Source organism: Cetorhinus maximus, chromosome 5 (assembly GCF_964194155.1).
Source record: "Cetorhinus maximus chromosome 5, sCetMax3.hap1.1, whole genome shotgun sequence".
In the NCBI taxonomy this organism is placed as follows: Eukaryota; Metazoa; Chordata; class Chondrichthyes; order Lamniformes; family Cetorhinidae; genus Cetorhinus; species Cetorhinus maximus.
Window position 1 is genome coordinate 33478207 of NC_135883.1, and position 144179 is coordinate 33622385.

The following is a 144179-nucleotide window of genomic DNA, read 5'->3' on the forward strand; positions in this document are numbered from 1 at the left end:
TCTGGCTTCCAGTTACACCCCCATTAAGGCAACAGTAAAAACAAATAAATTTAAATAGACCCAGGAAAGTCAACACAATACCCTGGACAGTAGAATTCAAAGTGGCTTTTCCCAGTTTTGGTTTCTGTAGACAGCAGGCTTGATGCACAAATACTGGAGGCTTCTCACATTCTGGTAGATCTTACAATGCCTCCTCTAGCACCTAGCCTCATCCTCCTTTACACATGTTTCTCCCTTTTAATGTAAATCCAATTGTTCCCATATGTCTTTGGAACTTTACCTTTCTCATAATATAAATCATTTCATGGTGCTAATATTATCAGTAACCTTTGGGAAAAATAAACACACTGCTTGGCCTAGCTTCTCTGGCTAGGTGTAAACATCCTACCATCTCATTGAAATTTAAACTGCCCTGATTTATCTAAAAATGTAAATTCTTCTCACCTCACATTCTAAAACTTCAGCCATGTTTACGTATTTAGCATTTCAAACCTAGCTTCTTTTGATCAGTCAAAGCCTCCAGACCATCTGTCTCCAATTCAGTTAAATCACACACACACACACACACACAAAAACACATGAGAAACTATTCAAAGCCCCACTATTAACCTACTTTTACAATAAATTACAATAATATTATGAGAATTATTATACTTTCGTGACACACTTAAGAGGTAATTGTTTAACATACTACTCAGCTGGGAAATGTTCCACCAGTACCCCTGTAAGTACACAGAGGGAATCATCACTACCCTATGATGTATTTTTCAGGTGGCTATACTGACAAGAGTGACCAAAATTTATGGCTATCTGTTAAGGTGAAATCCTCCAAATGTTATTTTCTGAAAATAAGGTTTAACATTAAATAGGGCCCATAGTTTTATAATTAAGTTAGTATTGGGGCCACATTAAGGTTACCACTACTGTAATCTGAAGAGTTTTACCATCTCAGACATGAGTTCCAGTGACGGATCTGGTTAACTTCCTCAAACTCATTAGTTGAAATGGTATTTTTTTGTGAACTCTCACTGATAACTTTATTCTACGTATAAATGCAAATCTTTTGTTTTCATTTTCTTTAAAGTTAATGTTTCACATTCAGACATATCCGATTATAGTACCTATTTGTAGAAAGATGAATGCTAGATTTAAACTAAAGATGAAATTGCCCAGTGTGCTCAGGATAAATGAGTCCCATCTCCACCATTTTGATTTCCCTTGGCTATTTAATATGAATAACAGATCGAATCAAATGGTGAACATCAAAGATTTTACGATTTGAAAGGTGATTCATCTTCGATCAAAATAATGTGTGATTGGATTTGCCTCCCAGGATTTCCCTCTTGTGAAATATTGCGGGCCAAATCCCCTCCTTACTGTTTCGTGACCGTTATCAGGAGTAGTGTAGTATGGGAGGTCGCCCATAATACTGGGAAGTTGGGGGCCAACACTCCTGACTTCAGTTGACTTATACGGAGCACATTTCATAAGACAAGCCACTGATGTGGAGCCTTGGCCACTAGCAGCGCCTGGTGAAATTTCGAACAGCAAGAACTCAAAGAGCTGCTCCCCATAAAGCCAAATGAGGGAGAAATTACTCCCTCTTTTAGGGCAGGAAATCAACACATTAGCTGGCGGTGTGCCTGGGGCACACGTCCATAGATGTTGGCCAAGGACCACTTCAAATTGTGCCTCGGGCTGCATCCGCATAAAACCCGTGGACCCCAATCAAGTGTCACCGATGCAGCTCCCTGGTCAGGGCTTTGGATAGTTTGGCCACCTGTGGTACAAAATATGCCAATAAGTGCTGCTGGTTAGGCTGATGTTGAACTGGGCAGCTGGACAGAGCATGTTTTACACGGAATCTGGTAATGGGGTTCCAAAACAGGCGTTAGGCCCCCGATTAGCATGTTTAATGGACGTAACGCCTATCTTGGAGGATGGGGGGGGAGGGGTGGGGCACCTTAGACACTTGGAAGTTGCTGACCAGCCCAGAAGCTTGTCCTGCAAACTCTAAAATGCTTAGCACATTGTAGATTATTCCGGATTATTGCACAGAAGGAGCTGATTTAGGCTGGGATTTTCCGCTCCTTCCCGCGGCGGGCATCATGGCGGGCGGGAACGAAAAGTATCGCCAGAAGCCAGAAATTCAGTTTTACATCGTCTTAAAACCAGTTTGCGATTGTGTGCTGCAGCCTTCAACAAAGGGCTGCGTTTCCTGCCGAGGCACATTGGGAAGGTCACTTCAATACATTTGCATCTCACTATAAGGACTGCTCGCTGGAACCATCCCCTAACGCTGGATCATCAGCTGTGCAATTAGAACGACATGTTTCACAATAAGCGACGGGCACCCTGATGACCTGCATTTCACTCATGACTTGGAGGTTTATTCGCCTACCTGGCATCGCGCAGCACTCATAGTAATCAGCACCAGGCTTCGCAGGCAGCACCGCATTGCTATCGAGGGGTGGTCACGGGTAAGTCTCTACCTACCAGACTAGCGGTAAGGCAAGGGTGACTTTTTATAAGCTGCAGGGTTAGGGCTGCACTGGCAAAGGGGGGAACTGGCCTGAGGCAAGGCATGGAGCTGCAGGGCAAGGGTTCCACTGGGGAGGGCGGGGTAAGAGTGGGAAAGGTTCCACTCACCAACATGACTGGGGGGATGGGGTGTAGGGAGTTAGCGTCCTCAGTGCCAGGATGGGGAGACAGTGTGTTACAGAGTGACAGTAGCCACGTGGAGCCAGAATGGGAGGAGCGCTGAGTGAAGAAGCGCTTCAATGTTGAGCTTGCAAAGACTGTCCTTGTCCTTGTCCCAGTCCAGGGATGGGGAGGGCATGTCAGTCTAGTCTCAGTCGTGCCCAGCATGTTGTGTGCAGGGCATTGTGGTAACATCATGCGCTTCAGTCCATGGGGTTTCTGGGATCATACAGGGCCGCAGATGGCACACTCAATCAGGGAAGGCATCTGCAGCCTACAGATGGGAAAAGGGTACTGTGGCAGCAGAAAGTGTTGGGGGGAGGGAGGTATATGTTTAACTGAGCAAGTGGCCTCAAGATGGGGAGGATGAGGCCCAGACAGGGCATAGGCACGTCCACCTCAAAATGTTCAGGGGCTAATAAACAGATATCCACCACAATCACAATGGGATCAAGGAATAAAGGGGAGGATTAAGGGGTCTTTGAGAGGGAAACCTTAACAGTAAGCTCCTGCAGGATAATGGGGGGGATTTTCACACTCACACAGGAGAGTCCAAGTTGGTCTGGCAGTGGGAGCTCAGCACCACTATCTTCCAACCTGCAGCGATGGCGCAGTACAAAATTAAAATGAGGAGAAACTCTGCTGGTGAGGGCTCTACGGGCAGATTGGAGGGCAGGTGCATGCACTGAGGGGGGCAATTAAAGGGGCACACAACTGAACTGTGCATTCCCAACTGCATGGGGAGGCAGTGACATAGTGGTATAGTCACTGACTAGTATGCCAGAGACCCAGGGTAATGCTCTGATGACACGGGTTCAAATCCCACCATGGCAGATCTGGAATTAAAAGCCTGATGACGACCATGAGGTGATGGTTGTAAAAACCCATCTGGTTCACTAATATCCCTTTAGGGAAGGAAGTCTGCTGTCCTTGCCTGGTGACACAGCAATGTAACTCTTTTAGAGTCCGACACAGCAATGTAGTTAGCTCTTAAATGCTGGCCTAGCCAATGAAAATAAAAAGAAAATGAGCGGAGACATGTTAGGAGCCTTTCAATGACAATGCAGGGAATCAGGAGAATGAAGCAATGATGTGGATTCATGTGAGACTAATCCCAAAAAATGGCACTAATTGATCCCATCACAGCATGGAAATTCCCCAGAGCAATAATGAACTCCAGAGCAATTGGGTGACTGGACAAGCTTCAGATGTGTGGTAGAATTGTGGCACTGACAGGTTCACAGAAAGAAAGCCTCAGGTGCCCACTCAAATAATGTTATTTCCTGATTAAACATTATTGTAATATTAGAGTGCAGTGAATGAGGATCCCAATGCCTGGGATGAAAGCAGCACATCCTGGTACCTGGTACCTGGCCATAGCAATCTCATAGCAGTCAGTGATGTAAATGGGGTGGGAGGTGGAAGGAGTGCCTTGAGAAACACCCTGTGCTGGTCATGATTTCAGGAGCAAATAGTTTCCAACACTAGAACAAAGCCCTTGAACCCACATTCACTGATGAGTCATTGACAGAAAGCGGACCTTTGGAGGCTAATGCTGACTCAATGTCTGTATCTCATTGATACTGCAGAGAGGAGACCATCAAGAAGATGGAGCGTTTGCTGCCTTCATAATCGCATACAGGCAGGAGAGAAGGAGAAGATTGCGACGGAGGTGCCTGGCTTGCCAAAGGGAGGAGCAAAAGATTCAAGACCAAAGGGCAGCAGGGTCCTCTCTGGATGCGGAGGATGAGGCTCACAGAAAAGTCATGTGTAGGCAGCTTGCAAGATCGAAGGTGTACAGAACTCGCATGTCGTATCTGCAGGTGAGCAAGAGATAGTGTTGCCGACACCTCCGCATTCTCCAGGAATTAGTGCCACGGGGACTGAGATGACCTCCATTGCCAGTGGCTCTGAAGGTAACGACCGCTCTGAACTTCTACACCAGTGGCTCCTTCCAGGGCTCCATTGGACACCTCTGTGGGATCTCTCAAGCGCCCACACCTGAATGCATTCATGGGGTAACAGACACCCTTTTTGCCAAGGCCCACAGTTATGCCAATATTGATAGAGATTCAGCAAGCCAGGAAGCCAGAGCACTGGGCTTTGCTGAGATTTCTGAATTCACATAGGCACAGGGTGCCATCGACTGCACTCATGTGGCTATAAAAGCTCCCTGGAAAACCAGCACTCCAATACATAAACAGGAAAGGCTACCATTCACTCAATGTACAATTGGTCTCTGACCATAAGAAACTTATGATGCAAGCTTGTGCCAGACACCCAGGAATCATGCACTACTCATACATCTTGAGTAGATCGCAGACCCTGGACACCTTCAAGGGATCACACTGGATCTAGGGCTGGCTTCTCAGTGACAAAGAGCACCCACAAAGAATATGGCTGATGACGTCCATGCAATGGCCACAGAATCCTGCAGAGGGAAGGTGCAATGATGCTCATGCCACTGCCTGAACATCGGCGGAGCAGACCATAGGCATCTTAAAGAAGCGATTCCGATGCCTGGACAGATCTGGCGAAGCACTCCAGTACACTCCCCAAAGGGTCTCATGGATCATTGTGGTCTGCTGCATGCTGCACAACCTGGCACTGCAAAGGGGGGAGGACTTGCCCGATGCCAACATGGAAGAGCTGCACATCTTTTCCGATGAGGAGGACATCGAAGGGGATGATGGCGTTGAGTTGGAGGAAGCCAAGGCCGCAAGGGAAGAGGCCATAGCAAGGGCCAGATGTGGCAGGCATGCACATGAGGCCCTCATAGCTATCACATACCATGAGGAGGATGGTGACTTACAGTGAGTAACCTCTTGGACAGAAGCCTTGTATCATGGGCCAACATGAACACCAGTGTTGCAATTCCTCTCATTTTACCCATGCACTTCAATATGAGGGTAAATAGTTACACATCAGGCTCACATTGTCCTGATCCTCTGAACGATGATGAAGCTGAGGGAGCAAGTGTCCTTACTGAGATGAGATGCTAACTGAAGGAGGGAGTCTTGGCATCAGACGTCTGAAGGTGCTGCCTCTTCAAGCATCTCTCCAGCGCCCCAGTTGCAATGGCAGCCGAACAAGAGCCAAGAGCTGTTCCACTCTCCTCAGTGGGCTCATAGCAGTGTGCCTTCAATGTGACAAAGCGCCTCAAGGAGATCCACGTCCAGCAACGGGATAGCACATTCTGTATATTCTTTGGGCAGTTAGGCCAGAATTTTACTTCCCATGGGTGGGTACGCGCCCAACCCGAATGGGCGTAAAGTCACACGAGATGACATTGGGCAAGTGTCCCAACGTCATTGTGCAGTTGTGCGATATTTCGCTCAGCGGGTGTGTGCAGAAGTCGGAAGAGTGCCCGCCGACATTTAAACGGGCAATTAAACTAATAAATGGCCCAATTGTAAGTGATTTCTCGTGGCTCGTCCAGCTTTACAGTTGGTGGACAGGCCGATCGACCAGGCGGGCTTTACATTTTTGATGAAGCCTCCTCCAAGGACAGGATGAAATCTGATAGGATTTAAAAATAAAAAGAAATAACTGGGGACTTTTTTTTATGAGGTATGCTTTCAGGTGCTTGAATGCACTGCATAGACATTTTTTGCAGCACTGTTGTGCTTTCTTTTATTATTTGAAGGTCTGCAGCTCCCCAAGGCATCTATCTGCCTTCAGGGAACTCAGTGAAAGCACTTACCAGGACCCAAGGTGAGGTCGGCATTAGCCCTCTTCTCGCCCCATCGGCAGTGCTGAGTCTTTCTCAGGGCGCATTTCGCGCTGCCTGGCCATTAATTGGCGAGCCAGTGTGGAATCATGGTATGGAGGCCGATTGCAGTCGGGGGACGGTTTCCCATCCACTCCCCTGCCCGCCGATCGCACGTACCCAATGAGTGCAAAATTCAGGCCTTAGAAAATATCAACAGAATTAGACAAAGCAACATGGAGTTACAAAAGGGAAACCTCATGTTTGACAAACCTACCGCAGGTTTTTGAGGACGCAATTAGCAGAGTAGATAAGGGAGAACAAGTCGAGGCGGTGTATTTGGATTTTCAGAAAGCTTTTGATAAAGTCCCACATAGGAGGTTAGTGTGCAAAGTTAAAGCACATGGGATTGGGGTAATATATTTGCATGGATTGAAAATTTGTTATCAGACAGGAAACAGGAGAGTAGGAATAAATGGGTCTTTTTCTGAATGGCAGGGGGTGACTAGTGGGGTACCGCAGAGATCAGTGCTTGGGTCCCAGCTATTCACAATATATATCAACGATTTGGATAAGGGAACCAAATGTAATATTTCCAAGTTTTTTGACGACACAAAACTAGATGGAAATGTGAATGGTGAGAATTTTAAGAGGCTTCAAGGCAATTTAGACAAGTTGAGTGAGTGGGCAAGTACATGGCAGATGCAATATAACGTGAATAAATGTGAAGTTATCCACTTTGGTAGGAAAAATAGAATGGCCGAGTATTTTTAAATTGTGATAGATTGGGAAATGTTGATGTACAAAGGGACGTGGATGTCCCTGCCACCAATTACTGAAAACAAGCATGCAGATGCAGCAAGCAGTTAAGAAGGCAAATGGTATATTGGCCTTCATTGCGAGAGGACTTGAGCACAGGAGCAAGGATGTCTTACTGCAGCTGTACAGGGCCTTGGTGAGACCACGTCTGGGGTATTGTGTGCAGTTTTGGTTCCCTTACCTAAGAAAGGATATACTTGCCATAGAGAAAGTGCAGCAAAGGTTCACCAGACTGATACCTGGGATGGCAGGATTGTCGTATGAGGAGAGATTGGGCCGACTAGGCCTGTATTCACAGGAATTTAGAAGAATGAGAGAGGGTCTCATTGAAATGTATAAAGTTCTGATAGGGCTGGATGGACTGGATGCAGGGATAATGTTTTCTCTGGCTGGGGGGTGTCTAGAACAAGGGGTCACAATCTCAGGAGCAGGGCAGGCTAATTAGGACTGAGATGAGGAGAAACTTCTTCACTCAGAGGGTAGTGAACCTGTGGAATTCGCTGTGGAGGCCAAGTCACTGAATATACATAAGAAGGAAATCAATAGGTTTCTGAACTCTAAAGGCATCAAGGGATATGGGGAGAGAACGGGAGTATGGCGTTGAGATAGAGGATCAGCCATGATCATACTGAATGGCAGAGCAGGCCCGAAGGGCCGAATGCCCTACTCCTGCTTCTATTTTTCTATGTTTCTATGTATAGCATTGATGATGAAACTGATAGTTGACACTTGGGCCAAGCCGAGGACATTCTGTAGGTGTGTATCTAATCAGTGATGACTAATCCTCTGTGCCACCTTCTTCCCTATCACATTAACATCCAGCACTCGCAGCTAGGGATGCCAGCCTGCTTTTATCCTCACCTTGCTATGCATGTGGACCACCTGAAGATGACTTGCATGCCAGATACTAAAATGTTTCTCTTTAAGCCACACATTGTGCCCTCATGGCCAGCCCCAGCCCTTGCAAACTCTAAAATTCTCAGACATCATGAAGCCTTCAAGGTCACGAGTCCTTGTTAATAAAGAGCAGCCTTCAGCTTCAGTACTTCCTCGTTCATATTCCACTGCTCCCCTCAACATTGTCTAAGGATACAGTGTGCACTTCCAAAGCATGCTCAGAGGCTCTATCGGCCACCGAAAATCAACATTTGCAATTAGCATCACTGACCTCAGCGTGTATTTAGGTGATGGGACGCACAGCGCTGCATCCCGACATTGGGGCTGCAATACTGGCAACTATAGGATGAGAAACGATCAAGGTTGTAGGTTCGAGCACCAGGGAATAATGTGGCTGAGAGCGGCAGAGCTTCGGCACCTTGAAGCGGCAAGGTGCTCCCACTTATCCAGGAGCTTAGCAGATGTACACTCGGATAGTCAGAAATGCGGTTGGCAGACAGGAGTGGACACGAGCTCTGAGTATGAGCTAATAGCATGAAACCCTGCCAGATGACAGAGAGCACATGGAGTTGCACGATATATGACTCCTCTGCATGCGTAAACACATCTCTCTTTGTACACTACGCTTCACCTTTCAAGGATGCAGACTAGAGACGAGAACACCTCAACCTCAATCCTACGCAGCCTAGAATAAATATGACATGACTTTGCAAAGCATGTGAATGAGGTTCCTTCCATGAGCACACTTAACATTAAGGTCAAGGCATCATTGGTGTCAACAATGGTCTGAAAAGGACCACATGCTGTGGTGATATGGAATCACACTACATAGATGAGAGGCCCATGATAACAACATGTGTGATAAGTGGGGGGAAGGATCATGATATCACACCTGATTCACAGCAACACAGCTCATCATAAAAAGGAGGCATACACAAGATAAGATGTGAAAAGGGTGCGATTCTATTTATATCTTTGAACATTATATACATGTTGTGAACACCTGTGCCGCCATTGTGCTCCTAAATGTTTTTAACTTTCCTAACCCTGCCACTACATCTGGGTGCATCCCCGACATCCACAGCGGAGATGGAGGCAGCCTGCTGACTGCTGCACCCTGTTGTCTGTGATGACTTTTGTGGGGGCCCTCTGGAGGGCCAAGATGTGGAGGGCCTCGGCCTGCTTTAGGTGTCCTGCTGTGGGGCAGGTGCACCCTCTTCGGCCTGTGGAGCTGGACGTGATGGGGTCACAGGAAGGGGGGGGTTGGCTTCAGCTGGAAAATCCCAGAGTCACCTGGGTGGATGACCCCAGAGCGTCCAGCTGCTGGTCCTCCTCCCTACGGTTGCCCAGCGGCCTCCTTGAGGAGAAGGGCAGCTGGAGTGAGATTTGGTGCTCTGTCCCTACCCCCTGCTTGGCCACTGATGGATGCCACCTATGGCTCCTGCGATGGAGTGTTGCTGCTGCAGCAGTGCAGGACTGATATCCTGGACCAAGGTTTCCATGGCAGCCACCATCCAACGTCGGTGCGTTGGCATGCCGGCGCTATTACCTCAGACTGAAGGCGGACGGAATGCTCCAGCATCCCTTGCAATCTGAGGAGTGCAGCTGACATCCCTCCCTGATGTTCCCGTGATTGTCGCTGCAGCTCCAGTAACTGATTTAGGACCAAGTCTGGAGACTCGTCATCTGACTTGGACTCCTCAGATTCCTGGCCTCCAACGGTCCTCCCACTGCTGGCGAACTCGGATGTCCCTGCCTCCGCCTTCTGTGGGCCAGATTGTGTGCTGTGCTCACCAGATTGTGACCACAAGGCTGCTCTAGAACGAGGTCCCACCGAGGTATGTGCCTCTGCACTGCTGGAGGATGTGGGTGAGTGCTGTGACATGTCCTCTATGGTGCACTCCTCTGGTTCCTCATCCGTAAAGTTGTCAGGGCTGGAGATGTGGATGCCTGGTTTGTGGATGCCATCGGGCGCTTTCCAGAGGTGTGTATGAAAGAAAGGAGAAATAATTAGTGCATGGCAAACAACTACAAAACAGGACAATGCACTCACAGTATGGTTGTCTGAGGTATGAGCTGGTGCAGGATCCTCACTTGGGTGTGCACTGCCCACCTCACCATCACTGCAGGCACAGTCCTCGTCCTCTCCGGCCAGCTCAATGGCTCAATTCTTGTAGGGAGTGAGGATCTTGATTTTGGCTACAACACCCCCAGTCTGCAACCTCTCCCTTCAATTGTGTGCGAGTTTGTCCTGCATAAAGACAGATGGAGAGAGTCTGAGCAGGATGCATGCCAGAGTGGATGATAAGGATGACTGCCATGTGTGACTGCAGCCATGCATGGGATGAGGACACCAGTTGCAGAGGATATGAGGCCAGATGAATATATGAAGGTGTTTGTGAGAGAGTGAGTGGTGAATTGGCAGCGTGTGAGATGCCAGTGAACGTCTGATGGGCTGGTGAGTGTATGAGTTCAGAGTGATGAGCTTGTTGATTTATTCTGGTGGCACGGATGAGATCATTCATCCTCTTTCTGCACTGGGTAGCTGCGCCGGCACTGACCACTGCTGCCACCGCCTCCCAAGCGGAGTGGTGAGGTTGGTGGACCTACTCCAGGCATTACGGGCATAGAGAACATCACGGCGGACCTCAACTGCATCCGGCAAGTGTTCTAGGGAGGAATCACTGAATTTGGGTGCTACTGTCTTCCCTTTTGGGGCCATCCCTCTCATCTGTAGCAGTCCTGGGCTGCAGACATTGAAAAAGCTCTGCCCGGGTGCTGTTTAAATATGGTGCCCAGGGTGAGGGAGTGGTGAGCTCATGGCAGGGCAGGTGACTCAGAGGCTGCCTGCCCGCGATCCAGCGTGTTTCCCGTGCGTGCATGATTAATGAGCCGAGAAGCAGATGATATGGTGCCAAACGCCGCCATTGCGGCCAGTGGCTAAGATGCTGTTTTCATGCTCGCTGCCACACTTAGTGCACGGAGGGGAAAATCTTGCCCCTAATCATTTATACTGTGCTGATAGTAGGTCTTCAACTGGACCAATCTACTCTAACCTTTCGCCACATCCTTCATTTTATTGTTTTCCATATAATTATACAATTCACTTTCATAATGACATTTCTGCCTGAGCAGCCAATTTCATGAATTTCATGTTCTAAGAATGCTGCCTGAAGAATAACCTTCTAATTTTCCTCCTTACTGATCCAATAGTCCCTGTTATGCCAGCCACTTGAACAATCCTTCACCACTACCTTCTTGAAACCTTTTGTAAGTTTGAAATCATGTATTAGAGTCCTCATCTGCTGTTCTGTTCCTTATCTGTTCCAATGAAAAAAAACCTTTACCTCATCTTTTGTATCATTTTAATGAATCTCTGCTGTAATTGTTCCATTATGCTAGAATATCTTCCTATAATGGAGTGCCCGGGATTGTAAGCATACTGCAACGGTGCCTTAATCAATGGCCCAGGTCTCCAGTCAGTGGCGATAGGTGGGAGGGAGTGGTTTAAATAATTTTTTAGGCCTTCCTGGTATAGATCTTGCTGTGAATCACTGCTGTTAATCACTGTCAGTCCAGCTGCCATTAACAGCGAGAGTATCCCAGGGTAAATTTCTGGGTAAGTTCTAGGTATCAAGCCCAAGTCTCCAACATGAAGGTCAGCGTTAGAGACATGCTCGGAGGGGCCCAGACAACGGAATTCTGTCTATTGGACCTCTACCTCTCCCCTCCTGAACACCTCACCTTCCCGATCACCTTCCCCTTCCCATTACCTCCCCTTTCCATCACCATCCTTTCCTGATCACTTCCCTTTCCGATCACCTCCCTTTACCAGTCACCTCCCTTTCCTGATCACCTCCCTTCCTGATCACCTCCCTTTCCGATCACCAATGCTTTCCTATCACCCCTCTTCCCGATCACCTCCCCTTCCCGATCACCTCCCCTTCCCAATCACCTCCCTTTCCTGATCACCTCCCTTCCCAATCACCAATCCCTCCCGATCACCTCCCTTCCTGAGCTCCAATGCTTCCCGATCACCCCTCTTCCCGATCACTTCCCTTTTCCAATCACCTCCCTTCCTGATCACCTCCCTTTCCCAATCACCTCCTCTGCCCAAACACCTCCCTTTACCAATCACCTCCCTTCCCGATTACTTCCCTTCCTGATCGCCCCTCTTCCCGATAAATTCCCTTTCCCAATCACCCCTCCTTCCTGATCACCCCAGCCTTCCCGATCACCTCCTCACTCCTGGACCCTTCACCTTCCAGACCTTCTCCCCTTCCCAACCACCTCCCCTTCTCCAATTCACCAATCCTCCCCGATCATCTTCACCCTCCCAATCACTTCCCTTCTCGATCACATCCCCATCTGAAAACATCCCCTTCCTGATCACCTGCCCTTCCCGATCACCTCCCCTTCCCAATCACCTCTGGTGAGGGACTGCAATGTCCATCACCAAGAGTGGCTCAGTAGCACCACTATTGATTGAGCTGGCCAAGACCTGAAGGATACATCTGCCAGACTGAGCCCACTGAGGTTGATTAGGAAACAAACAAGAGGGAAAAAGCTTCTAGACATTGTCCTCAACAATCTACCTATCACAGGTGCATCTGTCCATGACAGTATATGTAGGAGTCACCACTGCACAGTCGTTGTGAAGAAATAAGTCCCGTCTTCACATTGAGCATACTGTCCATTGTGTTGTGTGGCAGTACCACCATGTAAAATGGGTTAGGTTCAGGACAGATCTAGCAGCTCAAAACTGGGCATCCATGAGGCAGAATTCAATACAACCACAATCTGTAACCTCATGGCCTGGCATCTTCCCCCACTCTACCATTACCACCAAACCAGGGGACCAACCCTGGTTCAATGAAGAGTGCAGGAGGGCATGTCAGGAGCAGCACCAGGCATACCTAAATGTGAGGAGCCAATCTGACGAAGCTACAAGACAGGGCTACTTGCGTGCCAAACACTGGAAGCAGCATGCAATGAACAGAGCTAAGTGACTCACAACCAATGGAACAGATCTAAATTCTGCAGTCCTTTACATGGAGTCGTGAATGGTGGTGGACAATTGAACAACTAACAAGAGGAGAAGGCTCCAGAAATATCCCCATCCTCAGTGATGGGGGAGCCCAGCACAAAAGGCAATGTCAAAGCATTTGAAACCATCTTCAGCCAGAAGTACCAAGTGGATGATCCATCTCGGCCTATTCCTGACTTTCCCACCATCACAGATGCCAATCTTCAGCCAATTCAATTCACTCCATGTGTTATCAAGAAACAACTGATGGCATTGGAAACTGCAAAGGCCATGGGCCCTGACAACATTCCAGTATAGTACTGAAGACTTGTGCTCCAGAACTAGCCCTGCCCCTAGCCAAGCTGTTTCAGTACAGCTACAACACTGGTATCTGCTCAACATTGTGGAAAATCCCCCAGATGTGTTACATCCACAAAAGGCAGGTGTCATGAAAAGCCAATTACAGCCACAAATTACTTACAGGCATATTGAACTACTTAAGGAAGACTTGTGTGTTTTTAAAGAAATACTTGCAAGGACAAGTTGATTGGTTGAAAAGATGGTTGATAATATAAAGTGGCCACTTTCTGGAAAATTCCTATGTGGATTATACTGGCCTGTCCTGAGAGAACATGGAATGTCACATCTGAAAAGGTATCATGGCCTTCTTCAAGCAGAGACGCTTGAAAGGGAGATAGGAAAGATGCAAAAGACTGAACTTTAACCTCCTGTGGTTGCGGACACAAAAGACTGATTATCACATCTCAGCAGTCACCCAAAAATCCATCTCCTATTGATTTATATCTCAGAATGTCTAAATAGTTCTGATATGAATGCAAGGTGATTATTTCCTCTCCTGGAATACATGGGGAAAAAAATAGGTTAAAAAGCTAGTGCAGAGCAGCGCAGTGTGTGACAGCACAGGAAGACCAACTGGTCAACCCTGCAGTTGCAGGCAAAGTCTCTCTCTCTCTCTCTCTCTCTCTTGCAGTGGGAGGGGGAAGGATCCAGTTGTTGTTGTCCATATAGGTACCAATGACATATGTAGAACTAGGAAAGAGGTTCTGCAAAGTCAGTATGAGGAGCTGGGTACCAAATTAAGAAGCAGAACCTCAAAGGTAACAATCTCTGTATTATTACCTGAGCCACGTGCAAATTGGCATAGGGCAAATAAGATTAGAGAGACAAACGCGTGGCTCAAAGACTGGTGTCGGTGAAGTGGGTTACAGTTTGTGGGGCACTAGCATCAGTACTGGGGAAAGTGATGGCTGTACCGTTGGGATGGTTTACACCTGAACCGTGCTGGGATGAGTGTCCACGCAAATCGCATAACTAGGGAAGAAGAGAGGGCTTTAAACTAAACAAGAGGGGTGAGGGGTCAAGCTTGGGTAGAGGCAATTCAAGGAGTTGAGTCAAGACAGGAGAGCAAAATAGTAATATGAGCAATGAGGGTCAGAGAATGGCTGGAAGGGACAGAGAGAAAAAGCCTAAGAATACATCAACAGTCAAGACCAGATGTTACAAAGGTAACAAAAAGAAAAAACTGGAGGCTTTCTATCTGAATGCACGTAGCATTCATAACAAAGTAAGTGAATTGATGGCCCACATTGAAGTAAATAAATATGATCTGATAGCAATTACGGAGAATTGGCTGCAGGACGACAAAGATTGGGTCCTTAATATTGAAGGGTACATGACATTCAGGAAGAATAAGAAACTAGGTAAAGGTGGAGGGGTAGCACTGTTAATCAAAGAGGGCATTGGTGCAATAGTTAGAGATGACCTTGGTTCAGGAGATCAGGATGTAGAATCGGTTTGGGCAGAGATGAGGAATAGTAGGGGCAAAAAGCCATTAGTAGGAGTGGTCTACAGGCCCCCTAAGAGTAGCATCAGTGTAGGACAAAGTATTCAAGAGAAAATATTGTGTGCTTGTGATAAAGGGACGGCAATAATCATAGGTGATTTTAATATACGCATAAACTGGGAAAACCAGATTGGCAGCCTGGATGAGGAGTTCTTAGAATACTTTTGAGGTAATTTCTTAAAGCAGCATGTTCTGGAACCAACCGAAGAGCAGGTGAGATTAGATTTGGTATTGTGTAACATGACAGGATTAATTAATGACCTCAGAATAAACGTGCCCCTAGGTAGCAGCAATATGATTGAATTTTACATCCAGTTTAAAAGGGAGAAGAGTGGGTCTAAGGCTAGTATCTTAAACTTAAATTAGGGCAATTATGTGGGGATGAAAGGTGAGCTAGCTGAAGTGAACTGGGAAACTAGGCTAGAGGATAGATCGATAGAGAAGCAATGGCAGATATTTAAGGGGGTATTTCAGAACATTTGGAATAAGTACATTCCTACTATAAATAATTCTAAGTGGTGGACCTGCCATCTGTGGTTAACTAGAGATGTTAAGGAAAGCATCAAACTTAAAGAAAAGCATACAACTCCACAAAGATGAGTGGCAGGACAGATGATTGGACAGAATATAAAGAACAGCAGAGAATGACTAAAAGGTTAACCATGAGAAAGAAATTAGAGTATGAGAGGAAGCTAGCTAGAAATGTAAAAACAGATAGCAAGAGTTTCTACAGGTACTTAAAAAGGAAAAGAGTAAGTAAAGTGAATGTTGGTCCTCTAGAGAGTGACGGTGGGGAGTTAACAGTAGATAATAAGGAAATGGCGGAAGAAGTGAACAAATATTTTGCTTCTGTGTTCACTATACAGGATACAAAAAACATCCCAGTAATAGCTGCAAATCAGGAGGTGAACGGGAGAAAGGAACTTGGTGAAATTGAAATCACTAGGGAAACAGTACTGAGCAAATTGATGGAGCTGCGGGCTGGCAAGTCTCCGGGTCCCGATGGATTACATCCTAGGGCCTTAAAAGAGTTGGCTAATAAGGTAGAGATGCGCTGTTGTTAATTTTCCAAAATTTGCTAGATTCTGGAAAGGTTCCATCAGATTGGAAAGTAACAAGTATAACCCATTTATTCAAGAAGGGAGGGAGGCAGAAAACAGGAAACTATAGGCCAGTTATTTTGATGTTTGTCGTGGGGAAATTATTAGAATCGATCATTAAGGAGGTTATTGCTGGGCACTTAGAAGAGTTCAAGGCAATTGGGAAGAGTCAGCACAGTTTTGCAAAAGGAAAATCATGTTTAATCAATTTATTGGAGTTTTTTGAAGGAGTAACATGCGCAATGAATAAAGGGGAGCCTGTAGATATACTGTACTTGGATTTCCAGAAGGCATTTGATAAGGTGCCACATCAAAGATTATTACGGAAAATAAAAGTGCATGGTGTAGTGGAGATTAGCGTGGAAAGAAGATTGGCTGGCTAGCAGAAAGCAGAGAGTATGCATAAATGGGTCTTTTTTTGGATTGGCAGGATGTAACGAGTGGCGTCCCACAGGGGTCTGTAGTGGGGCCTCAAGTTTTTATGATTTACATCAATGATTTAGATAAGGGGAGTGAAGACAAGGGAGCTAAATTTACAGATGACACAAAGATAAGTAGGAAAGTATGTTGTGAAGAGGACATGAGGAGGTTGCAGATGGATTATAGATAGGTTGAGTGAGTGGGCAAAGACCTAGTAAATGGAGTTTAATGCGGGAAAATGTGAAGTTATTCCCTTTAGCAGGAAGAACAAAAAAACAGACTATTATTAAATAGAGAACGGCTGCATAATTCTGAGGTGCAGATGGGTCTAGGTATTCTTGTACATGAGTCACAAAAAGTTAATATGCAGATACAGCAAGTAATTAAGAAGGCTAATGGAACACTATCCTTTATTACGAGAGGGATTGAACATAAAAGTAAGGATGTTATGCTTCAGTTATACAGGGCATTGGTGAGACTGCAGCTCGAATACTGTGTGCAGTTTTGTTCTCCTTATTTAAAGAAGGATGTAAATGCATTGGAGGCAGTTCAAAGGAGGTTTACTAGATTGATACCTGGAATGAGTGGGCTATTTTATGAGGAAGGGTTGGACAGATGGGGCTTGTTTCTACTGGAGTTCAGAAAAGTGAGGGGTGATTTGATTGAAGTATACAAGATCTTGAATGGCCTTGACAAGGTGGATGTCGAAAGGTTGCTTCCTCTTGTGGGTGAGTCTAGGACTAGGGGGCACTGTTTTAAAATTAGGGGTCACCCTTTTAGGACAGAGATGAGGAGAAATTTTTCTCTCAGAGAGTTGTGCGACTTTGGAATTCTCTGCCTCAGAAGGTGGTGGAGGCAGGGTCACTGAATATTTTTAAGGCAGAGGTAGATAGATTCTTATTAGGGAAGAGAATCAAAGGTTATCGGGGTTAGGTGGGAATGTGGAAATTGAAACACAAGCGGATCAGCCATGATCTTATTGAATGGCGGAGCAGGCTCGAGTGGCCAAATGGCCTACTTCTGTTACTATTTCTTATGTTCTTGTGTTCTCTCTCTCTCTCTCTGTTGGCAAGGCTCAGCAGAAGCCACAGTCAAAAAGCAAAAACAACTATCTCCAAACCAACTGCGAAACTGCCAAAGTCAGCTCTACCAGAATCACCCAACTTAATGGCCACAATGTACCGCTATCTACACCACATGGACAAGCCAAAGACTTATTCGTAAATCTTTTTTTAACTTTTATTTGGACTCTTAACTTCTAATTTCTACTCTGTGTGTATGTGTGTTACATTTTGATTATTTTTTTCTCAGGTTTTAGTAACCAATAAACTTACTCTTTCTTTGGCTCAAGAAAGCCTAGTTAAATTGGCTCCTCCTAAAAGTAAAAGCATTAGGATTGGGAGAAGGTATCCACAGGTGGTGGCGGGGGGAAGGGATCCCTCTTAAATTAACCTTGTTGCGACCCATCGAGGGAGTTGAATAAAGAAGGGGAGCCAGCTCATTCCTCCTCACCCAGGAGCATAACAAAATTGGGGTCCCATTTGGGAAGTTGACAAATTGGGGGACCTCACCTGGGGACTGGTCGGAACAAATTGGGGGCTCAGTGCTGGGATAGTTCCCACACACAAAATGAAAAAATTAGAGTAGGGAAAGTAAATTGTTCCTTTGAAACCAATTTCATGAAAGCGCAAATCATTTTTCTTGAGTCTGCCTTACTAAAGTCTACAAATGTACACATTTGATGCCAGTGTTTTTAAAGACGGAAGGGATGTTACTTATGAAAATTTAATAGTTCTGTCTCTTGAAAAGTTAAAAGAGCTAGCAAGGCACTTAGGATTAGAATTTTGCCTGAAAGCCAGAAAACCTGAAATTTTAAAAGGGGTCGCCAATGGCCTACAGGTAGAAATTGAGGACGGTGAAACAGATAGAGTAGCAGTAGTGAGATTAAAATTGAAGCAGCATAAAATAGAATTTCAGGAACGAGGAAAGGAAAAGGAAACGGAAAGAGAAAGAGGAAAGACAGGAAAGGGCATGAAGGGAAGTGAGAGAATTTCAGGACAGAGGGAAAGGGAGTTTAAACTAACACAGCTGGAGCTGAGGGGCAGGAATCCTGCTGTATCCTTAAAGACACCACTAGCTAAGGGCTGAGGCAATCCAGTTTCCTCATTTAATCCGTAAATTTGATGAAGCAGAAGTGGAAGCCTTCTTTATCTCTTTTGAACAGTTAGCACAGCAGTTAAAGTGGCCAATCCAACATTGGTCCTTATTACTGCTGAATAAACTTTCATGGAAAGCTCATGTGGTTTACTCCCTCTTGCCTGAGGAAAGTGCCACTGACTACGAGGCAGCATAAAGGGCTATTTTGAGTGCGCACCAGTTAGTGTCGGAGGCTTAACGTCAGAAATTCCGTACCCCCAGGAAACGGCCTGACCAGACATACCGGGAATTTGAAAGGCTTAAGCAACTTGACTTTGACCAGTGCGGCGCTTAAAACAGAAGCTTTTTACAAAAACCTCCATGAAATAATTCTCCTTGAGACGTTTAATAATTCCATACTGTCATCATTAAGATCACACCGAGAGGAAAAGAGATTAACAGGGGCCGGGCAGGCAGTCACACTGGCTGATCATTATGAGCTGATCCATAAACCCTTGTTCCAGAAGAGACCCTCCCCTAGTCACCCCAAACCAACTGGAAAGGATAGAGATGGAGAGAGTGATAGGAAGCTGAGCACCCATGGGAGAGAGGGAAATGCTGGCGGCCCTCCTCAGGACAGTAAGGGTGGTGCTGAGGTGAAAATTGAGACCAAGAAGCCTGTGTGTTTTAACTGCCGAAAGGTAAGGCATGTCCAGGCCAGCTGCTGGAAATTATGGGAAAATTTATCAGGATGTGTAACCACTGTGCAGAGAATGGGAGTCAGTCAGAAAGCATGGCAGACCAGGCTATGGCTCTGACTACGGCTGTATATCCCTGTAGGGGCACTCCTGAGAGGGCAGGTGAGGTTAAACAAATCCCTGAGAATTACAAGGATTATGTATCCAAAGGAAGGGTGGCCACCTTTCTCCAGGATGTGGCGAGTAAGCATACAGTGATAGTGAGGGATACAGGGGCCAACCAAACTCTACCGCTGGGAAAAGGCATGGCCTTTCCACCAGAGAGTGCAGTAAGTGCCAAAGTGTTGGTTCAGGGGATTGAAGGAGGGTAAATGCCCATCCCCTCATACCGGGTGCATCTGGAGTACCACCTTGTGTCAGGACTAGTGACTTTGGGACTCGCCCCCAGTTTGCCTGTGGACGGGGGTTGACCTGCTCCTCAGCAATGACCTGGTGGGATTAAAGGTAATAACATCCTCATTGGTCTCAAAGAAGCCCACTGAGGTCAGGGAGACAGAGCAGCTGCAGGAGAAAGTGCCTGACATTTTCCCTGACTGTGTGGTAATGTAGTCTATGGCCAGACAAGCTCCGTCAGTGTAGGCTGAAGTGGCACTGCAGACAGAAGACCCTATGGTCTGGTTATCTTTTCACGTGTCTAGAAGATCCCAAGGAGGTAATAAATCTTCCTTGGTAGCGGCCCAGCAAGCTGACCCACTGTTGAAAACATTAGCTCAGGCTGCACACACTGAAGCTGAGGCAGAAGCAATCCCTGAATGCTACTACATTAAAAATGAGGTGCTAATGAAGAAATGGAGACCTCCTCACAGATCTGCAAATGAGGAGTGAACAGTGATCCAACAGGTAGTGGTGCTGCTGAGGTACCGTAGGGAAATATTACAGCTAGTTCACGAAATTCCAATGGCTGAGCATGTCGGTATACAAAAAACCCAAGCCCAAATCAGCCAGCATTTTTACTGGCCACACCTCCACAGGGATGTAGTAAGGTTTGGCAGAACCTGCCACACCTGCCAGGTTGTGGGAAAACCCCAACCTGCAATAAGACCTGCACCGGCTTTTGGGGAACCATTCAGGAAGATGTTAGTGGACTGCGTGGGGCCCCTGCCCAAAACAAAAGGGGGCTACCAGTATACCCTTACCATCATGAGTACGGCTACCCACTTCCCAGGAGCTGTTCCCCTGACAACAATATCTGCCAAAACAGTGGTGAGGGAATTAATCCAATTCTTTACCAGGTATTGAATTCCAGTCAGATCAGGGCTCAAATTTCATGTCCATAATATTCCAAGAAGTCATGGGTAGCCTGGACGTGGCTGAACTGAAGTCTTCAGTGTCTCACCTGCAGTCGCAGGGGCCGCTAGAATGATAACACTAGACCCTAAAAACCATGATCAGGGCATACTGTCACGAGTACCCCCATGACTAGGTTAGAGGACTAGGTTTTCTTCTGTTCGCTGTCAGGGGCTCACCCAATGAGTCCACCGATTTTACTCTGGTTGAATTAGTTTACAGGCACCAAATGCAAGGGCCTCTGAAGCTAATCAAGGAGAGGTTTTTGGAACAGAAGGAGGAAGTCTCCATGTTAGACTACGTAGCAGTGTTCTGGGAGCGACTCATGGGAGCCTGTGATGTGGCCCATGAAAATCTCCCAGGCAGCTGTGAAGAAACATGGCAGGGCCTGAACCTTTCAGCCAGGAGACTATGTGTTAGTGCTCCTACCAATACCAGGTGAACCCTTAAAAATCCAGTTCAGTGGTCTGTACAGAGTAGCAAAGAAGCTCAGGAAGTAAACTATCTAATTGAGACCCCAGACCAGTGGAAAAAACAGTGGCTCTGTCATTTCAACATGATAAAGCAACATCACAGCTGAGAAGAGACAAGCAGGTAATGGACCGTCCCATTGCCACTGACCTAGAGGGTGAGGGTAGAGGTGGGGATGAATTGGAGGGAGACATGTGTGAGGCCCACGTTGAATCCCCTACTACCCGACTAACCAACACAGAGATACTAGCGAACTTAGGCTCCTTATTCACTCACCTAAGTGCAGAACAGCAAACAGACTTGACAAGGCTGCTCACTGCATTTAAAGGCTGATGTAGAGACAAGACAGGCTGCACCACAGTAGCTGGAGCTCCTCAGTTGTGCTCGTGCCCAAGCCAGATGGCTCTACAAGGTTCTGCATTGACTACGAAAGAGTTAATGCAGTGACCAGAGCCAACTCCTACCCGAAAGCCCGCCTGGGAGACAGGGTAGGTAAAGCAGCCTGCATTACAAAGATAGATTTACTCAAAGGATACTGGCAGGTTCCCTTGACTGCCTACACAAAGGAAATCTCCGCCTGATGAACCAGGTAGTGGCAGACTATTGCGTAGTGTTTCTAGGCGACCTCCTAGTGTACAGCGACACCTGGGAAACTCACTTAGAGCAACTGGAAACCCTCTTTTAGAAAGTATAGTCAGCTGGCCTAGTGTTAAATCTGGTAAAGAGCAAATTCGCTAAGGCTCAAGTGACCCATATAGGGCACATGGTGGGTTAAGGACAAGTACCCCAGGGCTGCAAAAGTACAAGCAGTAGCACAGTTCGCCATTCCCACAACAAAATGTGAAACCATGTGGTTCTTGGGGATGTGTGGGTACTACCACAAGGTCATCCCAAACTTTAACACAGTAGCTGCCCCGGAGACAGGCCTACTACAGATAAAAGCAAAGGTAGTATGGGCTGAGAAATGCCAGACAGCTTTCGAAAAGCTGAAAGCCATGTGAATTGGTGAGCCTGTGCTTGCAGCTCCGAACTTTAACCAAACATTTAAAGTAGCCATTGATGCGAGTGACATCAGAGTAGGGGCTGTCCTTCTCCAGGAAGACGAAGCAGGGACAGAGATACCAATTGGGTACTTCTCCAAAAAACTAAACAAGCATCTGAAATGGTACTCCACAGTGGAGAAGGAAACAGTTGGTTTATTATTGGCTCTCAAATGCTTTGAGATATATTTCTGAAATGGATAAAGAGAGACTGTGGTCGGAGACTGATCACAGCCCTTTAACCTTTGTGGAAAAGTTTAAGACACAGAATGCCAGGTTATTTTGTTGGAGTTTGTTTCTCCAACTGTACCACCTAAAAATCACCCACATTGCCAGGAAATCAAATGTGATTGCAGATGCCCTGTCCACGACTTCGAGAAAGAGAGAGAGAGTGTGTGCGTGTGTGTGTGTGTGGTTTTGTTTTTTTTTCCCCCTTGCAATGAAATGAGAAAGAATCTCATTTCATTCGTGGTGCGAATGAAACCCTCTTTTAGAGAGTATAGTCCGCTGTATTAATGTAAAGCCAATTATAGTCACAAATTACTTACGGGCATACTGAACTTTTAAGGAAGACTTGTGTGTTTTTAAAAAAATACAAGCAAGGACACTGAGCAAAAGATGGCTGATAATGTAAAGTGACCACTTTCTGGAAAATTCCTATGTGGATTATACTGACAGACCTGCCCTGAGAGAACATGGAATGTTGCACCTGAAAAGGTGTCATGGCCTTCTTTGCGCAGAGATACTTAAAAGAGAGATAGAAAAGATGCAAAAGATTGAACTTTAATCTCCTGTGGTTGCAGAGACAAAAGACTGATTACCACATCGCAGTCATCACTGAAAAATCCATCTCCTGTTGACTTATAGCTCAGAATGTGTCAATAGTTCTAATATGAATGCAAGACAACTATTTTCTCTCCTGGAATACACAGAAAAAAAATGGGTTAAAAAGCTAGTTGCAGAACAGTGTAGTGTGTGACAGCACAAGAAAACCAACTAGTCACCCCTGCAGTTACAGGTGAAATCTCTCTCTCTCTCTTTCTCTTTGTTGCTGGAGGCAAAACTCAGCAGAAGCCACAATCGAAAAGGACAAAAGCATTGAATTCTAGAGGTGAAGTGGGTGTGACTTCCCTTGACATCAAGGCAGCATCAAAGAGCCTGGCAAAATAGAGGTCAAAGGGAATCAGGGAAAGAACTCTCCATGGATTGGAGTCATACTGAGCACAAAGGAAGATAGTTGTGGTTGTTGAAAGACAACTATCCAGTCCCAGGAGATCTCTGCTGGAGTTCCTCAGCGTAGTGTCCTAGACCCAATCATCTTCAGCTGCTTCATTAATGAGCTTCCCTATATCATAATGTCAGAAGTGGGGATGCTCACTGATGATTGCACAGTTTTCAGTACCATTTGCAACTCCTCAGATACTGAAGCAATCTGTGTTCATAAGCAGCAAAACCTGGACAACACTCAGGCTTGGGCTGATAAGTGGCAATAACATTCACGCCAAAGAAGTGGCAGGCAATGCCCATCTCCAACAAAAGGGAATCTAGCCATCTACCCTTGACACTCAATGGCATTGCCTACACTGGATCCCCCGCTTTCAACATCCTGGGGGTTGCCATTGACCAAAAATTTAAACTGGACTAGCCATATAAATACTGTGGCTACAAGAACAGGTCAAAGACTGGGAATTCTGCAGTGAGTAACTCATCTCCTGACTCCCCAAAGTCTATCTAACATCTACAAGTCACAAGCCAGGAGTGTGATGGAATACTCTCCACTTGCTCCAATAGCATTCAAGAAGCTTGACGCCATCCAGGACAAAGCAACCCACTTGCTTTGCCCATCCACCAACTTAAACATTCACTTCTTCCACCAATGATGCACAGTAGCAGCTGTGTGTACCATCTACAAAATGCACTGTAGCAAATAACTAAGACTCCTTTGACAGCACCTTCCAAACCCACGATCCCTACCACCTAAAAGGACAAAGGCAGCAGGTGCATGGGAACACCATCACCTGTGAGTTCCCCTCCAAGCTACACACCATCCTGATTTGGAACTTTATTGCCATCCCTTCACTGTTGTTTGATCAAACAGTAATGTGTGAGTACCCGCACAAGATGGGCTGCAGAAGGATGCTCGCCACCACCTCCTCAAAGGCAATTAGAGATGGGCAATAAATGCTGATCTTGCTAGCGATGCCCACATCCAATGAAAGAATTTTAAAAAGCAGCTGGTACTCCCTGGTCTGCTATTGGGAGGCTGCCTCTCGGCAGCTGCCGTACTCCTGCACCATGGAATTTTCCAGTTGACCCCTTTTCTGTGGCCTTAACTGGCTTGCTTGTGGAGAATTGAAAATTGCATTGTGCATTTTGTCCACTTGAGGCTACCATATAGACATGCACCAGTGGAGGGAGTGAAAAGAAAATAAAAAGGATTCATGTTTTAACAGCACATGCAGATGTTCTGCTTCTTACTGAACATCTACCGTTTCTACCTAAAACCTTCATAGGGAGGAAACCATTCCACCACTGAGCCAGCCTTCAGGAAAATGGCTTGGGGGCAGGATGCTGCTGGCAAACTGGCACATCGGCCAGTGGGCAAAATGACACCCCTGCCCACCTCAGTTCCTATCACCATATCAGGGCCAAAATTTTTCCAAGGGTTCCAAACTTTCTCAGCCCTGCACCACTGGAACAAGTGAAGTGGAGCAGATGCTGCTGGCCTTGCCAGACTATCTAGGGTTAGGGCAAGGTCAATTGCTCTGCTTATACTCAGCTGGTTCCTGGCCCAGTTTGGTGCATTTTGGCATCTTGGGTGCCTGCCGTGGGGTCAGGGGTAAGGGCAAGGCCTGGAAACATGGAAATGTTTGGTAACTTGAAAGGGTTTCTGACAGGCAGGCTCTCCAGATGGGAATTCAGAGAAGGGCCAGTCTAGGCAGGTACCTAAAATATTTCTGTGATAAAAACAGAAAATACTGAAAATACTCAATAGGTCTGGCAGCGTCTCTGGGGAGAGAAAAACAGTGTTCGTGGGCAGGCTTTAATCGGGCCGACAGGGGTCTCACCCACAGGTCAGAGAACTGGCAGGGGACTCCCAGCAGTTCATTGGGGGAGGCTTGGCAGTGTTTTACCATCATTGGACCTTCCCTAGAATTCAGTACCTTAGTGGCAAAAGTCCCAGCTGCTGAGAGCTGCCGATGAATCAGAGGCCAGCAGCTCCTCATTGCCATGAGCGTCATCAGCAGCAAGTGGCAGCTGCCACCATTGCAGCCACCAGAGGCCCAGGATCACCACAGGGCCCCCAAGCCAAAGGTGAGTGAGGATGGGATGAAGATGAGGTCACGGCAGAGGTCAGAGGCAAGGGCAGGGGGTTGGCTTTCAGAGTCCTCCCCTTTCCTGGTGCTGGGTCTCTTGATAAGGCACAAGGATGCCTGATAATGAGGAAACCCCCTGCCACCTCCCCTGGGAGGCTGCTGCCGCAAACCTGACAGGGTCTGCTGGCCAGATTGCAGTAGTAGTCTTGGGAAAGCCATGCGGCTCCCGTTTAACCGCTGAGCCATTACTGGATTGCGGTGGGATCAGGGATAATGGATGTCAATTGGCTCATTTCTGAGAATGATTGACATCCCACCACCAGTGGTCGGGATTCCCGAGTCAGCCTCTTCCACTCTCTGACTTAATCAGAGGAAGCTTGGCCACCATGATCCCCATCTTGACCGGCTGGATTAAATTCCACCTAATGTTTCAGGTCAATGGTCTTTCATCAAAAATGTCCATGAGTTCCTTTGAAAGATCACAAAAGGCTAGTATGCAGGTACAGCAAGTAATTAGGAAAGCTAATAGAATGTTATCATTTATTGCGAGGGGAACTGAATACAAACATAGGTACAAGTTGTACAGGACGCTAGTGAGACCAGATTTGGAGTACTGTGTACAGTACTGGTCACCTTATTTAAAGGAAGGATGTAAATATGTTGGAAGCAGTTCAGAGAAGGTTTACCAGACTAATACCTCGAATGGGTGGGTTGTTTTATGAGGAAAGGTTGGACAAGCTAGGCTTGTATCCACTGGAGTTTAGGAGAGTAAGGGGCGACTTGATTGAAACATATAAGGTCCTGAGGAGTCCTCACAGGATGGATATGGAGAGGATGTTTCCTCTTGTGGGACAATCTAGGCCTAGGAGTCTCTGTTTAAAAATAAGGGGCTGCCCATTTAAAACAGAGATGAGGCAAATTTCTTTTCACCCAGAGGGTCAAGAGTCTTTGGAACTATCTTCCTGAAAAGGTGGTGGAAGCAGAGTCTTTGAATATTTTTAAGACAGAGGTGGATAGATTCTTGGTAAGCAAGGGGGTGATAGGTTAACGGGGGTAGGGGGATGCAGATCTGAGGTTACTATCAGATCAGCCAAGACCTTACTAAATGGCGGAGCAGGCTTGAGGGGCTGAATGGCCTACTCCTGTTCCATGTTTGTATACTCGCATGTTTGTTTCTCTCTCCACAGATGCTGCCTGACCTGCTGAGTGATTCCAGCACTTTGTGTTTTTTATTTCAGATTTCCAGCACCGTCAGTATTTTGTTAAAGTACATTTAGGGTCTCCCAGGCCTGCGATCCACTGGACCCCACTTGTATCACTTGAGTAACCTGTGTCCTGGGTTGATCTTGTTTTTAGGATCTGCTCTATTCTCCTCAGGTAAAACTGCACCTCTGGCCTCTTGTCCTGGGATATTTTGATGCAAACTATTTAACTTTTGTAAACTGTTTCAAAATACATTTATTTTCAGAATTTTGAACAGGATCACCTCACCATAGTGATTTACCTGCAAGTTTAAATTCTTAAATATGGCTCCTGCACCTTTCCAAACTAAAAGCAGCTATGCCATCATACTACCAGCAACTTCACCTGATCTTGCACCTTTTACGTCAATCTCCACATCACTAAATTACTTAACCCAATTGTTACATGCAAATGTATCAACTCAGACCTTGGAGGTATCAAGATTGGAGAAGAGATTCCAGGCATTGATTCTTGGTATCCTGCTTGTAGATTAACAAACTGCCTAATTATTGTTTAACGTTTCTAATGTATGCAGATAATACTGTCCATAATTAGATGCAGCTAGTCTTCTGCTTAATGAAATACCTAATATTACCAGCAGGCTGTTTTAAAAATGATTAAATCATCAAATGTTGTCTGTATCAAACAACTACTACTACTACCAGGCAGCTAAGAAGCACAATGTATTGGCGCTCCAACAGACATTGCCACAGACTGAGATGATGTAGCATTGCTATGGCAATTCCACAAACTGTATCCTCAGGGAATGGGTGAGGCTCAACATCTCACAGGAAGAGAAATAATTGTCATGCTCCTCTCCCAGGCTGCACTCACATGCTACCTAGTGGCCAGCTGAAGAGTTGCATGAAAATGTCTTATTGAAGAAAAGGCACATGGGCCTAAATTTTGCGCTGGGAGCGGATGCGAAATGGCCCCTTGACCGCGATCAGCCCCAGACCGCGATTTCACGCTGGCTGGCCAATTAACGGCCAGCCAGCATGAAACACGCCCTGAGAAAGGCTCAGCACTGCTGGAGGGGGCAGGCGCCGATGTCATCGCGGGTGCTGGTGAGCGCTTCCACTGAACTCCCTGAAAGCAAACAGATACCTCGGGGAGTGGCAGACCTCCAAATAATAAAAGAAAGCACGAAAATGCTGCAAAAATTGTCCATGCAGCTCCATCGAGTACCTGAAAGCGTACCTCTTAAAAATGCTGTCCCCAGGCATTTTTTATTTAATATCCTAACAGAAATTTCATCCTGCCCATGGGTGAGGTTTCATCAAAAATGTAAAGGCCGCCTGGCCAATTGGCCCGTTCGTCGACCAGAAATTGTGATTTTCACCCATGCTGGGGAGTTGGTGGAGGCCACAGAACCAGGTAGGTTTGTGCCAGGTATGGGGAGCTAAGGTGTAACAGGGTGATGTGGGGGGAGAGAGGGGGTGGTGCGATCTCGAAGGCAGGGCAGGGTATTGGATCAAAGTCAGGAAAAAAGTGACGGTCTGCTGGTGAGGAGTGGTTGAAGGTTTTGTAATGTGGGGGGAGGGGGCTGGGTGCAGTGATGGGCAAAACACAGGCCTCGTAGTGATGAGGATCGAGGGCCTGGTGGTACTGAGCAAAGTGGGGGAGGTTTGGGGGCCTCAGGGGTGGGAAGGTCACGGGACAGGTCCAGTCACGGAGCAGGTTCTTCAGGCGAAGAAGTTTTTCTCCTACCTGGATCCAGGAGATAGGTGTAAAGCAACTCACCTCCTAAATCCACCACGTCCTCACCTCAAAGAAGCTGCCAGGTTTCCTGATGCTTGAGGTAACCAGCCGACAGCAGTTAAAGTTGGAAAGTACAATGACAATGAGGCTTACGGCTTCATTATTGCATTTCATTGTTGGACACAGTAACGTAGTGGCTATGTTCCTGGACTAATAATCCAGAGGCTTGGATTAATGCACCAGAGACGTGAATTTGATTCCCACCACAGCAGCTGGGAGATTTAGATTCAATTAATTTGATTAATCCAGAATAAAAAAAGCTAGTATCAATACTGGTGATCAAGAACCTACCAAGTTCACTAATATCCTTTGGGAACTAAATCTGCTGTCCTTACCTGGCCCTGGCCTATATGCAACTCCAGAACCACAACAGTATGGTCGACTCTTAACAGCCCTCTGGCCTAGGAAGTCACTCCTTTGTACCAAACCGCTAGCCCCCTATATAACAGCACTGTGGGTGTACCTAAATCACTCGGGACTGCAGCGGTTCAAGAAGGCTGCTCACCACCACCTTCTCAAGAGAAATTAGTGATGGTTAATAAAAGCAAGCTGGCTTTGCCAGCGCTCACATTCCATGAATGAATAAAAAACAAGCAAACTTTCCAACTCCTACCCTTAGACGGGGTTGGTCACGTGCCAACCTTCCGGTCTCGGTTAAAGTCAGAAATGCGTGGGTTTGAGTCAGGAAAATAAATCTTTCAGATTTTAGTCTCAAACCCAACCTTTTTTTAAGCTAAAATTCACCTGAAATGCCTAAAGCGAGATCAATAATGGTGGGACAGGAAAAATAGGATCTGTTTAGACTACTGTTGCTTTGGCTCCTAACATCGATAGAATGATAATAAGCAAATTGATAAAATAAGCTTAAGTCTTTATTCTTTTACATTACGACTTGTGTTTTTGACATATTTGCAGCTTTTATAATACACTTTCCTCAGCTGCTATTCCTTCTTTTCCGGCTACTATTATTGTATTTGGAATTCTCAGAATCATACAGAATTATAGAATTGTTACAGCACAGAAGGAGGCCATTCAGCCCGTCATATTTGCGCCGGCTCTCCGAATGATCATTTCACCTAGTGCCATTCACCTGGCTCTCCCCATAACCTGACATGTTCTTCCTTTTCAGATAACAGTCTAATTCCCTTTTGAATGCCCTCCACCGCCCTTAGTGCAAATGTTGGAAAATTCCACCCTTTATCCTTGACCTCTCTAGTATATGCTCTCTCTCCAGCATTGCAATGGTCTCCATAATCAGTACCGCCACTCCTCCCCCTTTCCTATCTTTCCTGAACACCTTGTATCCAGGAATATTTAACACCCAGTCCTGCCCTTCTTTGAGCCAGGTTTCTGTTATAGTCACAACATCATATTTCTGCCTGTCAATCTGTGCCTGTAACTCATCAATCTTATTAAACATATTCCGTGTATTCGTCTACATGCACACAAACCCTGATTTAGACTTTATTACTTTCTCCCTTACTCTGACCCCACCTAATAACTTATTATTCCCTAATCGAGTGCTATCTATCTCTCCCAGAATTCTGTGCAACTTGGCATTCCTCTCTCATAATTCCTCCCGGTTCCCACACCCCTGACAGCTTAGTTTAAACCGCCAAACCCCTACCCGCCCGCAGACGACTTCCCCAATTTCCACCAATTGCATCAGCAAATCACCCTGCAAGGATGTAAATTCTTCAAAACAGAGCATCAAAAAGCATCTTTCTCAGTGTATTTACAGCATACTATGGGGGTGAAATTCAACTTCAGCAGGTGTACAAAATGGGTTGTAGGGGATTGGTTGCCTGTTATACATCCAGCTTGATTTTCCTTTTCGAAGTCAGCGGAACAGAACATTGCATTGCTGTAAAGCAGATGGTAAATCCATTATTGTCCATTTTATGCCCCCGCCAAAGTTGAATTTCATCCTACCTCCCCGTGCACTTGCAGATAGGAAAGACTTTCACATCAATATCCAGATTTTCAATAATTGAGCCTCACTGCCCTTACAAAGAAATGCTGTGGGTTTTCCTTTTCAAATAGTTGGAGTTAAACATGTAAGTGAACCAACTATGAGTTCTTCACAATCGGCACTTTTTTTTTTCCAAGATGTATTAAACTGTGAACCAAATCTCTTTTGGGGAGCGCACATATAAATTATTTTATTTTTATTTTGCTTAAGCCCACATTTGTTTGCGGCTCATTCACATATCATCCTTGGTAGTAAATATAAGTAAAAGGAATCAGCTTTCAAAACCTTTTATAACTAGTTGTGTGTGCATTCAGTCTTTGTTGCACTCAGCCAGATTGTGGATTATTGTAACAATTTGATATTGGTTTATTTATTAATAGGCCAAGTACCTAATAGCCATTAGAGTGTACATTTCTCAGTTTTATGTTTATTTTGATTGGATATAGAGGCTTCATATGTTCATCTGGCTGAACTACGATGAGTTGTACTAGAAGAATCCTAAATGGCAGAAAGTAAAAAGAAAAGAATCTTGCTTTTTCACAATCTAAGAGTGTCCCAAAGTATTTCACAACTGATGAAGCACTTTGGAAGTGCAGTGACTGTTATAATGAGGTCACAAAAATAATATTGAGATAAATGACAAAAGGAATCTTTTTTCTAGTGATGAGGGTTGAGGAATACGTGTTGAACAGGACACTGAGACCCTGCTCTTCTTCAAATAACACCATGGGATCTTATACATTTTTTCAAAGGTACAATTTGTCAAAAAATGGCACATTCAATAGTTTGCATCATGTTTTTCCTTGAACATTTTTCTTCTTTATAAAATCCATGCTCACCATGATAAAATTGCCATGTCAAAAAATTTAGACCCAATTGTCTGAAGGCACTGCAATAGCTTATGCTTGGGAAGATATGCTGCAATGGTGAACAGGAATAGTCATAGAGAGGAGGGAAAAGGAGCAGAGATCTGTGACGCTGAGTCTCCATCCTGGTTAGATTGCCCAGAGATTTCTAAAGTTCCATGAAAAGGATCTTCTGGGATCCATGGATGGCTTTGCCTGGAATAAGGATGAAGCAACCATGTAACTGGTCCACCTTATATTGAAGGAGCTGAGACAGTCAACTAGCAAGGCTGGGATGGGGTAAGTGGCATCTTTTCTTTTTTAGCATGCCCCCATTGGGTCTCGATGGCTGGCGGCATTCTGACTGCTGTTTTGGAAAAGGCGCAGGTCTGCACATGAGGAAGGTCGGATCATTGCTAACGTCCTGAACTCAGAAATCCGACGAGTTCAGGTCATGTCAGGTACAATACCCTTCAGGTCTGACTGGAGTCCAGTTGGGAGAATGGAACATCAGCACCATATATATATATTTGTTGTTCATGTATGTGTCCTCCTTGCATTTCATTTCATTAAGTGGACACATGTGCCTGGCTGTGACCCCTGTGGGCTCCCTATACTGTTAAGAGCATTGAAGAAAAGAGTCATATTTCTAATATGTTTAAGTGGTAACGTATCGTTAAGGTTGCAGACATTATGGAGGGATCAGCGCAGTGCCTTCAATGGCTGGAAGTGACTTGAACTTTTCAGTAGAGGTCTCAATGTTTTCAATAGATATTTCAAGAGGCTGTCTTTATCATCCATAGAAACATCATTTACTTGACAGCCAATTTCAAACTTTGGGGGTGTTTTGTTTGGCAGGTGTTAAATGCTTTTATTTGTTCTCTGAGACTACATTGAATGACGTTCCTCACCTCTGCCAAATTGTTCCTCAGCAATGACCACAATGATTTTAATGGAAAAGAAAATCCAGCAGTTTTTATAAAGGGTGACGGGGGTGGGGGGTGGGTGGGGGAGGTTTTGCTCTGCCATGTAATTTTAAAGGCCGAGTGACCAGTTGAAAATTTATCCCATGGTATCCTCTATGCTATGTAATACCAGTTGGTCTGTATTTACTCATGGAAAGGAGAGGTACATTGGGAATGTAAGATAAAATACCCAGAATCACACAATGACTTTCGAGAACTAATGTACTATATTTCTTCCACATTAGTAGGATTAAATATCTATATTATTATTATTTGCCATTTCCCACCACTTGCATATGTGTAGACACAAAATATATTAGGGATGAACTTACCAAATGCCATGATGGTACCTCCTCCATTAAACTCCACACCGCCTCTAGGTTTTCTGTTCTGGGGAGTTATATGACTGGATTTTCGAGGAATCGGGGAGATGCTGCGGAACTTTAAAAATGGTGGACGAACCCGAATCCCGAGGTCCCGTCCCCACTTCTGATAGATCCCATTTTCACGGGCAGGGAAAAGGGGATGGGGCTTAATTCACCCACGTGGGAAACCCAAACACAGCGGGGTCATTTAAACTTAGTGCTGAGTTCAAACCATTTTCGCTATAGCAAGGGCCTTAACCCATGGCATGAGATTCACAAATTTATGGAGGAGAGGTAAATGCTCATGAAGGGTGGATAAGGTATGTAGAACTGTCAACTGTAAACTGTCAAGTTATTTAAATCCCCAACCTATTAAAGTGTTTTTAAAAAGCCTGCCTGTGTCAGTGAGAGTTGAAAAAACCCAAGTTATGAAGTTCTTTAAATCACCAGCCCTTTAAAAGTTTGAAAAGCAAACAGCCTACCTATGGTACTGATAGTTGAAAAAATCTGCTCTAGCAGATACCATAACTGTTTGTTGACATTACCCCTAGGGTTATTATTATATCATTGTTAATGGTTGGCTGCTTCCCCCAACCTACAGTTATCCCAGCAGGGGCAAGGGGGTTGCAAATTCACAGTTTGATTGACAGCTTAATGAAGATATTAAAGCCTTAGTTGTCTTTGATGTGGAGTTATGAATATAAGTCTGTTTGATTTGACAAGAGATCAAGGGCTGAATTTTATATGCTTCCAGCGGGTATTTCCCATGGTGGTGGCGTGGGGGGGGCGGGGGGTGGGGGGGGGGGGGGTGGGGGGTGGCATGTAAAGTAGGGGGGGACACATAAAATGGGGCGGGCACCAATCTCACCATCTTTGCGCCCACCCCGAGCTCACCCCAATAATACGGAGGTGCAGGTGGGTGCCAAGATCAGCTGCCTGCCCGCCATATTTAAATGAACAAATAAGGGTCAATTAGGCTTGTTATCAAGCCAATTGATCCAAATAATATGCTGCCATGCCATAAAACATTTGGCGTGGGAAGCAGGGTGGGAGCAGAAAGTCCAATTTTTTACCTCAAGTGGTTAAATGGCGGGAAGGAAGGAGGGGGTCACTCTTCGGTGGCTGCCCTTTGCCAATTGTGGGGTGGCTCCCCCTTAGGTTGAACCCAATTCCTTGATACCCATGCTCTCCCTTAAACCCACTCCCTCCCCTCTCCCTAACCTTCTCAAACCCTCCCAGCCCAAGACTCCAGACTTACCTGCCCCAGGGATCTATCTTCTTCTTCTGCAGTCCCAGCATGGCCACTGATGCCTTCCTGGCGCTGCCAGGACTGATGGAGCTGCTGGCCAATTGGATTGGCCTGCAGCTCTAGAGAGCCAGTCTTCCATCCCAATAAAGGGCGTAAGTCCCACTCAGCCATTATTAGTCTACCCTGCGCTGCTTTATGGCTGCGGGTGTGATCGGCATGGAGCATGTCAGCTCTATGCCAACATAGTTTTTGGGAGGGGATCATGCTATCTGCCCCTTCCCCACGCCCCCCCACCCCGTATTACTCAGACCGAAGTACTTGAGGGGCTTACAGTGAAAGCTATAATAGATAATTAGATCTTAATTTTATTTTATCTCAATATGGCTCCTGAGGTCTGCCCATGGTGGATACTGGGTGAGTTGGCATGGAGGGTGTAAGGGCAAAGGGTAATTGTTGGAGGCATGGATTGGCATTTAGTTGGTATGGTGGCCATAAGGGGCCATATGGGTGTGGGGGAAAGGCATGAACTGGCATGGAAGATATGAGGGGCAATGGGGGTGGTTGGGAATGCATGAGTTGGCATGAATGGGGCATGGGGATTGGGACAGGAGTGTAATGGAATGTGAGGGGGAAAGGGCTAGAGAGCCTAACATTTAACAAAACCACTGGGACAAAGTCCCAAGGCGGGCATTTTAAACAGCCCACCCCAGCAGTTGGCAGTTCCTATGGCCTCCCCCGATCTGCATCTGGGACAGCAGGCCCAACTCCATCCTGCACCTGCCCCCACCCCAGTATGAAAATCATGCCATTCAGGGCACTTTTTCCTGAGGTGGGTGTACCAAGCTGGGAAATTTCCTGATTTGAGCTACCTGCCTTGGGAGTGAAAACCCAGCCAATGATACTCAACTCTGTCAGTTTCAATATGAAGATAAAAGCAAAATACTGCAGATGCTGGGAATCTGAAATAAAAACATAAAATGTTGGTAAGGCTCAGCAGGTCCAGCAGCATCTGTGGAGAGAGAAACAGAGAGAACGTTTTATGCATGACTCTTCTTCAGCGCTCTGAAGGAGAGTCACATGGACTCGAAATGTTAACTCTGTTTCTCTCTCCACAGATGTTGTTAGACCTGCTGAGTTTTACCAACATTTTCTGTTTTTATTCTACCAGTTTCAAGTTGTTCACTGATGTAGATCCAGCTCCAGTCGCTCCTTTGGCTTAGCACTTTGAGCAACCTTTTTCCATGCTTGATCTTCCAATTCGTTAAAATCTTCTGCCACATCCAGATATTTATTGGTACAGCTGTAGCCCAGGCCTCCGTCCCAAGTCTTTGGGATTGGTTTCAGTGCCATATAAAGTGGCATCATTCACCATTCCCTCCTCCAATGAAGTATTTACCTCTTTATAACAACTTACATATCTCTCGCACCTTTAGGTAGTTAAAACCGCCTAAATAGCATCAGAGGAGCATTCAGACAAAAATTGATACCGAGCCTCATTAGACACTAGGACATGTGATCAAAAGCATTGTCAAATAGGTAGGTTTTAAAGAGCATCTTAAAGGGGCAGAGTAAGATGGAGAGGCAGAGAGTTTTAGGGATTAAAATTCAGAGTTTAGGCCCAAGGCTTGCTTATTACTTATTACTTGGAAGTTGCAAGCTTAGGTGAGGTATTATTGTTATATTATTAAAGTAAATCTTCGACCCAAGAACATACTTTAATGGGCACTTCATTAGCCTTAGACAACTCAATGTTCAAATGCTCCAAATCCTGGAACACAACACTGGCAGCAGATGCACGACAGCAGCTGACCAAGGTTCTGTTGACAGCACCTTCCAAACTCACGACCTCTACCACTGGATCAAAATCCGGGAACTCCCTTCCTAACAACACTGTGGGTGCACCTACACCACATGGACTGCAGTGGTTCAAGAAGGCAGCTCACCACCACCTTCCCAAGGGCAATAGGGGTGGTCAATAAATGCTGGCCTTTCCAGCAACAATCAGATCCTATGAAAGGAAACAAAGGATTATTGAAAGTATTATGCATTATCCAGGGCCTGAACTTTCCCGTGGACAGGCGCGTGATGTTCTTGGATGCACACCCGCCATTAATTAATCATGTAGTTAAGGCCCTTGAGGCAGCAATTGTCCACAGTTTTTTTGGGCCTGTGCAATCTTCAGGACATCGCATGGGCGCAAAGGGCAGGCGGGTAGGAGACATTTGTATAAACCTCATCCACAGGTGGGGTAAGAGGGGTGAGTGGGGTCACAAATCTGATCTTTCAGGTATTTAAGTGTGAAAGTTGCTGATTCTTGCCTGTGTGAGCAGGAATACTTCAAAACTCATACCAGCTGCTTGGACAAGAATAAAAGCCTTCAGGTCAGGACTCTACAGTAAAGATCATTTTTGGGGCCTGCAGCTTTCAGGAAGCCTTTCCTTAGCCTGGGAATGGGGATTGTGCTCTCCACTGGAGGCACCTCCTCTGAGGAGGAAGGGAGGGCTAAAAGGGTGAGGAGGCCAGGAGTCCATATTCAGCCTCCAGGGGAGCCACCTTTGGGAGGTGAGGCGCAGGCACGGGGGGCACAGGGCCAAGAGGAAGTCCAAGGTGGAAGGGGCCGCAGAAGATACCACTATCCTGCTGCCAGTGTATACAGGCGGCAAAGCAGCTACCTCAATATGCCTGAGGTGCAGTTTCGAAGCAGGCTCCATTTCTCAAGGGAGACAGTCACCTCCATCTGTTAGATGATTGTCCTGAGATCTGTGCCAACTGTGTGGGTGGGCACCCCATGCCAGTGGCACTAAAGGTCACAGCTGCCCTCAGCTTCTATGCCTCTGGCTCTTTCCAGGGATCGGTGGGTGATCTTTGCGGAGTTTCCCAGTCAGCTGTCCACACTTGTGTCAAGCAGGTCACAGACACTCTGTTCAGGTGTGCATTGACTTTCATTCACTACTGCTGGGATAAGGCCAGCCAGAGAGAGCGAGCCAGAGGCTTTGCAATGATTACTGGCTTCCCCCACGTCCAGGGTACAATAGACTGCACACATGTGGCCATCAAGGCACCAGCGGGTGAGCCCGGTGCCTTTGTAAACAGGAAGGGCTTCCACTCCATGAACGTGCAGATAGTGTGTGATCACAGGATGCTGATTCTACAAGTCTGTGCAAGGTACCCAGGCAGCTCCCATGACGTTTACATCCTGAGACACTCCCAGGTGCTGAGGCTCTTCAGTGCTCCAGCCCGGTTGGATGGATGGCTGCTGGGTGATAAGGGCTATCCCCTCAGAAGGTGGCTCATGACGCCTCTCCGCCATCCAAGAACAGAGGCTGAGCAGCGGGTACAATAGGAGCCACGCCTCCACAAGGGCTGTGGTGGAGAGAACTTCTCAAGATGCGCTTCCGATGCCTGGGCCGTTTTAGGGGGTGCACTCCAATATCCCCCAGATAGTGTGTTGCTGATACTGGTTTCATGCTGCACTCTCCACAATCTGGCGCTGGAAAGGGGCGACACAGTGGACGAGGAAGACATAGACGCAGTTGTTCCAGATGCAACAATGAGTCCAGCAGTGAGTCCAAGGTTGAGCATGCACAGGAGAATGCTGAGTGGGTAGACACTGACCCGGGCATACTCCAGGGAGGCAGGGACATCTGGGAGGCTTTAATCCAAAGAACGTTCAGCACCACAGATGGAACTTCAGCACACGCCAGGGCTGCAGGCTCCATACTCGATACCTGAGTGCTAAATCTGCCTGTATAGTAACATTAACTAAGGCCCTTGTTAATAAAGCTCAATGTCAAACAATTCACTCATAACATCATGGGTTCCCATTCACATGCAGAAGTAAGGAATCACCCTGAGGCATGGCAACATGTCAAAATTTATTGAGAGAACAAATGTAACTTCATAAACCAAAAATAAAGGTGTTGGACATCACACCAAGTCTTCAATAAACTACCGTGGGCCAACATAAAAGCACCAGTGAGAAACCCGTGGTGTGCCTAAGGTACCTTAAATTTACGCTTATGGGTGCTACGTCTAGGTGCTCCCCCTCACCGGCACTGGAATCTGAGACAGCCTGCTCACTGCGCTGTCCTGTTGGCCTCGATGACCTTGGTGGACGTCCTCTGGCCCGTGGAGCCTGTGCTGGCCCCGCCTGGGAGGGAGCGGCCAGTTCCACAGCTGGCATCTTCCGGTTGCCGCAGCCTCATCGGATGCAACGGTCACTGGCAGAGGGGCAGAGGAGATGCTACCCTCATCCGGAGCACCCTGAGATGAGCCCGCAGAGACAACAGGCAGCTGCTGCACCGACGTAAAGTTGCTTCGGACCTCCCTGCTCACCGTAGATGGATGGGCACCAAGCTGGGAAACTTGGTGCCCAAACCATCTCCCACATGGGCAATGACCAGCTGAGGTCAATGCCGCTGTGAGGGCTTGCAGGTCCAAGCGCCTCCCCAGGAAGCCCTGGAGGAGCCTCTCCATGAGAGTTGCCACTCTGTCCATGGAGGAAGCATAGCACTCAGCCATGAGGCTCATTGCATCAGTGATGTTCTGCGTGGACTCCTCCAGCATGGGCACCATGCCACGCATAGCCTCATGTATCTCTGCCAGATCCTCCCGCACACCCTGCTGCACTTCCAGCATCTGCTGCCTCAGGGACGACTCCAGAGGCCCATCATCAGCCACCGACTGAGCATGTTCCTGGTCCCCTGCAGTCCTCTGACTGCCGGCGCCCTGGGCACTCTCTGTCTCTGCCCACACCTCAGGCGAGTGTGAAGTGCCCTCACAGCCGTGCCCCGGGACACTAGCCGAATATCTAATTCCCACTGAGGTGCTAGTGTCTGCGCTGGTGCCTGCCTGGCAGAGATGGTGTGACGCTGGTGTGTGGATTTCCTCTGGGCCCTCAGGGGTGAGAGGTGGGCCCTCTGCCTCCTCCTCCCGGCCTTGCTCCAGTGATGCTGAAAGGAAGAACAAGGACATTTGATTAGTTACAGTGCAGACAATGTCAACTTGCATACCTGTCCCCCGGATCATCCTCCCATAATCAATGGTCAACCCATGTTGCTAACTTCAATCACTGAGCATTCAGCAATGCCATGGCTGCTGGGACACACATGGTGACCTCAGTGCTCGGCAAACATACCTCCCCGTGGCACCCCAGCCTCACCCCCATCGCTGGACCTAGTTGCATGGCACCTCTCCAGATCCATGGCCTGCTGCTCAAAAGGAGTCAAGATGGCCAACTGGGCCTTGCCTCTGCCAGTCCGCATTCGCTTTGTGGAATTGTGCGCAGTCTTCTCCTGAAAAGGAGAGAAGAGCATTGGTTAGTCCAGTCTGTACCTGGATTCCCATCTCATCCCTGCCAACCCAGCCAGAGTGGGACATTGCAGGGCTCCAGTTCTTCATCACCCTGCAGCTGCCACAAACTCACCCAAAGAAGCCAGGGCTGACCCCCTCCTTGCCCAAATGCTGCCTCCTTCACATGTGGCACCACAAGGTGTTACTTTGCTAAGGAAGGAGGCACAAGCACGTGGAACGCAAAGACCAGCAGATGGATTGGTGCCTCGCCAACTGGAAGCTCCCCTCCCAGCATGTTAGCACCCTGACTTTGACATGCTTCCCAGTTCCAGCACTCTGCCTGGGTGCAGATCCTAAAGTTTCACCCCCATTTTACACTCTGGGTGTCAGTGTCACACATGCTGCGGATGCAGAACCCATCCTAGCTCAACCCTCTCAGGGTGAACTAGGCATGGGCATTATCTGCTGGCACGCCCAGCGAGGGATATATGCCATGAAGGATTCACTGCCGTAACTGCACTCAGAGTTGGGGGTGGGATGGGGGGTGGGGTATGGTGGGGAAGGGTGACAGGTGCATTAAATGACCTCAGCCAACATGGTACTCACCCTTCCTGAGCACAGGAGGTCGTTGAATCTTTTGCGACACTGGACCATGTGCACTGCACCACATCCTGGGAGCTCACACTCTCGGCCACCTCATCCTACGTACGTTTGGTAAGGTGGGGAGGCCTCTGCCTCCCGTCCCTCGGAATCAGGACCTCCCACCGCGCTGCCACCTCCTCCAGGAGGGCAACTAGGCACTCGTCAGAGAAACAAGAGGCTCACTGATGCGCTGCTCTACCTTCCGGCCTGGCCTGCCCCCCTGGCCTACCCTCCGGCCTGGCCTGCCCCACTGCCCTACCCTCCGGCCTGGCCTGCCCCACTGCCCTACCCTCCGGCCTGGCCTGTCCCACTGCCCTACCCTCCAGCCTGGCCTGCCCCCTTGGCCTACCCTCCGGACTTGTGTGCTGAGCAGTAACCCTCTGCTGAGCTCTTCTCCTGGCCATTGTGAGCAGCCTTGCAAAGGCTGCCAGGCCTTCATTTAAACAGGCTGCCTGGTCGCCAGTGGACCCGGTGGTCTGTGCACACCCGCCCACTCCCGCTATCCTCGGGAGTCGAGAAATACGCTGAGCCAGCCTTAATTGGCCCGCCCGCATAAAATGGCGGCACAGACCCGTTCGCCGCCCGCTCCCGCTCGGCCCACCCGACTTGGGGAAAATTCTCCCCCAGAAGTAATTCACACCATAGTTAGTTTAGGGCACAGCTGCAGTGGCAAACTAAGTTATGTGAATAATTAAATGTGCTTTTGTCAAAGTTTAAATAATTATTCAGGTTCTTGCCTCTTTTCTTGCTATGGTAAATGTGGAATCTTTATTTTCCCACCATCCCCTTCACATCATCAAGACAGCCTGTTAGCTCCATCTGTAGTATTTTAATGCCAGCTTGTTACACTTTTCAGGTGTCCTTGATGCCTGATTTAAGTGTTTCTTCCCTCTTGCATTTGTCTAATGATATGCCAAAGACAGTGAGGTGCACTTGCCCTTAATCTCCTTTTTACACCGCAGCTGCTAATTTGGGGTTTCTTTGGTACTGAATCGACAGCTGTTCCAATTTAAAAAGGCATTGTGTAAATGGTATAGGACTGTTCTCTCTGCTGTTGCTGTGCTGCAAAGCCCTGCCCATCTCCACAGTCAAATTTAAACTGGCTGAGAATTAATTGAATTTAATCAGTTTGTGTAAGCAGGTGGATTCAAATCTCTGCTTGTCTCTGCACCCTGCTTTATGACACAGTGCATGTATCAGACTGTAATGTGATACCGTGTAATGCATTCACTGCTAGGGTGTGCCCTGCTAAAAGACTGAACTACACCTCCCTAGTAAATAAGAGTTACACAGTCCCTTAGTTGGGCCACTGGTAAAGAAGTCACATGCATTATCACTTGCAAAACATATTTAATTCACTGCAATGTACCTCCCAGGGCAACAGGCAGAAGATAGGTCTCCATATAACACACATCCAGTTGACACAAGCTCAGGAGGGGAAATGTCATCTTTTGTCTTGGATGGGGACCCCAGGATCGCACAGGTGCAAGTATGCAGCTTGTGTGAATTTAGCTTTGCAGGCATCACCAATCTAAGTAATAACAAGGTTGAATCAAATTCTCATGCAATTGGATATTGGCTATTGGCTGTTTGTATTGTTTACAAAAGTATGCAAAGCACCAACTGAGTTAAACTATGAAATAGGATAAGGGTCTAGAAGAAAGGAAATATTGGCTATTTTCTAGAAGTCAAGCAATCTTAAAACAAGTTGAGAGAGGTCCCCCCATACACAAGTAGCATTCACGTTCACCCTGCTCCAATTCAGGTTTTGGACATCCACATATCAGAGATATTAAGAAAATAAGAATTGATTTTAACAGTTCTGCTTGAACACCCCTCATTAAACCAACAAAAAGCAATAAAAGAGAGCTCAGCATTGACCACTGTGGCTGCAGCGCAGCTGTAAAGGATGATGGCAGTAAAGATTATCTTTTCACAGCAGTTGTGCAATCATGTTTTGAAAAACTTAATGCCAATTTTTCTTTTGGAAGCAATCAAGCCCTTCCAACTCAGCCCTGTATCTTGAACAGGTGCAACCTGCCCATATTAAAAATGGTTATTAGGCAGAACTCGCCCTGTATGAGCCAGGCTGAACATCTGTGCTTATTAATCTGAACACAAAAGGGAAGGCCTCCCTTGGAAACCTGAGCAGTGAATGTGTGAAAGAGGCATCACAACACAATAATGCAGGCTGATTTAAAGCCTTTGCCACAGCCTGTAATTAGCATTTGAAAAAAAAATCAATCTGTTTGAGAAAAAGGATTTTTAAATTAAGAGAGAAGTACATTAATGTGAGTCTTCTGCGGCAAATAGCAAGTATATTTAGATGCAATTTAAGGGGTCCAGTTACCAGTCTACTTCAGCAATTTCCGATTGCTACCTGCTCTTCTCTATGAATTACATGTATATATTCAACATTTGGTACTTTTGTGGTAGAGGAGATTATTTTGTAAATTTGAAACAGCGCAAGTATTGTTTTCAGGAGCTTAGCTGTGGAATATTAATTGAGGATACATATAGACAGATGGTATTCAAGCCTGGTATTGAAATACAGAAAATGAGCTGCATATATAAATACTCAGATTAAATAATTAAAATGCGTGTCTTTTATCTTCAAGACAGTGTGATACAGCTGAAAATCCAATGTGCTCTGACACTAACTAAATTTGTTGCCTGTGTAAGAATTTCTTTCCTCGAGTAATTCTGGTGCACAGGTAGAACCAGAAAATGAAAGTGAAAAGACGACTGGTTTGTCAGCATCTGTAAAGCGAAAGATAAGTTATCATATGAGGGTGTAGATCAGAACTCAATTTATCTGTTGCTGCTGTGTTCTTCCAGCATTTTCTGTTTTTTATTTCAGATTTCAAACATTTGTACTCAACTTCAAGCAACATTTATTGTTATGCTTTACCCAACAAGATTTTCAGAACATAAAAGTAAACCTATGATGAAAGAAAGGACTGTCGTTGTCTTGCTTGAAATATATCTGACACATATCAACGACAACATCCCTCCATTTATGCACCAAAATATGTAAGAATTCGCTTCCTATTTATTTCAGTGGGAAGCAGAGTTCATTCAGAATATACTGGCACTAAACACTTTATTCCCACATGATATATGCTTCCAAATACTTCATTAGACTGAAAGACTACTGCTCTACCATTTTAGACTGATGAAAGAAATTGCATTTATACAGTGCTTTTCACAGTCTCAGCATATCCAAAAAATGTTTTTTTAGCCAATGAAGTAGGTTTGAAGTGAGGTCAATGTTGTAATGTAGGAGATGTGGCAGGCAATTTGCACACAGCAAGCTCCCATGAACGGCAATGTAATAATGACCAGGTAATCTATTTTATAGCCATGTTAATTGAGGGATATATATTGGTCAGGACACCTGGGAGAATTCTAACACTCTTCTTCCAGATAGTGCAATAGGATTTTTAATGTCCACCTGAAGGTCTTGGTTTAATATCTCATCCAGAAGGTGACACATCTAACGGTATGCCAACCCCTCAGTACTGCACTGAGTCTAAATCCAGATTATGTGTTCAAGACACTGGATGGCCGTAGATTGTATTTCCTTGCTGCTTATAAGGGATAAGCTAATTTAAATGCATTGTTTTCTTTCAAATTGAATTAATATTTGACATTCAATAAAAACATACAATATAAGATAACATTTGAGGGGCAACTTTATCCTGCATCAAACTAAGATATCAACATGACAATTTACATGGAAGGAATTATATAAATAGTTGAGTGAGTTGTGAGGGAAGCTTACAATTTTGGTTGTTTCATGTGCTGAAAGCTTTAACAGCAGCCAACATCAGCAAAAAAACAAATTAATCAGTAATTCATCTCATTGATATTTGTGGGCCCTTGCTAAATTAAGCTTAATTGCACAACAACAATAGCTGCATTTAAAGTAAATACCTTGGCTGTAAAGTGCTTTGGGGCATCTTGAGGGTGTCAATGATGAAATATAAGTGTGTGATTTTCTGGATCTTTGCAACAAAATAACAGACATGTCATGCTATGTAACAGGATAGATGTTATTCCGATTATTTAATAGCTACTTTCACTTATGGGGGCATGGTAGCCTAATGGCTTGGTACTGGGCGTACAACCAGTAATCCTGAATTCAAATTCTACCATGGCAAATTGGGGAATATATCTGGTAACATCTGAGTTGGCAACAGCTAAAATAACCAAGGAAACCGTTGGATTGTTGCAAAACCCTAACCTAGTTCAGTAATGTACTACAGGGGAGGATCTTGCCATCTCCTTTCTGCCTGTGCACTATGTGACTCCATCCCACGTTACATGCTTAACTCTTATAGACCACAATAACAACTTCCATTCATAATATAGAAAAGGGGTAAAGGAAGTTTTTTTTATTCATCCATGGGATGTAGGCATTGCTGACTAGGACAGCATTTATTGCCCATTCCTAATTGCCCCTGAGAAGGTGGTGGTGAGCTGCCTTCTTGAACCGCTGCAGTCCATGTAGTGTAGGTACAGCCACAGTGCTGTTAGGAAGGGAGTTCCAGGATTTTGACCTAATGACAGTGGAGGAACGGTGATATATTTCCAAGTCAGGATGGTAAGTGGCTTGGAGGGGAATTTCCAGGTGATGGTGTTCCCATCTACCTGCTGCCTTCATCCTTCTAGATGGTAGTGATCGTGGGTTTGGAAGATGCTGCCGAAGGAACCTTGGTGAGTTCCTGTGGTGCATCTTGTAGATGGTACACACTGCTGCCACTGTGCGATGGTGGTGGAGGGAGTGTATGTTTGTGGATGGGGCGCCAATCAAGTGGGCTGATTTGTCCTGGATGGTGTTGAGCTTCTTGAGAATTGTTGGAGCTGCACTCATCCAGGCAAGTGGAGAGTATTCCATCACACTCCTGACTTGTGCATTGTTGATGGTGGACAGGCTTTGGGGAGTCAGGAAGTGAGTTACTCACCGCAGGATTCCTAGCTTCTGACCTGCTGTTATAGCCACAGTATTTATATAGCTAGCCCAGCTCAGTTTCTGGCCAATGGTGGTAAGATAGACCTGGGGTTGCCAGCGTACATGTGCAAACTGACCCCATGTCTGGGCAGATGTCACTAGGCAGCAGCATATAATTGAGGAAGAGCAGGAGGTAAAGGAAGTAATGATGCAGAGTTGGGAAGAGTAACCATTGCTGGACAGGCACTGGCTAGGATTGTATAAGTAAAATTGAAATTAAATGAGGGTATTTGTGCCTAACTTTATCAAAAGATTATGGTGGTGTTTACACAGTCTGTGTGCTTGATGGGCTTTCTAGACTGTTCAACTACAACAGCCTGCTCCAGCTAATTTAGCATGTTTCATAAAACTTTGAACTGCAGGTGGATTAGTGGGCAAGCAAGTAAATGACATATAAGTAGTAAGAAATAGCAAGTTAATGTTTTTTAAACAAAATTCTTAAAATTTCTTCTCCAGTAAGTGGGCCAGCCTGGTTGGTATGTGCATACCTTGCACATGACAGTATGCAAATATAAATCTTAATTACATAGTACTCATTAACCATGGCATTCTAAAAGTCATTAACAACTATTGTTCTCACATCTGCCACTCTCTAATATGCATGTTTAATTTCCTCAAGTGCCACACTGTTTAACCCATTTGTGCAAAATGTCCTTGTACCCCGGTTTAATGCAGTTGTTAAGCTGTTTTAAAAAGGGTTTAAGTCAATGTTTTAAGCAGCGTGCAGCCCAGAGAAATTAAGCCACAGAGTGTGAGTTTTAAACTGGTGAATCACGGGAGTAATTACTTATTCTATGAGTGATGACTGAACAAAAATATCATTTTAAAATGCAGAATATCCACCACTTCTTTCAGTCCTACTCCCCCAGTCAGCTTCTGGATGTAAAGGTCAAAAATAACCATTACAAGTGCAAATACAAACATAAGCTCATGTGAAAGGAACAGGGTACAACCCACTAATCTGGCACTGTATGGGGAAAGTATATTGTTAACATATAGTGTACTTATGGTTAAATATTTTCCACTTGCCTACTTACCTATGTAGAAATACATGAAATATACATGAATACATGAAATGTATTCCTTCTAAAAGATCTTATATTAACCACTCTTTCATAGGGTCATGGGTGGTATCCATCTGCTATGTTAAAGAGTCAAGAGGATTTGCTCCAATAATTCAGCCAAGGGGATCCCCATGGCGTGCATCTGCTGCTTAGCATGCTATCACTGTTCATTGGCAGTCCTGTTGTATTCTTAGTGGTTGCCATGTGTTTTGTTCATATATTTTGTAACTTAGGTAATGTTTCAGTGCATAAGGTAACAAGAGGGAGAGCTTTAACCAAACAAAAAGAGGAAAATTTGGATTGGTTAGGGGCGGGGGGTGGGAGAGCAGTGTTGGGGGGGTTAAAAACTTAAAAATCTGTTTTTTGACCCAAACCCACCTTCAAGCTACCCATTTCCAACTGTAACTGAGATCGGAAGTTGGGCGGACGACCATCCTGCTCCAAGGAGGTGGGACATTGCAGCTTTAAATATGATAATAAGGTTGCAAGCCTCATTGCCATCAATTTTTCAACTTTAACCCTGTTTGGCCAGATTTATTGAGCATCAAATTGTCCAGCAACTATATGGGACTTGGTGGATCCAAGAAGTAAGTACTTTTCCACCTACCTCACGAATCCAGCATTCCTGACTGAGAAACCCCTGCAATCAGTCACCCACACCCAACACACCCCCGCCCCACAACACACCCCACAGTGCCCTTCACACTCTCACCAATGACATTCCCCACAAGGACCTGACCTCACCCCTTCGCCACCCCCCAGTCCTCTGACTCCCCATTCCCCACAATGTTCTGCCCCCTCCAGATCAGCCACCCCCACCCAGGATTGCATCTCAAATTTATTGGATATGGTAACATGGGATGATTACCCTACATTTAACGTTGATCGGCTCCACCTGAACAGACATTAGCCCATGATGTGACTCAAAGCTGGGTTTGCTTCAGTAAAATAAATGGCCGGGGTTTACCATGCCTGTTGGCGTCAGGCGTGTTCGGTGGCGTGAGCGGACAATATGGCGAGAAGGACAAAAATCAGTTTCACAATGTCGCGAATCGTCCCCACCCCGCTGGATCATCCACCCACGTCAGCGTCATTGCACACCAATGTATTTCACAACAGCATATAAAAGGAATGCACGTGGCAGGCTGCATTTTGAGGGGAACTCGGAGGTGAGTCCATAGTAACGTTGCAGAACACTCACCCAGGTCGCCTGTTGGACTTGAAGGTTGAAACGCACTGGGGATGGGGGCAAAGGCTGCCCTGTGGCTGAGGCACCTGGGGGGGAGTGGGGATAAGGGCTGCCCTGTGGTTGAAGGTAGCGCATGAGAATTTGCGGGGTAGGGGCTGTGGTGAGCGAGGGAAGTGGCCACGCATTAGGGAATCCATATATAAAGTGACCATTCCTCTGCAGCTGAGAGAGTTCAGGCGCAGCTACATTGACATGATTGGAGTCAGGCCTCTAGCTTCTCTGTCCACTAAAGCAACACAGGAGCATTAAAGTGCCACCAAGTTCTCCAGAGCTTTTCATCCCTCGGGCACATATTGCAAACTATTGAGCATTTTAGTGGACTGCAGAACAGTTTGTTTTATTCATTCATGGGATGTGGGATTCGCTGGCTGGGCCAGCATTTATTGCCCATCCCTAAATTCCCCTGAGAAGGTGGTGGTGAGCTGCCTTCTTGAACCATTGCAGTCTGACCCAGTGATACTGAAGGAACGATGATATATTTCCAAGTCAGGATGGTGAGTGACTTGGAGGGGAACTTCCAGGTGCTGGTGTTCCCATCTATCTGCCACCCTTGTTCTTCTAGATGGTAGCGGTCATGGGTTTGGAAGGTGCTGTCAAAGGAGCCTTGGTGAATTCCTGCAGGGCATCTTGTAGATGGTACACACTGCTGCTACTGTGCGTTGGTGGTGGAGGGAGTGAATGTTTGTGGATGTGGTGCCAATCAAGTGGGCTGCTTTGTCCTAGATGGTGCCAAGCTTCTTGAGTGTTGTGGGAGCTGCACTCATCCAGGCAAGTGGGGAGTATTCCATCACACTCCTGACTTGTGCCTTGTAGCTGGTGGACAGGCTTCAGGGAGTCAGGAGATGGGTTACTCATCACAGGATTCCTAGCCTCTGACCTGATCTTGTAGCTACAGTATTTATATGGCTAGCCCAGTTCAGTTTCTGGTCAATAGTATCCCCAGGATGTTGATAGTGCAGGACTCAGTGATGGTAATGCCATTGAACATCAAGGGGTGATGGTTGGATTCTCTCTTGTTGAAGATGGTCATTGTCTGACACTTGTGTGGCGCGAATGTTATTTGCCACTTGGATATTGTCTAGGTCTTGCTGCATTTGGACAGGGACTGCTTCAGTATCTGAGGTGTCGCGAATGTTGCTGAACATTGTGCAATCATCAGCGAACATCCCCACTTCTGACCTTATGATGGAAGGAAGGCCATTGATAAAGCAGCTGAAGATGGTTGGGCTGAGAACACTACCCTGAGAAACTCCTGTGGTGATGTCCTAGAGCTGAGATGACTGACTTCCAACAACCACAACCATCTTCCTTTGTGTGAGGTACAATTACAACCAGCGGAGAGTTTTCCCTCTGATTCCCATTGTCTCCAGTTTTGCTAGAGCTCCTTGATTCCACACTCCGTCAAATGCTGCCTTGATGTCAAGGGCAGTCACTCTCACCTCACGTCTGAAGTTCAGCTCTTTTATCCATGTTTGAACCAAGGCTGTAATGAGGTTGGGAGCTGAGTGGCCCTGGAGGAACCCAAACTGGGCATCAGTGAGCAGGTTATTGCTAACAAGTGGCACTTGCTAGCATTGTTGATGACCCCTTCCATTACTTTACTGATGATCGAGAGTAGACTGATGGGGTGGTAATTGGCTGGTTTGGATTTGTCCTGCTTTTTGTGTACAGCGCAATTTTCCACATAGCCGGGTAGATGCAATCGTTGTAGCTGTACTGGAACAGCTTGACTAGGGGCGAGGCAAGTTCTGAAGTACAAGTCTTCAGTATTATTGGCGGGATATTGTCAGGGCCCATAGCCTTTGCAGGATCCAGTGCCTTCAGCTATTTCTTGATATCACGTGGAGTGAATCAAATTGGCTGAAGACTGTCATCTGTGATGCTGGGGACCTCCGGAGGAGGCTGAGATGGATCATCCGCTTGGCACTTCTAGCTGAAGATTGTAGCAAATGCTTCAGCCTTATCTTTTGCACTGATGTGGATGGGGATATTTGTGGAGCCTCCTCCTCCAGTAAGTTGTTTAATTGTCCACCACCATTCACGACTGGATGTCGTAGGACTGCAGAGCTTAGATTTGATCCGTTGGTTGTGTGATCGCTTAGCTCTGTCTATCACTTGCTGCTTATGCAGATTGGCATACAAGTAGTCCTGTGTTATAGCTTCAGCAGGTTGACACCTTATTTTTAGGTATGCCTGGTGCTGCTCTTGGCACGTCCTCCTAGAATCTCCTTACTAAAGCTGGCCATGGAGCAGTCACTGGTGGAGATGCTCACAGCCCCTTGCAAAGTCATCATCCCGGGTATGGATGAGCTTCCCCCATGGTTCAAGCTAATAGTGCAGCCTTTCAGTGCGGGTTAGGAGAATGCCTGCGCCTGAGCTCAGAGCACAGCATGCAGTCCAATGGGCAAAGCTGCTGCCAATCAGTCAGGTGGAATGGGCAGAGGTGGTTGGGATTTTGGGCAGCCATGCAGCACTCTAATCTCTGGCCATCCAAGTGGTGGCCAGCACTCTCTGGGGTGCGTTAAAGGGCATTCAGACTTAACCAAGACAGGTTCTTAGTACACCCAAGCTAATCCACGCATCTCTCTGTTTCATCTTGCAGGAGGAGTACATCAGGGTCAGGAAGCCTGGTGACCAAGCTGTATGACTCATGGTATACAGAGAAGGAAGACTGAGAAGAGAGCGGCGGAGGCACCTGGTTGCACAAAGAGAGGAGCAGCACCCTCAGGAAGAAGGGGCAGCTGGAGCTCCCAGACACGCCGCCAAAGGGCAACAGTGAGCCATTGCTGGTCGGCGCCTAGCTAGACCCAGGGTCTATAGACGCCGCCTTTCATTCCTGCAGATGACAGAGAACTCGTGTCACCAAAGACTGCACATGTCTAGGGAACTGGTGGGTAACATCTGCCAGCTACTACAGGGTTTGGTGCCACAGGGAAATGGAGGGCATCCACTGCCAGTGGCCATGAAAATGACTGCGGCGCTCAATTTCTATGCCAGTGGCTCCACAGGTAACCTCTGTGGGATATCACAAGCCTCCACCCACAAATGCATCCATGAGGTCATGGATGTCATCTTCACGAGGGCACACAACTTTGTGCATTTCGCCCAGGACCAGTACAGCCAGGATGCAAGAGCCATTGGATTTTCCGAGATCTTGGGTTTCCCACAGGTGCAGGGTGACATCGACTGCACTCATGTGGCGCTCAGATCTCCGTCATTTCGCGTGATCAACTATGTCAACCACAAGGGATTTCATTCGCTGAACCTGCAGCTGGTGTGCAACCACCAGGAATGCATCCTGCAGGTCTGCACACGGTTTCCAAGGAGTGTGCATGACTCCTGCATCTTCAGTCAGTCACAGATTCCCTGATGTTTTAGAGGGTCCACAGAGACTGAAGGGCTGTCTCCTCGGGGACAAGGTCCAGGGTTCCTTGTTCTGATGAGCTACCTCTGCTACCCGCAGAGGCCGTGGCTGATGACACCCGTGCGGCAGCCTCAGACTGCAGTAGAGCGAAGGTATAACGAGGCTCATGCAGCAACTCACAACTTGGTGGAGCAAACCATCGGGATGCTGAAGATGAGGTTCTGGTGCTGGACCGGTCTGGTGGAGCCCTGCAATACAGTCCACAGAGGGTGTCACGCATCATCGTTGTCTGATGCGCCCTTTACAACCTGACGCTCCAACGGGGAGAGGAGCTGGCTGAGGAGGGGCTGGAGCTGGAGGTCTCCTCTGATGAGGAGGACGCCGACGGGGATGAGGATGAGGAGGTCCTCAAAGACGAAAATGACGGGGATGAGGCCCTCGCACTGGCCAGACGACGTTTGAGAGGCCCTCATAGCTGTTAGATAAGTGAAGGATGATGATGACATGCAGTGAGGAGACACCATAAGATCCTTACATTTCATCTCTGAGTGTTTGACTCCAGTGTGGCTTACGGCAACATACGTACCCTCTGTGATAATGCTTCTGTCATGAAGATGCAGTGGAGACCCTAATAGTCGCTCGATTGCAGCAGGATGATGATGACATGCAGAAAGCACACCCCATTGACCTTAACATTGCTTCCGAGAATGTCTGATTCCTGCCTGGCTGAGGGCAGATTGCTTGTGCTCTGTGATCAGGGGCATATCATAGAGGCACAGCCGTGAAACTTTAAAAGCCTCTGATCCTTTGTCCACCAGCGACATTCTGGACTAAAGTCTCTATGGCGGCCGCCATCCTGCAAGTGTTGACCTCGGTGCGTTGCAATGCCAGCGCTATCACCTCATCCTGAAGGTGGATGGACTCCTCCATCGTGCCTTGCAATGTGAGGAGTGCAGCGGATATCCCTTCCTGATGTTCCCGAGCTTGCCTTTGCAACTCCAGCATCTGTGACATGACTGAGTCCAGAGACTCGTCATCTGACTCAGACTCAGCGAATTTCTGGCCTCCAGCAGTCCTCCGAGTGCCGGACACCTTAGAAGTCCCTGCCGCCACCTGCTGTGGACCAGACAGTGCGATGTGCTCGCCAGATTTTGCTCCCGAGGCTACTGTAAAGCTAGGTCACACCGAGGTGTGTGTCTCTGTGCTGGTGGAGGGTGTGGGTGAGCACTGTGACGGGACTTCAGGGAGGGTGCCTTCAGATTCCTCTTCAGAGGTTTATTCAGGGCTTGATTGGAGGTCTTTGGGTCGTGAACTCTATCGGCTGTTTGGCAGATGTGCCTGCGCAAGCAAGGGGAAATAATTAACGCATGGCAGTGGCCTGTGACACAGGGTGGTTGTCTGATGGACGTTGCACTGCTGGATCCTCACTTGGTAGAGCAGCGCCGACCTCACCGTCAGCACAGGAATGGTCCAGATTCTTATCAGTCAGCTGGATGGCTCTGTTTTCAAAGTCTGCGAAGGCCTTGATTTCAGGCATCCCTCCACCAGTCTGTGACCTCTCCCTTCTGTTGTGTGCCAGCTCGTCCTGCATGAATAGAGATGGAGAGAGTGTAAGCAGGACACCTGCCAGGCCAGATGATAAGTATGCCTGGCCTGTGGGTGGTGAGTGGTCCCATGAATGGGATGAGGGCAATGAAGGTGTGTGCGAGAGAGTGAATGGTGATGTCTCTTGAACTGGCAGTGAGTGAGGGCCCTGTGGATGCGTCTTGTGTTTGTGAATATGTGAGTTGAGAGTGTGAGAAGAGTGACTTACCCTGGTGGAATGGATGAGACCATTCATCCTGCATTGGCACTGGCTGGCTGTCCTCTTTTGCAGGGTATTGGTGCTGACCACCACTGCCACAGCCTCCCAAGCCTGGTTGGTGATGTTGCATTAGAGAGAGTGTGAGCAGGACACATGGCACTGCGGGGAATGTTTGTGTGGTGAGCAGTACCATGGGCAGGAATGAGGATGTGAGCCCGAGAGGATATGAGCCTGATGGAGATGTGAGAGTGTGTGTAAGAGTTAGTGGTGTTGTCCCTTGAGATGTGAGATCCCTGTGGATGTGTGATGGGTTTGTGAGTGTGTGAGCTGAGAGTGATAAGAAGAGTGAATTACCCTGGCGGAATGGATGAGACCATTCATCCTGTAGTGGCAATGGGTGGCTGTCCTCTTTTGCAGGGTATTGGTGCTGACCACCGCTGCCACAGCCTCCCAAGCCTGGTTGGTGATGCCGCTGCTCAACCTGCAGCCGGGTGGGCGGGGGGTGGTATAAGACATCGTCGTGGGCCTCCACGGCATCCAAAAGACATTCTAGTGACGCTTCGCTAAACCTGGGGGCTGCAGTCTTTTTGCCTTTCCTGGGCATCTTCCCTGCAGTAATCCTGGGCCGGAAGCACTGAGAGGTGTACGCATGGCTGGACTTTAAATATTGCACCTGGTGTGAAGAAGCGGCGAGGTGATGGCGTGGCGGGCGAATGAAAGCCCGCTGCCATGGAAACGGCGTATTTCCTGGGAATGCATAATTAATGCGGTGGGTGTGGGATGATACAATGTGAAAAGCCGCCAATGCAACCAGCAGGTAAAACATTGCTTCACCTGCATGCTGCCGCACTTAGTGCAAATCTGGGACGATTCCGCCCAATGAGTCAAAGATTATATTCAATGTGAAATCTTGGTTCAGCGGCACATTTCATTCTATTCTAGTACAAGTTTGGATTATCTGACAGGGAAAATTTTCCTTTCTCTATTTTCTAAAAGAAAAAAAAATGCCTACAGTTTATGTCACAACATTCATACATGAGAATACATAGCAGCTGGATGGGCAAAGAGGTCAAAAAGGTTGCCGATTTAAGCACGAGGCCAATTTAATTGTGATTAACTAAGAATAAAAAGTGCAACAACATTCCTGCAAGCCCTGTGTGAGGCCTCCAAAAAGTTAGAAGATAATCACTCACTGAATTGAGCATCTTACAAATCAGGGGCTTAGCCCTGCTTACCAGGTTAGCCAAAGCACGCCCCTGGAATCTAATTGTACAGCCAAAATATTATCATTAAGTTGGCCTTATTGAGCCAGAAGTCTACATGTTTACTCTAGCTTTTAATCACTGGCAAAATTTTGCCTTAATACCTTCACAAATTTACTTTTAATTTCTTCTGAAGAGGATTTTCGGGACTACAGGGAATGTTGTTTGGAGAGAGATGAGGAGCTGCTTCATTCTATAATCAGTCAATATTAAAGAAAATCACCATTAAAATTAAAGATTAATGAAGCTGAAATGAATCTTATCTCTACAGAAATGTTGCAACGCGCACACATTTTCTCTACATCACGCCTCAGCATCACATGCATTATGTCCAAATTTCTAACAATTGTCATGCCTCAACTTGCACTTTCATTAAACAAATCACAGCTAAAGGGGCTGGGAACATGCTAATTAAATACGAGGAAATTTGCAGGAAAAGTTTCAATGGGGAATTGCTAAACGCGTACGTAAGCAAATCTAGGAATTGAGAACTCTGTTCCCAGCCCTCCCAAATTATACTGCTACAACTGGAGGCCAGCAGCAAAATAACCAGGCCACCCCCCCTGTCAAGGCTGCACAACATACATCTTTGTGACCTCCCAGAGATAAAACCTCGCATATCCCTGCACTATACAGTAATTAAAGATATTTGTGTTGTTCCCATTGTTTGTCATTGTTAAGGATATAAATGAACTAAAAGCAGAAGACAACTGGAACTGAATCAAAAGAGTAAAAATTCCATTTTCATTGATCTGATCGGCTGAGAAGACTACCGGAACGAGAAAAACATTTGTCTAATTTGTCAAGAATACTTTGCCCATACAAAGGAAACTGGAGACAAGATAAAGGGAAGACGTAATTTATTAGGGTGATTAGAGTCAGTGAAAAAAACAGTTATTGTAATGAAAATGATTGAGGTTGAATCAATGCAATAGAGGTGATCAATAAAGGAAGCATTACATGTATATCTAAGGGTTCCAACACAAACTGGTAACAGCCATTCTATTAAATTAGACACATTCTATTAAACGCTACAGCATCAGGGCTAAATGATGACTGAAGTAAATATACTTTGACGTTTCCTATAAGTTAACTTTAATATTTGGAATTATAACAGGCTGCATCATTCAACGAGAGAAGACCTAGAACACCTGGGGACTGGTTTCGTCCGGGCACTGTATAACACTGTAAACAGAGAGGCGGAAAACCTTCCCTGTTCACTCTTTTCAGGTTAACTGCAAAACAATTTTATTTGCAAAAGGATGGAGTCAGTTTTCATTTGCACCGCATGAGTGATAGTTTGACAGAGCAAATCGCCTGTCCATTGTAGAACTGCCTGATTTTCATTTCTGTGTCTGAGCGGGCAACTTGCTGCATCAGATTATCTCCCATGGTGAAGATGAAGATTTACCCTAATAGCTGTGTGTTTGTTAAGAACATTTAAAGTTGCAAATCTCACTGGGCGAGAACAAGTCTTCCTAAACAAAAAGGGAACACAAACACTTATTCTCCCTACCTACCCCTGCTATAACACCAGATGTTAAATAGGTCTATTTCCTGATGGATAGTTTTTATGGATGAGTTGTACCCTTCCTACTCACAACTATACATAATCAATCTAGACAACCTGTCGTTGACACTAGGGAAACCTGATGTGTTGTTTACTATTTGAGTCTAGAAACTGGATCCCTCCCTGCTGGAATCGTTATCACTTAATTTAAATCTGGAGCATCTTTTATATTTGTTTTAGTGTTTATAGCTAACCACTTGCCTCTCACTATCCACAAAAGCATAGAAATATAAACAGCTGCTCAATACATCAAAGTTACTGCGCAGACACATGTCATTCGGCTCAACCTGTCCATGTCAGTGTTACCCTCCATGCAAGTTAATCCCTGGGTGGAACTTAAAGCCCCCCAACGGTGAGTTTGGAGGTGGGGGGGAGGCATTTAATCAGGTAGGAGGGCCTGGGGTGGGAACCCTGCCGCCTCCCCACCTTTGGCCAATTAAGTCCAGAAAGGGTGGCCCCTGAATGGCCCTTCCAACCAGGATGCTAATTGAGACCCCTAAGTGGACAATTAATGCCCACTTAAGGGCCTCATCCCACTGCTGCTGGTATTCAACCAGCGGGGGGAAGGGGAGTGGTCACATGGGGAGCACAATTAGCAAAACTCTGTCAGGGTAGCTTGCGTTCTCCCAGGAGGGGGAGGGTCCACAGTTTAAAGGCACTCATTGCTTGTTCAAGAGCCCCTTACTTGTGGCTTCCTCCCTCCCCTAACCTGTGACCCCCTCCCCACAACCCCTCTCCTGCCTTTATTCGCCTGTGGCCTGGGTCCCCTTAATTGACTAACAGCCCTCTGGGTTGGAAATCCACCCCCCTCACCCCTTGCACCCTGGGTCCTAAATCCCAGGGAAGGCCTGACACTGGCCAGTTAGGTGTCTGATGGGCCTTCACCAATGGTGGCGACGAGGGGCTCCCACCAGTTCTCCAGCCGCAGGTGAGACCCTTGCCACAAACATTAAATTCTGCCCTCTTTGCCCATTTTTGCTTTATCAGCAGTCCACTCTAATCTTGAACGTTGATGTAGTTCCTACCTTAACCATTAACTTTGGAAGTGAATTCCACAGGCTCACAACTCAAATATTTCTCTTGCTTTCTGTTCTAAATCTCATGTGTTCATGACACCTCATTTTTCACCCCGAACTACTGGAAATAATCTGTGTCTACTGACCCTGCCCCATCCCCTTGCATGATTTTAAACTGCCACATTACCCTGTAATATACATTGTTTTAATGAAAAAGCAATCTTGCTTTGTATTTTAATTTCCTCATACTAAGGAGCATCCTAGTGAATTAGCATTGTACCCTCTAGCCTCAATATTTTTCCAATGTGGAACCCAATCTTGCACACAATACTACAATTGAGACCTTTTTAGCATTTTATATGGTTCATCGTTACCTTTTGATTATTTTATTCCATACTTTTCCGCACTGCCACTTATTGCCAGATGATTGAAAATGACCTCTTGAAAGACAATTTGCAAGAAAAACTGCAGCAAAAATTGTTTTGACTCAACTTAAAAACTGATATCTGAGATTCTAGGAAGAGAGATCACAGATGGCCAGGTTGAAACGGAAGTTTCAGTGTGTGAATATAAAATAAAGCTGACATAGCGTAACTGAGGCTAAGATTGAAAGATTCAGTAGCTTAAACCTGGTGATTGAAGAGCACCACAACTCATAACATGCTCATATATGCCAGCAACCTTGTACTGATTATGTGGCATATTTTATTTCCACAGACAGACATGCAGGAGAAAACTAATTCCTTGGGCCTACAGTCCACCTCACAGCAGTCTACATTATCTACCCGACATCAAGCATTAGCTCAAAGATACCAAATTTCCATGCATTTGGTGATTTCCTGGTAGTATCACAAGGCACGTGACAGCCTAGGCGTGGAGGGAGTGAAATGATTTGCTGATGAAACATAGCTCAGTGTGGTGCTGAGATACAATATGCTGCCTCAGCTCGTTGAAACTCTTCAGCAGACTTGGCTTGGGATTTTAATGTGGCTTGGGCAAAGGGGAAAGGAGGACAAAATGAGTTATCTTACTTTCTTTTCACCTTTGCAAATAGGATTCAAATCCAGCTGAGATGAAAATGTAATGATGGGAAAAGAGAAGCGAGAAAAGATTATCAGGCCCATCATTTTCATCATATCCCTAGATGGTGTCACCTCATGCATCAACCTTATAAAATGTGAATAAAATAAAGTAGCGGAAAAAATAAACAGAGAGAAAAAGACAGCGTACTAAATTGTAAAATGTTCCCTTGCATACATGTTCCTATTTTTGTACTTTACTGATGTAGCAAAACTAGCAAGAGCTTTATTTATTTTCCTATTTCCCCACAGCATTGTTTGTGAATCTTCAGGAAATGGTCAGTGGCTATCATCAAGGATCATCATGTTCTATTACTTTTAAACAGTGTTCATGGACAGAATTGAATGCCCTCTCTCACGGTGAATTTGGAGGCGGAAGGCATTTAATTGAGTGGGATGGTGGCGGATGTAGTAGTAGGGTCTGGTACATAAAGGGTTAATGTGGGACTGAGCACAGTACCGCCCACACAATGATGTAAAAAGGCACATGACCCAGAGCCTGAGTCAGCCTAGAGATGGACAGAGATGTGTAAAGACCTAGGATGGAGTCAGCTCCATACCTGTACCCTCTACTGTATATATGTACATAGTTATGAGCTGTTAATAAGGACTTGCTGTTAACATATTCTAGACTATGAAGCCTACTTCATGGTGTCCAGAGCGGGGTTCTTCATGCTGGCAGCATCAGGATCCAAATCCTCATCTTCACAAGAATGCTGAGAAATTAAGAAAAAGGACACCTCCAACGGATTCTGCACTGAACCCACTCCCAACTGAAGCTACACACGCCGGGAAAACTCCCCAGGGAATAAACAATAAAAAGCTCCAGAGACAGAAGAGCCTAGAAGCAAACAAAAAAAAGGTAGAAGTCTTACTCAAGCAGAAGACTCCAGCTTCAGCAAGCAAGGCCTGCAGCCTGCAAAGGGTGAAATAAAATTTTTAATTTCCAGGCCAGCCAGTCCTGAGAAACCCTTTTTAACTCATTCGGTCAGAAGCGCAGTTTGAAAGCAACTCGTTGCTAAACCCAATCCCAGACTCCAAGTCTCAACACGTGGTTCCCGAGTCCAGCAGAAACAAAAAAAAAAGGATTAATAATTGATTTTGTACATTCTGGGTACCTAGCGACCGTCCAAGTTTGGAAACAGCAAGCCCACAGTTCTTTTCCAAGAGTCCCAACTCGGAACACAATACCGCTGAATGAATTAAATCGGCAGCCAGCCGACCTACACCACCATTGTGGTTTCTTCTTCTTCAGGCCGAAGCGTGCTGCTACCAAAAAACCAGCAAACGCAGGATGATCCTTTGTTCAGCAGTAACCGGCGGTACCATCTTGGAAGCCTGTAATCTCTTAAAGCTGTACCAACACTTCTTAAAATCATCAAAAATGGATTGCAATTCCACACTTCCAGTTCCACTGGGATTCACTCATAGCCCAGTCCAGTCACAGAATTGGAGTCTTTGGGGGAAAAGATTTTTAAGATATAATGTTACTGCAGGTCTAAATAAAAAAATCAGAGGAAGAACAAGTTTGTACATTTCTATACTCGATTGGGCCAATAGCAGACGAGATAATTGCATGACAAGCTATTCGTGAATCATCTGCCAAATGTGATGTGTTTTGAAATCTTTCAACATCTATTTCAACTTTAGATCCAAGAAAATACAGGAGAGAGCTAAATTTAATAAGAAAGTCCAGCTCCTCGGGTACCTGTCAATTCCTTCATTAAAGATCTCTAAAGGATGACAGGAGGATGTGAATGTGAAGAGTTAAAGTCTGAGCTCATCCGAGACACAATCATGGTGGGTGCTGCAGACGATTCACTCTCTGACCTCCTACAGGATAAAGATGATCTTACCCTTGACAAGACTATCCAGCTACTTAGACTGTCTGAACTACGTGAACAACACAGAACCATCCTAAGGGGAGAGAACACTTCATGGGGCAGAAACCAACCCCCAGCCCACCATATCAGGTGATAAAAATGCAGGGGCCACGCAAACCTGGGAAAGCAACCCTTGAACCGCCCAGCAGAGTGACCTTGCCAGCACTGTGGTGTGAAGCGCCCTCACAGGAAAGATCAGTGTCCTGCGTGTACTGCCCAATGCTTCCACTGCAACCGACAGGGACACTTCGGTAAACTGTGCAAGTCAAAACCCCAGCATCGCACACACATCCCAAAGGTCATCCACAAGGTCAAGACTGAAGCCGCAGAAGACACACAGCCATTCTTCTTGGGGGACATCAGAGAATGCGGTTCTTCATTTTGGAATGCGGATACCCTGGTAAATGGTCACCCAACAAATTTTAAGTTAGATTCAGGAGCCAGCGTGACAGTCCTGTTAGACGAGGAACCATGGCTTTTTGACTTTGAATGACAGGCACTCCACTGTATGGAGCAGGGGAAGTCTGACTTCCAGCCCTCGACATGATCCTTGAACCACTGAGATATGGTGACGAACCCATCTTTGAGCTGATGTATGTTGTCCGCAATCAGCTTTTCTCTCTTCTGAGCCGAGATGCCTGTTTAGTTCCTGATCTTTTCCAGCTGGCGGAAGATATCAAGACTACCGCAGCCGTTAGCTGACCAGAACAGTACAGTCCTGAGTCCTCAAGCGCTAAAGAGTATTCAGACTCTGATTTCACCTATGATCTCTCTTCTTTTTTTGCGGAGCAGATTTGTCCATCATCATTCCAGGTCCAGGAAAGACCCCAATGGTCAGACCTACCTACCGCACACACAAGACTACCAGAGCACCTCCGGTGGAAGTGGTACCAGAGAAGGATCAACAATCTGAGGAGTATCTACCTCCAACTACGTTGGGACAGTTGGTAGACACACCAACCATTGTGCATACACAGCAACTTTCAGTCAGGGTGCCAAAACCACAGGGGATGCTGGAACCTGGTAACAGTTGCGTGCCATCAACAACAAAAAGCAGAGGTGAGCAAGCTACTCAGTCTTCTCAGAGAGCATCCAGATGGCCTAAATGGAAAAGAAACAAGAAAAAACCCTGCCAAGCAGATGAATACCATTTTCATCCAGCCTGCAAGAAATGATCAAGAGTAACAACAACCATACATCACCAAGCCAGCCAGGCCTGGTTTAATATCAAGCAATGGAAGAAACAGATGAAACTATGCCCAAACACCAATCTGACCTCCAAGCCAACCACAAAAACAAGCAACACCAGAGCCTACCATTCTCCCAACAGCACCGCGAATGAGGTGTGGAAAGGTTATAAAGCCTCCAGACTGCCTGAACCTCTAACTTCAAGGACTTGGAGGGGGTAGATGGGGTAGTGAGGATGTTGTTAATGTCCTTAATGTTAATACTGTAACAGCAAAAAGGTTAGAATAGCAATAAGGTTGTAACAATAAGGTTAATGCCCAAGATGTTAAGTAAACTGAAATAACTCTATATCCATGGGATAAAGACTTGGGGGGAGGTGTAGTAGTAGGATCTGGTACATAAAGGGTTAATGTACAGGGACTGGGTACAGTACTGCCCACACAGTGATGTAAGAAGGCACATGAACCACAGCCAGGGTCAGTCCAGAGATGAATAGAGTTGTATAAAGACCTAAACTGGAGTCGGCTCCATACCTGTACCCCCTACTGTATATATGTACATAGTTATGAGTTGTTAATAAAGACTTATTAGTAACATACTCCAGACTATGAAGCCTACTTCATGGTGTCCGAAGCGGGATTCTTCAGCGGGCGGGGACTCCGCCGCCTTTCCACCTCTGCCCCGATGGCCTTCCTGCTCTGCTACCAATTGAGGTCCTTAAGTGGGTAATTAATGCCCACTAAAGGGCCTCATTCAGCCACCGCTGGTGTTCAACCAGCAGCCACTGGGGTAGTCACCATGCAGGAAGCCCAAAAATCAAACCCTATCAGGATTGCTTGCAGGCTTCCAGCAGTGGGGGATCTATTATTCAAAGATGCTCAGTACCTCTTTGAGGGACCTGACATCAGGAAGCGTGGGGGTGAGGGGGGGGGCACTGAGAGACACCCCCTTGCTCTTACTGCCAACCTCCCTCTCCCCTTCTCCCTCTGTTATAAGGTGTTGGGCGTAGTTCAGTGGGTCTTATTAAGGCAATTGTAGTCTTAGGTCGTTCAACAGTGAGTATTTATTAACTACTAGAAACTATGTACATAGGTACTGTCAAGGTCCAAGCTAGAAGCTGTCTCTATGCTTGCTTCTATACACAGCTCTGTCAAACACTACACTGACCCCTGAGCGCAGGCCATATGTTCTATTACATCACTGTGTGGGTGGCACTGTAGTCAGTCCCTTGTTAACCCTTTATGTGCCAGACCCTTATACTACACCTGCAACCCCCTCCACGCAACCCCCCCATCCCACCTGTGGCCTGGGTCCCTTGGTGATTCCAGGGCTCTGGTTGGTGCATTAACAGCAGCAGCCAATGCTCCCTCGGTGGTGCTGCCTGCAACACTGTCGGCCTTTGATTGACTGGCAGTTATTGGGAGTGGGGGGGGGAAGTGATTTCCAGCCCGGCCTCCTTGATTCTGGAGAAGGCATGTCCACTTAATCAAATTAATAGGCCTTCAGTAAAGGAAGCAATGCAGGGCTCTCACCAGCTCTCCAGCTGGTAGGTGAGACCCCTGTCACCTGCATTAAATATTGCCCCATGTGTGGAAAAGACATGCCTCGAGTCATTTGCCCCATGTGTACAAATTTTCACTTCTGTACTTTAAATGACATCTCATTAGCCCACTTCACAAAATCATAGAATCACAGAATCACACAGTGCAGAAGAGGCCCTTCGGCCCATTGAGTCTGCACCGACATGTGAGAAACACCTAGGCTAACTACCTAATCCCATTTACCAGCACTTGGCCCATAGCCTTGAATGTTATGACATGCCAAGTGCTCATCCAGGTACTTTTTAAAGGATGTGAGGCAACCCGCCTCCACCACCCTCCCAGGCAGCGCATTCCAGACCGTCACCACCCTCTGGGTAAAAAAGGTTTTCCTCACATCCCCCCTAAACCTCCTGCCCCTCACCTTGAACTTATGTCTCCACGTGACTGACCCTTCAACTAAGGGGAACAGCTGTTCCTTATCCACTCTGTCCATGCTCCTCATAATCTTGTACACCTCAATCAGGTCACCCCTCAGTTTTGTCTGCTCCAACGAAAACAGCCCAAGTCTATCTAACCTCTCTTCATAATTTAAATGTTTTATCCCAGGCAACATCCTGATGAATCTCATCTGCACCCCGTCCAGTGCAATCACATCCTTCCTATAATGTGGCGACCAGAACTGCACATAGTACTCCAGCTGTGGCCTCACCAAGGTTCTATACAACTCCAACATGACCTCTCTACTTTTGTAATCTACGCCTCAACTGATAAAGGCAAATGTCCCATATGCCTTTTTCACCACCCCACTAACATGCCCCTTCACCTTCAGAGATCTATGGACACACATGCCAAGGTCCCTTTGCTCCTCAGAACTTCCTAGTGTCATGCCGTTCATTGAATACTTCCTTGTCAAATTACTCCTTCCAAAGTGTATCACCTCACACTTTTCAGGGTTAAATTCCATCTGCCACTTATCTACCCATTTGACCATCCTGTCTATATCTTCCTGTAGCCCAAGACACTCAACCTCACTGTTAACCACCCGGCCAGTCTTTGTGTCATCCGCAAACTTACTAATCCTACCCCCCACATAATCATCTATGTCGTTTATATAAATGACGAATAATAGGGGACCCAGCACAGATCCCTGTGGTACGCCACTGGACACGGGCTTCCGGTCACTAAAGCAGCCCTTTGTCATCACCCTCTGCCTCCTACAACTAAACCAATTTTGAATCCACCTTTTCAAATTACCCTGTGTCCCATGTGCATTTGCCTTCTTTATAAATCTCCCATGTGGGACCTTGTCAAAGACTTTGCTGAAATCCATATAAACTATATCAACTGCACTACCCTCATCTGCACACCTGGTCACCTCCTCAAAAAATTCAATCAAATGTGTTAGGCATGACTGTCGGAGATTAATCACACCAAGGCATCATTTCATATGTAGAAGCCCCATTTATTACTTGTGCACAAGGGAGACAATACAATGAGAGCTACTGTACCGTCTCATAGCAGAATACACGCAGACCTGTTAAAAGCATTTTTACAGCCAATCAGTAAATTTTGCACAAACCTATCCGTTTATTTGCATAAGTTAACTGACCAATCCATGTTCCAGTAAATTTCCATTCCCCTCACAACAGATGTTGTGCTTATGCACATGCTTATCACAATCCTGATTACATTTGGCCTGGGAAAGAACAAAATGGAATGTCTCAGGGCTCATCCTACAACTGTGGTCAGACAAGATGGTATTGTTCTCAAGGCTGCAGTATTTTTCTCTTAGGCCTAGGCATATAATTCAACTTCTCCATTAACCCTTTTAGCACTAAATGGGTTCCCTGTATTTGCTTAGGCCACCACACTTCCCCCCTTTTGTCCTAAAAGGACAATCCACCACCCTTAGCCAAGTTCTATGTATCCTAGTCACCGGGTTTAATCCTCAGTGGGGTCCTGATTCCTGAGGAGAGGGAGGGAATAGATAGCTAGCTTGCCACCAGGACTCTGTAGGTTCTGTAGTCGGCAGACAGAGCAGATGCAACATAGGACGAGCTGGATAACAACGTACAGAACAATGAGTAGGGCAAGACCTATGACAAGGTATTTGAGGAGGGTTTTAAAAAGGTCCCCAAACCACCCACCGATATTAGGGAGCCACCCTCACCAGTCAAAGGATTTTTCCTGAGCAACTGCATGGAGGAGGTGCACTTGGTCCTGAATGAAATGTACATCAGTCTCAATCTCCTGGTCCTTGTTAACGTAGAAACAACATGTTTCGTTAATAGCTGCACAGACTCCCCCCTGCGCTGCCAGCAGGAAATCCAGGGCCATACGGTTCTGGAGGACAACCTTGGAAAGGGATTTAGCTTCCAACTGCAGACTCTGACTGGCGTTAACAGTCTTATTCTCAATAAGTTCCATTGCAGCAGAAATATTAATAATGGCCTTTTCCAGCTCTGAGACCCCTAGACTTGGGATGAGGACCCGGACAAATTTGTGGAATCCAGTGTTACAGGTAACAAGAGGGTTCCAGGTTGATCGTTTATGACGCCTCACAGGCCCTAGATGGTGGTGGAGAGAGTGAATGGTAAGGCGCTTGACCCCAAAGGCCTCAGGGACAATATAGCACCTGCACCATGCAGGTGCCCGCCCAGTTGACAGAGAGGGTTTTGTACGCCCTGTTTCCACAAAGCCAGGATGAGCCATTGCGGACAAGGGTAGGGTACCAATAAGTGGAATTTTGGCAAAAGTTAAGCCGCTTCCAGACAAAAGAAGGATTTGTCTGGGCATACCAGCGTATGCAGCAGGTCTGACTGAGCTGCAACCCTCGCAGGGCCAGCAAGTCGGGGCAACCGGGCTGATTTTTGTAATTGCAAGGCCCAGATTCTTCAGTGTAGTAGCCATTAGAGGTCCAAGTGGAGGTGGGATTATTTGAGGTGAGATTGTATGATCGTTGGCAATCACACCCACCCACATTAAAGTATGTGAAATTAACCTCAGATCTCGGGACCTGCGAAAGACACACCATCTCATTGGCCTTGCACTCCCAAAAGGTGGTCATAGGACCAGACTGGTTGTGGAACCGAAATCAGCCCTCCCGGTAGTTATAATCAGCAAGGTAGGCACAGGAACCCAATGGCAACTCGCCCACCCGAGTACTACCCTTGGTATAATTTTTCCTGATGCATAGCCAGGCCGGCCCCTTAACAACCACAAAGGTGGGCTCCCGTCTCCAAATGGGCATTCGGTGAATGAGGGCCCCTGTATTACCTAGGGACCATGTGTAATCTGAGGGGAAAGCCAGAAAATGCATCTCTGAGGAGGAGGGGTTAACAGGAAAATGAGTACAAATCCAACATTAAGTTCGGTTAATTTGCGAGGCTACAGCCTGCATTCGTTGAACCGCAGAATTGGTAGTCCATGCCCCTTCAAGGACCACACGGGACAGGATTCAAATCAGGGTCAATATTCTGACGGCTCAGTTAAAGTTCCTGTACAAGCACTTCCGTCTGAGGTCAGCGTCCGCTTGACATGCGAGGCATGGATCCACAAGGGTCGTCCTTCAACCTTCACTGCTGTATGGGTGGTGAGCAGGAATTGGAAAGGTCCCTCCCATCAAGGTTCCAAACAGTTCTTTCTCCTGAAGGTTTTTACCAGGACTAGATCCCCAGACTGGTATTGATGGCAATCTTCAATGGTGGGCTTTTTCTGAGCTTCTACTACCTGTTCATGCAAGCTCTTGAGAGAATTAGTAAGCGCTATACAGTATGTAATCATTTCCTCATCCGTAGCGTGGATGTCCATTTCCCTAGCAGACAAAGGTGGTGTCACTGGGAGGCGCATAGGACGTCCCATTATAACTTCATAAGGGGACAGGGGGGTGGTACGGTTAGGGTGAGAGCGCCTAGTCATGAGCGCCAAGGGTAGAGCTTCAGGCCATTTCAAACTGGTTTCTTCACATAATTTAGCTAGTTTGTTTTTCAGAATACCATTTTGTCTTTCCACTGCCCCAGTAGACTGGGGGTGGTATGGGCAGGAAAGGTGATGGTTGCATTGTAAGGCCTTCAGCAGTTCCTTTATCACTTTAGCGGTAAAATGAGGCCCATTATCACTTGATAAAATCTCTGGTATCCCGAACCTGGGTATGTACTCACGCAACAACAATTTTGCAACAATAATAGCATCATTTCGTCGGGTGGGATACACCTCCACCCATCGTGAGAACAAACATACTATAACTAAAACATAATTATATCCCAAACATTTAGGCATTTGTATAAAGTCCATTTGTAGGTGTACAAACGGGCCCCATGGCTGGGGTCCCGTACCAGCAGTCACTGTGGGCATCTTGCCTGAGTTATGTCGTTGACCAAGCAGACATTGTGAAGCTATTTTAGCTGCCATGGTGAAAATTCCAGGCGCAAACCACATCTGCCATGCCGTTCTGTTCATCCCCCCTTTGCCCGCATGGGTAAGTGAATGTAACATGCGGGCAATCCAGGGCAGGAGTGAAGCAGGGGCAACTGCACGGCCATCAGAAGAAATCCAGAGGCCATCAGAGCGTTGTGCGCATGATGCTTGAGTCCAACTGTGTTGTTCACGGGTAGATGCCTGTGACTGCAAGTGAATAAGATCGGTTAGACTAGCTACAGGAGAAGGGGTTGCAGCCTGATAACAAAGAGGAACCACAGACCCAGTGAGACCGGCCGCGGCTGCACAGGCGGCACGGTCAGCCCTATCATTACCGTGAGAAACAAAATCATTGCCCTGTGTATGGGCAGAGCATTTAATAACAGCAAGGGAGGAGGGGAGCTAGATAGCCATTAAAAGATTAACGATGAGCTGGCCATGGCGGATGGGGGATCCTGCTGATGTGAGGAATCCCCAGAGTTTCCAAAGTTTCCCAAAGTCATGTGTCACGCCGAAAGCGTATTGAGAGTCAGTATAGATATTGGCCGATTGTTTGGTAGCAAATATGCGGCTCGTATAAGGGCGAAAAGTTCAGCGGCCTGGGCAGAGCAGGACGGTGGGAGACGAGATGCTTCAATAACAGAGTAAGAGTCACAAATAGCATAGCCGGTAAGTAAATCACCGTTTGGTGATCGAGTAGAGGAGCCATCGACAAAAAGAATGAGGTCAGGATTTAACAGAGGATGATCCTGCAGATCTGGGCGAGGTAGGGTGGAGTGCTGGACAATAGTGGAGCAATCATGAGGCTCGCCGTCTTCCTCCTTGGGTAACAGGGTAGCGAGGTTGAGGGTGGTGCATCGGACAATAGTTAACGAGGCATCCCCTAAAAGGGCTGTTTCAAAGCGGGTGACACGGGCAGCGGTAAGGTAGCCGAACGGTTAAGGAGAGCCGCAACTGCGTGGGGAACATGTAGAACAACAGGGTACCCAAGGTTAAGGGACTGGGCGGCAACAACAACGAGGTAGGCTGCCGCAATGGATCGAATACAGGAGGGATAACCGCACGCAACAGGATCTAAGCGAGTACTGTAATAAGCAACCGGTCGCTGGGCATCCCCATGGGACTGGGTAAACACCCCCTGTGAAAAGCCGCAACATTCATGAACATAAAGGCGAAAAGGCTTAGTATAATCTGGAAGGCCCAGGGCAGGGGCAGAAATAAGGGCCGTCTTGAGAGCCGCAAAAGTGGCTTGGGAGTCCGACTCCCAAGCAAGGTCCTCAGGGGCTGAAGGGAGGGCAAGAGCCTGCAAGGGCCTAGTGAGCTCCACATAATTAGGGATCCACTGTTGACAATACTCCGTCATACCAAGAAAATGAGTCAGATCCTTTTTAGCGCAGGGGAGGGGAAGGGAGATAATGCTGTCGACACGGCGTTTGGATAGGAGTCGAGCGGGGCCGTCAAGAACATGGCCCAAATACTCAACATGGGATCGGCAAAACTGTAACTTTTCACGGGAATCCTTATGGCCTTTACGGGCTAAGGCTTTCAAAAGGGTGAGGAAGTCGTTGAGACAAGTCTGCTCAGACGGAGAGCAAAGAAGCTAGTCAACGACGTACTGGAGGAGAGTAGAACTTCCGGGGAAGGAGACATCGGCGAGATCAGCCTGCAGGGCACGGGAGAAAATGGTCGGGCTCTCCGTATACCCCTGGGGCAACCGGGTCCATGTATACTGAGTACCATAAAAGGTGAAAGCGAAGAGAAACTGAGAGTCAGGGTGTATGGGTATGGAGAAAAAGGCTCCACAGAGGTCAACAACAGTATAACAAGTGGAGTTAGGGGGAACACAGGTAAGTATGGTAGTCGGGTTAGCCACTACTGGATAGGCCGGGATCACACAAGTGTTTACCGTCCGCAAGTCCTGGACAAAACGCCAGGCATTCTTGCCTGGCTTCCGCACAGCGAGTATAGGAGTGTTGCAGGGGCTAACAGTGGGAACAGCAACACCAGAGTTTAAAAGGTCTTGGAGGACAGGCTTTATGCCTTCCATCACTTCGGGATTAAGAGGGTATTGAGCTTTCCGAGGGAGGGGTTTAAAGGGATCCAAATGCACCCGAAAAGGTTCTGCTGAAAATACTTGGCCAACATCATTAGGACCCTTTGCCACAAGATATTGGGGATAGTTACCAAGGCATTGAGGGAACCAGTGGTTACACTACATTGAGCATGGTGCTGAAAATAGGCAGGATACTCAAGGGGCATAGAGGGAAAAATTTGGATAGCCTGATCATAGATATTTAGGTAGCCGTCCATCAATTCCACAGATGATTGGGGATCCGTGCACTGAAGGCGGTACACCATAGGACCAAGGTCCCTGGCCTGATACCCATCAGAGACACAGAGGGTAACATGAGGCGCAACATCCCGGGCATGAAAAAGTGGTTGGGCAGCTGGAGGAAGGGACACAGAGCCAGCAACTCCTTCCGGTCCGACTCAAAGGGAAGATATAGGAAGAACATAGCACTCACCCAGATGGCCTGTTACCTCACGGACATACTTATGATCTGAGCAGGCAGAGTAGTGCGCCGTGCAGCGGAGATCCCGAAGCCAGTGTTGCAGGGGCGGGTGGATGGCTATCGCGGTGGAAATACGGTGGTCGGTCAGAAGCCGGAGTAGCACAGTCTTGAGTTTCTCGGATAAATCACAATGTCCGAAATTCCACCACCAAATGTGAGGATGACACAAAGTATCTTCCTGTAGAAGGCCGATGACTGTGGAGTAAGTAGACTCGGGAACTTGAAGAGTGATAGAATTATTAGAGCAGTCTAAAGTGCATCCGAGTTTGCAGAGGAGATCGCGACCCAAAAGATTGACCAGGACATTGGCCCCGAGGAGGAATCGATGGGATCTTTCTCTTCCGTTCAGGTCAAAGGGCACTTCTTCGGAAACTGGCAGTGAAAGCGGTTGTCCTGAGACCCCAACGACGGAAATGGAATCCCTAGAGGGGGGTGACATCATGGGGCCTCATCAGGCCGAAGGGTAGAATAAGTCGCTCCATTATCAATAAGGAAATTCAAGAGACAGCCATTAACAGACAAAGGGATAGCAGGTTCCTCAACGGTAATGAGAGGTAAAAGGGTATGGCAACTCTATTGTGTCGTACCCCCAAATGGATTAGCTACCGAGTAGGGGATCGTTTGAGGGGCAGGGTAAGGGATCGGTTGGGGAGCAGGGGCCGGCGCCTGCTGAGGTGCCGCCCGTGATGGAGCTGCAGGGGGCCGAGGCAGGTCCAAGCCCAACGACCCTTCTGGCCACAGTTAAAACAATTTAAGCAGCCGCCCCCTTTTAGTCCTGCCTGACGGCCTCTCCCTCTCCCTCGCCGTCGATTCCCCTGGGCAACCCCTGTTGCCAATTAGGCTGCCACATATTCTGAGGCCACATAACAGGTTGGGGCTGGCAATTATAAAAGTTGGGCAACTGAGAGGCTAATTGAGGGGCAGCGGTGCCAGCGCAGGCGCTGCGAGTGGAGCTGCAGGCGGAGGGGCGATGGGCGGCGTTGCCACTGGGGGTGCTGCTACTGGTGCTGCTGGATTGTCTAACACCGGTGCCATTATTCCTTTCTTTGGGGGTTTCTGGCATCGGTTCAATTGGCGCTCACAATGTTGGAGGGTGCTAATAATTTCTTGAAGATTTTTCTTACCTTCCCACCCAATACAAATAAGGGTAAAGGCTTTCTTAAGATCAGGCTGCAATCCCTGTATAAGACCATAAGACCAAAAGACATAGGAGCAGACATTAGGCCATTCAGCCCATCGAGTCTGCTCCGCCAAGAGCCGGAACAGAATCCTGAGGATTAACACCAGAACATTATACAAAGAATAGTACGGAATCTTTCAACATAATCACAAACATCCTCATTGGGTCTTTGCGCTGTGCTGTGGATTTTGTGCCAATCAACTATGTCAGGGAAAGCCTTCCGCACGGCTGCACAAATGCGCTGCCAGAGTTGTGTCTCCTGATCCACAGCAAGAGGGCTGGGTGGTGGCCACTCACAGTTTTCCCGAACAGATCGCCAACACTGGGTACCCAGACAAGTATCAAGAACCATATCTATATCATCACAATTGGGGTTATGACATTTGCGGAGAATTTCAAGTTTCTGTATAAACTTCTCAACTCACTCTTTAGGGTCGGGGGTGGATTCAACAATTGCTCGTAATTCGGAAGGTGCCCATGGACGGTAAACTTGCATCTGACCTCCTGCAGGTATGCTCTCATTGGCATCTGCGTCATGGCGCCGGAGGACGAAGGGTCGTTTAGGAGGGCTGAATCCGACAGGGGGGATTCCGAGTTCCGTCTCCGTTGGGAGCGGGATCGGGCTCACACACCGGTAGTACCATCAGGTTCTGACGCGCCCCCAGGAGGCGGCAGAACCGGCGGGGCAGCCGCAGCCGGGGGTGGAACCTGTTCATGGTCATCATAAGGAGGAGGGGACCGGTAGACAGGCCAGTCCCGATCGCTGAGCTCATCATCGGACAACAGAGGCGCTGGGGGCTGCGCAGTTTGGCACGCCCAGGATCCTGGATTTCCCTTTATTATTGACTTGCTTTCGCTTTTTCTCACATTCCTGACGCTTTTCCTCATCAGCCCGTCTCAGCGTTTCGTCCTTCCACAGGACATACGCAGGCCAACCCACCTTCTTCTTACCTGACTTCTCTACCCCCCTTAAAACATATGCTAAGCGCTCAATTCTATCCCGATTAAAAGTTCCATCTGGTGGGAAGCTCTCTCCCTTACCTTGGGTCCAGTTAACCCATTCAGAAACATGTTGGACACTTTCAGGTCCATAATGGACATATATATAAGCATTTGGAGTTCCCTTTGGAGGGGGAACCTGAGGTTTCTTTGATGCCATATTATCCATTTTCTATCTAATAACTAAAAAAAAGGACAGTCCTTGGCAGGTCCTCGACCCCCAATCTATTACTAAAGTACTTTCACCGATCAGTCCACTCACACGCTCAAGGGGTCCCGGACCCCAAGCCGCAATCATGCACACACACACTCAGTACCAACTCCAGAGGCTACTGACCTCGAGTATATTCTAAACCTAAACTCCAGAGGCTACCGACCTCGAGTATATTCTGGCCAGAGTGGTCCTGGACCACGACAACTAATCTCCTAAATACTTAAATAGATGACTTACCCTAAGAGTCAGCCACAGGTAGGTGAAGGCAGATCGCGGGTCAACAACCCCAGAAGTCCAAATCGGGCTGCCGCGGACTGAGGAGTCCTTGAACCGCGAGGTCCTAACGCTGGCGCTCCGTGACCCAACCCTAGGGGTTAGTCATCTCGGTGGAACCTCCAAGAAACTGTCGGAGATTAATCACACCAAAGGTATCATTTCGTACGTAGAAACCCCATATATTACTTGTGCACAAGGGAGACAATACAATGAAAGCTACTGTACCGTCTCGTAGAAGAGTACACGATGACCTGTTAAAAGCATTTTTACAGCCAATCAGTAAATTTTGCACAAACCTATCCGCTTACTTGCATAAGTTAACTGACCAATCCATGTTCCAGTAAATTTCCATTCCCCTCACAACAGATGTTGTGCTTATGCACATGCTTATCACAATCCTGATTACATTCAGCCTGGGAAAGAACAAAATGGAATGTCTCAGGGCTCATACTACAACTGTGGTCAGACAAGATGGTATTGTTCTCAAGACTGCAATATTTTTCTCTTAGGCCTAGGCATATAGTTCAACTTCTCCATTAACACTTTTAGCATTAAATGGGTTCCCTGTAGTTGCCTAGGCCACCACATGACCTCTCTCTGACAAAACCTTGCTGACTATCCCTGATCATAGCTTGCCTCTCCAAGTGGAGATAGATTCTCTCCTTCAGAATTTTCTCCAATAGTTTTCCTACCACTGACGTGAGACTCACTGGCCTGTAGTTCCCTGGCTTATCTCTACAACCCTTCTTAAATAGCGGAACCACATTAGCTGTTCTCCAGTCCCCTGGCACCTTCCCCCGTGGCCAGAGAGAAATTAAAAATTCAGGTCAGAGCCCCTGCAATCTCCTCCCTTGCCTCCCTCAGCAGCCTGGGACACAAATCATCCGGACCTGGACTTGTCCATTTATTTAATATATTTACATCAACTTCTCTTTTACTAATATATTGCCAAACGTGGCACACATTTTCAGACCATTTGCAATTTAATGTCACTATTTAATCTATCTTCAAGATCACACGTCACTAAGAATTACATAGACTTGGCTTTGGCCCTTTCTGCTTAACTGAACACTTCTACGTATTAAATGTCACCTGGTTTTTTATTTTCAACCAGTTGTCTCCTCTATTTCTTCTATAATGCCAAACCTATAAATACTTGTTGCAATATTAATGAGTGAATATTTTTAGCATGTTTTTATGACATACCTTTTAGCAGAAACATTAGCCTATTACCCAATATAAAAGGGTTAATGGGCAGAATAACGTCACTTTATTGTTTTAAGCGTTTGCTAACATCACCAGGCTCCCATCCCTTACTCCAGGTATCTCCTTAAGTTGTTTCGGTCTGTCACTTTTTTGCACGCATCTTTTTTAGGAAGAATCTGATATAGTTTGAAAGTACTCTTATTCACTTAATCCCCATCAGCATAGCAAAAGTGCAGGCCACCGGCTTGTACAGAACGTGTTCTGGAACATAATAAATTTAAATTAATTCAGGGATTCTATCATTGCTCTAATCAAATATTAATTGAGACATACTCAGGAGCTACTTAACTCACCCTGTTTACACAGTTCCTGATTAATTAATAAGTCTTCCTGATTAATTAATAAGTTTAGATAAAATATTTTCAGTGTAAACAAGATGTCAGGCAAAAGTTTGTAAATTACACTCCAGCATAGTACTGAGCAGCTGCTGCTTTGCTGGAGGTGCTGTCCTTCAGATGTGGCATCCAACCAAGTTCTGGCAGTCCAGATAGGTATTTAGAATCTCATGATCCTACTTGAAAAGAGTACGAACTTAAGGCAAACAGACTAACTTGCCCTTCATTTCTTGGCTGATTGTAGGATCTGGCGAAATGCAAAATAGTTGGCAAGGCAACAAAAGGTTCTGCACTTCAAATGAATTTAACATACATGAGCACTTTGGAGACATTTCACAGAGGTGTGATAAGATGCTGTATAGGTTTTGTAGGTAATATTTGCCAAGAATGGACATGTTACTTGAGCAAACTGCAAGTAAAGACCAGCTTCAAAGTATAAAAATAAACATTTTTCTCAAGAGCTTTAAGATTGTATTTCAGTCAAATTAGGCATGTGCTGTCAGGAGATGCAGTGGCCACAATTGAGTAGAGCTCAATACCCCCAGGCACCTGGTGCCTGCTGTCTGGTGCTTGTATATAATGCTGAGTATACTGTGAAAGGATGCCTGCTTAAAGTTGTGGAGTAAGAAAAGGGCCTGGGGTCTTAGTGGAAAATCATTGTAAATCCACAAATACTGGTGGGGCCATTGGGAAAGCAAAAGGGATTTCATATTGTATTACATGAACAGTGTAATATAAAACCAGGAATACTTGGGTTGCACAGGACTTAGTATAGCTGTATTTAGAGTACTGACTGATTTTGGCCCACACCCATGGAGGGTGATTGTGAAGTTCTTGGGAAGAAACAACTCTATGTTCAGCCAGAGACATTCAGGATTAGAACTTTGTGTGCTGTTAAACATGGATCCTTTTTTAATATCTCTACCTACTACACTGCCTCTACTGGTACTTGTATATATGGTAGCCTCAAGTGGACAAAATATACAATGCAATTTTCAAAGCATTACATCCCTCCCCTTCTTAGTAAATGATAGGCATAGCATGATTCCATGGTTTGTTTCCAAAAGCGTAAACGATAAACCTAAGCATAACTTAAACGTTCAACTTAATCAGTAACACTATTACATATTCTAATGTTTGATTTAATTTAACAGTACACTCAGTCATATACAATGAGGTGAAAGATTTGTCCACCAACTGAAAATAGCTCACTTTGTAACGTAGTCATTTAAGTATGGTGGATATTTTCTTTGACAAGTAGGATATTGTCCAACATCAGGTGTGGTCTCATTTAACCAATGTTCTTCATCTGAGATGCTGAGTTCGAAATCGGATTCAACGCTTACAAATTGTCTTTTCAGTGCTTTGACATATTTTGCGTGATGATTTGCGAACTGCACTTAGCAGTGATTGTTGATCCTTATGTGCTGGTCACAACAAATGACTGGATGTCATAGGGAATTGTTTGCTTTCCAACATGACTATCACATGTCATAAGCACTTATGACATTGTGGTTGTTTGACATGGCAAACGCTGATTCATTTTGTGCTCTACCATTTGGTTAACCCCTGGGAACCATACTTTTTCCCTAAGTAGCTGCTTGATTTTGACAATTCCCTGGTGATCTTCATGTACTATATCAACAACACATTCCCTCAATGATTGTGGAATAACATGAGATCATATGTGGTTGTAATGGGGAACTTTCATTTCAAACATTGTGAAGACCTTACAGTGTGAGTAATTTTGTTTGCAAATGTTCTCTCGATCATGTATTTCCAGTTTCATGATTCCATAGCCATCATACATAGTTGCAAGATTAATTCGAGATTAATTTTTTTTGATTGATTGGATGGTCATTTTGGTGAGATCAATTGTGTGCCTGTACACCGTGCAAGCGTTCCTGTAGCTAATTCCGAGCCGCAGTGCCTCTTATGTGTATCTAACACAGCCTCCCTACAACTTAAAATACTGTCAGCAGAAAGTAGATAATACCTTTGAACGTCTCATACCCGAAAGCAATGTTTCCTATTTTTCACCATCAACATTGTCATTGTGAAGTTTTTGAGAAAAAACAGTTATATATTCAGCCAGGGGCATTCAGAATTAGAATGCTGCACATGCTGTTGTACATGGATCCTTCTTTATTATCTCTTCCTACTGGACTCTCTCTACTGGTACATGTGTGTATAGTAGCCTCAAGTGGACAAAATGCACAATGCAATTTTCAATGCACTACAGTGATATTGCAATTCTGATAAGTTTCAAAGGATGGCAACAAATATAATAGCCAGTTCTAGAGCTGTTAGCCATGAGAATAGGCTGAAGGCATTATGCCTTTATTTCAATGGAGAAATTCAAAGCTAAGGGACATATAAGTGAGTTATGTTTTGTAATTGATAAAAGGAATCTGTCAATTTGCTTGGATTATTTGAGCTAGATAGGGATTAAGGAGTGATGTATAAAGAAAGAACTTGCATTTATGTGATAAAAACAAAAAGCTAAAAGCTACTGCGGATGCTGGAAATCCAAAACAAAATAAAAACAGAATTACCTGGAAAAACTCAGCAAGTCTGGCAGCATCGGCGGAGAAGAAATCAGTCAACGTTTCGAGCCTTCATGGCCCTTCAGCAGAACTGAAGCATATGCTTCAGTTCTGCTGAAGGGCCATGAGGGCTCGAAACGTTGACTGATTTCTTCTCCGCCGATGCTGCCAGACTTGCTGAGTTTTTCCAGGTAATTCTGTTTTTATTTTGTTTTGCATTTATGTGATCCCTTTTGCATTCTCAGAATGTCCCAAACACTTCACAGCCATTGCAGTAGTTTTCAAGTATAGTTTCTGATGTAATGTGGGGAAATAATAAAACAAACCATAGGTCAAAATATGAAAGCAAAGAGTTGGGCTCGATGTTAGGAGTTAGGCCGGAGGAGGATGCAAAGTAGTTGCCAAAGGTTGGCAGTCGTCGATCAGCCGTCAACTACCAGGTAACTGGTGGGGCGGAGATATTGGAAGGGTGTTGTGAGAGGTAAGTGAGAGTGGGTCCAGGGCAGAAGAGGGCGTATGTTTCCTGTGTGGCCCAGAGGACTACTCTAGTTATCTTTTAGATCTCCTCATCCTTGCCATCAGCTGCTGACCTGTATTCACCTACAGCAGCTTCCCCATTCAGGCCCTGGTTAAAACAGCCTAGTAACATAATAGGAACCTAATCCACATACATTCAAAAGGGCCACACCTGCTTTAGGTGGGGGTCTTAGCCTCCTGCAAAATCCTGATGGCAAGAAAGGGGCAGGCTTCAAGCAATCGAGTAGCTAACCTATTCCATTTCAATTGTCCAGCCATCTAGTTTCCACTGCTAGACAGATAGGCAGAGTCCAATAATGTTAGCTAACTGTGCTACCTGCATCTATGCTTGAACCTTCTTCTGCTCCAAAAAGACACCTTTGCTATCCACCTTACAGCAGAATTCAACTGAAAGCGGGAATGTCTTTTCTAACTCCCTGTCCTCACAGTGCCTGTACAAAATATGTATATATGAGAGATGATTTCCTGGCTTCATTACTTGCAGGAGTCATTTTTGCACTTTGGCCAAATTGCATAAAGAAAGACTTGCATTGGTTTTCCACCTTGCACAACATTGGGATATCCCAAGGTGCTTTATAGACAATTAAGTACTCTTTTAATGTGCAGTCATTGTTATAATGTAAGAACTGCAGTGCTCAATTGGCATTCAGCAAGGTCCCACAAACAGCAATGTGACGATAATGACTAGGTAACTTTCTAGTGATGTTTTTTGAAGAATAAATGTCGACCAAACACCAGGCAAAACACCCATGTTCGTCTTTGAAATACTGCCTTGGGATCTCTTACATCCACCTGAGTTTAATGTCCTTTCAGAAGGACAGCACCTCGAGCATTGCAATGCTCAGTACTGCACTGAGGTGTCAACCTAGATTTTGTGTTCAAGTCTCTGCAGTTGGACTTGAACCCACAAAATCTTGTCTCCGTGCAGGAGCGCTACCATCTGAGCCAAGGCTGACACCAAGCAGAGCTTCATAATCTGGTCTATAATCTTAATTCAATGCATGTCCGCTCTGCAGACAGAGTTTGACTGACTGCCCCTTCCAGTAGTGTGCATCTGGCCATCAAATGGCTCGGTAATTGTCTGAGAGAAACCATTCAAATACAGCTGAAAATGTGAGAAAATGTCATTGCTGTTGTAAAAAAATGTATTTCCTCAGTTATGCCAGAAGAGAACCTCTTGCACTTTGCCCTGCAACTGTCTGACCTCAATCATAATTCTCTATTTAGAGCTGTAACCTATAAGAGAGAGCGCCTAAAGTAATTGACTGCTATTGTTGTCCACCCTAATAATGCATTAAACCATGTTGGATTAGTAAATGTCATTATTAATTATTAAACACAATAATTTTATTGTATGATTAAAAGTTCAAGTAATATTACAAAAGACGGAAAAGAAAGTGTTTCCTCATTGCTTCATATCTGTATTCTAAATCAGTATAATGTCAACAGTTTGGCTGAGATATACCGAAAAATAGTTATTTCTGCCTTTTAAATGATGTGTGGTTGGCACATGCCCAGAAAGCATGCATAAAGGTAACACTGTTAAATCCTGAGCTCTGTTTGTGATATGGAAGAATAATGCATACTAATTATGTCTCTTATCCTTATGAAGCCTTTAAGCACTTCATTATTTCTAGCTTGTTGGTCATGATATTGAAGATAAATGGAACAGGCACTTAAGTGCATGAGATATATTTCTTAGAATGTTTATGTCCTTGCAAGAAACTAGACTCCATTTTGAAAATGCACTCCAAGGGCAAGTCAATACTTTTTAAATTTATCCTTTAAATGCCTTAAGGAGATGTTCTCACATCTTTCTTTGATATCACTGCTTGAGAATACCATTCCAGCAGTAATGAAGCAATATCAAACAAACCTAAAGCTAAACATACAACCTACATTCTCCCAACTCATCTTTTGCAGATTCAAATCCCAACAGCATTGATAATACTACCAACTAATGTCTTAACCCTTTTGCACCAGGGAATCAAATTAGCCTTAGTCCTGCTTATTTAAAGTCTCCAACAGACTTCAAGCACCGTGAATAACATTTCAGATGGTCTAACTCTGTGAGTCTTATGTTTCTTAAGTATTTAGTTTCAGTAGCACAAGTATCCTCGAATGTGGTGTATAATTCGAACACACTTCAACATCAATAAGAGGGCAAAACATCTGTTGAGCAAAAAGCTATCCTAATTTCAATGTGGAATAGGCTAAAAATAGATTTAGAATTTAACGATTAGGGAAATCAAAACTGAGTCAAGTTTAATTGTTGCAATAGGTGAATTCAAGGCTGATGAATACTAAATTAAATCCATTCAGATTACAATCTAGTTAATAAATGAAACTAATTGCTATGCATTGTACCATGTGTAAACAAGAGCAAACTTTAAATGATGTTCAGTTCTCATTTTATTTGATCTACACACACATTTTTCCCAGATTTTGTTGTTTATTTTTCAAATTAACAACGTTTAGCTGATTTTTATGGGCAGAGGGTTTATCAAATTCACTTTTCCATGTTTAAAAAATTCTAAAATTGGTGTAAAAATTTACTCATAGAAGCAGTAGCAAATAACTTATTTAGTTAAATATTTAAACGAGTAACATTTCATGATTGGTTGGGCAATAAATAAGACTGTACATTTTTTATGGGAGTTATTGGTCTTTGTGACTAGTAAAAAATTTTTACATAGGAGAATTGACCTATCAGCACTGGCATTTAATGAAAGCACAAATTCTTATGATGATGTAAGTATGATTCCCATGAGGGCATCTTTGTGCTGGAAAGTGTTGTATCTATCCTTGAAGTTAAGAATAAACATCTATATGCAAATTTAGGCTCCCTTGAAGATCTCTCTGTGTATTATTGGCCAGTTGTTTACATTTCCTGCTTGAAATTTTTGCAGGGAATTCACTTTCTGTTGGATATATTTGGATATGAGCTTGACGTATTTTACTAAACCATAGCTATTAGGGCCAAGACTTAATGCTGTGTATAAATCAAATGCTCTGATCTGAGTAATGTGCTGCCCATAAAGGGTTACTTTAACAAACTGCTTATACAAAATTCCACAATTTTCACCCTGCCATATATTCAGTGCTTTTTTCCAAAATGGAGAAAAATTAACAATGGGATAGCATTGAACAAAATTTCAGCCTAGAAATTCAATGGTCCATTGCCAATTTTACAGTCACTAAATGACGACTAAGGGCAGAATCGTCCGCTCCCTCTGGTAGTGGCCGTCATGGTGGGCGGGTGGGAGAATTCGGCAGGAGGAGCAGAAATCGGGTTCATGCTGCTGTGAAATCACAGAGGCATCATCCAATGGGCATCTGCCATGGTGGATCGCGAATCCCACTGGAGGCCAGTGTGAACCCAATTTTCATCCCACTAATAGGATGAAAAGTAAGGCCTGACTGGAATCACCCCCCACCACCTCCCCCCCCACCATGCCTGATTTACCGTTATGCCAGCAGGAAAACACGCCAGCCTAGAACGTGCCTGGACAAACACGATGTGCAGAAGTTAGGACTTACCGTTAGGACCTTGCTCAGATCGCGGACATCTGAGGAGAAGAAGATGCTGGAGGCCTACAGCTACCGGACCCTGGAGGAACACATTCATCGCATGGTGGGTGGATCCTTATGCACAAGGCTCCACCACAAAGCAGCTCTCTGAAGGTGGGAGGTTTCCATGCAGCAGCTTCGACTTCGATTAGGCTTCGGAACTTCACGGTCCTCGCCGTGGGCTGGTATGGATGATCGGCAAAGGTGGAGTGCTGAGGAGAGGAAGATCTAGCTATGAGTGGGAGAGGAAGGTGTGCTGGTGGAGGGTTAAAGTTGGAAGGAGGCAACGGTGTCGGTGGGGGGGTGGGGGTCAGGTTGTGGGGAGGCAAAGGTGTCGGGGGTTGATGTTTCAAGGGGGGCTGTAAAGGTATCGGGAGGGTGAGGTTGGGGCCGAAGGTGTCAAGAGTCAAGTTGGGAGGGGTTGGGGGAGCGAATGTATTGGAGGGGTGAGGTAGGAAGGGAAGGCATTTGTGTCATGGGTGGGAGGTTGTGGGGAGGCGAAGGCATCAGGGGGTAAGGGTTGGGGAGGTTGAAGGTGTCGGGGAAGTGAGGTTGGGAGGGTAAGGTTGGTAGGAGGAAGGAGGATGTCCGGGGGGGAAGGGGGAGTGCAAGGTGGAGAGTGTAATGGGGGGGAAGGGGGGAGTTCAGAGCAGGAAAGGTGTCCAGTGGGAGGAGGAGTTCGGAGTGGGGGAGCTGTCCAGTGGGCGGAGGGAGTTCGGAGAGGAGGAGCTGTCTGGGTGGAGGAAGGAGTAAGGGTGGAGGAATGAGTAAAGGGGGGTGGAATGCCCAGGTGAACGTGCAAGGGAGGGGTCTGTGGAGTCAAAGACTGCCTCCTGGGGAGCGAACTCAGGGTGGCATGGTAGGATGGACTGGTGCATGTGATAGGGGGTAGCGGGAGCAGTAAGGTGGGAGGGTGTGGGTGCATTGGTACTGGTAGGAAGGGCGGTAGGAAATGTGCACGTTCACCTGGACATCCTGGAATGACAAGGGTTTGGGCTGTAGGGTAACGGTGGGGAGATGGAAGGTGATGCCATGGGTGGACTGTGATGGGTAAAAGAACAGGTGACTGGGGGAGGGGAAAGGACGGGAGAGCTTATCAAAACCTTAACAACTACCATGCTGTGCAAATCAAAAGTGAGTGAGCCCGTGTTGTATGAGCACAGGTGCTGCATGGGAGTGCAGTCAATGGGTGGGCGGAGATGCAGGTCAGTTCAGATGGTCACCTGAAAGAGAACCCCAGCAGGCAGCATTGAAAATGTTTGAGGCTGTGAGATGTGTGTGATGGATGAAGGCTCCGCGTGTATGGAAGTGTGCTTGCACGAGGCTCCGAAAAGCCCTGCTACACACACACTTCTCCCTCCAAAATCACTCGCCGTCCAACTGCGTGCAGCAGAACTGCTAGTGCGTGGGGATGCTGGGCAAGCACTTGTGAAGCCTGTAAATGAAGCTGAAAGACACCATTACACATTATTCAGTGAAAGTGAATATATTTTCAGATTATAAAGTGACAAAGTGTGTTCACCTGTGCAACCAATTGTGATCAGAATTTCTTAACATTTCCAGGTCAACCACTTTTTCTAAGTGCTACCCTGACATCCGCAGCAGGGGTGGAGACAGCCTGTGCAATGGTTGGCCCTGTTGCCTCTGATGACTTCTGCATTGCGTCCTCTGGAGAGACAAGGCCTTAAGGGTCCCAGCTTGCTTTAGCTGTCCTCCTGTGGGCCACCTTTTCCCTCTGTGGTGACAGAAGAGGAGGTTGAGGGGGGTCACAGGCAAAGAGGACTCAAAGGGAGCGGACTGCCTCTCAGATTCCTAGATGGATGATTCAGGTGTGTCTAGCTTCTGGTCCTCCTCCCTTCAGGTGCCCAAGGGCCCCAGCCTGACTCCTTGAGGGGAAGGAGCACCTGGAGGGATGTTGAGGTGCCCCGTTTCCCTCTCATTTTCCCACTGCAGGAGTGCAGGTCCTACAACCACAATGGAGTGTAGGTCTGCACGCATCTCTGCGTTCTGCCGGGCCAGGGTCTCTAGGGCATCTGCCATCCTTCCCATGGAGACCTCCATGACTCCACATGTGGGCACCACTTCATCAGAGAGCAGGAGGATGCACTCCTCCGATTTGTGAGCCACTCTGTTGACGGCATCCAACAGCTCCGCATGATGCTCCCCTGTCTTCTGCTGACTCTCCAGGATGAGTTGGAAGGCCGAATCCAGAGACTCGTCATCTGACTCGGGCCTCACAGATGCCTCTTCCCCAGCAGTTCTCTGAGTGCTGGGGAGCTTGGCTGAGCCTGCCTCCTCCTGCTGTGGACACGTGTCTGTGCGTTGAACCCGAGCCTGCTCTAGATCTAGGTCCTACCGAGATGTGTGTCTCTGTGCTGGTGGAGGGTGTGGGTAAGTGCTTGATGGACCTTCCAAGCTGCTTATTTCCAGGTCTTCAATGGAGGGGGTGTCCCCTTGGCTGGAGATGAGGATGTGGATGGAGCTGAGGGACTGGCTGGCTGAGGGCATCAGCCGTTTGGCGGATCTCCCTGTGAATCATAGTACAGATAATTAGTGCATAGCAGCAGAGTCAAAAGCAGGAGAGAGAGCACTCAGAGCTGCATTGAGAGAGGGATGATGTGGTGCAGAATCCTCACGTGGGCGCTCGCCACCAACCTCACCATCACCGCAGGCACGGTCCACGTCCTCACCAGTCAGCATGATGGCACGCACCTCAAAGTGAGTGAGAAGCCTAATGTGGGCCACTCGACACCCAGCCTGGGACCTCTCCCTGCTGTTGTGAGCCAGCTTCTCCTGCATGAAAACAGAGTTCTGAAGAAGAGTCATACAGACTTGAAATGTTAACTGTTTTTCTCTCCACAGATGCTGTTAGACCTGCTGAGTTTTTCCAGCACTTTCTGTTTTTGAACAGACTGGACTTGATTCCACTGGAACCCAGAAGAGTGAGGGATGATTTGATTGAAGTATACAAGATCCTGAATGGCCTTGACAAGGTGGATGTCAAAAGGATGTTTCCTCTTGTGGGTGAGTCCAGAACTAGGGGGCAATGTTTTAAAATTAGGGATGAGGAAAATTTTTTCTCTCAGAGAGTTGTGTGACTTTGGAACTCTCTGCTGCAGAAGGTGGTGGAGGCGGGGTCATTGGATATTTTTAAGGCAGAGGTAGATAGATTCTTGTTAAGCAAGGGAATCAAAGGTTATCAGGGTCAGATGGGAATGTAGAAATCGAAACACAAGAAGATCAGCCATGATCTTATTGAATGGCAGAACAGGCTCGAGGGGCTGAATGGTCTGTTCCTATTTCTTATGGATGGCTGACCTCCTCTGTGCTCCGTTGGCACTGACCGCCGCTGCCACCACCTCCCAGGGCAGATTGGTGGCTTTGGTGGACCTCCTACAGCCAGAACGTGGGTAGAGCAATCCCCGGTGGCCTTCCACTGCATCCAGCAGTCCTCTTTGCTTTCGGGGCTATCTGTCCCCTGGAGCAGTCCTGGTCTGAAGACAGGAAGTAGGTTCTGTTCTGCTGCACTTTACATATCGTGCCTGGAGCAAGGAAGCACTGAGGTCACAGCATGGTGGACAAATCCGAGCCCGCCTTCCAATGATCCAGCGTGTTTCCCGTGAATGTATTCTTCATGAGGCGGGATGCGCAGGGAAGGGGACTATACGGCGTGAAAACCTGCTATTGCGGCCAGTGGGTAAAACATCATTTCTCACGCCCGTTACTACATTTAGTGCAAATCTGGAATGATTCTGCCCTAATTCACCAATATGGCAGGCCAAAGTGTGCATGCATTTACAAGTGTGCTGCCCATCATATTGTTATAGGCAAAATTAGTGTTCAGGATCTGAGCCTGAAAAAACTGTTTGGCCCTTTGGATGCGCAAATAGGGGGCCTATTAATAGCAACAACTTGCATTTATGCAGCATCTTTAATGAAATAGGATGGGGGGGTTTCACAGGAGTGTTATCAAACAGAATTTGAAACCATGCCACAGAAGGTGATAATATGACAGGTGGTCAAACAGGTAATTTTGAAGGAGCATCTTAAAAGAAAACACAGAGCTGGAGAGGCAGATAGGTTGAGGAAGATAATTAAGCTTAGGGCATAGGCAGCTCAAGGCATGGCCACCAAAGGGGGAACGGTTAAAATCAGGGATGCGCAAGAGGCCAGGTTTGGAAGAGCGCGGGTATCTCACAGGGTTGCAGGGCTGCAGGAGGTTACAGATATAAAGAGGGTTAAAGAGGGGTGAAGCCATGGAGGGATTTAAAAAAGAAGGATGAGGATTTTAAGATCGAGAAATTGGACAGGGCACCAGTGCGAGCACAGGGGTGATGAGTGAACGAAACTCGGCGCTAATTAGAATAGGGACAGTGGATTGTTTTGGTGAGTTCAAGCTTACAGGGGATATGCACAGAGGCAGGTTGGCCGTGGAGCAATGGAATAGTCAAGTTTAGAGATAACAAAGCCATTGATGAGGATTTTAACAGTGGAGGAACTGATGCAGGGCATAGAGGTGAAAAATCAGCGATCTTCATGATGAAGCAGGTATGCAGTCCTAGGCTCATCTCATGGCCAAATGAGATGCCATTTATTGGGAACAGCTTGATTCAGCCTCAGATACTGCACAAGGAGAGGGATGGAATCGGTGGCTAGAGAATGGACTTTGTGGCAGTGATCCAAGACAATGGCTTTGGTCTTTCCAACATTTAGATGAAGGAAATTTCCGCTCAACCGATACTGGTTGTCGGACAAGCAGTCTGACAATTTAGAGACCGTGGAAGGGTTGAGAGAAGTAGTGTCAAGTTATAACCGGCATAACTTGTGGAACCTAATATTTTGTTTTCAAATGGTGTCACCTATTTGATGCCAACATTGGCTTTCCCTGAGGAAACAAACACATTCAAGAACGCCAGGTCTACATGCAGCCCGACAGGACCTCTGCAGGCTGCCTCCATGGAGGTAAGTGTTCCTATTTTTGACTGCATATTAAAGCTGTGAGAGCCATCATTCACCACATCCAGACCCACTCCCGCTCACTTATTCAATCCATCCCCTGATCGGTGCAGCCCCAAATGTCATCGTGACCTTTCTGATTGTGCCTTCCAAGCTGCTTCCCGACCTGGTTGCTCTCCTTTTATGGTTGACCTGCTCTCCCAGCCTCTGTTAAGAATTTACCTGAGTGGCCTTCCTGACGAAAGAGTGGCCTACTCTTCAAGGCCCCTCCTCCGGTGAGCTGCCCGTTAGGCATCCACATTGTCCAGTTTGATGATAATGGGGCTCCAGCCCCATTATCAGGTGCTCTTCAGGCCTAACCATTCAGGAACCAGGATCATTCCCCGCTCCCTGTTAGCACTGGGCAAATTCCTAGGCCTTCAATTGTAAACTAACAAAATGTTTGTGACAGAGTTTAGTAGAACCACTGGAGTTTAGTGTCGCTGCTCAAAGTACAAAATCAGGGTTACTGGCTAAATGTGAGAGAAAGTACACGTGTTTTCATTCACCTTTGAGATTGATTGATATGTTTGGTTTAGCATTTTGTGACATCAAAGTGAAATAAAAATTGATGATTTTGGAAGGGGCAGGTACTTTGTTAATGTACTGAAATTCCAGATTGACTGCAATGAACCACTCAAACTTTACAATTATCAGCGATTATGAAATTGGTATCATTCTTCAGGCCTTGTAAGGACTGCTGTCTCCCTGTGTGATCCTTTATCAGTGATGAATGTATAGCTTTTGATGAAATGCACATTACATTGCAAATGAGACAGCCCATTACTCATAATGAGCTTATACCTTGAAATGGCAAGAAACAGGGCTGATATTATGAGCAGATACAAATGCATACATGTCCAACACTGGCAGGTGTTATGACGGTTGTGTCTGCGCAGGATAAACAGCAGTGGCCGACAGCCAAATGTCCGAGGGTGACCTCAGAGTCACAAATGAGGCTTTCATTCCTCTGTCACTTCGTTATCTTGTTAGCAAATGGATTTGGTACTTGGCATTCTATCAAGTTGAACAGCTGAATCAGCTGACTTTGGTATATTCTACATTAAGCAGAAAGTCTCCGAACAGTCTGAGTGCTCAACAGATTAAGTATTGTAACTGCAGAACAAAACTTAATCTGTTGAGTACTCTTGACTGGTTCTCTCAGTTGCAAAGTGTCACAAAGCAAGGTCCCAGTTTTTTGATTCAAGGAATTGTTAACAGAGATTTTTTAATGTTGCCTTTGTTATCCTTGTCTGCATTTGCAATCTTCTGAATGCTCATTATGTCAAAGGTCACCCTTGTAGATGTTGCTTTCATCAGCTAAAATAATAACAGTCACACAAAAGTGCAGCAGTGGGATTAACAGTAGGCTGCTCAGGTATAAATCGAGTTGCTAAGGGAGATGGCAGCAAATGGGGCAGGAAGCCAAGAACCAAATAATGGCATCAGTAATTTTTGAGTAAGGTGTCAGTCTTGGCTTGGTGGCAGCATTCTACCTCTGGGTCAGGAGGTAGGCAAGGGTATTAAATGTTACAGAACCAGGGCAGGGAGATACAGATCAATAGTTATATGATTTAATGGTGGGACAAGCTAGTTGGGCTGAATGGCCTAGACCTGTTCCTGCATTCTGAGAACATTGTGGTTCAAGATCCTTTCCAAAGGCTTGAGCACATAATCTAGGCTGACAGGTCAGAGCAATAGTGAGAGAATTCTTGTCTTTAGGATAAGATGTTCAGCTGGTTCTCGTGTGTCCTCACAGACGGACATAGAAGATCCTTGATATAGTAGTGTAGTTCTGGTAATCTGAGGTGCAATACACCTTCAAGAGAATGTGAGCAGGCTGGCCACCTGACTGTGTGACCCAATTGCTGTGTAGCATGGGTTACAATATTAAGAGTTAGTCTAGAGCAGGGTCTGGTTGGAGAAGCACACATCATGTTAGCACTCTGTTGTCTTTGTAAATAAACAGTATGTGCTTCATCTTACATTGGCCTCCATGTCTGCAGTATATTGTTATTGACTCACCCGCCAACTGATAAGCGTGCAACCGGTTTGCAAGCAAAGTGACCCCAGGGTAGAACATAACAATTGGCGATGAGGCAAAACATGACCAGTCGACAACGCCAAGGAAAGCCGGAAACTCAACTGAAGTGAATCAACCGTACCTTGCTGGCTGATTGTAAGTACAGTCCTCACCATAGTCATTGAAGTTATCTCCCTCCAGTGGGCCACAAAATGGCCACATTGAACCATTTGATCAGGCCACCGATGACTCATCACATTATATTGAAAGCCTCGTGCTTTTCTTTTGGCCAACGACATATTAGGGGGGAAAAGAAAAGGCGGGTGATCCTCTTATCAACATGTGGCAGTAAAACATACGGCCTAATTCGTAGTCTAATGGCACCCAACGCCCCAGACTCCAAGAGCTTTGATGAGTTGGTGAACCTTGTGAAAAGCCACTTTCAGCTGAAACCCTCGGTAACAACGCAGCGTTTTAAATTCAATTCGAGGTGTCGCACCCCTGGAGAGACAGTCGTTTGCTATGTAGCCGCCTTAAAACAACTGACAGAGCACTGTGAGTTCGGGACGTCGATTAATGACATGTTAAGCGACTAATTAGTGTGTGGGGTTAACGAAGAAGCCATTCAAATAAGGCTGTTGTCAGAAGCAAATTTAGACTTCAGCAAGGCACTGGAGTTGGTGCTCGCAATGGGGAGCGCAGTCAGGGACTCAGAAGCAATCAAGGGAGCACAAAATGGCACCGTCCTTCACATCGGGAGGGAGGCACTGGTTAGAAATGGCGTAGAAGTGCAGGGCTCTGCAGAAAGGCAAGAAACAGGTGCCATTAACAGACCAGCAAAAAGCAATGGTTTAATGGATAAAACCCACATTAATAATGGCCGAAATGCAACCAGACAGCCTGCAAATGAACTGCAATTTAAAGGAACCTAGTGCTTCTTCTGCCATTGCAATGGACACATCATGTGATATTGTAAAGAGAGATTGAAACAAAATTTTTTAAAAAAAGGCAGAAATCACGAAATCCATATAATGGAGGAACCAGAAGAAACAGAGTCAGATATTTACTCGCTACACAGCTTAAAATTGGGAAAAACAGAGCCAATCTAGGTGCCAGTAGAAGTCAATGGAAAACCCATCCGAATGGAGGTGGATGTAGAGGCATCCACGGCAGTCATAGGGGAACATACATTTAAGTATCTGAATGGAGGAGGCCACTCACTAAAGCTGGAAAATTCAGATGCTAAATTAAAGATGTAGACTGGTGAAGATATACGAGTTAGAGGTATATGAAAGGTTCCAGTAAAATATGGGAGCCAGTCTGCTAATTTACCCCTGATAGTGGTAGCAGGGGAGGGTCCAACTCTACTTGGTTGGAACTGACTTAAGGAAATAAAGTTGGAGTGGAATGAGACTTTTCAACTCAGAATGAAAGCTCTGCAAGAAGTATTACAGAAATATGCCTCCGTGTTCATGGAAGAGCTCGGGAAGATTCGGGGCTGCAAACTAAAATCCACGTGGATCTTGGGGCAACCCCCAGATACTTGAAGGCGAGGCCAGTCCCCTGTGCATTATGAGGAAAAAGTGGATATTGAATTAGACAGGCTGGAAAGATTGGGAGCCTTACAACTTGTACAATTTTCCGAACAGGCAGTTTGAAAGCCTGACCAGGGTGTGCGAATATGTGGGAACTACAAGATGACCGTTAACAAAGTGGGCAGACTTGACAGGCACCCTATACTGAAAATTGATGAATTGTACGCCAAGCTGGCAGGGGGAACCACGTATATGAAACTTGACATGAGCCACACTTACCAGCAAGTCGAGATAGAAAAGGTCTCTCGGGATTTTGTGACTATCAACACACATAGGGGGTTATACCAGTATACCAGGTTACTCTTCAGAGTCTCATCAGCTTGTGCCATTTTCCAATGAGCTATGGAAAATTTACTTCTAGGTCTACCCCTTGTGGTGCTTTATCTCGATGATGTCCTAGTAACAGGACTGATTGATGAAGAACACCTGGCTAACTTGGAAGAGGTATTGAAGTGTTTCTCACAAGCCGGAGCATGTTTGAAAAGGGAAAAATGTATCTTCCAAGCAAAAGAAGCGATTTACTTGGGTCATAGGGTCGACTCACAGGGCCTTCACCCAGTAGAAGACAAGGTGAAAGCTATTCGTGAGGCGCCAGCCCCAAAAAATGCCACAGAATTCAAGTCCTTCTTGGGAATGGTTAACTACTATGGTCGTTTTCTTCCAAATTTGTCAACAGTACTGGCGCCATTATAGGGGTTACTCAAGAAAAACCACAGGTGAACTTGACAAGCTCCACAACAACAGGCTTTTACGGCAGTAAAGCAGTTACTATGTTCATTGGCCCTGTTGGTACATTTCGACCCAAAGTAAGAATTAATTTTAATCTACAATGCATCCCCTTATAAAGTAGGGGCAGTACTCTCCCACCGGATAGCGGATGGCTCTGAACAGCCCATTGGCTACGTCTCAAGAACACTCAGTGTGGCAGAACGAAGATATTCACAAATAGAGAAAGAGGGCTTATCCATTGTATTTGGCGTTAAGAAATTCCACCAATACATAATGGGCACCACTTCACCATCGTATCCGACCACAAGTCATTACCAGGCTTGTTTGGGGAAGATAAGGCAATACCCCCAATTGCCTCGGCATGCATCCAAAGGTGGGCACTGATTCTAGCTGCTTACAAATATACTTTCATCCACGGGCCAGGAAGCCAGATTGCCAATGCTGACGAACTGAGCTGATTACCTCTAAAGGACAGCGAAATGAATGTCCCCATCCCTCAAGAACATGTCTTGTTACTAACTTTTCTGGATTTGTCACCAGTAAATGCCAAACAGATCAGAGAAAGGACAGAACGCGATCCAGTTTTGTCTCACGTCAGGGAACAAGTCTTGCATGGATGGTCACCGAGCCAAAGTCGAACAAAATGAAGCCCTATTTTAACAGGAGATACGAGCTCACCTGCCAGTATGGCATCTTACTGTGGGGAGTGAGAGTCATTTTGCCTCCAAGAGGAAGAGAACCATTATTGACAGAATTACATAGCGCTCACCCCGGCATCTCTAGAATGAAAATGCTGGTGTGCAGCTACTTATGGTGGCCAGGGAGAGACACTGAAATCGAAGAAATGGTCAAGAGTTGCATGCAGTGCCAATAGATGCAGAAATTGCCTCCTTCTGCTCCACTGCATCCCTGGGAATGGCCAGGAAGGACATGGGTCCGCCTCCACGTTGACTACGTGGGGCCTTTTTTGGGCACAATGTTCTCCTTACTTATAGATGCTCATTCCAAGTGGATGGATGTATACAAGGTGCGATCACCCACATCTGCCACCACCATGGACTGATTGCGTCAGAGTTTTGCGATACGTGGTTTACCAGAGATAATAATGTCTGATAATGGAACGACATTCACCAGCAGGGAATCCCAAAGACTTACAAGTCTCAATGGCAGAACACATGTTAAGACCTCGCCATACCAACCTGCATCCAATGGGCTGGTCGAGAGGGCAGTCCAGACATTCAAGTCAGGAATGAAGAAATTGGATAGAGACTATTGCAACTAGATTCTCACATTTCCTACCCAACTATAGGACCACGCCACACACGACCACTGGTATTGTCCCCACAAAGTTATTAATGAAGAGATGCCACAGGACATGTTTGAGTCTCATAAGGCCAAATTTAGGTGGGGTGGGGGGAGGGGGGAACAGAGAAGTCAGGTGGCCCAGAAAAATTGACACAATTACCACAGTTGTGAAAGAAACTTCACTGCAGGAGAAGCAGTTTTTGCAAAGAACTTTGGAGATGGGCCCAAATGAAGTCAGTGCAGTGACAGGACCCCTGTCCTACACATATTGGTCAAAGGTCAGATATTTAGGAGACATGTAGATCATCTCAGGAAAAGGGAAACAGATCCACAAGAAAAGATGCTCCAAACATTCCTGTTGGGAGTCTACACCAGAGGTAAAAGGAACTCCCCTTGCTTTGGAAGTACCTGTAGGACCCACTGAGCCTGAGAGAGTAGAAGAAACAAACTTATAGGTTCCTACTGGACAGTAGAGTGGACAGATGTCTCCTGAGAGGGAGACCTCGGATAAACCACCTGAAGTTGTAGAACTACAATGGTTGAAACATTTGAAGAAGCCTCCAAAGAGACTGAATTTCTAAATAGCTTATTTATGTAAATAGTTAACATATTGTAAATTGTACTTTCAAGTAAAGGGGAAGGGATGTGGTAATCTGAGGTGCAATACACCTTTAAGAGAATGTGAGCAGATTGACTACATGACTGTATGACCCAATTGCTGTGCAGCACGGGCTACAATGTTAAGAATTAGTCTAGAGTAGGATCCAGTTGGAGAAGCACACACCATGTTAGTGCTCTGTTGTCTGTGTAAATAAACAGCATGTGCTACATCTTATATTGGTTTCTGCGTCTGCAGTACATTGTAATCGACTCACCCACCGACAGATAAGCATGCAACCGGTTCACAAGCAAAGTGAGCCGACAGTAGAATGTAACAGTGGTATAGTGGCTATGTCACTAGACTAGTAATCCAGAGAATGAGTTCCAATTTGAACTTAGTTTAAAAAGAAACCTGGAAATAAGAAGCTGGTATCATGTTCAGAAAAACCCAACTAGTTCACTCATGCCCTTTAAGGAAAGAAATCTGGCACCCATGCCCAGTCTGGTGGAAATGTGACAATGTTCCCACATCAACATGATTGACTCTCAACTGCCCTCTGTAGTTGCCTAGCAATGCATTCAGTTGTATCCAGAGCAGTGAAGGATGGGCAATAAATTCTAACCCTTCTAGTAATGCCTACAACCTGAGAATGAACATAAAAAACACTGAAGAACATCCTCTGCCCTGGCAAACATTTATTCCTCAGCCAACATCAATACAATACATCATCTGGTGATGCATCTCATTGTTCTTTGTGGAACCTCATTGTGTATAAATTGGCTGCTGAACTTTCCTACATTGCAACGGTGATCACGACAGTGACACAAAGATTGGCCGGGTGGTTAACAGTGAGGTTGAGTGTCTTGGGCTACAGGAAGATATAGACGGGATGGTCAAATGGGCAGAAAAGTGGCAGATGGAATTTAACCCTGAAAAGTGTGAGTTGATACACTTTGGAAGGAGTAATTTGACAAGGAAGTATTCAATGAACTGCATGACACTAGGAAGTTCTGAGGAACAAAGGGACCTTGGCGTGTGTGTCCATAGATCTCTGAAGGCAGAGGGGCATGTTAGTGGGGCGGTGAAAAAGGCATATGGGACACTTGCCTTTATCAATCGAGGCATAGATTACAAAAGTAGGGAGGTCATGCTGGAGTTGTATAGGGCCTTGGTGAGGCCACAGCTGGAGTACTGTGTGCAGTTCTGGTCGCCACTTTATAGGAAGGATGTGATTGCGCTGGAGGGGGTGCAGAGGAGATTCACCAGGATGTTGCCTGGGATAAAACATTTAAGTTATGAAGAGAGGTTGGATAGACTTGGGCTGTTTTCATTGGAGCAGAGAAGACTGAGGGGCGACCTGATCGAGGTGTACAAGATTATGAGGGGCATGGACAGGGTGGATAGGGAGCAGCTGTTCCCCTTAGCTGAAGGGTCAGTCACAAGGGGGCAGAAGTTCAAGGTGAGGGGCAGGAGGTTTAGTGGGGATGTGAGGAAAAACTTTTTTACCCAGAGGGTGGTGACGGTCTGGAATGCGCTGCCTGGGAGGGTGGTGGAGGCGGGTTGCCTCACATCCTTTAAAAAGTACCTGGATGAGCACTTGGCACATCATAACATTCAAGGCTATGGGCCAAGTGCTGGTAAATGGGACTAGGTAGGTAGGTCAGGTGTTTATCATGTGTCAGTGCAGACTTGATGGGCCGAAGGGCCTCTCTTGCACTGTGATTCTGTGGGGAAAAAAAGACTTAATTGACTGTAAAGCGCTTTGGGATGTCCTGAGGTTATGAAAGGTGTTGTATAAATTCTTTCTTAGGTTCTGCTCAATATTGTGAAGAAGAGGGTTTGTTGATGACTCCTAATGTGGAATTGTGCTGCTTTCAACAGGGCAAAAGAAAAAAACATTTCCATTGGACTCACACTCAACATAAAGTTCAAACAGCTTTTATCTTTGCACAGGATACCTGGCACTCCTACAATTATCAGTCTAAAATCTTATTTCTGCAGTTGAATATTGTACTAGGATTGGAGTGGATGCTACTCACACAAAGGGCAGAATTCAGTGTAGGTGATGTAGGTTCAGCCCACCGGTGGGAGAAGCAGTGGGGAACCCATGTTACCCCTCCAGGGAATGCCAGACACTATTTAAGTGTAATCAGGCAATTAAGTGAGCAGTGTCGGGCCTCCCACGGAATTAAGGCCCAAGAAAGGTGGAAATCCTGCCCCTGATTGCTGCTGGGACAATATATGCCGGCAACGCTACATTATAGGCAGTGCCACCAGGAGTTGTGGCTGGTGTCGGTAATTCAGTGAGGCCTTCACCAGGGATCATCGCTGGATCTCTCGCAACAGGTGAGTGTGGGTGGGTTGGGGGTCATGGGGAGTGGGTTGCCAGTAAAGCGGGTGAGGGGGTCTGATGCAAGGGCACGGGGTTGCCTCTCAGTGGGTAACTCCCTAGGTCTTTCAATCGGCCACAAAGTGGCTTTTAAAGAGGGACATCCCCAGGAGGCTGCTGGCGAACCTGTCAGGGTTTGCTGGGCAGCCTTCAGAGGCATAGGAGCCCAGGCTGAGTTTGAGAGAATCCCTGAGCCAGCACTGAATTCCACTGAGCTCAGGAATAATGGCCTTTAAGTGGGTCAATCATGAGTCCAACTAGCCAGTGGGTGAATTCACTGTGTCAGCCCATTCCTGCAGTGGACTAAATGGGGGTCAGTAGGATTGTGGCCTTCCCTGCGATTATGCAGGCCGACCTGCCAGATGTGCACAGGTCCTCCACAAGTTACCTATCCCTAACAGAGATAGGAGAACTATGCCACCTTCAGCAGGTACATTCAGCAGTGAGCACTGTGCTCCCAGATCATGACTACACACACAATTTGTATGCCTGATACCAGACTCCGAAAGTAACAGATCTACTCAGAATTTGGCCATGACAGGAGATTTCCAGAGGGACAATGGAAATGCTTTAGGGATGAGCTCAAAGCATCCCTGAAGAGGTCAAACATCCCTGCCGACTCATGGGACACCCTGACTTGTGAGCAGCCAAAATGGAGAAGGCACTGAATCCAGTGAGAGATTTAATCAGAAACATGCAGAGGTGAAGTCAAGGCATAGAGCAAACACACATGCCTTCTAACAACTGATCTATCTGACCATTTAAGCACCGCCTGCCCCTCATGTGTCAGAGTTTGCAGATCGCATATTGGACTTTTCAGCCATCTCAGAACCCATCGAACATGAAAGGAAACAAGTCATCCTCGATCCCGAGGGACTGTCTAAGAAGAAGACACACAATTAACTGTTGATAGTTTCCATTCTCCAAAAGGGTACATCACAGTTTTTTTTAATTCATTCACAGGATGTGGGTTTTGCTGGCTGGACCAGCATTTATTGCCCATCCCTAGTTGCCCTTGAGAAGGTGGTGGTGAGCTGCCTTCTTGAACCACTGCAGTCCATGTGGTGTAGGTACACCCACCATGCTGTTAGTAAGTGAGTTCCAGGATTTTGACCCAGCGACAGTGGAGGAACGGCGATATATTTCTAAGTCAGGATGGTGAGTGACTTGGAGGGGAACTTCCAGGTGGTGGCCTTGACATTTATCTGCTGCCCTTGTCCTTCTAGGTTGTAATGGTCATGGGTTTGGAAGGTGCTGTTGAAGGAGCCTTGGTGAATTCCTGCAGTGCATCTTGTAGATGGTACACACTGCTGCTACTGTGCATCGGTGGTAGAGGGAGTGAATGTTTGTGGATGGGGTGCCAATCAAGTGGGCTGCTTTGTCCTGGATGGTGTCCAGCTTCTTTAGTGTTGTGGGAGCTGCACTCACCCAGGCAAGTGGGAAGTATTCCATCACACTCCTGATGTGTGCCTTGTAGATGGTGGACAGGATGTGGGGAGTCAGGAGGTGAGTTACTTGTCACATGGTTCTAGCCTCTGACCTGCTCTTGTAGCCACAGTATTTATATGGTTAGTCCAGTTTAGCTCCTGGTCAATGGTAACCTCCATGATGTTGATAGGGGGGATTCAGTGATGGTAATGCCATTGAACATCAAGGGTCGATGGTTGGATTCTCTTTTGTTGGAGATGCTCATTGCCTGACACTTGTGTGGTGCGAATGTTACTTGCCACTTGTCAGCCCAAGCTTGGATATTGTCCAGGTCTTGCTGCATTTGGACATGGACTGCTTCAGTATCTGAGGAGTCGCGAATGGTGCTGAACATTGTGCAATCATCAGCGAACATCCCCACTTCTGACCTTATGATGGAAGGATGGTCATTGGTGAAACAGTTGAAGATGGCTGGGCCGAGGACACTACCCTGAGGAACTCCTGCAGTGATGTCCTGGAGCTGAGATGACTGACCTCCAACAACCACAACCATCTTCCTTTGTGCTAGGTATGACTCCAACAAGCAGAGTTTTCCCCCTGATTTCCATTGACTCCAATTTTGCTAGGGCTCCTTGATGCCACACTCGGTCAAATGCTGCCTTGGCGTTAAGGGCAGTCACTCTCACCTCACCTCAGCGGTTCAGCTCTTTTGTCCATGTTTGAAGCAAGGCTGTAATGAGGTCAGGAGCTGAGTGGCCCTGTCAGAACCCAAACTTGGCATCAGTGAGCAGGTTATTGCTAAGCAAGTGCCACTTGATAGCACTGTTGGTGACCCCTTCCATTACTTTACTGATGATGGACAGTAGTCTGATGGGGCAGTAATTGGCCGTGTTGGAGTTGTCCTGCCTTTTGTGTGCAGGACATACCTGGGCAATTTTCCACATAGCCAGGTAGATGCCAGTGTTGTAGCTGTACTGGAACAGCTTGGCTAGTGGTGTGGCAAGTTCTGGAGCACAAGTCTTCAGTACTATTGTCAATTGTCAGGCCCCATAGCCTTTGCAGTATCCAGTGCCTTCAGCTGTTTCTTGATATCACGTGGAGTGAATCAAATTGGCTGAAGACTGGCATCTGTGATGCTGGGGACCTCCAGTTGAGGCCGAGATGGATCATCCACTCAGCACTTCTGGCTGAAGATTCTTGCGAATGCTTCAGCCTTATCTTTTGCACAGCTGTGCTGGGCTCCTCCATCATTGAGGATGGGGATGTTTGTGGAGCCTCTTCCTCCAATGAGTTGTTTAATTGTCAACCACCATTCACAGCTGGATGTGGCAGGACTGCAGAACTTAGATCTGATCCATTGGTTGTGGGAGCATTTAGCTCTGTCTATCACTTGCTGCTTATGCTATTTGACACGCAAGTAGTTCTGTGTTGTAGCTTCACCAGGTTGACACTTCATTTTTAGGTATGCCTGGTGCTGCTCCTGACATGCCCTCCTGAAGAGTTCATTGAAGGTTGATCCCTTGGTTTGGTTGTAATGGTAGAGTGGAGGATATGATGGTCCATGAGGTTACAGATTGTATGCGAGTGCAATTCTGCTGCTGCTGATAGTCCACAGCGCCTCATGGGTGCCCAGTCTTGAGTTGCTTGATCTGTTCGAAATCTATCCCATTTAGCATGGTGGTAGTGCCATACAACACGATGGAGGGTATCCTCAGTGTGAAGGCGGGACTTTGACTTCACAACGACTGTGCGGTGGTCACTCCTACCGATACTGTCATGGACAGATGCATCTGCAGCAGGTTGGCGAGGATGAGGTCAAGTATGTTTTTCCCTCTTGTTGGTTTCCTCACCAGCTGCCGCAGACCCAGCCTAGCAGCTATGTCATTTAGGACTTGACCAGCTCAGTCAGTAGTGGTGCCTCCGAGCCACTGTTGGTGATGGACATTGAAGTCCCCCACCCAGAGTACGTTCTACACCCTTGCCACCCTCAGTGCTTCCTCCAAGTGATGTTCAACATAGAGGAGCACTGATTCATCAACTGTGGGAGGGTGGTACATGGTAACCAGCAGGAGATTTCCTAGCCCATATTTTACCTGATGCCATGAGACTTCCTGGGGGTCCAGAGTCAATGTTAAAGACTCCTAGGGCAGCTCCCTCCCAACTGTCCATCACTGTGCCGCCACCTCTGCTGGGTCTGTCCTGCCGGTGGGACAGGACATACCCAGGGATGGCGATGGCAGCGTTTGGGACATTATCTGTAAGGTATGATACTGTGATGATGACTATGTCAGGCGGTTGCTTGACTAGTCTGTGAGTACAGCTCTCCCAATTTTGGCACTACTCCCCAGATGTTAGTAAGGAGGACTTTGCAGGGTCGACAGGGCTGAGATTGCCCTTGTCATTTCCGGTGCCTAGTTTGATGCCGGGTGGTCTCTCTGGTTTCATTTCTTTTTTGTGACTTTGTAGCGGTTTCTTACAACTGAGTGGCTTGCTAGGCCATTTCAGAGGGCATTTAAAAGTCAACCACATTGCCATGGGTCTGGAGTCACATGTAGGCCAGACCAGGTATGGACAACAGATTTCCTTCCCTAAAGGACATTAGTGAACCAGGTGGGTTTTTAACAATAATCAACAATGGTTTCATGGTCATCATTAGACTTTTAATTCTAGATTTTTTAAAAATTTAAATTCCATCATCTGCTGTGGTGGGATTTGAACCCAGGTCCCCAGAGCATTACCCTGGGTCTCTGGTTTACTAATCCAGCAACAATGCCACTACACCATCACCTCCCCAGTGGAAACTCACTGATTGGTCTAGAGAGTCATGTTCTCGATACCTCAGTTATTTTTGGACCTTGTCCACCAGCCTAATTGCACAGGTGTGGTCCTTATAATTCAAAAGGCAATAAGGATTCTACTGGTTTGTGGGATTTTGCTACAGGTTTCTGGTCTGCCTTAAATAGTGGATGGAATTTAATGGCCCCTCCCACAGGCCGGATTTTCCTGTCCCACTGAAGTCGATGGAGGTTTGGACGGCTCGCCGCATTTTCTTCCCCCGCTGTGACAGGACCATAAAATTCTGCCCAGTATCTCTCATTCTGGTGTCTCTCATTAGCAGTCCAAGCATCTTTCATACAGAGTTGTGCATTAACTCCCCAACACTTAGCTATATCAAAACATAAGCCTGTGGTGTAATCTCCTTATGATCTGAACCAGGTATTGTATCTTCCACTTGCAGTGTAACCATCAAAGTAAATTTCACTCAATCTCAATGCTCTCTGCAAAAATAATAAGCCATTTTCCCTGTTCCTTTCATTCACTGAGTTACTTGTTTGAGATCATCTTTCTTCCCTAGGCAAATTACAAACTGCATAAACCAGACTGTTGCTAACTAACCTGACTGACTACTTGTATCCCTTCCCCTTTTCTCTCTGTTTGCAGCTCATGGTAACGTAGTAGGAACAAAAGAACGTGCTATTCTCCCAGTCAAACGAGATGCCTGTGGAGGCACTTCCAGTTCTAGTAACTCTCCCCAATTACTCAAGGGTGGACCAGGAACAATAATTATTGATCAGCAGGCCTCTTCCAGTGCTCAGTCTGGGCCTGAGTACAAGTTCAGGTGAAGATATATCCCATTGTCCCTTTTTTAAAAAATCTATTTTATTTGACAGAAAATTGCTTTCAAGTTATATTCATTAGTGGTAAGGAGACTTACTCAAGTTTAAACTAATCACACTTTGAAATGGTTGGTTTATTCATAGAGGCAGCTATACTGGGTACAAATGGGATTCTGAAATGAAGATAACAGAACAGCCTTCCATAAATGGCTTCTGCTGTCTTTCTGGTCGTTCTAAATTACTTTACACAAGTAACTAGAGATGTCCTATTTTTAACTGTAATTATTGCTTTTCGTTGTATCTCAATTATTTGGTGTCAGTGATTCAACCACTGTATTGGCAATAAGGTATTTTTTAATGACAAGTAATTGACTATGATGATAGGGTTATAAACACAGACTAGCATTTAGACACAATTCCAGGAAAGAGGGAATTATGTTTTCTTTCAGAGTTGAGGATTTTCAAAATTAATTTGAAATTTTAATTAATGCTAATTGTACTGATCTGGATTAATTTGCAGAGCTTTTGCTTATTCCCCAATTCAGACATTCACTATTATGTACAGCTGACCCTTTAAGAAAATAATATTCTCTATTTTCAGAAAAACAAAGGTCTTGATTTCACTTCCCCAACCTATGACCTGAACTCACCTAGATTGAGCCATTTTAATAGGCTGAATTAACCCCTGGCACAGGCTTCCAGCCTGATTACTCTTCTTCCTGGCTATGGAAACCTTTTTATAATTTCATTTCCCTGAAGAAGTTATCCTCCTGGCCCCACAGAAATATGCTGCAGACTGCTGATGACCCAGACTCACACTCTCTCCCCCCGCCCCATTCCACCCCACTGTGGGCCAGCTTGCCATCTGAGATGGCAGAAATTATGAAGGCTCCATTGTATATTTTATATCTTGGATCTAGGCAGAGATGACATTGGTTTCTATATGTGTAACAGGTTTTATTCGTCGTGCTATAAATTGTCTGCTCCATGCTTCAGCTCTGGCTTTCAGCTCATTGTACAGCTTTGTTTACTTTTCTCTGAGTCCACTTCCAGGTGTAACTAAGCAAGCACGGTGAGCATCAATAGTAAACATGCTCACATAATCAAACATAGGACACTTGAACACTACATCTTTTCCCCCTTGTAAAACTAAAGACCTTATTTTAAATTAAGCCATCACAACATCAAACATATGTACATTGAGTCATTACTTAGAGTTCAGCTTGTCCATTTTCTCTAAGTATAGATATAGGCAAGGATTTTTCAGCTCCTCCCATCGGCCGGATCGGAAGATTCCTTTGAAGTGAATGGAGTTTTGAATGGCTTGCCACATTTTCAGGCCCCATCACCGCTGTGACGGGGCTCGAAAATCTTGCCCATAGCCTTTGTGATATGAAGGTCTCTGATGATGGCGATGAGAGCTATGAATTTGAGACTGTTGTTCTGGGTGATCAACTTGATGAGGTGGATGATCAACTTCAACAGTTGCTCATCGGAAAAGAAAATGTACCCTCATAATCACTGTCCTCGAAATATCCTGGTCTGCTTGCTCTCAAGCGTCTCACGTTCCACTTTGTGTTATCATCCAACAGATAAGTGTTGGTACCGGACAACCACTTAATCTGCTTCGGCCCTGATAAAGATGATGCAAGTTTGTGGTCACGATTTGGCCATTTTAATATTGAAGGGGACATGACATTCAAGAAGAATAGGAAGCTAGGTAAAGGTGGAGGGGTAGCACTGTTAATCAAAGAGGACATTGGTGCAATAATTAGAGATGACCTTGGTTCAGGAGATCAGGATGTAGAATCGGTTTGGGTGGAGATGGGGAATAGTAGGGGGAAAAAATCATTAGTGGGAGTGGTCTACAGGTCCCCTAACAGTAGTCACAGTATAGGACAAAGTATTCAAGAGAAAATATTGTGTGCTTTTGATAAAGGGACGTCAATAATCATGGGTGATTTTAATCTACATATAAACTGGAAAAATCAGATTGGCAGTAGTAGCCTGGATGAGGAGTTCTCAGAATGTTTTTGAGATAGTTTCTTAGGGCAGCATGTACTGGAACCAACCAGAAATCAGGTTATATTAGACTTGGTATTGTGTAATGTGACGGGGTTAATTAATGACCTTAGAGTAAAGGCACCTCTGGGTAGCAGCGACCACAATATGATTGCATTTTCATCCAATTTGAAAGGTAGAAAGGGAAACTAGGCTAGAAGGTAGATCAATAGAGAAGCAGTGGCAAACATTTATGGAGATACTTCAGAATATTCAGACTAAGTACATTCCTTTAATAAAGAAAAATTCTAAGGGGAAGACCCGCCGTCAGTGGTTAACTAAAGGTGTTAAGGAAAGCATAAAACTTAAGGAAAAAGCATACAACTCCGCAAAGATGAGTGGCAGGGCAGATGATTGGACAGAATATAAAGAATGGCATAAGAATACTAAAAGGTTACTCAGGAGAAAGAAATTAGAGGATGAGAGGAAGCTAGCTAGAAATGTAAAAATGGATAGCAAGAGTTTCTACAGGTATTTAAGCAGGATAAGAGTAAGTAAAGTGAATGTTGGTCCTCTAGAGAGTGACAGTGGGGAGTTAATAGCAGATAATAAGGAAATGGCGGAATAAATGAACAAATATTTTGCGTCTAAGATAAAAGCAAAAAACTGCAGATGCTGGAAATCCAAAACAAAAACAAAAATACCTGGAAAAACTCAGCAGGTCTGGCAGCATCTGCAGATAGGAGCACAGTTAACGTTTCGAGTCCGATTATATCCAGCTTATATTTCACCTCTCTTCTATTTTCACTTAGTTCTGTTGAAGGGTCATTCGGACTCGAAACGTTAACTATGCTCCTATCTGCAGGTGCTGCCAGACCTGCTGAGTTTTTCCAGGTATTTTTGTTTTTGTTTTAAATATTTTGCTTCTGTGTTCACTATAGAGGAAACAAAAAACATTCCAAAACTATAGAGGTTACAAAACACAATAGCAAATCAGGTGGTGAAAGGGAGCAAGGAACTTGGTGAAATTAAAATCACTAGGGAAACAGTACTGAGCAAATTGATGGGGCTGCAGGCTGGCAAGTCTCCGGGTCCCGATGGATTACATCCTAGGGTCTTACAAGAGGTGGCTAATGAGGTAGTCAATGTGCTGGTGTTAATTTTCGAAAATTCACTAGATTCAGGAAAGGTTCCATTAGACTGGAAAGTAGCAAATATAACCCCTCAATTCAAGAAGGGAGGGAGGCAGAAAACAGGAAATGGGAGGCCAGTTAGCTTGATGCCTGTCATGGGGAAGTTGTTAGAATCGATCATTAAGGGGGCTATAGCTGGGCACTTAGAAGAGCTCAAGGCAATTGGAAAGAGTCAGCATGGTTTTGAGAAAGGAAAATCATGTTTAACCAATTTATTGGAGATTTTTGAAGGATAACTTGGACAGTGGATAAAGGGGAGCCTGTAGACGTACTGTACTTGGATTTCCAGAAGGCATTTGATAAGGTGCCACATCAAAGATTATTATGAAAAATAAAAGCACATAGTGTAGGGGGTAACATATTTGCATGGATAGAAGATTGGTTGGCTGGCAGAAAGCAGAGACTATGCATAAATGGGTCTTTTTGTATTGGCAGGACGTGACGAGTGGCGTCCCACAGGGATCTGTACTGGGGCCTCAACTTTTTACAATTTATATCAATGACTTAGATGAGAGGAGTGAAGACACGGTAGCTAAATTTACAGATAACACAAAGATAGGTAGGAAAGTATGTTGTGATAAGGACATGAGGAGGTTGCAGATGGATATAGATAAGTTGAGTGAGTGGGCAAAGATCTGGCAAATGGAGTTTAATGTGGGAAAATGTGAAGTTGTTCACTTTGACAAGAACAAAACAGCAGAGTATTATTTAAATGGAGAATGGCTGTATAATTCTGAGGTGCAGGGAAATCTAGATGTTCTAGTACATGAGCCACAAAAAGTTAGTATGCAGGTACAGCAAGTAATTAAGAAGGCTAATGGAATGCTATCCTTTATTACGAGAGGAATTGAACATAAAAGTAAGGATAAAAACAAAAAGCTAAAAGCTACTGCGGATGCTGGAAATCCAAAACAAAAACAGAATTACCTGGAAAAACTCAGCAAGTCTGGCAGCATCGGCGGAGAAGAAATCAGTTAACGTTTCGAGCCTTCATGGCCCTTCAGCAGAACTGCAGCATAGTTTCAACAAGGGAGAAATATAAATTGGTTTAAGGTGGGTGGGGGGGGGGGAAGAGACACATTGAGGGTGTGGTGTGAGCAGATAATCAAAAGATGTCACAGACAAAAGGGTCAAAGAGGTGTTGAAGGTGGTGGTCTTTGTCTGAGAAAAGTGCTAATTAAGAATGGAAAACAGGATATTCAAAGTACAGCTCTAGTGGGGGTGGGGTGGAAAGACTAAAGGTTTTAGTTTTAGATTTAAAAATAATGGAAATAGGTGGGGAAAGAAGAATCTATATAAATTATTGAAAAAAAAGCGGGTGGGGGGGGAAAAGAAACGGGGTGGGGATGGGGGAGGGGGAGTTTAAGATCTAAAGTTGTTGAATTCAATACTCAGCCCAGAGGGCTGTAAAGTGCCTAGTCGGAAGATGAGGTGCTGTTCCTCCAGTTTGCGTTGGGCTTCACTGGAACAATGCAGCAAGCCAAGGACAGACATGTTGGCAAGAGAACAGGGTGGAGTGTTAAAATGGCAAGCGACAGGGAGGTTTGGGTCTTTCTTGCGGACAGTAAGGATGTTATGCTTCAGTTATGCCTGGCATTGGTAAGATCGGACCTCGAATACTGTGTGTAGTTTTGGTCTCCTTATTTAAGGAAGGATGTAAATGCATTGGAAGGGGTTCAAAGGAAGATTACTAGATTGACACCTGGAATGAGTGGCTTGTCTTATGAGGAAAATTGGACATACTGGGCTTGTTTCCACTGGAGTTAAAAGAGTGAAGGTTGATTTGATTGAAGCATACAAAATCCTGAACGGCCTTGACAAGGTGGATGTCAAAAGGATGTTTTCTCTTGTTGGTGAGGCCCAGAACTAGGGGCCACTGTTTTAAAATTAGGGGTCACCCTTTTAGGACAGAGATGAGGAGAAATATTTTCTCTCAGAGGATTGTGCGACTTTGGAATTCTCTGCCTCAGAAGGTGGAGGAGGCAGCGTCATTGAATATTTTTCAGGCAGTGGTAGATGGAGTCAGAAAGTCATAGAGGTCTACAGAACAGAAAAAGGCCCTTCGGTCCATTGAGTCTGCGCCGGTCAAACAAGTACCTAACTATTCTGATCCCATTTTCCAGCACTAGGCCCAAAGCCTTTTATGCTATGGCATCGCAAGTGTACATCAAAATACTTCTTAAATGTTATGAGGATTTCTGCCTCTACCATCCTTTCAGGGAGTGAGTTCCAGATTCCCACCACCCTCTGGGTGAAAATATTCTTCCTCACATCCCCTCTAAACCTCCTGTCCCTTACCTTAAATCTATGCCCCCTGGTTATTGATCCCTCCACCAAGGGGAAAAATTCCTTCCTGTCTACCCTATCTATGCCCCTCATAATTTTATACACCTCAATCATGTCCCCCCTCAATCTCCTCTGGTCCAAGGAAAATAATCCAGTCTATCCAATCTCTCCTCATAACTAAAACTCTCCAGCCCATGTAACATCCTGGTAAATCTCCTCTGCACTCCCTCTAGCGCAATCACATCCTTCCTATAATGCGGATTCCAGAACTGCACGCAATACTCTAGCTGTGGCCTAACCAGCGTTTTATACAGTTCCAGCATAACCTCCATGCTCTTATATTCTATGCCTTGGCTAATAAAGGCAAGTATCCCATATGCCTTCTTAATCACCTTATCTACTGTCCCATTACCTTAAGGGACCAGTGGACATGCACACCAAGGTCCCTCTGATCCTCGGTACTTCCCAGGGTTCCACCATTCATCATGTATTCCCGTGCCTTGTTTGTCCTGCCCAAGTGCATCACCTCACACTTATCTGGGTTAAATTCCATTTGCCACTGATCAGCCCATCTGACCAGCCCGTTTATATCCTCCTGTAATCTAAGGCTATCCTCCTCACTATTTACCACCCCACCAATTTTCGTGTCATCTGCAAACTTACTGATCAACCCTCCTACATTTATGTCTAAATCATTTATATATACCACAAACAGCAAGGGACCCAACACCGATCCCTGTGGAACCCCACTAGATACAGGCATCCAGTTACAAAAACACTCCTCGACCACCACCCTCTGCTTCCTGCCACTCAGCCAATTTTGGATCCAATTTTCCAAATTGCCTTGGATCCCATGGGCTCTTACCTTCGTTATCAGTCTCCTAAGCGGGACCTTATCAAAAGCCTTGTTGAACTCCAAGTGGACTACATCAAATGCATTGCCCTCATCTACACACCTGGTCACCTCTTCGAAAAATTCAATCAAATTGGTCAGACATGACCTCCGCTTAACAAAACCATGTCCTTGATTAATCCCTGCCTCTCCAAGTGTAGATTAATTCTGTCCTTCAGAATTGCTTCTAATAGTTTCCCCATCACTGAGGTTAGACTAACTGGCCTGTACTTCCCTGGTTTATCCCTTCCTCCCTTCTTGAATAACGATACCGCATTGGCTGTCCTCCAGTCTTCTGTCACCTCTCCTGTGGCCAGAGAGGTATTGAAAATTATTGCCAGCGCCCCTGCTATCTCCTCTCTTGACTCACTCAACAGCCTGGGATACAATTAATCTGGGCCTAGAGCTTTATCAACTTTTAAGCCTGCCAGACCACTTAGAACCTCCTCCCTTTCTATGCTAATTTCTTTAAGTATATCACAGTCCTTCTGCCTGATTTCCACACCCACATCATCCCTCTCACTTGTGAACACCGGCACAAAGTATTCATTTAGAACCCTACCTACGTCTTCCGGCTCCACACACAAATAACCACTATGGTCCTTAATGAGCCTGACTCTTTCCCTAATTATCCTTTTACTCTTAATGTATTTGTAAAATAACTTTGGATTTTCCTTTATTTTACCTGCCAATGTTTTTTCATGCTCCCTTTTTGGTCTCCTAATTTCATTTTTAAGTTCCCCCCTACACATTCTATACTCTGCTGGGGCTTCCATTGTTTTGAGCCCTTGGTATCTGCCATAAGCCTCCCTTTTTCTCTTTATCCAATCCTTATATCCCTCAACATCCAGGGCTCCCTGGATTTGATGGTCCCACCCTTTATCTTTACTGGAATACGTTGGCCCTGTACTCTCCCTATTTCCTTCTTGAATGAGTCCCACTGCTCTGACGCAGATTTACCTAAAAGTAGCTGCTCCCAGTTCACTCTGGCCAAATCGTATCTGATCTTATTAAAATCAGCCTTCCCCCAATTTACAACTCTGATTTCTGGCCCTTCCTTGTCCTTTTCCATAACAACCTTGAATCTAAAGGAGTTATGATCACTATCTGCAAAATGCTCCCCCACTGATACTTCTACCACTTGCCCGGTTTCATCCCCTAAAATTAAGTCCAGGACCACCCCCTCTCTGGTAAGACTTTCTACGTACTGGCTTAAAAAGCTGTCCTGGATGCATTTTAAGAATTCCGCTCCCTCTAAATCTATCACACTATGACTAACCCAGTTAATGTCGGGGAAGTTGAAATCCCCCACTATTACTACCCTATTATTTTTACACTTCTCTGAAATTTGCCTACATATCTGCTCTTCTATTTCTCTCAGACTGTTTGGGGGCCTATAGTACACTTCCAGAAATGTGATTGCTCCTTTTTTGTTTTTCAGTTCTACCCATATGGCTTAATTTGATGAGCCTTTTAAGGTATCATCCCTCCTTATTGCTATAATTGACTCCTTGATCAATATTGCAATACCCCCTCCTCTTTTACTTCCTTCCTTGTCTCGCCTGAAGGCCTTATATCCTGGAACATTGAGCTGCCAATCCTGCCCCTCTCTCAGCCATGTCTCTGTGACAGCAATGACATCATTGTTAATTTGTGCCCTCAACTCATCTGCCTTATTCGTCAGACTCCTTGTATTAAAATAAATACCATCCAACCTTGCCAAACTCCCTTGTGCCTTAACTGGCCTATAATTTCTATGCCTTCCAAGCTCACGTGCTCTCTTTTCTAATTGTGGCTGTGCATCTCCCCCTGCTGAACCTCCTCTCAGGATCCCATCCCCCTGCCAAGTTAATTTAAACCCTCCACAACAGCACTAGCAAACCTCCCTGCAAGGATGTTGGTCCCATTCCAGTTCAGGTGCAATCCTTCTGCTTTGTACAGGTCCCACCACCCCCAGAGATGGTTCCAATGTCCCAGAAGTCTAAAGCCCTCCTTCCTGAACCATCTCCCCAGTCACGCATTCATCTGGACTAACCTCCTATTTCTATAATCACTAGTGCGTGGCACCAGAGGTAACCCAGAGATGACTACATTTGAGGTCCTGTTTTTAAATTTGCTTCCTAGCTCCCTATATTCTGCTTGCAGGACCTCATCCCTCTTTTTATCTATGTCGTTGGTACCAATATGTACCATGATCTCTGTCTGTTTGCCCTCCTCCTTTAGAATGCCCTGCAGCCATTCAGTGACATCCTTGACCCTGGCACCAGGGAGACAACATACCATCCTGGAGTCACGTCTACAGCCGCAGAAACACCTGTCTGTTCCCCTTACTATCGAGTCTCCTACCACTATTGCTCTTCCCCTCTTTTTCCTCCCCTCCGTGCAGCTGAGCCACTCACAGTGCCATGAGCGTGGCTGTAGTCCCCAGAGGAACTGTCACACTCACTTTTCCAACACAGAAAAACAGTTCTCGAGCGAGATGTACCCTGAGGATTTCCTGACTATCTGCCTGACACCTTTCTTCTCACTGATGATCACCCAGTCCCTCTCTATCTGCACTTCTGTAAGCAGTGGGGTGACCACATGTAAAAATGTGCTATCCACGAAACTCTCAGCCTCGCGGATGCACCTCAGCGCCTCCCGCTGTTGCTTAAGCTCCGAAACTCAGAGCTCAAGTAGCTGCAGCTGGTGGCACTTCCTGCACACGTGGTCAGTCAGAGTGAAAGGAGCGTCTAGGACTTCCCACATTTTGCAGGCGGTACATAACACAGAACTGAGCTGCCCTGCCATGCCTCTAGTTGAAAGAAAAACCCTTGTGTTGTTAAATACAGTAAAAAAAGTTAAATTATTTATATACTTTAAATAAAACCTAGAACTCTTACCTTTCCTTAGCTTAATCTATTTTAAACTGGAGAAAAACTGGAAAAAAACACTTACCCACTATTCACCAATGAACTCTCACCTTTGTGCTGATGTCACTTTTTGAAACTTCCCTGCACTCGTGCTGGTTTTGATCTCTCCGCCGCTCTATCGCGTGGTCTTGTGATGTCACTCTTGTTAATTTCAACAAGAACTGACTGCAGGACACTCTTCCCAGAAAGATCCTTGTTAGGCAAGAGAATCAAAGGTTATCGGGGGTAGATGGCAATATGTAAATCAAAACACAAGAAGATCAGCCATGATCTTATTGAATGGCTGTACAGGCTCAAGGGGCCGAATGGTCTACTCCTGTTCTTATTTCTTATGTTCTTATGTGACCACCTCAACTTCGTCCTCTGTCACCACAGAGGGAGCAGATGCCCCACAGCAGGACAGCCAAAGTAAGCCGGGGCCCTCCAGGCCTCAGCTCTCCAGAGGACGATTGCCAAGGTCATCCAAGGCAACAGGGCCAACTGGTCAGCAGGCTTCTTCCAGCCCGGCTGCAGACGTTGGGGTAGCACTTAGAAGAAGCAGCAGGGAAAGCAAAATTAAGAAATACTGAAATCACAATAGGTTGCACGGGCGCGCTATTGAATGTCACAAAGATCAAGCTTTTGTAAATATCTTCACTTTCACTTCAATAATGTCTAATGTGTTGTGTTGTTTTATTTGTAGTTCTTAAGGCTTAGCACTCTCCACCCACCCCACTTCGCCTTCCTGGGGAGACCCCATTCACCTGAATGAGCCACCTGCAGGGAGGCAAGCAAGGGCCCTTGTGAGCTATGTGCAAGCACTGTCCTACTGTCCCATGCATGTTGAGCCTCTGGCCTTCAAACTCTCATGTGTCCCAGGGCCCTAGTATTGTGAAGACTACATGCTAGGGTTCCACTTTAGTTTTCCAGTTGAGATGACCTGCATCTCTGCCCATCCCCGATATCCCACCTCCCATGCAGCATCTCGAGATCTCCACTATGAGGTTCTACATAGTTGTGACCAGTCCAGCAATGGTGGTATAAAATTTTAACTTTGCTCAACACCCTTTCCCTCCATCCCTCATACCCCCTCAGACTTCTGTACCCCATCCGGTACCCCTTCAGATCTGCACAAGGCCCCTCCTCCATCACTGCCCTTACCACCCTCCTGCTCCATTCCAGCCTGCATTGAGTGACCCTGTCTGATCCCCCCTTCCCCCAGCACCCCAACCTCCCATAGCCCCCTTTAGGCCTGAACCCTCCAATCACCTTTTCATTCCTCTTCTACCCTTCCTTTGGAATCCATCCCCCGCCCCATCAACAGACACTTGCCACCCAACAGTACATCCCACAGCCTTCCACCTGCAACTGGAGGGTTTGAACCCTGGTCAGAGTCTCTGGATGATGGTCTAAATCCTGGTTGAAGTCCCTGGATGTTGGTCCGATCTCTGGTCGAAGTCTCTGGATGATGGCCTGAACCCTGGTCGAAGTTCCTTGGTGATGATCCGATCTCTGGTCGAAGTTGCTGCACCAAGAACAACCACCTCCTGGATGTTGCAGCATGGAGAAGATCCACGTGGTTGAAGATCCACCCACCCAGTGCTGCATGTGCTGCTCCAGAGTCCTGGGGCTGGAGGCCTCCATCTTCCTCTCTCATCTCCGCAAGCTGCCCAAAGCCTTCCTAAGGTAAGTCCCGACTTTTACGTGCCGCATTGGTCCATACGTGTTTTGGGCTGGCGTGATTTCTCGCTGGCATCGCACACGATCGGGCATGGGGAAGGGACGATTCTGGTCAGGCCTTTATCTGCATCCCATTAGTAGGATGCAAATCGGTTTCACACTGGCCTCTGGCAGGAAATGCAACTTGGTGGGTGATCCTGCTGTATTCTTCCCCCACCAAGCCTGCCACAGGGGGCATGGGAAAATCCAGTCCCCTGTTACAGTCAAATGAGGAGCAAAAAAGAAAAGAGCTTTTTGACGCCTCTTCACTTGATTGCAACAGCTTCCTTAGGCATACATTGCCATCATGTCAATCATTTCCCATCAGAAAGCGGCACTACCTGAGTTCCTCCCTCATAGAATTTCCCCCAGGATGTTAAAAACAGGTTTTGCATTTACACGAACGAAAAGGGAAAATTTTGACTCAGTGCAAAGATGTAAACTGGGTGATAGTAAGTCAGTTATCAAGCAATGATAATATCTCTATAATCTTTGATCTACCCTCTCAACTAACATTATTGCAGCTCCCTCTAAAAATGCCAAACGTCCTCAAACCAACCATTTTCTACAGAGGTCTGCATCTGCCCACCCATATCAAGATTTGGTAATGTTTCTGAAACATCCAATTATGTGATCATCCTGTTGGTTCAATCCAACCAAATACTTTGCAACTGAGAGGATTGAAAGTGCCTAGGTTAGGCACTAGGAGGCTATACCTAATTTATAAAGAACTTTGTTTCATCAAACCTGATTGAATTTAAGCTTCCATAGTTTGGATTATATTCAAACTATTTGCCTACATGTTCATCCTAGTACGGTATTGATCTTTGCATCTTTGACACTAACTTTTACTTTCAGAAATGGTATGATACTATGCAATACTATATAGAATTACATAGAATTTACAGCATAGGAACAGGTCATCCAGCCCAACGACTTTACGCCTGTGCTTTTGCTCCACACAAGCCTCTTCCCACCTTGCTTCATGTCACCCTCTCAGCACACCCTTCTATTATTTGCCCCCTCATGTATTTTTCTTGCTTCCCCTTAAATGCATCTATGCTATTCACCTTAAACACTCTGTGTGGTAGCGATTTCCACATTTACACCAATCTCTGAGCAAAGAAGTTTTTCCTGAATACCTCATTGGATTTAGTATTGGTGACTACCTTATATTTATGGCCCCGATATTTAATAACCAACTTACCCACTCTTTTAATCACATTCACAATCGTTTCTCTTTTTTAAAAGAAAGTTAAAAAAAATTGTTGACCTCCAGCAAGCCTATGTGAGTGAAAATTGAACCTCCTACAGTTAACCTGGGGTGAGCTAGTTTGGGATTGTGCCAGAGGAATGTGTAACATCTGGCCGTGGAGCTAGTGTTTGGACTGCACCAGATGAATGGTTTATGACTCAATCATAACAGCAATGTTTTAACATGACACTAAAAGATTCCACGACTGCCGGCTCATATTTTATTGAAATCTGATGCTATTGTGTGAATTCTGGATACTCCTGGGTATTGAGTTCTTTGCAGGTCTTTTTATGACTATAGTAGATCCTCACTTTGGGAGCCATACAGAAGAAAAGCACAATATAAATATGTATTTAATGTAGAACGTCTGTTAATGATGCAGGTATAAACATTCCATGTTATATTAATGAGCCGTGGTTAGAGAGAGGTGATTTTGAACACTGTTACAGTAAGGGGTTGTTGCATCTGATGCACAACTCTGTAAAGCAGTATGTGTATAATCATTATTTTCCAGTGAAATCTCTTCTATGATTAATCAGAAATGTACTAGTAGCTGACTGTGCTATCTCCTGTCATTTACATATATTTTATCCAGTATGTGCAACCATGTTTCAAGGGTTACATTCCCTTTAAAATAAGATATTATTTAACATCATAATTATATATTGTGCCAATTCTGTGAGAACTTAGATTCCTCCAACTTAAAATAAACTACCAAAAGCAATAACATATAAAGGTTTGAGTTGTACTCATCAAAATTTGTCATCCAGAAGAGAGAAGCATCTCAGAGAAAGCACAGGCAATAGTGAGCAACAGTAACAATTCGGATCACTACCATTTAACCCTGTAGGAATATTTCCATCCTCTTGAGTTGACTGACTCTGGCGAGCACATGCATTGCTTGAATTTCTGTCAGAAACAACAAGGTATTATATTGGTGATTATTTTCATTAGTGTTTCGAACTTTCTGAAAATTGCATCATTGTGAAAGCTAATGCTGTCGTTGTACTGCGGGCAGTGGTTTGACACTCAACCACTACTGCTTTGGGAGCAGTGAGGCAGAGCAGGATTGACTTATACATCTGCCTCCGCGTAAATATTTAGGCAAAACAGAGCTCTGTGTGTTTTCACACTGAACGTTCACGTGCAGAACATTGCTCGTTGGTGTTTGAGATTCCGTGGAATTTTTCATGTCAGTGAAACACCAAATGTTCTTTGGGTTTTCACTGACACTAAGAACATAAAGAAATTCCAGTGACCCAGCTGGGAATGCTTCCAACTTACTTCTTAAACTTGATAAAATTCACTTTGATCATGCTGCAATCATCCCACAATTGTACTAAGGCTGCCCCTTTAGGACCACCTCATTCTGTCCCTGATAAACCAAATCAGGCTGAAATCAATTACCTTTAACTGCAGCTATTCTATGTACTCTGCATCAAAGAGACAAGACAACAGCATTGAATTCATGCAAGGTCTGCAGTTTAACTGGCGTAAAAATTATTCACTGTGGCAAACTGTTTTATGACAAAAAGCTTCTTTTGTTTTAAAAAGGAATTACTTTAGAAACCTAGGCTTAGAAATTCAATCATGCTCAAAAGCAAGAGTGCAGGGGATGGGGACTCCATCATGTGTTTTCCCAGGCAGCACTTTATCATGAATCAGGCATGTAGCCAGTGCTACCTGTGCTATTGGCTGCCTGTCTGTTCTGGGAGCTCTCTGATGCCATTTAAAGATGGCCAACAACTCTTAAAGGGGAGGTGCAATTTGGCCATGGACACCAGAGAAGAACTTGTAAGTAAAGAAAAGGCTGCTTGACATGAAGTTTGTAGGTCTATTGATCCAATCCAATCTTATGCACCTTAATTAAATCACTCCATAATCTTCTATATTCAAGGACATACAAGACTATTCTAGTTGACCTGTCCTCATAATTGAAACTTTTTAAGCTCCGATATCATTCTAATGAATCTATGCTGCATACCGTCCAAGACCAATATAGCTTTCCTGAGGTGCGAAGCACAAAATTGTATACAGTACTCCAGATGGTGTCGAGCCACACAAGGCAATGAGGGTGCAGTCTTTGACACCTGGAGAAGTCTGCGATGCAGGAAAAGACTAGTGCTGTCTTTTATTGCTTAACTCTATACATTGCGAAAGTAATATCTGAGTTCCTCCTAACATGGAGCTTTGATAGAGCAAACAGGGATAACCCTATGGTGTAAAGATTAGGGGCCACAGTGTCTTTGAAAGCTGCTGGTAGTGCTGACCGTACCCTGGTTTGGGGTCCAGTTGGGACTATGCCACACATCTATCACTACCTCCTTGGTGAAGCACAGGTGTCTTACTTCTCAGCGAAGCTGAGGTTTGAGCAGTGCTCCCTGAGGATGCCCAATGGAAATGGCCTCCCGTGCAGTGCTTTCATCTTTCCTCTTCTTTATTCCTGGTTTCATGCCAGTAGCTGTTTTGTGATAAGCTTTGAGAACAAAGAGACTTCCCATGAGCAGGCAAAGAAGGAGAACCAAGGGCCAGGAAGAGAGCTAAACAAAGGCAGGGAAGGAGGGGAACCTTTCCCTCTACCTTGACCACCCAACCCACAGTTACTCTCTTACCCCACTCCAAACCTTAATATCTAATGCCCTAGTTCCCAGTCACATTCTCTTTTCACCTCATCCTGAGCCCCAATCCTGTTCCTCCTAGTCCTTGTTCAGCCTAGCTTAGCAACTTTCCCTGATATCTCTATCTCTCTCTCTCTCTCGCATTTTCCCAGACTCCTGGTATCCAACTGCTTCCAGATAGCCCAAAATGGGGATGCAACTTTCTGTGCCATTCACCTCGCTGATTGGTAGGTGGTTGACATGGCTAGGCCAGAGGCTTTTTGCAGCACAGCCCCACACAGTCAACATGGAAAACAGCTCCTTTAAGTAAATGTTGATACGTGGCTGCTTAGAAGAAGTTACAGGGCCTGCACACTTAAATAAATCACCCATGCACTCCAAAGAAAATATTAGATGGAGCGTTGGTGGCGTGGTAAAGTTAAAGGATCATGTTCCCCTGAACTACTAACAGTAGTGCCTGGGAGATTCATGCTCCATTCTGGGAAACACCAGGCAATCTGAAAGTGCTGGGAACCCCAGGCCTGAAACTATGTAGCCATATTCAAGCAACTTACTGTTGCCATGATAATAGTAAGCTTCTTGATACCCTCTTTCTTGATGGTCACCAACTTGCAGTCTCACCAGACTCAACAGACCCCTGGTGTAAGGAAAACAGATAGAAGACAGAAGACAGATAGTCCATCTTATCCCATCCGTAAGTGGGTGTATTAGTAATGAACCAGGGTGGTGGAATGAACAGCTTATACTGGAGAGATACCATGACAGGACACATGATCCCTCTAGATCATTTATGCGATAATTCTGTCTTGATAGTAATTAATGCACTTGATGTTTTGGTTTTTGACATACCTTACAAAAATACTTAGGTTTTGTCCTTACATTAATAAAAAAAAGCCTTTTAAGCTTTTATCATTCATTTCCGAACACGAAAGACATTTCCATACATCACGGTAAATATGATACTTGGGCTTTCCTTGGCCTTTTCCTTGAAATTCTTTGTCATGGAAATATAGTTGCTTTAAAAACTCTGCCCAGAAACAGGTTTTCACAGACCATAGGAGTCCCATCTTTAAAACTGGCTGTTTTAAGGTGGGTTTTTTTTGCACTGGCTTTGAATTGTAGCATTTAAAAGTTACACAGCCCCCCAGAGTTATCTTTCAAATGGCCATGCTGATTGGCTTCTCCGTGCACTAACAACATATAACTTTTTGCATTTTATTTTCATTGAGAGGAGTATTTTAGTGGAATTTCTCCAAATACTTTTAAAAACTGACTTTTTTTTTTAAACATACACAGGCTATAGTACAGTTAAATTTGCAGTCCAGATAACAAATGTAACTTAATGGTAATCTTTTATAAGTTTGTTTTTGTTTCAGAAGCCAGGACAGGATGAAATTCAATATGGAGCTGTTTTTTTCCCCCTCTGATAGCCCAATGGTTCACTATATTTTATTCATATAGGACATATACTGTATAATGGGTTGTTAGTTTCAATTACATTCACACCCATACATGCACAGATAGATAGACAGGGCTATTGTGAATCCTTTCAAACCTCAGTGACAATGTAAAAGAAACCTGCAGAGCTGCTGGTCTGTAGAGCTTTCATGGGGTGGAAATTCCATCCACTTTTTTTCTCTCTCTTCTTATCCCTAGGATACTCCCATCCATCAGAAACTAAAGACAACCGTCAGGCCTCTTAACTGTCAAATCTTGTTAAATCTTTTTTTCCTCCTAAAAAAAACAACTCAGTCTGAAGGTCAGAAAGGACATTCATTCTGGGACTGTAAGTTGGCTAATTGAAGCTAACTCCTGATTTAAAAAAAAGATTTTCTCTGACTTGCCTGTATGGGTGAGTGCACGTCAATGGAACAAAAGACTCCATTACGTACTGCTGTATCACAGTAAAGTGCACAGAATGTGAGTTTGTGTGGTGAGTGAATGATGAGCCAAGTGTTAAGCAGACACTGTTGCCAGTCTGGAAAGCAAACAGTAGCAGACAGTTGTCCGCAGTAGTAATGTATGCTCCATTTTGTATTTAATGGCACATCGTTCATAAGTAAAATTGAAATGGTAGCTCTTGCAGAGATCTATGGTGCCTCCCCATAATTCATTGGACCAGCAGGAAATTACATGGTTCACGTGGAGTTTTATTGGACAATTAACTTTATAGCAAAACATGCAAGCCTAAGTGGAGGCCTCAACCCTCTGTGTCAATTCCTTTGTGTACTGTATTTCACCGCTTAATAACACAATACTTTCCAGTAGCTGGACGGGTCAATAAACTCAATAATGCAAATGAGGTGGAGCATCTCTGAAAAATAGTGAGGTTCACGTTCTCTTTTAAGGATATTGTTCTTCAGGAATAGATTATTATGGCATCCTTACACCCTAAAGGGCACAAGAACATAGCTTCGGGTCAGTTAGTTCAGCGTGCCGATGCTAACCATGTCTTGTGGCTGTGAAGCAAATAAGCACAAAGTAGGCAGATAAAATACAGAGTCTGTCACTATGTACCAAGGGATATATGAATATTTTGAACTTTAATCTCCTGCAAGAAAGCAGAATTATAATCCCACAACATTAAGATAACCCTAATTTGATTCTTGAAAACATAACTCAAATTCTCAGGCACTTTCTTTGAAAACCTATAAAGGATAAGAGAAATAGTAAGTTATCTGCCTGCAGCATGTTCCAAAAGGTTTCATACATTTTGTTGGAATTTGAATTTTTTTAACATGGGTGGGGGAGATGTTAGAGTTTGTAACATCTCCATCTGTTGTGAATGCTCTGCGCCTCTCTTTGTAAAACCAGTTGTCATAATCTTGACTGCAATAATATATAGACTGGCTCTGCCACAGATCCCGGCATAATGGGATTATCACCACTCCTTATATTGATTAATGAGGGTCATTGCAGATAACCTATTTAAGGTGATGAATGACATTCCCTTCATTTCACAGTACTATATAAAGGTCATATTGTTTCCTCTACTTAAAAACAAGAGAAAAAAAAGTCTTTACACAAAATGTTAAATGCAGTACTTTTCAGCTGTGAGCTCCGAATACTGTGTCTGTCCAGGTGCACTTTAAACAAAACATTTCAGAAGGAGATGAAAGGATGAGGTACATCTAAAATAAAAGCGATTCATGGATGCATATAAAAACATGCCAAAACACAATCATTTTCTAAAAACAGAAGATGATGTTCAAGTATAGCCTGTAAAGTATTGGCAGCCCATATTAGGAATTAAGAGTTTAAGCCAAACTGAACTGAAAACTTAATTCTTAAACGTTCTGAGCTTCAGTGGAAGAAAGATACAGTACGCATGGGAAATTACTCTCAAAGCTAGTACAGAAAATCCCAGACCATGATGAAAATCATTCAGAAATTGCAGGAAAGAGAAATCAGGAGGAATTAGGAAAACTGACCTAGCCTCATTTATAAGGCCCAGGAAATAAAATGGCTTTTCATATGAGTGGATGTGTGGCTTATACAGCATTAATGAAAATAAATCCAATTGCTGATTTTAGAATTCTGGAATGAATACAAAAAAATCCTGGAAATGCACAGCTGTTCAATTAACATTTGAAAGAGAAAAATATGTTCGGACCAAACCCCTTTCAGGGCTCAGGCGTGAATTCTGATGAAAAAGCCCAATTGAAATGTTAACCAATCAGGCTCTTTCAGCTTCTGACTTGACCTGTTGTGCACTTGCAGCATTTTCGTGTTTTCATGTCAATGGGATAATTTTTCCCACTGCAAAGCTGCTTAAAATCCTTATGGTCACATAATTAGCAATACAAATGGTCCAGCATTTATACAGCGCCTTGCACATCTGTAAGACCTCCCAAAATCTCACACCTAGGGCAGAATATTGCCGTTGGCGTGCGGGGGTGGGCCCGACACGCCGACTCGTAAAATGATACGCGATGATGTCGGGTGTGCGTCCCGACGTCATTTCGATATTTCGCTCGGCGGGCGCGCGCCGGAGGCGGCTGTCTGCCCGCCGAACTGTCTACGGCCTATTAAGGTCATTAAAACAGTAATTAAAATTGTTAACAACGCTGCCCGTCCAGCCTTAAGGTTGGCGGGCAAACAAAGAGACCAAATGGCCTTTGCGTTTTTCAGGAAACCTCACCCACGGGCACGATGATATTTCCTGAAGGTTTTATAAAATAATTAAATAAGTTTTGCAAAATTCACAAACATGTCCCAGCTCATGTCACACTGTCATGAGGGAACATATTTAAATACTTTTTGACTTTATTTATTATAAAAGTTTGATTATCAACTTAATCTCCTTGAGGCAGCTGCAAGCCTCAGGAAGATTTCTGCGCTCTTTCGTGCATGCGTGAAAGAGCGCAGACTCCAACTCTCCCTCCTCCCCCAAACACCTCCCCGCCTGCACAGGTAGCTCTGAGCGCTACCAGCCGCTCGTTACGCTGGGCAGGCCTTAATTGGCCCACCTGCATAAAATGGAGGTGCGCAGCCGATCGCGGGGAGCGATCTGCTCCATGCCCGCCTGTGTCTGCTCCCGGACAGCCCGTCCAGCATAGGAAATATCCGCCCCCTAATGAAGTACTTTTGACATTTACTAGCAGTTGTAGCATAGGTGAATTCAGCAGCAAATTTGCACACAGCAACGTCCTGCAAACAGCACTGAGATAAAGGATAGATAATTTGTGTTTTATTGGTGTTGGATGAGGGATAAATATTGTCCAAACCACCAGAAAAACCTAGTGTTTTTCAAATAGTGCCATGGAATATTTTGTATGCACCTGAGAGAGAGCAGTAAGGAGCCTTCTTTAATGTCTCATTCGAAAGCCAGCACCCTGACAGATTTTGGCACTGCATGCACAGAGATGTCAGCCTAGATTATATACTCAAATCTCTGGGGTTGGTCTTGAACCCACGACCTTCTGGCTCAAAAGTTAGAGTGCTATTATTGAGACAAGACTGACATCAATTTACTAAATTACTAACTAGGTCAAAAGGTAACACTTTACTTTTGCATTTTAATTCCTGAGGTACATTACTCCATAACCTAGAAGGTAATTTCCTACATCAAAAGTGACTACACTTCAGAAGTATTTCAATGGCTGTAAAGCACTTTGGGACGCGCTGAGGTCATGAAAGGCACTATGTAAATGCAAGTCTTTCTTTCTTTAATTTAAAGATGCTTGAAACTAATATTTCACCTTATCAGAGGCCTTTCCCTTATCCACCTTCCCTGCCACTCCACCCATACCTTATCCCTGGCTTTGGATTTGCTTAAAAGCCATTCATCTCTTGTATCTTCTAGTTCTGATGAAAGGTTGTCGACCTGAAATGTTAACTGTGTTTCCTGTGTTACTCGCTCCAATGATGCTGCTTGACCTGCTAAGTGTTTCCAGCATTTGCACTTTTTGTCTTAGATTTTCCAGCATCCATGGTATTTCGCTTTAGTTGAAACCACTGATATTCAGCGATTTAAAATTCCTATCAATCAGAAGGTGTAAATAAACAAATTAAACCAAAATAGTAAGAAATCAGTGAATTTGTTCATTGAATGTTTTAAATATTTAATAATAATTATTCCTAAGCTACTATGTATCACAAAATGATCCAAACAGACCTGGTGAAAATGCAAACTGCTGATGAAGAGACAAACTAAGGAATTGTAGCAATAATTTGCTGATTTTCAGGTGAAACTTCTCTCTGTCACTCAATGTCGGACAAGCCAGCCTCAATTTACAGAATGTCTGATGTCTGATGACTGAACATCTATGATTGGTTTCAGAGATAAAATAGTGATTTTCGATCCCTTTGCTCCCATTGTAGAAGCCTTGTGAATTTTCCCTGCAATTCATGTTGAGTGTCACAATGTTGTAAGATATCTTTGCATTGCCTGGTTTCCTTGCTAAAACTATCATTTTCAGGTAGCCCGCAAGCTATAAATGACCCTTTTGTCAAAGACCAACACTCACACCCAAATTCATGAAAACCAATAAAGGAAATCATGTAATAGAGATTCGAAGGAAAATCCTAAAGGCCAGAAATCAGAAATCAAAACACAAAATGCTGGAAATACACAGTGGATCAACATCTGAAAGAGAAAGATGGGTTAATTTTTAGGTAGAACTGTTTGTTCGAACTGGGATGGTCAGGCTGGAGGAAAATCCTTCTATGATGAAACAAGAAGACCAAGAGGAAAGACAAGCTTTAACAGAGGGGCCTACTAAGTTTAATAGAAAAGGTACATCATTAATAAGATAGGCAATTTTCATATGCATATTCCTAGTGCAAGTTGTTGCAAGGCATGGGTATGGCAGAGAGCCCTTTTTCGAAATAAATTACATTTTATGATTCAGCCTCAGCAACTACTTATGGGAACATATCAATCTGCATTATGAGCAGAGGATCATCCTGAAGACATGACATTTAGCAAGAATCTACATGAAAAGGGAAAATGCTACGCTGACTGAAAGTAAATGAGTCTAGACGAGAGACATGAAAAATGAAATAAAGGTCTTGATTTAACTGAGTTTTTGACAGGTGAGTTTTGATGTCACTTCAAAGCTATAGCAAAAGCACTTGGGCCTCATCTAAATGGCACCGGTCGAATTCCCACTAGGACATCAGTGGGAAGGGGTGCAAATGTTCACGGTCCAGAGGCTGCTCACTGTAAATGCATGGAATCGGCTACCAGTCCGACCTGCCATGATTTCTATAATTGTGAGTTGGGCATTGGTTGATCATGGCAGGAGAGGCCAACTATTTTTGTGTATTTTCTTGCTCCTCCTTGTCCTATAAGGGGATTAAAAAATGTATAGAAACCTACCCTTGCAGGTCTCTTCTAGTACTGATCTACTCTAGTGTTGCATTGAATTGGTGGCAAACTACCGCTATTATATCCCGGGCCTCCAAGTAAATATCACAGGCAGATCCCATGCTCATGGTTAAATAAAAAGAGCCAGTTGCCGGAGCAGGCGTAAGTCTCAGTGGTGCCTAGTGGTTCCAGGACAGGTAAGTGAACTGGGGGTTTTAATTGCCCAGCAGAACCCAGGTGAGTGGGGTAAAATCACCCCCATAGAATTTCAGGGTGGTATTTTACGGCCCTGCTGTGGCTGGGGAAGGGCTGCAAAATGCAGCAAGCCGTTCAAAACCCCATTGACTTTGGGAGGACTGGAAGATCCTGCCGGAGAGAGGGGCTGTAAAATTCTGCCAATAGAATCTAACCGCACAGTATGGCCAATCATGATGCCTATGTTGACTTTTTAAAAGAGCTGCTGTATTAGTCCTCATGCTCCACTCTTTCCATGTAGCCCAGGAAATGTTTCCTTTTTAAGTAGATATTCAATACACCTTCCTTTCCCTTTCAGACAGTGCATTCCAAACCATAACAACTTGCTGTGTTAAAAAAATGTTCCCTTCTCTTTTATGAATTATTTTAACTCTGTTTAACTTCTGCAAGTGGAAATAGTTCCTCTTATTTCCCCAAAGACACAAATGAGGAAGGCATTGTTCATTTACAAGGTGCCAGAGGGTTAATATGTACCTGACAGGATGCAGAGAGGCAAAGTTAAGTGAATAATAGCTCATAGACACACAGAGCAGAGCTGGTCAAAACTGTTACATGGAAAGGGGACATGTATGCTGGCTTTTGCATATATACCAAATATTGCTGATGTGTAAAGAAGGAAGCATTAGACCAATACTCTATAAAATGGATCAACAAATTGTTGATAATAAATTCATTAGAGTTCAAGTCGTACTCCAGGGCTTGAGCAGAAAAATCAACCCTGGCAATCCTGTGTAGCACTGAGGGAGTACAGCACTGTTGGAGCTACAGGCTTTTAGATGAGAACGTGAAATCAGGTAGAATTTTCCTTTCTAGAGATGAAGTCTGGTGGCAGGCGGGAAAGTCGGTGTGATTCCCGCTGGGTGGCAGGACAGTTGAACATTTGAGAGCTTTGGCTTTTAAGCTAATTAATTATGCATTAACGAGGAGCTCAGCGAACCTCATAGCAGGGCGGGCAGGAAGTTGCCTCATAGGGTCGAAGGTCCTGGCACCATATTTAAACGACACCCAGACAGACATTCAGTCACAGCAGGCCAGGTGCTGGGGATAAAATGAACACTCTGGCACCCAAACATAAGGAATCCTTGGCCCCACTATTCAGCGGCGCCTCCTTGGGGATTCTTCAGACCATCGAGGAAACGTGGTAGGTAGCTGCGCTCTGGAAGGGTAAGTACAATGTCTACTCATTGCAAACTCTCACTCTCATAAGGGCATCAGGCAGTCTTAGGGTGAGAGTCCACAGGGGTGTCATGTATGGCCAGCAGATGAGTCATCAGCACTGACTGTCTGCCAGCCATTTTAGGTTCACCATCTCATGTAAGTGCCTGCACGAACGGTGTCTTAATCCCTTATTGGGGAGGGCTCAGCAGAGACAATAGGCATGTATGATTCTGAACTGCTGTTTCATGCATTGGGTTCACAATCAATCTTTTTGTCTTTGTGCTGGACAAGATTGCACATTATAAAAAGGGAGCGAGCCATGACAGGAGGGGGATCCCCTCAGATCTAGTTTTGAGGAACACTGCAAAGTGTGCTAGAGAGGAGAGCGATCATTCCTGTGCAGAAGGCGAGATCAGCCTCCCCCAACAAGCCAGTGAGGGTGCATCCAGTATACATGGACCAGATGCGGGAAATGACTGTTAGTGATCTTTAATGTATGATCCTGCTTCGTCAATCACTAATTCTCTCTTCTCTCTATTCCAGGCACCAGCAAGACTCCAGAAGACTCAGCCACAACACCCACCCAAACCATCTCTGAGGAAGAACCAGAAGTATCCTCAGAAGATGCAACCACACCCTCCACCAGCGCACATACATGTACCTCGATAGGTCTGAGTTCTGGAGTAGACATGGGTTTACAATCTGGTGGTCACCTCACAGACACAGGTCCACAGCTGGTGAAGGCAGTAACAGTCGAGGTCTCTGACACTTGGAAGACTGCTGGAGACCAGGCTCCTGCTGAGACCGAGTCTGATGATGAGCCTCTGGACTCAGCCCTAACAGACCTTTTGGAGATACAGAGACATGCGTGGGAACAAGAGGTAGAGTTGTCAGAGGCCATCCGCAGACTGGACCGAAGGATGGAGGAGTCCTTCCATGCTCTGTCTGCTGTCGTGGCGCTGGCATGCGAGCACATCGAAGTCTCCATTGGAAGGGTGGTGGCCACCTTGGAGAAGCAGGGCCAGAATTTCTTCCAGAATTGTGCTTGGACCTGCACATCATTGCTCTAGCCATGGGTGCGTTTCAGCAGTGGCTAGGCGAGAGAGGGATGGGGCACCTCGACCTCTGTCTTGGTGTGCTTCTCCTCAAGGAGTTAAGGAGGGTCCATCGGGCACCCAAAGGGAGGTGGAGTGCCAACCAGGCACCCAGGGGGCATCCAGCCAGGACACTGCAAGGGTTCTTGCCGCTCCACCTCCCCTCTGCAACTGACCCCCATCACCTCCAGCAGGTCAGCCTGAGGAGGTTCCACCTGCACCTGTGTAGGAGACTCTTAGCAGGCTGGGGCCTTCAAGACTCGGGCCACCAGAGGACACCTACCGAAGTCATCTCAGACAGTGGGGCATAGCATTAATGCCATGCCCTTAGCCAAGCTGTTCCAGTACAGCTACAACATGGCATCTACCCGGCTATATGGAAAATTGCCCAGGTGTGTCCTGTACACAAAAAGCACGACAAATCCAACCCAGCCAATTACCACCCCATCAATCTATTCTCGATCATCAGTAAAGTGATGGAAGGGTCATCAACAGTGCTATCAAGTGGCATTTGCTTAGCAATAACCTGCTCATTGATGCTCAGTTTGGGTTCTGCCAGGGTCACTCAGCTCCTGACCTCATTACAGCCTTTGGTTCAAATGTGGACAAAAGAGCTAAACTCCAGAGGTGATGTGAAAGTGACTGCCCTTGCCATCAAGGCCGCATTTGACCAAGTGTGGCATCCAGCGAAACTAGAGTCAATGGGAAAACTCTCTGCTGGTCAGATTCATACCTAGCACAAAGGAAGATGGTTGTGGTTGTAGGAGGTCAATCATCTAACCTCCAGGACATCACTGCAGGAGTTCCTCAGGGTAGTGTCCTTGGCCCAACCACCTTCAGCTGCTTCATCAATGACCCTCCTTCCATCATAAGGTCAAAAGTGGGGATTTTCATTGATGATTGCACAATGTTCAGCACCATTCACAACTCCTCAGCTACTGAAGCAGTCCATGTCCAAGTGCAGCAAGACCTGGACAATATCCAGGCTTGTGCCTACAAGTGGAAAGTAACATTCGTACCACACAAGTGTTAGGCAATGACCATCTCTAACCAGAGAGAATCCAACCATCGCCCTTTGATGTTCAATCACATTACCATTGCTGAATCACTTATTGTCAACATCCTGGGGGTTACCATTGACCAAAAACTGAATTGGGCTAGCCATATAAATACTATGGCCATGAGAGCAGGTCAGGGGCTAGGAATTGTGCGATGAGTAACCCACCTCCTGACTCCCCAAAGCCTGTCCACCATCTAAAAGGCACAAGTCAGGAGTATAATGGAATACTCTCCACTTGCCTAGATGAGTACAGCTCCAACGGCACTCAAAAAGCTTGACATGATCCAGGACAAAGCAGCCCGCTTGATTGCCACCCCATCCACAAACATTCACTCCCTCCAGCACTGACGAACAGTGGCAGCAGTGTGTACCATCTACAAGATGGGCCGCAGAAAGTCACCAAGACCCCTTAGGCAGCGCATTCCAAACCCACTACCACTAGCATCTAGAAAGACAAGGGCAGCAGATACATGGGAACATCACCACCTGGAAATTCCCCTCTAAGCCACAAACCATCCTGATTTGGAAATATATCGCCATTCCTTCACTGTCGCTGGGTCATAATTCTGGAACTTCCTCCCTAACAGCACTGTGGGTATCCCTACACCGCAGGCACTGCAGCGGTTCAAGAAGGCAGCTCACCACCACCTTCTCAAGAGCAATTAGGCATAGGCAATAAACGCTGGCCTAGCCAGTGATGCCCATATCCCATAAATGAATTTTAAAAACTCAGCAGGCTACCTTCACCTCAGCTGCGGATGTCGGGGCTGCACTTGGACGTAGCAATAGTGTTAGGAAGATAAAGAAGTGAACTTCTTAAGATTAAGAACTGAATGCACACTGGTGGCACGTCTGTTCACTCATTATGTAGACTTCTATGTTTTGTATGTATATGCTGCATCTATCCTTCTCCAAGTCTCACGGATTCCATTTTTATTCAATTTGTGTCAAAGTCTCTCAGTCATTTAAGGGTCCAAAATACAGAACCCCAAAAAAATCTCGTCTGGATCTCCAGGTGCATAAATTCTCACACACTTTCACCACAGTGAATAGCCTTTAATTCCACATCCGTGGCATCAGCAAATACACATCATTTGTGACAATGATGCCTGGCCAATACACCTGGCATGAAAAGCACGTATAAATGTAAGTCTTTCTCTTTTTTTTTCACTGGACTTGCAACCGTGTCAAAACTCTCTATTCATTAGGCATTATTGCCTTGGATGTGGATTCCCTAAATTCCATGTACAAACAGTTTGGTTATAAATCCACGGAACAGTATGAAATAACCCTCAAAATGCGGCCTGTCAGGATCCTACAAGCTGCCAAAAAGACTTGTGAGTTAAACCGGAATGGCACGTGGGCAGTGGAAGTAAGAGCAATAAAACTGTCATGAGCAGCAGGTTTATTCGGACTCTTTAACAAGGAGGCCAAGAAAACTCTCAAGTGATGCCAAGAAACTCTTCATTGTGCAAATAAAAGAGACACTGGAAATGCACTTTTACCATATGCTTTCTGATATGTGGGTGAATTGTGTCGCGAGTAGATTGACTCTGTGCCACTTATGTCTACAGCTTAAATATTAGAGAAATGAAATCATTTCAACTTGTTTGGATTTCCTGAAGTTCCACCGGATAATAAAATAAAGTAGGTGCATTTTTTAAAAAAAAACATTACCTTCATTATGGACAGACCTAAATAAAATCAATGGAATCACATTGGAATTTAACACAGAGTTTCAACTGCAAATAATTATATTACAGCCAGACAGATTTACATTAGGTCCAACTGGCGCTAGATCCAATGGTGTGGAAAACGTTTGTCAATCACGGTATATATAGGTGAGTTAAAAACCCGCAGAATAATGTTGCAAATAGCCCTTTTGAATTCCAATGTTGTAGCACTTTGGATTCTTTGCATAGTTTACTTTTAACCTTAATGCTGCCATAATGAGAAATGTTTTCAGTTTCAGCAGTTAAGGTATTGCCTATAAATTGTATTAACTTAGTGTTTAAACAACGTTCTAGTCCCCATGCCATTGAGTCGCAGATGGCTGACCATTGAACTATCATAAGCTTAATGCCAAGTTGGCTGAATGGATGGTGTTGTAATATGTCTTTGAGGGATAGCAGCAGGCCATCACAAGAAGGTAAATGTGTCATGTGAACCAGTCTCAGTTTCACTTTGGCTTGTGCGCAGAACACAGCACACACAGCTCTGCTGCTGATGTCTTCAAGCTTTCTACCTTTGTATATATTTTCTCATGAGCCTAGTCTCAATAAACAAACCTATAATGTGTTTACCCAATCCCTTATGAGTGATTGGTGCCTTTATTTAATTACAAAAACACAACATGGTGTTCAGCAATGGTCAAACAGTGTGGCAGCAAGATTAAGTACAGGTGCGACATGGTGAACAGCCTTAGATCATGCTACATGGCATGAGACGACTCTTGACATTTTGATCAGACTACAACGAAGCCACAGCATCAGAGAGTGTTGAAATCACAGCGTGGTGACTGCACAGAAAAGTTTTGAAGACACAGTGCTGAGCTAGTGCTCAAATAAAGAGCTGGTAAGCAGACAGATCCCTTGTGGTGAGATTGCAGAGCATAGCTTGTCAGTTCAGTGAGTTGGACAGCGCGTCGAGAGGACCAGCACCTGGTTAGTGCCATCGGGAAAGGTGAGTGAACAGGATGTGGGCCGCATCGATAGCTCGTGAGGGAGAGTCAAACAAAGAAAAGCAACGATAAAATCATCACAGAAATTGGGCTAGAGAAGGTCACAATTATAACAGGTGGGTCTTCGGAAAAGTGTGCGAAAGCGGCTACAGCGACACTCATCCCAGGTTTTATAGGAGAAGAAAGGTCAAAGGGGTATTGTCAGAATATCTACAAAATTCCTCAGTTTAAATCAGGATGCAGCTGACCCATAGGCCTGCATTTTTCAAGTGTTGGGCACACACGATCATCAGGTCCGAGAGTGGCCGGGGAACAGGCCCCCGACCGTGATTGGCCCCCGACCACGATTTCACGCTGGCTGGCCAATTAATGGCTAGCCCACATGAAATGTGCGCTGAAAAGCTCAGCGTTGCCAGGGTGGGGGCGGGAAGAGGGCGGGCGATGATGTCAACGCTGTCAACGCTGGCACAGGTGAGTGCTGCGAGAGAGCTCCCTGAAGGAAGACAGTTGCCTCAGGGAGCTGCAGACCTGCAAATAGTAAACTAAAGTACGAAAAAATTTGCAAAAAAATGTCCATGCATCACAATCAAACAGCTGAAAACATACCTCATAAAAATGCTGTCCCCAGATATTTCTTTTTATTTTATTTCCTAACGGAGACTTCATCCCGCCCTTGGGTGAGTTTTCATGAAAAATGTAAAGACTGCCTGGCCTATTTGCCCATCTGTCAACCATAAGGTTGGACGGGCCATGAAAAATTGCAGGCAATTGTGTCGTTAATGGTTTCTTGATTCAGCTTTATCTGAACCAGACAAACAAGCTATAAAAATTCGCCTAGCAATTGGGAATGAAGGTCTACACAAGATTAACAGAAGAAGAGCTAAAGGTTCCTTAAAAGATATGGACTACATTGGAAGACTGGTTCAGAATCAGGTTAAACTTTTGCATTCATTGACGAGTTCATGTTATTTTGACAACAGCCTACAAAATCCATAGACCACTTCATCAGCAGACGCAGAGAAAAGGGTACGTACTGTGATTTTTCAAACTCAAAACTAGCAGCAGAATTGTTGAGATGGTGATTGTATCCACACCCATGGAAGTTTCCAGGAAGATCTTCTAGACAAACCCAAAACATATAGCATCGAAGAGCTACTCAAGGATGGATATAAGTATGAATTGATCCTCACAGGTCGTCAAAGCTAAGCACAACCCCAAATGTTGATACGTTCACTAGAACACCTGAAACTAGCAAGCCATGTGGAAGGTGTGGCCTTCTGCATGCACCAAGGAAATGCCCAGTTTTTCATCAATTCTGCAGGTTATGTGGTAGAAAGGGCCACTGGCAGGGCAGTGCACTAGAGCAAAGGCTTATGCAACTACAAAGAGCTGATCCAAACAGACCACACACAATGGGTACATTCAAGAAATAAGAATGACCATCCAGCATCCCATCAGAAACATATACTCAAGGTGATTGACAAACCAGAAAATGATGATCATGTGTACAATGAGACGAAGAGTGGTGAACGCAGGTTTTGCACCATCAATCTCGTTCCATCTGATGTGTTTGCCAAGATTTAAATTATCTGCCCAAGAAAGTTGGTAACTACTCGTTATTGGCCAAGATTGACACAGGGCAGGTGCCAATATATTACCTCTGTGAATTCTGAAAGACATGTATCCACAGGCATGGAAGGCCATGGTGAAACCTATTGCTGTGAAACTTTCAGCGTATAACAGTTCGCTAATTCCATATGCAGGATCTATAATTCTGGAGTGCAAGTAAAATCAATCCTCCTGGGTGCCAAGATGTTTGACATCATGGAGACTAAAGATGTAGCAATTGTAGGCCTGCCAGCATGTCTTGACTTCACATTGGTGACAATCCATGGAACCAGTCAGACCCCATACGGCAGATCAGCCTCAGAAACTATACCTATCACCTCAGTTCAGGATCTAACATCAAAATATCCAGATAAAAGCAAAAAACTGCGGATGCTGGAAATCCAAAACATAAACAAAAATACCTGGAATAACTCAGCAGGTCCGACAGCATCTGCAGAGAGGAACACAGTTAACGTTTCGAGTCTGAATGACCCTTCAACAGAACTAAGTAAAAATGGAAGAGAGGTGAAATATAAGCTGGTTTGGGGCGGTGGGGGGGGACAAGTAGAGCTGGATAGAGGGCCAGTGATAGGTGGAGATAACCAAAAGATGTCACAGACAAAAGGTCAAAGAAGTGTTGAAGGTGGTGATATTATCTAAGGAATGTGCTAATTAAGGGTAGAAAGCAGGACAAGCAAGGTACAGATAGCCCTAGTGGGGGTGGGATGGGGTGAAGGAATCGAAAAAGTCTAAAAGGTAGAGATAAAACAATGGATGGAAATACATTTAAAAATAATGGAAATAGGTGGGAAAAGAAAAATCTATATAAATTATTGGAAATAAAAGGGGGGCATCAGAAAGGGGGAGAGAGTTCATGATCTAAAGTTGTTGAACTCAGTATTCAGTCCGGAAGGCTGTAAAGTGCCTAGTCGGAAGATGAGGTGCTGTTCCTCCAGTTTGCGCTGAGCTTCACTGGAACATTGCAGCAGGCCAAGGGCGGACATGTGGGCATGAGAGCAGGGTGGAGTGTTGAAATGGCAAGCGACAGGGAGGTCTGGATAATGCTTGCGGACAGACTGAAGGTGTTCTGCAAAATGATCACCCAGTCTGCGTTTGGTCTCTCCAATGTAGAGGAAACTGCATTGGGAGCAACAAATGCAGTAGACTAAGTTGAGGGGAGTGCAAGTGAAATGCTGCTTCACTTGAAAGGAGTGTTTGGGCCCTTGGACGGTGAGGAGAGGGGAAGTAAAGGGGCAGGTGTTGCACCTTCTGCGGTTGCATGGGAAGATGCCGTGGGAGAGGGTTGAGGTGTAGGGCGTGATGGAGAAGCGGACCAGGGTGTCCCGGAGGGAACGATCCCTGTGGAATGCCGCCAGGGGGGTGGAGGGAAGATGTGTTTGGTGGTGGCATCATGCTGGAGTTGGCGGAAATGGCGGAGGATGATCCTTTGAATGTGGAGGCTGGTGGGGTGATAAGTGAGGACAAGGGGGACCCTATCATGTGGCAGGTGGTGAGGGAACCAACAAGAGGGAAAAACATACTTGACCTTATCCTCACCAACCTGCCTGCCGCAGATGCATCTGTCCATGACAGTATCGGTAGGAGTGACCACCGCACAGTCATTGTGGAGACGAAGTACTGCCTTCACATTGAGGATACCCTCCATACCCTCTGTTGTGTGGCACTACCACCATGCTAAATGGGATAGATTTTTAACAGATCTAGCAACTCAAACAACTGGGCACCTATGAGGCGCTGTGGGCCATCAGCAGCAGCAGAATTGTACTCGAAAACAATCTGTAACCTCATGGCCCATCATATCCCCCAGTCTACCATTACCATCAAGCCTGGGGATCAACCCTGGTTGAATGAAGAGTGGGGGAGGGCATGCCAGGAGCAGCACCAGGCATACCTATAAATGAGGTGTTAACCTGGTGAAGCTACAACACAGAACTACTTGCGTGTCAAATAGCATAAGCAGCAAGTGATAGACAGAGCTAAGCAATTCCAAAGCCAACAGATCAGATCTAAGCTCTGAAGTCCTGCCACACACAGTCGTGAATGGTGGTGGACAATTAAACAACTCTCTGGAGGACAAGGCTCCAAAAATATCCCCATCCTCAATGATGGAGGAGCCCAGCACATCAATGCAAGAGATAAGGCTGAAGCATTCGCAACAATCTTCAGCCAGAAGTGCTGAGTGGATGATCCATCTTGGCCTCCTCCAGAGGTCCCCAGCATCACAGATGCCAGTCTTCAGCCAATTCGATTCACTCCACATGATATCAAGAAACAGCTGAAAGCACTAGACACTGCAAAGGCTATGGGCCCTGACAACATTCCAGCAATAGTACTGAAGACTTATGCTCTAGAACTTGCCGCGCCCCTAGCCAAGCCGTTCCAGTACAACTACAACACTGGCATCTACTCGACTATATTAAAAAATTGTTCAGGTATGTCCTGTACACAAAAAGCAGGACAAATCCAACCCGGCCAATTACCGCCCCATCAGTCTACTCTTGGTCATCAGTAAAGTAATGGAAGGGCTCATCAACAGTGCTATCAAGCAGCACTTGCTTAACAATAACCTGCTCACTGATGCCCACTTTGGGTTCCGCCCGGCCCAATCAGCTCATTACAGCCTTGGTTCAAACATGGACAAAAGAGCTGAACTCCCAAGGTGAGGTGAGAGTGACTGCCCTTGACATCAAGGCAACATTTGACCGAGTGTGGCATCAAGAAGCCCTAGCAAAACTGAAGTCAATAGGAATCAGGGGGAAAACTCTCCGCTAGTTGGAATTATATCTAGCACAAAGAAAGATGGTTGTGGTTGTTGGAGGTCAGTCATCTCAATTCCAGGATGTCACTGCAGGAGTTCCTCAGGGTAGTGTCCTAGGCCTAGCCATCTTCAGCTGCTTCATCAATGACCTTCCTTCCATCATAAAACCAGAAGTGGGGATGTTCGCTAATGATAGCACAATGTTCAGCACTATTCGTGACTCCTCAGATACTGAAGCAGTCCATGTCCAAATGCAGCAAGACCTGGACAATACCCAGGCTTGGACTGACGAGCGGCAAGAAACATTCACACCACACGAGTGTCAGGCAATGACCATCTCCAAAAAGAGAGAATCCAACCATCGCCCCTTGACATTCAATGGCATTACCATCACTGAATCCCCCACTATCAACATCCTGGGGGTTACCATTGACCAGAAACTGAACTGGACTAGCCATATAAATACTGTGGCTACAAGAGCTGGTCAGAGGCTAGGAATAATGCGATGAATAACTCACCTCCTGACTCCCCAAATCCCGTCCACCATCTACAAGGCACAAGTCAGGAGTGTGACGGAATATTCCCCACTTGCCTGGGTGAGTGCAGCTCCCACAACACTCAAAAAGGTGGACATTATCCAGGACAAAGCAGTCCACTTGATTGGCACCACACCCACAAACATTCACTCCCTCTGACACACAGTAGCAGCAGTGTGTACCATCTACAAGATGCACTGCAGGAATTCACCAAGGCTCCTTAGGCAGCACCTTCCAAACCCATGACCACTACCACTTAGAAGGACAAGGGCAGCAGGTACATGGGAACACCACCACCTGGAAGTTCCCCTCCAAGTCACTCACCATCCTGACTTGGAAATATATCGCCGTTCCTTCACTGTCGCTGGGTCAAAATCCTGAAACTCCCTTCCTAACAGCACTGTGGGTGTACCTACACCACATGGACTGCAGTGGTTCAAGAAGGCAGCTCACCACCACCTTCTCAAGGGCAACCCGGGATGGACAATAAACGCTGGCCCAGCCAGCGAAGCCCACATCCTGTGAATGAATTTTTAAAAAACTATCTAAAACAAAACACAAGAAGAACTCTGCAGAGATGTCCAGAACCAAAAGCGGGGTTAGCTACACTGCTTTGGTGGGTGGCGGGTCCTGGAGCCGCATGTTTGCCTCTGTAACACTCAATCTGCTTAGAAAAAAATGTATGTGATTGCACAGTGCTCAGTACCATTCACAACTCCTCAGATCCTGAAGCAGTCCGTGCCTCGTGCAGCAAGACCTGAACCACATTCATGCTTGCGCTGATAAGTGGCCAGTAAGATGTGCTGCACTGCCAGGCAATGACCACCTCCAACAACAGAGAATCTAACCATCTGCCCTTGACATTCAACTGCATTACCACTGCTAAATTCCCTGACCATCAACACCCTGAGGAGAAACTTAATTGGAGCAGCTATATAAACACGTTAGCTACAAGAGCAGATCAGGGATTGAGTATGATGGACTACTCTCCACTTGCCTGGATAAGTGCAGCCCTAACAATACTCAAGAAGCTCAACACTGCCAGGACAAAGCAGCCCGCTTGATCAGCACCCCATCCATCAACTTACACATTCATGTCCTCCACCACCAGCACAAGGCAGCTGCAATGTGCACTGTCCGCAAGAGACACGGCAGCAATTTGCCAGGCCTGCCAGGTGGTAAAGATCACCGGTTTCAAGCACTTTTCAAACCTGTGAGCTCTGCCACTTGAAGGACAAGGGCAGCAGAGACATGGGAAAAGTACCACCTGCAAGCTCCCCTCCAAGTACTGACTTGGAACTATATCGTCATTCCTTCATGTCGCTGAGTCAAAAGTCTGGAAATCCCTCCCTTACAGCATTGTGTGTATGCCTAAGCAGGTGGACTGCAGCTGTTCAACAAAGCGGGTCACCGCCATCTTCTCAAGGGCAATTAGGAATGGGCAATAAATGCTGACTTTGCCAGTGAAGCTCAAATCCCAAGAACAAATATTTAAAAAGTGATATGCAAGATCAGCTGAGACCCCACAAGTAAATCTGATGGAACTATCCAAAGTCTTGAAAGGAGGTTTACCTATTTGTTGTAAGATCGAACATAGAGCTCCTCAAACAGCCTAGAGTGGGAGGTCTTGGCACCTTGGAGAGAGAGGCAGCCCCTGCTATTGCTAAATTAGTGGAGGTGCAACACTTACTGAAAGACGAACTCCCTGGCAGAGGATCAGGCTCCATTCCCTGATCATAGTAAAGGAATAATATTACCTGACATTGTCTGCTCCTCAATGTGAAAAGCCATAGGCCCAGATTTTTGCTCTTGGGTCGGGTGCGCAGAGACAGGAGAATTCCCGGCTCCATGAACCCGGACTTTAAAAATGGCCGACCAGGTGGAGGATTTTTGATCCAGGGAGGCGAGCTAGAATAGGAGTAGGAACAGGTGAACCAGGAAAAAGTGAACTGCCAGGTGTGGAGACAGGCTGGGCAGAAGGCCTGCCTCAAGGCTCCAGCACTGTCCAAAATTTAAAATAAAGATTAAAACATAAAACATTCCTCCAGCCCTCACTCCCCACATCCCCTCGCCAACCCTCCACACCCCCCATGCCCCATTCATGCCAACCCATGGCCTGTATCCATCTCCCATGGGCCTTTATAGTCCCTATATCAACATATGCCATCCACCCCCCCCCCCCCCCCCCACCATGGCTCTTTGTAGCCCCTATCCCTTATGCCATCTTAGTACAAGCTCATGCCAACCCATGCCCCCCACTCACCTTTGCCCTTACATCTACTACATCAACTCACCTAGTATCCACCATGGGCAGATCTCAGGACCTGTGCAGAGATTAGATAAAATAAAGTTCCAGAAAATAAAGTTCTAAGTATCTATTGAAGACTTTACTATATTGGAAAATCACTGATTCATAAAAACTCATTTGCTATATTTACATTCCTTCAACTGCATAAAGCATTATAACAACAAACATTTCGTTCAAGTGCAAAATCCCTTATGAAAATAAATATTGGAATTCATAGTCCCAAATCAAATGACAGAATTTTCCGTGCCAGTTGGTGGCATAAACTGAAAAAATGGCAAGAAGCCAAAAATCAGTTTTACGATGTGGTGAAACCAGTTTGCAATCGCCCACTCTGCCTGTCAATGACGGCTGCGTTTCTCGCCATCGGATGTTGGGAACTTTATTGTAATACCTCTGCTTGTCATTAGAAGCTCAGCTCACTGGAATCACCCCTCCACGCTGGATCATCCAAGCACGTCGGCGTAAATGAGTTTCACAACAGCATATTGTTGGCAACTGTCCCTTGGAACCGAGGATGACATTGTCAGGCTCGGTGAGACTTCAGATGACTGAGCAGCCCAATTATTGATCCACATGTTCTTCCGCAGTGGGCGCACATTGTTGCACAGGGGATTGGAAATCGCAGCCCTAGGTTGGCTTCCTTCTCCTTCCTCTGCCGTTGCTGTTCTGCCTCGCTGTCGAGTCGCTGAGCCTCAAAGTGGCTTGTGCCTTGATGGACCAGGTGGTGCCATGCTGAGCAATCAGCAGCATCCTCCTCCCAGTCAGTAATGTTAATGCCTCCCTGCTTTAGGGTGACCTTGAGTGTATCCTTATACCATTTCCTTTGGCCGCCCTTTGAGTGTTGGCCAACAGAGAGCTGTGAGAAGAGAACCCGCCGAAGGAAATGGTTTTCAGGCATCTAGATGCAATGGCCCATCCATTGGAGTTGGTTTCGCAGGAGAAGGGCTTCAATACTGGTAGACACAGCTTCATGGAGGATGCTCGCGTTAGTCCGGCAGTCCTCCCGTTTGATCCCCAGGATTCGACACCAGCACCGCTGATGGAAGTTCTCAAGGATCTTAATGTGGCATCGGTAGACAGTCCATGCTTCTCTGCAGTAAAGGAGGGTGGTCAATACAACAGCCTTATAAACCAGAACCTTTGCTGACTTGCAAAGGTCCCTGTTGTCAAAGCTTGGCGCAGATTGAAGAAGGCAGCATTGGCGCCATTGACCTAGTGTCGGACTTCCTCATCGATGGTAGTCCCTTGGGAGAGGTGGCTGCTGAGATAAGGGAAACGCTGCACATGCTCCAGAGCCACCATGTCTATGTTGATGGTAAAGGGGATGCTCAACTGGCCCAGGGAAGGTTGGTGAAGGCGCTAGAGATAGCACTAGCCATGGAAAGCGCAGTGAGAGATTCAAAAGCAACACACGGTGTGCAACACAGCGCGTTCCTCCACATCAGGTGAGAAACCCCAGCCAAGAAGGGCAGGAAAATGCATGACTCTGCCAAGAAGCAGGAAACAGCTCCTGCTAGCTGAAAAATGACTCAGCAGTGAAAACAAAGAACAATTTCAAAGAGGTGGAAACAAGCAGTCTTTTAACAATTGGCATTTTAAAAAAGTGAATGTTATTATTGTCACAGAAATGGGCATATAATGAGATAGTGCAAGGAAAGATTCAAGCAGTTTTTTAAACAAAAGGAAATACCCAGTGAGGTCTACAATGTAGAAGAGGCGGAAACAACAAATTCAGACATTTACTCGTTGTTTAATCTAAAAGTTGAAAAACCAGAAGCAACATTTGTAACAGTGAAAGTAAATGGCAGACCTGTTAGAATGGAAGTGGACATGGGAGCTTCCACAACAGTAATTGGGAACATACCTACAGATATCTGAATGATGGTGAAAATCAATTAAATTTAGAAGAAACAAATGCCAAACTAAAAACATATACAGGTGAAGACAGTCAAGTCAAAGGCATAAGCAGAGTAACTGTCCATTATGGAAGCCAATCCACAAAGCTACCAGTGTTGGTACTGAGAGACAGAGGACCAAGCCTTCTAGAGTGAAACTGGCTAAGGGAAATCAACCTTGATTGGCCACTGAGGCTCCAAAAGGAAGCTGGAAGCATTCCTGTTTTGGAAAAGGAGTGTGTAAAGACTCAACAGCCTGAAGAAACGCAGGCTGTCTTAAGCCAAAACCTGGAAGAACAGCAGAAGGAACTCAAAGAGACCCTGCTTGATGACAGAATTCAAAACGAGGTGAGCAACCTCCGAAAGGACAAAGAAAACATGCTGAAAGACTTTCCCTCAGGTCAAAGTTTGTGCCGCTGGAAAAGTATAAAGAAAAACAGAAAGAATTCAACACTTCTCTGAATAAACTGAAGGGTGAATTGGCAGAGAAGACACAACAATGTGCAATTTTCGAAGCGGCAGCAAACAAGTACAAAAAAGGAGATGGAAGAGCTGAAGATTCAGCGATATGAAGTAAAGGAGGCCTTGGAAGTAAAAGTCGCAGAATTTTTTAAGAAGCAGACAGATGATGAAATTTTGGGAGAGTCAGCCACTGAGCTCACTCAAGTCGAGCTTGCATCTGAGAGAAGTCTGGCCAATATTGAAGCTGAAAAGAAGGCCAAGATTAAAGTCAGTGCTAGGAAGAAGAAGGCACATAGAAAGAAGATACAGAAATGCTAATAGGACTTTAATCCTGTCAATTTACGAATACACTTTCGTACATAGGCCTGGCAACCAAATCGCAAACTCTAATGCCTTTAGTCATTTGCCTTTACAAGAAAATAATGAGGACATCCCAGTTCCACAGGGACTTGTTTTATTGTTAAATTTCTTAGCTGTCTCACCGGTATATGCTTGACAGATCAGAAACTGGACAAGTTGGGACCCAGTCCTGTCTCAAGTACGAGAACAAGTGCTACATGATTGGTCACAAGAGCCCGGTTCTGACAAAATGAAACTTTATTTTAACAGAAGACGTGAAATAACCAGCCAGGATGATATCTTATTGTGGGGAGCACAAGTGATAGTACCTCCAAAGGGTGGGGAGTTACAGCTAATTGAACTACACAGCGCACATCCAGGAATGTCCCGAATGAAGACCATAGCACGCAGCTACCTATGGTGGCCTGGGATGGATGGCGAAATAGGGAGCTTAGTGAAGAATTGTGTGCAATGTCAGCAACTGCAAATGTTACCACCAACAGCTCCGTTGCACCCTTGGGAGTGGCCAGAAAGACAATGGGTGCGGTTACACATTGACTATGTTGGACCTTTCATGGGGACAATGTTTCTGCTCATTGTCGATGCCCGCTTAAAATGGATGGACACTTATGAGGTGATGTCACTAATGTTGACTGCCACAATTGAGAAACTACGTCACAGTTTTGCCATTAACGGACTACCAGAAGTAGCCGTTTCTGATTACGGCACAGCATTTACGAATGCTGAGTTTCAACGGTTTATCAGCATCAATGGTATCACTCGTAAAAACTTCACCATACCACCCTTTCTCAAATGAATTGGCTGAAAGGGCAGTTCAAACACTCAAGGTAGGCATGAAGAAGGTAACTGGAGATTCCTTAGCAGCCAAGCCAGCACGCTTGCTTTCCCATTATAGGACCGCCCCTCACACAACAACAGGCGTCATACCTGCAGAGCTATTGATTAAATGCCACCTCAGGATGAGATTGAGCTTAATAATGGTGAATTTGGAGGGGAAGGTGGAAAGGAGTCAAGGAAGCCAGAAAACTACTTACGACCGGCATAGCTGTGAGAGGGAATTTACCACGGGAGAGGCGGTATATGTGAAGAACTTTGGAGAAGGACCAAAGTGGTTACAGGGTGAAATAAGTGCAGTGACTGGACCTCTTTCTTACCATGTGGAGGTGGAAGGCCGAGTCACATGGAGTCATGTGGATTATTTAAGGAAGAGAGAAAGAGATCACCAAGAATTTATTCTACTAGTGTTCATGACTGGGCCTGCGTTTCCTGTTGAGAGAACTCAATCCAGTACAGACATGTTTCATGTTCCTGTAAGAGTTGAGGATACAGAACTGTAGGTGCCCACCGAAGCACCTTATGTTCAGCCAACTCCGGGAAAGAAGATTCCTGATAAAGCATCTGAAGCTGTAGAGCTGAGACATCCTACTCACATAAGAAAACCCTCAGAAAGATTGAACTTGTAAATTACTTACCAGAGTAAATATTTTGTTGTTTTTAGAAATTTGTATTTGTAAATATAAAATGTCTATCCGAATAAAGGGGGAGGGATGTGGTAATTATGGTTTAATTTAGTGCGTAAAATACCTTTAAGGATCATGCTTGTAAAGGAAAATTACATGATCTTTAGTACCCAATAGGAGAGTAGTGCGGGCTACCTCAGTAGTCAGTAGTTGGTAGTGTAGAGATAGAGTTTGAGTTAAAAGCACACATGGGACAAGGGCTGCACTGTGGTTGAGGTGACTTGGGGAGGTGGGCAAGGGCTGCACTGCAGTTGATGGTAGTGCACAAGCATGTGCGGGGTCAGGGGGAGGGAAGCGGCCACGCATTAGGGAAATCTTGTATAAAGTGACCATTCCTCTGCAGCTGAGACAGTTCAGGCGCAGCCACATTGACACGCTTGGAGTCGGGCCTCTAGCTTATCTGCCCATTCAAGCAACACAGAAGCATCAAAGTGCTCCTGAGCTTTGCACCCCTCTGGCACAGACTGCAAATTAGTGAGCATTTTAGTGGACTACAGAACAGTTGGATGACTGGGCAAGTTGTACAATCTCCTTGTACAAGCTGGCCATGGAGCAGTCACTGGTGGAGGTGTTCACAGCCCCTTTGCAATGTCATCATCCCGGTTTGGACCAGTCTCCCCCATGGTTTAAGCTAACAATGCAGCCTTGCAGTGTGGGTTAGGAGAATGCCTGTGCCTGAGCTGGGAGCACAACATGCAGTCCAATGGGCAAAGCTGCCGCCAATTGGTCAGGTGGAGTGGAGCGGATGTGGGTAATGTCTCAGGCAGTCATGCAGCGCACTAAACTCTGGTCATCCAACTAGTGACCAGCACTCTCTGGGATGCGTTTAATACCAGGAGAGCCAGGGTGCAAGAGCGATTGGATTTGCCCAGGTCTCGGGTTTCCCACAGGTGCAGGGTGCCATCAACTGCACTCACGTGGCGCTCAGATCTCCGTGGCAACAAGCAGTCAACTGTGTCAATGGCAAGAGCTTCCACTCGCTGAATGTTTAGCTGGTGTGCGACCACCACAAACGCACCCTGCAGGTCTGCGCACATTTCCCACGGAGTGTCCACAACTTCTACATTCTCAGTCATATCAGATCATTGATATATTCCAGGGTCCACAGAAGCTGCAGGGATGGCTCCTCGGGGACAAGGTCAACCCGCAGACGACGTGGTTGATGACACCCGTGCGGTGGCCTCAGACTGCAGCAGAGAGAAGGTATAACGAGGCTCATGCTGCAACTCGCAACTTGGTGGAGCAAACCATCGGGATGCTGAAAATGAGGCTCCGATGCAGTGGAGCCTTGCAATATATTCCACAGAGGGTGTCATGCATCATTGTCATCTGCTGCACCCTTTACAACCTGGCGCTGCAACAGGAGAGGAGCTGGAGGTCTCCTCCGATGAGGAGAATATCGATGGGGATGAGAGTGAGGAGGCTCTTGAAGGTGAGGATGATGGCGATGAGGCCATCACACTGCCCAGGCAAGACGAGTGCATTCGGGAGTCCCTTATATCTGCTAGATTCATGGAGGATGATGACGACATGCAGTGAGGAGACACCATAGATCCCCATGGACCCTCACATTGCACCTGTGAACATTGGACTCCAGTCTGGCTGATGACACCACACATCTCTTTGATAATGCTCCTATCAGGAAGACTCAATTTTTTTTTATTCATTCATGGGATGTGGGCATTGCTGGCTAGGCCAACATTTATTGCCCATCCCTAATTGCCCTTGTTCAGAGGGAATTTAAGAGTCAGCCACTCGCTGTGGGTCTGGAGTCACACGTAGGTCAGACCAGGTAAGGACAGCAGATTTCCTTCCCTAAAGGACATTAGTGAACCAGATGGGTTTTTATGACAATCCGGAATGGTTTCATGGTCATCATTAGACTTTTAATCCCAGATTTTTATTGAATTCAAATTCTCCATCTGCCGTGGCCCGAGACCCTGGAGAATTACCCTGGGTCTCTAGATTACCAGTCCAGCAACAATACCACTATGCCTTTGTCTCCCCAGGAGGATGATGACAACATGCAGTGAGGACCGTCCGTAGATCTCCTCATGGTCTCTGAGAATGTCTGATCCTGTCTGGCCGAGGGTAGCTCACTTGTGCTCTGTGATCAGGATCATTTCATGGAGATGCTGCTGTGAAACTTTAAATGCACCTGATTCTTTGTCAGCTTTCAGCTCCTGTACCCTTCAGGAGCACAGCATCACTGGTCACAGATGCTGACAAGATGGGGGGCACTGTGATGGGTCTTCAATGAGGGTGCCTTCAGATTCTTCTTCCGATATGTCTTCAGGGCTTTATTGGTGGCCCTGGGTCGTGGGCTCTGTCAGCTCTTTCCCAGATGTGCCTGTGAAAGCAAGGAGAGATAATTAGTGCACGGCAGCGGCCTGTGAAACAGGACACATCACTCACAGCATGGTTGTCTGGTGAATGTTGCATTGCTGGATCCTCACTTGGTAGAGTACCGCCGACCTCACCGTCATCACAGGAACAGTCCAGATCCTCGCCGGCCAGCTGGATGGCTCTGTTTTCAAAGTCCATGAGGACCTTGATTTCAGGCATTCCTCCACCAGTCTGCGACCTCTCCCTCTTGTTGTGTGCCAGCTTGTCCTGCATGAATAGAGATGGAGACAGTGTAAGCAGGATGCCTGCCTGGCCGGATGATAAGTTTGCCTGGCTTGTATGGATGGTGAGTGGTCCTATGGGTGGGATGAAGACAATGACGGTGTGTTAGAGAGAGTGAATCGTGATTTCCCTTGAACTGGCAGTGAGTGAGGGCCCTGTGGATGTGTGATGGGTTTGTGAGTGTGTGAGTTGAGAGTGATGAAAAGAGTGACTTACCCTGGCGGAATGAAGGGAAGAGATCTTTTGTCCCCTTGAGACACTGGGTGGCTGTCCTCTTTTGCAGGACATTGGCGCTGACCACCGCAACCACCGCCTCCCTTGCTGGATTGGTGATGTTGCTGCCCCTCCTATGGCAGGTATCTACAGCGTCCAAACAGCACTTGAGGGGCATGTCGCTAAACCAGGGGACTGCAGTCTTCTTACCTTTCATGGCCATGTCTTTTTTGCAGTAGTCATGGGCAGGAAGCACTAAGAGGTGTGCGCATGGCTGCATTTTAAACATGGCGCCCGCGTGATGAAGCAGTGAGGTGATGTTGTGGCGGGTGAATGAGAGCCCGTCTGCCATCAAAACAGCTTGTTTCCTGGGAATGCATGATTAATGAAGTGGGATTGGGACGATACGGCGTGAGAAGCTGCCATTGCAGTCAGCGGGTAAAACATCCTTTATCCTGCCCACTACCTTGCTTAGTGCAAATCTGGGACAACTTCCCCCAAAGAGTCTATAACTACTTGTAGCTGTCAATCAAACTGTAAAATGGCAGGAACCGACTGTGATAACGTTTGTTTGTGAAATCAGTCATGCAGCACTATTCCAGTAATGGAACACTCCAGATATTTTTTTCAAAGACTTAAAGAACTGCACTTTTAAATCCCTTGACAGCCTGACAGGTCCCTTTGACAGGTATTTCTGACAGGTTTGACAGTTGATATTGACAGGTCTTTTGAGAGTTCCAATGAGCTTGACAGTAATGAGTTTGTGCACTTCTTACACACATTTATGTCTACTTTTAATACTTCAAAAGGGCAGCTGACCTCCACCAAATGGCACCTTACTTCCGCCAAAGATATCCCAGGATGAGACCCAAAGGGTACCTTACCTCTCTAAAAGGATATCCTGGCTATCCAAATGAATACACCGCGTTCAGACCTGCTCTTACCTGGTCTAATCTGCGCACGTCAGGTTTCACACTCCTGGCCAACCAAAATCCCACTTCAGCTGATAATTCTGATCTTTCAGAAGAATCTCTATAAGTACAAAGCTTTAATTTGTAATGAATTTTGTATCCAACACTACCAATGTATATTAACAGGGTTTATAAAGGTTCAAAATATTTAATGCTTACACAATGGAGAATATTGATTTAATGCCTCTGTCAACCGTGCATGCATGAAATGTGCCCTGGCCCCCCTTCCCACCCCCGTGAAAATGGGAAGTGCTGTGCTCGGGGTGGGACTTCACATTTTTCCGCATTTCTGCTATTTTCACCACAACGGAAATCTGTGGGGAAAATCTGGGCCATAGTGTCAGGAACAAGAACAACATTTTTTTTGATACTGAAGGGACGCCATTCTCTCAATTTGCTTCATCATTCTTTCACATCATCTCAATGGAGATGTACTCAAAACAGTTTTACTCTTTTCACAAGCTTACTGATAATTGAAAGTCTTAGGTACATTGGGTTTTGTCCATCTAGTCTTTACCAGGGAAACTGATATCATTGTACTCTCCTTGCTATATTTAGATTCTGGCACCATAATTGATATTTCATGTGCCTGACTCAGAAGAAGCTGAATCATTATCCTCTGAAGTAACAATTTCAGTATGTGACATCGGAAACTAAATCTAATTTAAATCCAGTGCTGGAGCAAAGTGTTTGCTACATCTATATTGCATTTGCTTGAAAGAAGTGTGAACTTAAAAAAGGGTTATGACTTGAAACCCACTAATTAAATGGGTGATGAGCATGTTTTAAACAAATAATTTTATACAATGTGGTTTTGTTCATGGAATTGACAAGATAAAGGTCACTCATATCTAAGACTTCTCAAGCAACTAATGAGACTTTACCAGGAATAAATGTCAGAAGGTTTGCTTATTCTGCCATAGAGTGACAATTTTTAGGCAAGTACTTAAATGAGGATCAAGGAAGTCATGATTTATTCAGAAGGTACATCTTTTTATTCATTAATGGGATGTGGGCAACAATGGCAAGGTCAGCATTTAATGCCCATCCCTAAATGCCCCTGAGAATGTGGTGGTGAGTTGCCTACTTGAACTGCGGCAGTCCTTGTGGCGTAGGTACCCCATTGCACTGTTAGAGAGTGAATGAACAGTGAGAGAGCTCCAGGATGATGTGTGACTTGAACGTTAACTTGCAGATGGTGGTGTTCTCACGCATCCATGATAATATATAAAGTTTTTTTTTTTAACAATAATTAGCTTTTACTAGACTCAATTTATAAAATGGCATTAAAACAAAATTCTCCATTGTGTAAAAGTTAAATATTTCAAACTTTTATTAGTTCCATTAATATACATTGGTAGTGTTGGATACGAAATTCAATATAAATTAAAGCTTTGTACTTACTGTTATGACACCGTAGATAATGTGTGCCAGGTGGATCAAAACCACGAGGGAAGCTTGGTCACTCTATCACAATGGTTTTGCAATTAGAATTTATTTTGAGATGCGTGCCCTGAGTTCAGAACTAATAAGTCCACCAAGACTTCAGAGATTTTTTACAAAACTAAATTAAACATCTATTAACAAAAGAAAATATTTCAAGCACATACATAGGTCTATAAATTACTATTATAATAACTCCTAAAACCCCTAATTAATCTGGCTTCCAATTACACCCCTGTTAAGGCAACAATGAAACAAAAATACATTTTAAACAGATCCAGGCAAGTCAACACAAAACCCTGGACAGTAGAATTCAAAATGGCTTTTCCCAGCTCCAGTTTCTGTGGACAGCAGGCTTAATGCATGAATACTGGAGGCTTCTCACACTTCTGGTAGATCTTACAATGCCTTTCCTGACACATAGCCTCATTCTCCTTTATACGCGTTTCTCTCTTTTAATGTAAATGCCATTGTTTCCATATGCCTTTGGAACTTTACCTTTCTCATATTATAAACCTTTTCATGACTAATATTGTCAGTAACCTTTGGGAAAAATAAACACACTGCCTGGCCTAGCTTCTCTGGCTAGGTGTAAACATCCTACCATCTCATTGAAATTCAAACTGCCCTGATTTATTTAAAAATGCAAACTCTCCTCACTTTTCATTCTAAGACTTCAGCTACGTTTATGTATTTAGCATTTCAAACCTAGCTTCTTTTGATGAATCAAAACCTCCAGGCCAGCTGTCTCCAATTCAATTAAATCCCACACGCACACACAATCAAAGCAACTATCCAAACCCCACTATTAACTTACTTTTAAAATAAATCACAACAATAATATGACAATTATTCTACTTTCATGATACTTATGATACCATTATACTTACAGAGATCCTCCCGAAAGATCACAATATTTGCATCAGAAATGCTTGACCTATTTTGCAGGCATGATGGGATTTCCATTAACCATCCATAATACTATTGCCAAAAGAGCCTGGAAGGAATCTACATGTATCTTTTCAATAATATAATGGC

The 144179-nt window shown here is 45.6% G+C and overlaps 1 pseudogene; it reads right to left on the reverse strand.

The window, feature by feature from the left end:
- Nucleotides 1–66514: 66514 nt before the first annotated feature.
- LOC144680444 (uncharacterized) lies at nt 66515–70617 on the reverse strand (annotated as a pseudogene).
- Nucleotides 70618–144179: the final 73562 nt, after the last annotated feature.